Here is a 132,966-nt window from a genome sequence, read left to right on the forward strand (position 1 = left end):
AACTTGTTGAAAAACCTGTTAGAATAAATCTCGGCTTGGATTGAGTTGTCTGACTAAAAAGTAGCATACATAGGTGATGCTCCCTTAACCTATTACTTCCGAACGCTTAGACTACTAAATGTGAGTATAATCATCCAATGGAAATGGGGAAACGTAGAAGTTTATATTTAAATGAATCGTTTTAAAGATGTTAGATTTGTTAGATTGCCGACAAATGCGGATGTGGAAGATGGTCTAAGAACGTGAAACCAGAGTACATATTGTGATCAATGAGAGGAGCAGTCACTGTTTGACGAAGATAGGTGTTTCATTTGGACAGCTGTGTGTACCCCATTATCGATGGGCTAATCGGAAGGACTGTAAGTGTGCGAAATTACGGTTATATGTGAACTAGTGGTTAAATAAATCTGTGTTTTTCTAGACAAATTAAACAATATGGTTTGTAATTTATAAAAGCATCATCCGAAATTCATATTCTTCCTCACGGTCAAAACGCAATTTTCAACAATAAATAAACGACAGATAGATAGATACAGTCAAACCTCCATGAGTCGATATTGAAGGGACCATCGACTCAAGGAAATATCGAGTAGTGGAACAAAATTCTGTTGGAAGCTTTTTGGGGGGACCATCATAGTAACCCAGAATTTTTTTTAGTATGGAAAAATTTACCTCCATGAGTCAATATCGAGTCAAGGAACATCGACTCATGGAAGTTCGACTGTAGATAGATAGATAGATAGATAGATAGATAGATAGATAGATAGATAGATAGATAGATAGATAGATAGATAGATAGATAGATAGATAGATAGATAGATAGATAGATAGATAGATAGATAGATAGATAGATAGATAGATAGATAGATAGATAGATAGATAGATAGATAGATAGATAGATAGATAGATAGATAGATAGATAGATAGATAGATAGATAGATAGATAGATAGATAGATAGATAGATAGATAGATAGATAGATAGATAGATAGATAGATAGATAGATAGATAGATAGATAGATAGATAGATAGATAGATAGATAGATAGATAGATAGATAGATAGATAGATAGATAGATAGATAGATAGATAGATAGATAGATAGATAGATAGATAGATAGATAGATAGATAGATAGATAGATAGATAGATAGATAGATAGATAGATAGATAGATAGATAGATAGATAGATAGATAGATAGATAGATAGATAGATAGATAGATAGATAGATAGATAGATAGATAGATAGATAGATAGATAGATAGATAGATAGATAGATAGATAGATAGATAGATAGATAGATAGATAGATAGATAGATAGATAGATAGATAGATAGATAGATAGATAGATAGATAGATAGATAGATAGATAGATAGATAGATAGATAGATAGATAGATAGATAGATAGATAGATAGATAGATAGATAGATAGATAGATAGATAGATAGATAGATAGATAGATAGATAGATAGATAGATAGATAGATAGATAGATAGATAGATAGATAGATAGATAGATAGATAGATAGATAGATAGATAGATAGATAGATAGATAGATAGATAGATAGATAGATAGATAGATAGATAGATAGATAGATAGATAGATAGATAGATAGATAGATAGATAGATAGATAGATAGATAGATAGATAGATAGATAGATAGATAGATAGATAGATAGATAGATAGATAGATAGATAGATAGATAGATAGATAGATAGATAGATAGATAGATAGATAGATAGATAGATAGATAGATAGATAGATAGATAGATAGATAGATAGATAGATAGATAGATAGATAGATAGATAGATAGATAGATAGATAGATAGATAGATAGATAGATAGATAGATAGATAGATAGATAGATAGATAGATAGATAGATAGATAGATAGATAGATAGATAGATAGATAGATAGATAGATAGATAGATAGATAGATAGATAGATAGATAGATAGATAGATAGATAGATAGATAGATAGATAGATAGATAGATAGATAGATAGATAGATAGATAGATAGATAGATAGATAGATAGATAGATAGATAGATAGATAGATAGATAGATAGATAGATAGATAGATAGATAGATAGATAGATAGATAGATAGATAGATAGATAGATAGATAGATAGATAGATAGATAGATAGATAGATAGATAGATAGATAGATAGATAGATAGATAGATAGATAGATAGATAGATAGATAGATAGATAGATAGATAGATAGATAGATAGATAGATAGATAGATAGATAGATAGATAGATAGATAGATAGATAGATAGATAGATAGATAGATAGATAGATAGATAGATAGATAGATAGATAGATAGATAGATAGATAGATAGATAGATAGATAGATAGATAGATAGATAGATAGATAGATAGATAGATAGATAGATAGATAGATAGATAGATAGATAGATAGATAGATAGATAGATAGATAGATAGATAGATAGATAGATAGATAGATAGATAGATAGATAGATAGATAGATAGATAGATAGATAGATAGATAGATAGATAGATAGATAGATAGATAGATAGATAGATAGATAGATAGATAGATAGATAGATAGATAGATAGATAGATAGATAGATAGATAGATAGATAGATAGATAGATAGATAGATAGATAGATAGATAGATAGATAGATAGATAGATAGATAGATAGATAGATAGATAGATAGATAGATAGATAGATAGATAGATAGATAGATAGATAGATAGATAGATAGATAGATAGATAGATAGATAGATAGATAGATAGATAGATAGATAGATAGATAGATAGATAGATAGATAGATAGATAGATAGATAGATAGATAGATAGATAGATAGATAGATAGATAGATAGATAGATAGATAGATAGATAGATAGATAGATAGATAGATAGATAGATAGATAGATAGATAGATAGATAGATAGATAGATAGATAGATAGATAGATAGATAGATAGATAGATAGATAGATAGATAGATAGATAGATAGATAGATAGATAGATAGATAGATAGATAGATAGATAGATAGATAGATAGATAGATAGATAGATAGATAGATAGATAGATAGATAGATAGATAGATAGATAGATAGATAGATAGATAGATAGATAGATAGATAGATAGATAGATAGATAGATAGATAGATAGATAGATAGATAGATAGATAGATAGATAGATAGATAGATAGATAGATAGATAGATAGATACAGTAAAACCTCCATGAGTCGATATCAAAGGGACCATCGACTCAAGGAAATATCGAGTAGTGGAACAAAAATCCTTTGGGAAGCTTTTTGGGGGGACCATCATAGTAACCCAGAAATTATTTTTCAGTATAGAATAATTTACCTCCATGAGTCGATATCGAGTCAAGGAACATCGACTCATGGAGGTTCGACTGTAGATAGATAGATAGATAGATAGATAGATAGATAGATAGATAGATAGATAGATAGATAGATAGATAGATAGATAGATAGATAGATAGATAGATAGATAGATAGATAGATAGATAGATAGATAGATAGATAGATAGATAGATAGATAGATAGATAGATAGATATATAGATAGATAGATAGATAGATAGATAGATAGATAGATAGATAGATAGTGTTTAAAGCATTCTACAGCATAAATCAAAGAAATTCAAATTCAAATAAAAATGTAGTTGCTAAAATTGATATTCTGCTGTAAAATGATTACTTCACACTTGTCTTCACATTTTTTTTCACACCAGCAAACAACGAAACAACCCGCCACCAGAGTGCGCGCAATTCTCGGACGCTCCGAAATGTCAAATCTTCGTGCCGATGCGATGCCGAAGCCGAAGTCGCGCGCGTCAACATTCAAGGTCGCACAGCTAAAAGCCGTTCGTTTTGTTTACAATTTTCCACAAACGCTCTCGTTTAGTTTTCGTACACACGCCGACCCGCATTGCAGCGGCATTCCTTTCGCATTTTCCACCCACCCTCGCCGGTATTCGCGATTTTGCCACCCCCCAAAAGTGGATTATTACCCTGACGAGAAGTGAAAAATCCTTGAAAATCGACAGAATGAAATCATCGACCGTGAAGCGCGGAGGAAAAACCTTTGCTCGTGCGTGATTGTGACTCTTGTGAGTGTTCACTTTTGTGAATTATTATTAGAGCCGTCGCGTCGTCGTCGTCGGTGGTCACTGTGTCTACTGCTGCTGGGGGAAAGGTTTTTCCGGGTGTTGGGATTTACTGGTGGCCGTGATTTGTGAATAATTACCGAGACAAGATGAACGGCAATCCGGCGGTGACACTGTTCAGCGAACATGCCGGCAGCATCCAGGTGGCCAACACCAGCGCGCTGCACCGGGCCGAAGAGGAAGAAGCGCTGGAGGACCACCGGCGCCGGGAGCAGGAGCTGGCCAAGGAGATGGAGAATGCCTTTGATGATTTGATCGATGACGACCAGAACGATACGCTGAATTCTTTGAACTATCTGTCGAACCACTCGGAACAATCGACGCCGCCGCCGCCGCTGCCGATGGTGAACAGGTGAGTAGTAGGATGGGATTTGATGGGAAATGGGAAATGTAGTAGGAATGGAAGCGGACAAGGGAAGTAATACTAGGGTTCAGACTTGGAAAATTTGTGGAATTTATTTCAGTTAAATTTTATTGAAGTAAAATTTAATACTTGAGAAAAATTTGTTTGATGTTTGTGCACAACGATTCGGTTATTCAGCTGTATAACTGCCCCCACTCGCATAACAGTCCCATATGCATAGGAAATCCAGCAAAGATGGGACTGTTATGCGAGTGGGGGCAGATAACAAGATTGAAGAAATGGTTGCGTGACTAGGAAAAGAAACCAAAGAATTGCATAAGCAACAAATATATGTTTGGAAGGCTGGAACAATCCAGGTCACTCTCGATCTGGTCAGTTAAACTCATTCACTGTGTCCTACAACGTGCCATTTGTCACTTGCGGACACAATCTTTGAAGGAATGTTGTCCGGAAATTTTGCATCATATTCTGTAACATTTTGGCTGGATGCTGAGTTCTCCGTAAAGCGGATCATGCTCGTAGTTCATCCTTCTCCACCACACACCATTCTCCTGTACACCGCCGAAGATCGTTTTAAGAACTCGAAGCTCGCAAAGTCCAAGTGCCTGCAGGCTCTCCAACATTGCCGAGGTCTCATGATCGTGTACAAGACCACCGGTCTTAGAAAGGTTCAGGTTAAGTAAAAAGAAAATCGGGTTAAGTACTGTTCCTTTGAATTCCACTAAGAATTTGCATCCTTTGACAGATACATATTTCGACCTCAACTGTAAGGTCGTCTTCAGTGTCTTGTACTTGACTCGACTGGTACCAGATTCATTGGTATAGGGCTTGCATAGAAGCTTCCGTCCATATGTACAACACAGTAATTCAGCATCAATCCGCATTGAGGACGCTTTGTTGACGTTTACATTCACAATAAATGTTAGTTGGGTTGCCCTTATGCCACCATATTTGAACAGTAACCGCTGATGCTGAGCACCATGTCAGGTAATCGCTCCACGCTGTCCATATTAAGGTCGCCGATGACAAATCTCCAAACTGGTAGCTGGTCGTGCCACCCACGCAATCGTTTGACCAACCTGGTTCAGTTGGTAGAGGCCGTCCTTCTTGAGGCCCGTGGCGATAACTTCTCCCGTTGTTTCGTCCTTGATCACACACGATTTCCTCGAGAATGTTACGCAATATAATTCTTGCAGATGCGACTCACAGAAAGGAGATTTACTGCGAGGTCTGGAACACAGAGCACATTAGAAATATCTAGTCTACAGCATTCACCTTCCACATCAACATCCAGCTCGACGGTCCCCGTGGCTACAACCGGTATCTCGGAAGCGTCTGCCACAAAAATGGACTGTGACACCTGCTTGGTGCCAACTAGAACACTCTCGTCTCTGCACATGTGGTCTCCGGCGCCAGAGTTCAATAGCCACTTGTCTATGGATTTTCGCTTCTTACACGCTTTTTTTCGTGTTCCGGAAATACATCTTGCTCTTCATCGTCGACTTTTGTGGACATTCCGACGCGTAGTGCCCAAGCTTCTCGCACTTGAAGCACCTCAAGACCGACCAGTCGCTAATGCCCCACTTGAACCGCCAGCCGTGGTGTTGGGCTCGATCCTCACGTCCTGTACTTAAAATCTTCGACTTCACCCAGTCTGCCATCCGTCTGATACCCAATGCGTCCATTCCCATGACCATACAGGGTGCGTGCGGTAATTTTGCACTAACCTTCAAACAGGAATATTTCATCAAAGGGTTGCAATAAAAATATAAATCCCACATCATCAAATGCACCATATTTCTAGTGAACTGCGAAAAATATAAAACCATTAATAATCAAAAACGTGGTGATATGAGAAAATATTTTCAGATCCTATGTTTTACACTAGTGCGCCCAATAACATTTCGGGTTCTACTATTTGTTGTGTAAATAAGACAAAATCAATAAAATGTAATGTGTAAAAGCCCGATAATGATACACGAGACGTAATGATACAGATATGCTTCAAAAATTATAATTTCAATAATTTTGACGTGGTGATTTTAACACATTATCGAATAGCATCAATAAAAACTGGTTGTTTTTTCGATACACTAAGTCTAGGGTACAACTTTTTTTTTAGCAAGCATCGGATCACTTAGCGTTCTTCAACAAAGATGTTCCGCATAGAATTCCCTATAATAATACTAAAAATAAGGGTTATTGAACGCTTCCAGTGCCATCTAGTGGCAGAAAACTAAAACTATACCATTCCTGCACATTAGGGTGGCCCACACTTATATGAAAAACAAAAATTTCGAAAAATGCCAAGTCTTACCTCCTGAATCAGTTGTTTTGGATTCCCAGAAGCTACGTTCAAAATTTGAGCAAGCCTAAGGGGGCGCTCAAAACGCTTGAAGTTTGTATGGGAAAACTTGGCCAAATGTATGCAGGAATTTAAAGTTTTCGAATTTTTCCGCTAGGTGGCGCTGTAAGCGTTCAATAGATAAACCATTTGGTATTATTGTAGGTGACTATATGCCAAACAACTTTGTCAAAGACCGCGACGTGATCCGACGGCTGTGAAAAAAGTTATACCATAGGCAAAGTGAGACAAAGTATTGAGATTTCATTATTGATATTATTCCTTTACATGTATTAGAAAAATAACACTAAAGTTTATCCTCACTTTACCTAGGGTATAACTTTTTTCACAGATGTAGAATCACTTTGCGGTCTTCGACAAAATTGTTTGGCATACAGTCAACTACAATAATACCAAAGGGTTTGATTATTGAACGCTTACAGCGCCACCTAGCGGCAAAATTCGAAAACTCAAAATTTCTGCATACATTTGGCCAAGTTTTCCCATACAAACTTCAAGCGTTTTGAGCGCCCCCTTAGGCTTAATTGATTTTGCTCAAATTTTGAACGTAGCTTCTGGGAGTCCAAAACAACTGATTTAGGAAGTAAGACATGGCATTTTTCGAAATATTTGTTTTTCAAGTGTGGGCCACCTTACTGCACATATTTGTACCAGTTTTACCATATAAACTTCAGACTAGTCGAGCGATACTTAAGACCTTATCAATTCATCTTAAATTTGTGCTGTAGCTTATGGGAGTCTATAAAACAGCAAATTGAGGTGGTCAGACTTAGGATAGTTTAGTTTTAAATTTTCTCATAAATGTTTGAGCAGCCCTAGTAGAATACTATTGCTCAAATTAGAATTTCCGACTTCTTCCAGTTATTTCTCCGCTATCTTCCATTCCAGCGATGTAGTTTTTTTTTGTAGGTAACAAGCCTATGAAATCCCCCAACTACACTGAAAAAATCAGCTTCATGGCGTTCTTGACAGCTGAGAAAATGCAGATATGTAGTATGCAGCTGCTCCATATATTTATACTCAAGTTGTTCGCATTTTCGTCTTCTAGAAACCTCTTTTTCAAATTTATGGGATATTTTTTGAACTGCACATATAACGATGATACCATTGGAGCTCCTCGTACAAAAAAATATTCTAGTTTTACCTAAAATAACACAATTGTTGACCAAAATATAGAGAACAACACTAAAACGGACTTGCAGCGGTTCTCAGGATCGTTCAAAAAAGGTTATCGATATTAGGACCACTTTTTTCTTCCTAAATCATTGAAATAATCACAATTGTTCGCGAAAAAATCATTTAATATAGATCTATTGTCGAATTATTTTTAAAACGTGTTTTATGATTACGATATGATTTAGTGCAAAAATATCGCACGCACCCTGTAGGTGTGCATCGTTTCTGCAGCCTCATCATTAGGTTCAGTGACATCCATTCGTCGCTAATGGGGAAACCGATCTCCTGTCGCCAAGGCACGGTCCGACAAATCCTCGCTGATCTGCCAGGTTCCCTTCTTGATAATCACCATCCGCATTCCGAACGCCCACGCCTCGTAGTCGTCACGGCCCTTCAGCTTCTCCAGGGATTGATGAGACGCACTGCTGAACGGAAGTCGCTGGTCGATCACTCTTGCTTCCTTGTTTTCCCCCGGGGGCCATTTCGCTTCGGCACCGGAACCGATAGCTTGAGCAGGACCGTTTGGTGGTAGTACGTCTTCGATCGGAAATCCATCAACGTAATAGACATAACAAGTTCCTCTAATAGAATTAGTCACGAGTGGACCAACTGGCATGAGTCAGATGAATCATCGCTATACATCTCTTTTGAACCTTTGAAAAACACTTCGCAAACTTCGTATTGCAGGAATCCCCGGTCAACCAACTGGGATATCTTTGCTGATTTGGTTGCAGCCTACCCGGATAAAAACTAACCATAGGGTGTATGGTGAAAACCATTCCTGCACCATACAGTATACCAGCTACAATAAAGTGTATTGTAATGAAATGGTTCGCTATACTATACATTTACATTGCATTTTTATGTAACAATATATTATTCTGTTTTTCTTACGTTTGAACCATTCACTTTTCCGAAACATTATTTTTCCGTGAATTTTTAATTATTTCTGGTGTCCGATTTGAATAGGTCGTATGTTTGCTGTGATTCCTATGCAGATTCGACCTATTCAAATCGAACACCAGATTTATTCAGTTTAAGATTTTTCCCGTGCTTTTTTTTGTTGATGTTTGTGACTTTTTTTGATGCAAAGGAAAGGAAAGAGAAAAAAGTGAATAAGTTGAAACATCAATTTAAAGTCAATAACATGTTTAAATCAGTGGTAAACCAGATGTCCTAGGAACTGCAGGTCCAAGCAGGGGTCCAAGAAATATGGCGGGCTAGGTGTGTAGAGTGCGATGAGAGAAATACGAATGTAGGCCAACCCGGAAAGATGCAGGTCAGATTACCGTAAATCAGTGGATGAGTTCAACACTATTCTTTCTGTACTTGCATTTAGGGGAGTTTTCTCCTCTTCTCTCATGTGAACTTGCCTTCGACCACAATCGAATCCAATGCGATTGACAAACTTTATCTTTGACGTAGAGCCATCTTTAACATGGACTGGACTGAATACTGAAATGACTTTTAATATAGGTTCGTCTGCGGGTTCGCTTTTTAACCTAACTTATATTTGAATCGAACTTGACAGTTATCTCAAGAGTTGTTATGTATTTCAAACTTTAGTCAAACTGGTGCCTCGATATTGCAATAACGGTTAAGCACGCTGTAATGATACTTATGTACCTCGTCACCCACTTCATGCAACTACATTAGTGGTCTAATAACACTTAGCGCGCTAGGCATAGTTCCATCATGCCGCTCAAAGTGTTGCCACAAATAATGCTTAGTTTGCAAAACCCAGTTATCTGGCTGGTGGGACATGGGAGCCTAAGCTTCAACTGTTAATGCAATCAGAGGCTACTCAGACTTAGACGAGTTTAGGTTAGTTTGACTAGAACTGCCATTAACGAAGGAACATGACGAGATAATATAACATTATATGGTTTATCCCTGGGTTTATCTAATGTAAAACAATACAACATAACAAAAGAGAACCATTCCAAAACCATGATTAAATTTATAACCAGTAGTGAAATTCAATTAAAAACAATATATTTACGGTACATTTTATTGTTTGAAACCATACGTGTACCATACAACGTAGGGTATATTAAAGCCCACGTATCAGTATTTCTAACAATTCATTTACAATAAAATGTATGGTTTTGTAAAAAAATATATATGGAGAAAAATATTTTTTTATATTGTTACGATACTTAACAACCCGTATAGTATATTGTAAAAATCTTATTTACAATTCACTGTATCGGTGTTTACATTACATCTTATTGTTTTTGTATTTTTTATTTTTACAGTGGTGTTTATTGTAACAATATAGTTCTAAATAGTACTGTTACAATACAACATTCGGTTTTTCTACTGTATTTTTTTGCGGGTACTTTCATGGATACTCACCATCCATCGACATTCCAAGTGATTTAGATGATGCCGCTTTAGCTTCAGCTTTCCCCTCTGGCGTCTGTGAAAACGACAAGAGGAATCCCTGGGTGGAACTCTGATCTGATGGAGCTCAGGAAACAAAGTAGAAAGAGTTGGAACATACATCGCTCAGCTAGCTCGCAAGGTCTGCAAGAAAGCACTTCGGTAAGCCAATTCATTTCCAGCGACGGAAGAGTGGCCAACCATACAAAATTAACAGGGTTTGCTGAATTCTGCTCCTCGATTTGAGTTCGACAAGCGATAACTATCTTCGACCTGGAGTTGGCCGAAGCAAGTGCATTAACACTTATGTGGCCGGCAGGGTACCCGGGTACCCAGCACCCATTTAAAATACACGGTGTAGAAAAAAGCAAAAAGTTTGCCGGCCACATAACGGTTAATAGCAGCATGGCTATCTGAACAGAAGTATATTACTTTGCCCATTACGTGCTGCTGAAGTGCTGAATGCACTCCGCACATAAGAGCAAAGATTTCGGCCTGAAAAACGGTGCAGTGTCTACCAAGTGAGTAAGACTGATACAGCCTTAGCTCACGAGAATAAACACCAGCACCTGCTCGACCTTCGAGAAGGGAGCCATCAGTGTAACATTCGATGCCGTCTGAAATACTTCTTTCCAGATATCCAGGTGTCCACTCTTCCCGGGAAGGGAATTTCGTGGAAAATGTCCTATATGGAAAATTACAAGCAATTGTAAGATCACTTGGAGCAAGGACAATTTTGTCCCAATTCACCAAAAGTGGAAACAACGAGGTGTGTGTTGATGTGCGGTTCACAGGAGTTTCCTCTAGTAAACCGAGTACCCGTAGACGGTAAGAACAAGAAAGTGCTTCTTGTTTGAGATGAATGTGTAGTGGAGCAACCTCAAAGAGAACTTCGAGCGCGGCCGCGGGAGTTGAAGAGAACGCTCCAGACATCGCCATTAGAGATGGCCTAACTTTGACTGGATCGTTCTCATTTCGCCCTTTTGCCACCACACAGGACATCCATAGGCCAATATTGGCCGTACAACAGTTATATAAATCCATTTGATATACTTGGGTTTTAGACCCCAAGTTGTACCAAAGGTTCGCCGGCATTGCCCGAAGGCCATACAAGCTTTCTTGATTCTGAACTCAATGTGAGGTGTCCAGGAAAGCTTGGAATCAAGAATGACTCCAACGTACTTTACCTGTTCAGTCACATCGATTTCAGAATCAAAGAGACGCAAAGGTCGAACGCCATTACGGTTTCGCCTTTCCGTAAAAAGAACAATACGACACTGATTTTTCATTTGGGCCTAACTGACATTTTCGAGTTCTCTTCATCGATCCTTTCTTTGTGTTATCACAGAATGTGTATTGAGTTTTCCAAAGATTAAATCTTAAAAAATTTTTTTGGTTGAAATGCGAAGAAGACGACTTCATGTTGCTATAGGTAATGTATATTGTAAACTTGTGTGAATACAACTTAGAGTGTATTCCACTATCAATAGATGAGCACGTATGCGTATGCGCAGCTGATTGCGCAACGCTACTGTCAAATGCAAAAGATAAATAAATCGAACCAAGAGGTTCTTTCTGATCGAGTACTCAAGCTAACAACAAGTGTTTTTATTAAAGCTCCCGAGTGAAACCCCAAAGTGTAGTTACCCAGTTCAACCGGGTCCAACCCAAGTATTTAGTTAAATCATCAAATCCGGTTTACTCTAAGTGGTCATTTAGTTGTTCCTTGTTAACGGAACCCCGGATTTAATAATAGGAACAAAAAAAATAATGATTTTGTTTGTTTTGATCAAGTTATTAGCGAAAGAGAGAGTCGACGAAGAGAAATCGATCAAGTCAGTTAGGCTCTTATGAAAAATCATTGTCGAATAGATGTTTTACTCGAATTAACCGAAAGGCCATATTGGCGACTCCAACCCTCAACTACCTGAAGGGCGCTTTGCATCAGGTCGAAAAGGGTGGTGACTGGTGATACACATACCAACTAACAATGTTAGGTAGTCGTCGACAAAACCATAAGTAGGAAAACCGCTATTATTGAGTTACCTCAATAGCGTATCTGCTACGAGATTCCACAAAAGCGGTGACAAGACTCCCCCTTGGGGGCATCCACAAATACTCAATTTGCTCATCCCTGCTAGACGCAATGTCGAGAAGAGATATCGGTTTTTGAGCGCTTGGTGAATCCAATTGGAAATCATTGGACATATACCATGACACCGTGCGGCTTCCAATATGGCATCGAAAGGCACATTGTCAAAGGCACCCTCGATATCTAAGAAAACACCCAAACAAGATTGCTTTTGAGCGAATGCTTTCTCGATATCGTAAACAACATTGTGTGTAAAAGAGTCACAGTGGACTTACCAGATTGGTAGACATGTTGGTGCACATGAAGAGGCACGTTGGCCAGGTGAGCATCATGGATGTGATGATCCACAATGCGTTTCAGAAGAAAAGAGGTCAAACTGATACTTCATACGACGCACGACCCACTTTCGGAGTAAACTTCACATTAATATCCCGCTAAGATTTGGGAATATACCCTGTAGCAAAACTGCAAACAAGTATTTTTTCAAAACATGTTTGAAATAATCAAATCCCTTCTGAAGCAAAATAGGATAAATCCCATCTGCCCCAAGAGATTTGAAAGGAGCAAAGCTATTAAGTGCCCACTCAATCGATTCTGATTCTATAGTTACTATACTCCGAGACGAAGCCAGGTAATCGTAAGTACATGAAAAGACATCAGGTTCATCCGAAGATGTAATATCCACACATCCGGGGAAGTGTGTGCTGAATAAGCATTCCAGAACTTCCTCATCAGAGGAAGTCAGATCGCCATTTGGCAAACCAAGTTCGTTCACTCGGAAATCCTTAGATTTCGCAATGATTTTATTTAACCAACTGACTTCACTCAAACTGGAAACATTTGTGCAAAGGTTTTTCCAGCCGGATCGTTCAGCAGATCGGAGAGCTTTCCTGTAGGCCTTGCGAGCCGAACTGAAAGCCTCCGAACCAGCCCAACGTCGTCTGTTCCAACTCTTTCTACATTGTTTCCTGAGTTTCGCCAGATCAGAGTTCCACCAAGGGGTTCCTCTTGTGATCTTCAAAAGCTTCCATGATGAAGGTCGTTGTAGTATCAACGGCATCATCTAAATCACTTGGAGTGTCAATGGATGGTGAGTATCTATGAAATTTGGCCGCAACCAAATCAGTGAAAAGATCCCATTTTGTTGACCGGGGATTCCTGAAACGCAATGTTTGCGAAGTAACGTTTAATGTTCAAAAAAGATGCAGCGATGGTCAGATAAAGATTTTTCATCTGACACATGCCAATTGGTCAGCTCGTGACTAATTCTACTAGAACAAAGCGTTATGTCTAACACTTCCTCTCTAGCAGATACCATGAAGGTTGGGAGGTTGCCTATATTAAGTAATGCAAGATCTGTACTACTTAAATACTCTATCAAACTGGAGCCTCTCAAGTTAATGTCTTAGCTGCCCCAGATGATATGGTGAGCATTAGCATCACTGCCAACAATTAGCGGAAGGCCTTTTGAAGTGCAGTATGCGATGACTTGTTTGAAAGCATCCGTAAGGGATGGTTCATCATGCGGTAAATATACAGAACAATAGACGTATTTCCTGTTGAAGTTTCCAACAGATACATAAATTGTGATAGCACATATATATCTGGTGGTTAGTTTAGAGATGAGTGTAGCAACTATTGCGTTGTTGACAAGCAGGCTCGAGGCATGACACGCGAGTTTGCCATTTCATGTTTACTGAAAGTAGCAAACACCGGGTTCACAAGGTTTCCTAGAGATAAATTTCCCTTACGAAAGTAAGGTTCTTGAACCAAGGCCACTTGGGCTGTACCATTTTGCATACACTGTGGTGCATAATTGATCGGACAAACGCCAATTTTCATACAAAATGGTCAAGTTTAAGATGCTGTAACTATGGTTTGCTTTGTTGGATTGAGCTCAATTTTTGACACGGAACTACAAATATGCTGAATTTTGTGTATACAAAGTATAAAATGTTTTCGTTCACAGGTCTGGGCGTGGCAAGGCGTTGAAAATATTGCAAAAGTGATCGGACAGCGGTACCCCTTTGATTTACACGCGTGCCGCTGTCCGATTACTTTTGCAATTTTTTCAACGCCTTGCCACGCCCAGATCTGTGAACGAAAACATGTTATACTTTGTATACACAAAATTCAGCATATTTGTAGTTCCGTGTCAAAAATTGAGCTCAATCCATCAAAGCAAACCATAGTTACAGCATCTCAAACTTGGCCATTTTGTATGAAAATCGGCGTTTGTCCGATCAATTATGCACCACAGTGTAAGTCTGCAAAGAATGATTGTTGCTGTTCTTTTATTGTGAATATTGATCTGAGCTATCCTAACCGTAACCACAACCCGAACTAGGTAAGATTGAACTCTTAACAATCACAACACAAAATGGAACAGCAACAATAAAGCCAGATCGGTATCGATTTGAATGTGTCCGAGGATGCACAGAATACACTATGCAAAACGCATAATGCGAAACCATATTGGTGAAAATTTAAACTAATTAATAACATCTTCATAATCTCGCCCTTATTCAGCCTAAAGTATGAGATTGAAGAAGGGCAGCTGATTGTCTCGGAGGAACACAAGGTCCACCGCGCTATTGCTCTGGTTAGCGCAGTAAGGGCAAAATACTGTGGAGGGTGCCCTGGTACTCCACAGGCGCCGTTTGCGATTAGGTTTTTATAAGACCCCCTAACCACTCTTTCTAGGCACGGTAAGCATAAAGCCGCATAACCCCATGAATTAGGGGTCACCTGATTGGACTCCTACGACTAGAACAGGCGGTCCGTAGTGCTATTCTTAGCCGGATGAATCAACCGCTACCGAAACTACACAGCTACAATGTAGTCATATATTCTGATGTATATAGGCTCATGTACATGGCGATAGCACAAATTTCCAAAAAAAAACATCTTTTGTTATTTTACAGGGTCCTGGAAGGCGTAACTCTGAAGAAAAATGGCGCAGTTCCGAACTGTGGAGAAGGCGGAGATGGCCATCACGTTACGCACTGGATGCAGATGTACGAATCGAAGCAGCGTGAATTTGAGCACGTTACGAGGCTAATGCATGACAAGACTAAAGAATTCGAACGGCAGGTGAACGAGTTGAAGAAACGTCTGATGTTGGCCGAAGGGGAACGAGACCGAGCAAACATGACCCGAACGCAATCTCATGACATTCTTGTGGAGTGCAAAACGAAAATCTCCGAACAGGAAGATGCTATCTCGAAGCTTAGGGATAAGATAAAATCGCTGGAGGAAACTAATCTCAAACTGGAAGCGGACCTGGAGCACAAGAAAACCATGCTTCAGGATACGCTTCACAAGTACCACATGGTGGAGCAGACGATAGGCGTGAAGGCCGATCGCCATACAGATCACCTGCTGAAGCAGGCGGAGGAGAAACACAGCGCCAAGGTGGCCATGATGCAACAGCAGATCGAAAATCTCCGCAGCGAACTGGACGATCGGGTGCAGGAGGTCCGTCGGTGGGAGGTCCGCTACAAGGAGTTGCAATCGCTGAGGGATGCTCTGTTGGTGGAAAAGACGGAAACCATTCAACGGTTGCAGGACAGTCTGGAGGAGTCCCAGAGGCAGTGTGAGAATCTGATGACCAAAACCATGAGCGTGACCAACTTCAGTCAGGACAATTTGCGGCTGAAGAGCAAGGTTAATGCCCTGGAGCAACAGACGCAGGACATGCAGAAGACTATCAACACGTTGACGCACAGGTGAGCGAGAGTTTTGATAATTTCGATGCCCTTCCTATGGTCAAGAATCATTCCAACACGTTTGTTCAATTTTCTCCTTTTCAGATTGGAAACTACCAATGCCGAGTTGGAACTAATGGACAGCGTCATCTGCTCCAGCGATGAACATGGCGGTAGTAGTCCCGGAAAGGATGGCACCTGTACCTTTGCGGCATCTCGCAAACATCTCATAGGAAGCACACCGATCAATCCGAATGCGTTCAAGAACCCCGAAGATCGTGTCGCCAAGCTGAAGCAAGAGCTTCTGTTGTGCATGAACGGACAGAAGGAAAAGAGGGAAACGATCAAGAGGCTAGAATCGGACCTTGCCACTAAGGAGCAGGAAGTGCAGCAGCTTAAGAAGGACGAAAGTCAAGCACTGGTCCAGATGAACCAGTATAAGGAGGAAGCGTTCCGGGTGAACTCGAAGTGCAAGCTACTAGAGGCAGAGTTGGACAAGTTGTGCAAGAAGGATCAGAGTAGTTCTAAGCTTGGGCGGAGGTCCAGTTTCGACAGGCAAGAAGCACTGGAAGACAAAATATTTGCATTGAAACAAGAGAAGGTGGAACTGGAGGAGAAGTGTGACAAACTGGAATGCGAAAACCAACAGCTTCAAGAACGCATGAAAAAACTAGGATCCGATTCTCAATCGCTTGATACCGTCAAGCTCGAATTGGAGAAACAGAAGTTCCTGCTGAAAGATTCCCAGAACGAATGCGAGCGGTTGAAGAACCTTTACATCGAGATGTCCGGCTGTAAGGATACCCTGAACAGAGAGCTGACAACGCTTCGGTCTCAAGATTCGGCGAAAGAGATCTCCGTCCTGAGGGAAAAGGTTGCATCGCTGGAGCGAGCTCTTCAACTGGCGGAGCTCAAGTCTTCGGAGTTGGCGAAGCTGCTCGAAAGAGAAAAGATTGAACACGAAAAACTGTTGAGGGATCTGCAGGAGAAGCAGCACGACAGCAGTCGGGATTCGAAGGAGCTGAAGCAATCCACCAACAACTGTGTCAGATGCATTGACAACCTGACGGAGCTTTCCAAGGTAAGTTTCTCAGCGAACACAGGTTTATCGGAGATGTATGTATCTTTTGCTGCATTTGTTTGGTGTTACATCTATTTACTTGGATACTTAGTCAACTATGATTCACTCCATTGAATTTGTTTTCTTCTAAACCATGGGGGGATAATCTACTCAACAGAGACCTGAACAGAGAAGTCCAGGTAGTGTGGGGTTGAGGAACGTCTTCTACAACAAAAGTAAAAGCCAGGACTACTCTTTCATCGGCCCACTAAACAACATTCCCATGGTCGCCAAACCTTTCGTCTGTCCGGAACCACCAAGGAGGCATTGCTTCAGAGGGGCTCTCTTTGTCCTCGGAAGGCAGGCGGGGTCGACACCAGCATGCTTTCAACTGCACAGCAAGTATCAAGAACCGATACCGCGTGCACAGCGATTTGACCTTCCCGCAAGTAAGGCCCTATCTGCCTACACACAAAAGCACGTGCCGGCATGGGGAATACATCTGCCCCTACATAGCTGGGGACCCCTTTGCAACCGTGGGCTCGGATCCAACCCAGTAGACCGACACTAACGCTACCTGGATTGTCTCCCCGCAGCCACTTAATCGCTGTAAGGATCGATTTCTACCGCAGTTCACCAGAATGACCTACCTGTAGCTCCAAGATGATGTGGGTGATAGCTGTTGAAACGGCATTGCAGTCAAACTCATCCATATACATCATCCGGACAATATTATCCGGAGTTGTGCCTTCCCACATGTGGTAAGCATGCGGTCTCGCATTGTGTGAAAACGCAGGCATACGGACAAAACGTGTTCCGCCGTTTCCTCTAAACCAGCACAAGCCGGACATTCGGGAGCACCCTCATAACCGAAACGATCTAAATGTCGCAGAGTAGCAGTTCGGGTGGAGAATAAAAGAAACACGTGTGATTCTCTCGGGTGACAACTTTAGAATGATCGTTTATTATAATCTGTAGTGATTGCAAAGCAGAGTGTGTGTTGGTATGTGTGAGTTACATCGAGTGTGGATAGGTATGGATAATTGAGATAAAGTGAATGTGTTACACTGAAAGAATTCATGTGGTTGAATCTGCAACGGTGCTGCAGGGCTGTGTAGCCCGTCACTCCTCCTCAACGTTGTCAGATCGATGTCTCGGATTGCTCCTTGACACCGACGGCAGATCGGTGCCTCTCCAACTTGATTCGGTCCAACGGCTTGGTCATGAGGTCCGCCTGCATACGCTCAGTAGGCATGTAGTGGAGTTCGATGATTTTCTGCTGTTGGAGGTCCTTGGTGTAGGCGTACTTGGTGTCAATGTGCTTAGAGCGCCGTTCGAGACGCTTTGACTCGACGATCTTTATGCACGACTGATTGTCCTCCCAAATGACTATCGGATTGGGTGGCACTTGCTTCAGGTCGTTGAGCAACTTCCGGTACCACATAAGCTGTTGACAGCCGTCCGCCAGCGCGACGAATTCGGCCTCCGTTGAGGACAGGGCGACACACGATTGCTTTCGTGTTCCCCAGTCGACGAGTCCGCCGCCGAACTTTAGAAGGTACCCGGAGTGTGACTTCCTGTCGCCTTCGTCACCTGCCCAGTCGGCGTCCACGAAACATTCCGTTGCGCCGGATCCGGAACCCAGATGCAGACGATGATCCTTGGTGGCCTTGAGGTATCGGAGGACCCTCTTCGCTTCTGTCCAGTCGCGGTTGGTGGGGTTGGTGACTTTTTTCCGAGCAGTGAGACGGCCACGCAGATATCCGGCCGTGTATTCACCGCTACATAAAGCAAACTCCCTACCAAACTGCGGTACGAGGCATTTGTAGGCAGTTCCGTCTCCTCCTTTTGCTTGAGGTACGCGGGGTCGATTGGTACCTTAGACAGCTTCGCTTCTTCGTGTCCAAATCGCCGAATCAACTTTTCGATGTAGTTGGCCTGGTCAAGTGTGTAGTGGTCGCCGGCTTTTTCGACGCGTATTCCCAGGAACTGTTTGAGCTCGCCGAGGCAGGAAAGCTTGAATTGGTCCTGCAGATGTCCTCTGATTTCGTCGAACTCGCCCTCGGAGTTGCAGACAACGAGCAAATCATCAACGTACATCAGAATGTAGGTCTGTTTCCCGTTGCGATTTCGAATGTAGAGGCACATGTCGCTGTCTGCTGGCTTGAATCCCATAGACTTCAACACTCCGTCAATCTTTCGGTTCCAAGCTCGAGCAGACTGTTTGAGCCCGTATATACAGCGTTTGAGGCGACATACCATTCCGTTGTTTCGGTCGAAACCGGGCGGCTGCTTCATGTACACCTCCTCTTCTAGGTCGGCGTACAGATAGGCGCTTTTTATATCCAGGTGCTTGACTAGTTTTTGTTGCTGGCTGGCTAATACGAGGATGGTTCGAAGAGTCGTTTGACGGACGACGGGGGCGAAAACCTCGTCATAATCCTGGCCGAACTTTTGGGAATATCCCTGCGCGACCAGTCTCGCCTTATGCCGCACTACCCGCCCAGACTCATCTTCCTTCTTTTTGTAGGTCCATTTACAGCCTACCGGCTTGCGCCCGGGAGGAAGGGGGACGAGCTCCCAAGTACCGGTTTCTTCGAAAGCTTCTATCTCCTCCTGCATCGCTGCCCGCCAAACATCCGCTTCGAGACCTTCGACCGCTTCGGAGTAGCTTTGCGGTTCATTGCCAACATGCTTGGTAACACCGGTGACGTCAGCAAACCGCTGGGGCGGGACACCTTTCGTTGGACGCGTGGATCGACGCGGTTCGCCTGGGTGCGGCAGTTCCGCATCGCTGAAACCTTCGAATTCGCCGTCCGATTGAGTCGTGTCTTCAGCCGCTGTATCGTATCCTTCAGGGTCTTCCATATCGGGTTGAGCTTCAATTTCGGCTTGAGGTTGTGCCACGGGTTCGACAGGAGGTTCTGCTTCGGGTTCCGTCTCCGTTCCGGTGGGACGGTTGTGTGGGGGACCTATGTCAAAGAGAATTTCGTCGCCTTTCTTACCTTTGGTGGGAGCGTCCGTCGACACATTCGCTGGGTCACGCTTCACGTTGTCCTCGATGAACTTGGCGTCCCGGCTCACGTAGACTTTTCGCGTGGTTTTGTCCAAGAAGCGATAGGCTTTATGCTCCGAGGAGTAACCCACGAATACCAGCTTTTGTGCTGTGGCGTCCAGCTTCTTCCTTTTCACCTTCGGAATGTGGACCCAGGCACTGCATCCAAAAATCTTGAGGTGGTCGACCTTCGGTTTCACGCCGGTCCAAAGCTCGAATGGAGTGACGTCGAGGGGCTTCGTTGGCAGGACGTTCTTGAGATATACCGCCGTACTCAGCGCTTCTGCCCAGTAGCGTTGCTCCAGCTGTGCATCGAAAAGCATGCACCGTACCATTTCGATGAGCGAACGGTTTTTCCGCTCCGCTATGCCGTTTTGCTGGGGGCTATAACCGGCAGTGTACTGAGCCGATATTCCTTCTCGCTTGTAGAACGCACGCAGCCGCTTCCCGCTGTACTCGCCGCCCTGATCAGAGCGAATTGCCTTCGGCTTTCTGCCGAAGAGCGTTTTGGCATAGGCGACGTACTCCTCGATTCTTGTGGCGACTTCCGATTTTTCTTTCAGCAGGTAGAGGACACAAAATCGACTGTAGTCATCGATTACGGTCATAAAATATCGATAACCGCTGACTGACGACATCTCTACCGGACCACAGACGTCCGTGTGCACCAGGTCCATTGGTGCAGTCGATCTGGATTGGGATTCGCTAGGAAAAGGGGTACGAGGTGTCTTACCTTGCAAGCAGCATTCACATTTTTCGTCGATACTGCACCGGCGGAGCGCCAAGCCATCCACCAGTTCGGCCTTCAGCAAATGGTCGATCGCTTTCGGGTCCCGGTGGCCAAATCTACGATGCCACACGTGCTGGCAGTTGTCGTTGTGGTGGCCGCTTACCGCCATGACGACGTCTTCCGGTTGCTTGATTTGGTAGAGGCCTTGTTTCAAACGCGCCACAGCGATGGTGGCATCTCCTCGAAGAATCCGGCAGCCCGCTTTGTCGAAAACAACCGTGGCTTCCTTCTGGACGAGAGCCGGAACGGATAATAGGTTCATCGAGAGGGTGGGGGCGTAGAGTGCGAAGCTGATGTCCATCTCACGACGATGACCATGCTCGTCGACACATTCGACGTTGCAGCTACCTTCGCCGCGCACCTCCGCTTGTTTTCCGTCCGCCAGGGTGACGAACTTAACCTCACTTTCACGCAGCTCCCGGAAGTATCTTCGATCCGCCACGGTGTGTCGGGTTGCACCGGAATCGACGACCCACGGCTTAACAGCGTTGCCGTCCGAAGCTCCTGCGGCTAGTGCGAACGAAACCGTGTCCTTCTTCTTGGTGGGCTTTTCCTGCTGTTTCGGCTGCTTCTCGGAATCGCGGGCAAACTTACGGCATTCCTTCTGTTTATGCCCCTGATTTCCGCAATAGTGGCATTCGATTGGCAGCTTCTTCTTCTTTCTGCTGCAGTGGCCGACCCGCAGCGCCGAGCTCGATCCGGTCCCTTGTCGTTTTGCTGCCTCGTCAAGGAGCTTCCGTTTGACTAGCTCCAACGTGAGGTCATCATCCGACCGGCTTTCGAGGGCGGTTGTGAGAGTGTCGTACGAGGTGGGGAGGCTTCTCAAAATCATCGCGACAGTGAGATTCTCCCCGAGCTCCTGCCCGGCGTTTGTCAGACGGGAAAACAACTCCTCCATCTCGAAAAGATGCTCCGCCATGTCGTCGCCGTCGGCAAACCGCTTGTCGCAAATTTGCTTGAGGAGCGACACTTTCGACGTCAGGCTGGTCTTTTGATGGTGGTTTTGTAGTGCCGTCCAGGTGTCCTTGGCCGTCCGTGATGCGCGAATCAGCCCGTGCTGATTATCTTCGATCAGCAGGCCGATCGTTGCCCGCGCCTTGGCGTCGCCCGCGTTCCATATTGCATCGGGTTCGCCTTCGGGCTTCACACCTGGGTCAACGTAGCGCCAGAGCTCCTCCCGGACGAGCAGCAGCTCTACTTTGAAGCGCCAGGTTGGGTAGTTGTTGTTACCCAGCTTCTGCAAGGAAAATCGGTTTCCTTCCATGACACTCGCGAAACCGGACCGAAAAAACACGCGACTACTTCGATTTCGAGACGATTATAGCGCAAACTATCGAAAAAATTAACTTTCTGCAAATGGCGTCACCACTATTCCGCCGAGCGGCCCATAACCTGTCGCAGAGTAGCAGTTCGGGTGGAGAATAAAAGAAACACGTGTGATTCTCTCGGGTGACAACTTTAGAATGATCGTTTATTATAATCTGTAGTTATTGCAAAGCAGAGTGTGTGTTGGTATGTGTGAGTTACATCGAGTGTGGATAGGTATGGATAATTGAGATAAAGTGAATGTGTTACACTGAAAGAATTCATGTGGTTGAATCTGCAACGGTGCTGCAGGGCTGTGTAGCCCGTCACTAAATACTGTCGGAAGCAATCACGGCTCGAAAAGACCTAGGTCAGGAGGAATTTTACTTTCTCATGGCGTCTGTTAACCCACCTATCTACCCTCGCTATCAATCTGTGGGTCCACCTTCCTTTGGTCATTGAAAAATGCTCCTGAATGAACTCCTGAAGCAATTTCTGAAGAATTTCAAGAAGAAATTAATAGAGGGATTGAAGAAATTCTTAGGAAAATGCCAAAGAGGAATCCCTCAAAGAGTTCCTAGAAGAATCCCTGAAGGCGTTTCTGGATGAATCCCCGAAGGAGTTCCTGGAAAAATCTCTCCAGCAGTTCAAGAATAAATTCCTCAAAGAATACCAAGAAAAATCGCTAAAAATATGGAGCAATCCTGAAGAAACATCTAGAGGAATCCCTGAATGGGCTCCAAAATAAACTCCACACGGATTTTCTAGAGCAACTTGAAAAAAATCATGAAAGATTTCAAAGAGAAATTCTTGGAGAAATCTCTGAAAAAGTCCTTGGGAATTTCACGAAGAACTTCCTGGATCAATACCTGATGAAACTTCTGCAGAAATCCCTGAAAGAGCTCCTGCAGGAATCCCTCAAGGAATTGCAGGAGAACTCCATCAAGAAACTTTATGAGAAAACCCACAAAAATTCCAGTAGAAAGTATTTAGAAGAATCCCTGAAGGTTCTTGTAAGAGTCCCTGAAGGAAATCCTGGAGAGATTGAGATTCTGGAGAAATCCCTAAAAGAGTTCCTGGAAAAATCTCTTTAGCAATTCCAAGAGAAATTCCTTAAAAATACCAGGAAAAATCCCTGACGATATTCATGAAGCACTCCTGGAGTGAGCTCCAAAACAACCCATGACAAATTTTCTAGACATATTGCTTAAAAAAATCCTGAAAGACTTCAAGGAAAAAATCCTAGAGAAATACCCGAATTAATTCCTGAAGAAATCAATCAAGAATTTCGTAGATTGACCCCTGGAGAAATCCTTAAAAGAATCCCTGAATAAATTTTTCAAGAAGGAATTGCAAGGGAAATCCCTCAATGAATTCAAGTAGAACTCCCTCCCTCCTGGAGGAATCCCAAAGAAATTCCTGGGAAAAATCCTCAGAGAATTGTTGGAAAAATCCCTGAAAGAGTTCAACCAGAAATCCACGAAGGAGTTGCTTGAGAATACCCTTATAAGGAAATCCAGAAAAAATCCTTTTTTTTAATTCTTGGAGAAGTTTGAAAAAAATCCTGGAGAAATCTCTGTAGGAACTTTAATAGGATTCCTTGAATGAACTCTAGAAGACGTTATCTGGCAAAACTTCTAGAAAATAGACTGAAGGAAGTTTTGGATGAATTCCTGTATAAATGGAAAAATTCATCGAAGAATCCCTGAAAAAACATCCTAAATGAATCACTGATAGAATTCCTGTAGAAATCATTAAGTTTTCTGGAGGATTTTCTGAATGAACTCCAGGAGAAACCCCTGATGGAGGAATCTCTGAAGAAATCAGTGAATGAAATCTTGAAGAAATCCCTGGTGAAGTTGTTGTATGAAATTCTGAAGAAATTCCTTAACTATTTCCTAAAAAATCCTGGAGAAATCTATGCAGAAATACCTGGAGATCTCTATGAAGGAATTCATAGACATATCCTTTTAGGAATTTCATGAATAATTCCTGAAAGAGTTCCTGGAGTCCCTGAAATCCATCAAGAAGTTCCTGAAGGAACCCTTGAAGGAACTGTCTCCAGCAATTTCAGGGAAAATCTCTGAAAAAAAATCTTGTAGGAATCGCCAAATAATCTCTTAAAAAAATCTTTGAGAGTCCTAATGTAGTCCCTGGATCTCTGTACGAGTTTCTGAAGAAATCCCTGAAAAATTCCCGAAAAAATCTTTCGAGCAATTACTATCACTCAAGAGTTCCCAGAAAAAAATCCCTCGAAAAATACCAAGATTAATTCCTGGAAAAATCCTTCAGGGAGTTCATAGAGGAACAGGGATGCCATATATACAGATTAATCTGTATTATACAGATTTTTGAGCATCCATACAGATTTCATTTTATATGAAATACAGATTTTTGAGCTAGAGTAGCCATTTTTTTTTTGTATGGGATACAGATTTTTCACCCAAATTTTGTATGGGATACAGATTTTTGGAAAATGCGATACAGATTTTTCAAAGAATCATCTGGCATCCCTGTAGAGGAATCCCAGTTGGTGTTCCTAACGGAATTTCTGAACGAGTTCTAGGAGAAGTCCCTGAAAGAGTTTCTGCAGAAATACATGAATGGGAAATCTCTGAATGAATTTGAAAACAAAATCCTGAAGAAGTTGCTGGAGGAATTTCCTCCTGCAATTCCAAGAGGAATCCCTTGAAGAATTCCAGGAAAAGTCCTTGAAGAAATTCTTAGAGGAATTCAAGAAGAAATTCCAAGCCGAATCCCCAAAGATTCCCTGAAAGATCCTGGAGAAAATATTGATGGAGTTCATGGAGGAATCCCACAAAGAATACTAGGAGACATCCCTGAAAGAATTCCTGGAGAAATCCCCGAGGAGTTCCAGGAGAAGTCCCTGTGGAAATCTTTGAAGATATTCCTGGTGAAATCTCTCAAGTAGTTCCAGAAAAAAAAACAACTTCTGGCGAAATCCTTAAATGAATTCAAGAAGAAATTTCTAGCGGAATCCCCGGGCCCGAACAATCCCTGAAAGAATTCCTGGAGAAATTATTGATTGAGTTCCTGAAGGAATTCCTCAGGCAATTCCTGGAAAACATCCCACAAACAATTCTAGGAGAAATTCCTGAAGGAATCCCTGAAGAGTTCCTGGGGAAGTAGAAATCTCTGAAGGAATTCCTTGTGAAATCTCTCAAGTAATTCCAGAAAAATCCTGAATAAACTTCTGGCGAATTCCTTAAAATAATTCAACAAGAAATTTCTTGCAGAATCCTCGAAATAATTCCTGTAAAAAATCATTCATGGAGATCCTGGTGGAATTCCTCAAGGAATTCGTGGAAAAAATCACACAGAAGAGTTCCAGGAGAATACTTCTGGCGAAATCCTTTAATGAGTTCTATGATTCTAATTTTCGGATGGAATTTCTTGAGAAATCTCTCAAGGAATTCCTCCAAGAAGGAGTTCATGGAGGAATAGCTGAAGGAGTTTCTGCAGAAAACCATGAAGTAGTTCTTGGAGAAATCCATGAAAGAGTTCCTGGAGAATTTCCTGAAAACAATTGAGAAGAAATTCACGAATTAGTTTCTGGAAACATCTTTGACGAAGTTTCTGTATAAATACATCCAGCGATTCCAGGGAAAATCCCTCCAAGATTTCCAGGACAATAATTGGAGAAATTCCTGGAGGAATTTCAAGAGGAAGAAATCAAGAAAAGAACAAATCCCATAGAATAAATATTAAAATAAACTCTATTTCAGGCAGATCTTATAGAATGCTTGCTGAAAAATTTGCTAGAAACAAATACGTGAGACGTTTAGGAATTTTTCTGTAAGGTTTCTGCGAAATTTTTGGGGAATCTTGTTTACCTATTGCGTACAGGTGATTGTAACAATATATACCTAACCTTCCATATGTCTCTTTTTCTAGATGGAAATCCAGAACTTGCAGTTACAGAACACTTGCGCATCACACTTGAAGGATATCAATGAGCTAAAGAACGCTTTGAAAGAGGCCCGCACTACCATCAACACGCTGCACGAAAAACTCGACCTCAAAGCGGAGCGAGATCATTTGATCGACGAGCTGAAAGAGAAGGCGATTCAGTTTGAGCAATTCATGCGAGGCAAGAACACTAGCCATAGTAGCATGAGCAGCAGTGGCAACAGTTCTACGAAAGACAGTGCCACCTCTCCTCGACCGCAGGAGAAACGCCAGTCACGTGACCAGAGTGTCAACACTTCATCGGAATACCATGAACCGAACGATGTAGAAACCAGGAAAGCAGCTCGGGAACAAGAAAACCGAATACGGGAAGAGATGGCTCGGGCATTCGCCGCCGAAATCAAGGTGATAGAGGAAAAGTTTAAAGAGCAGTACATCAAGTTCGAACAGAACATCACTGAGCTGAAAAAGGAGTTGCACGACCGAGTTAACGAGTTGTTGCTACGTAACAAAGAAATCGAAGTGTTGAAGTACGCTATCGTGACCGAGCGGGAAAAGATGACGGAAATCTTGGCCAAAAAGGACGAGGACGCCAGGAGACTGTTCGATAAGCAGGCCGAAGTGATGAAGAAATACAAATCAGAGTTGGAAAATGCTCATCGAAAAGTACAATTCCTCGAGGGACAGCTCCACGAGAAGCGAGAGCTGATTCAAGCGGAACGCGAATCCATGGAGAAACTCATCAAGCAAGTCACCGAAGAGCGCAAGCTGTACAAGGAGCACGAGGACGAACTGATCGCCAAGTTCAAGGAAATGGAAACCGAGTACAACAAGAGCCTGGAAATGATGACCGAGAAGTACAACTCGGTGAAAAAGACGGCTCTCAACTATAAGGTAGGTTCATAAGAATAAGGGTGATTGAAAATAAACACAAAACCGCCATTTGTGAAATCTTTCAGAAATACGCCGAAGACAAAGAGCAACACATGCTGAAGGAGTACGATCGCATCAAGGACGGGTATAACACGGCCCTACTCAAAGTGCAAAACCGCATGAAAGAAGCACTGGAAAGCAAGGACCGCAGCATGAAGGAACAGATTTCCAAAGTCGAAACGGAATACCAATCCAAGTTGAAACTGCTGAAAGCCAGTACCTAGAAACATCCTCCCAAGTACCTACCAACCTACCTATTTAACAATCATTCAAAAACAATGCAATGTGTTCGCGTTAGGTTTATCACCCTTGGAAATACTGCCTGGTACCCAACCCATATCATACAGTGTACTTATTATAGTGCTTCTAGTATATGTAACAAGTAGCGCGAATTGTAAGCTGAATAGTGTGTTCTAACCGCCCCGAAAAAGGATGCCTTCGTTGTGCTGAATCGTGTGTACGGATTGGAAAAGCTGTACCTCACATTTGTGTTAAAGAAAACTGCCTTTATAGTGCCCACTACTCCTGCCCTATTCTGCCATATCTGTTCAATCATTTTATGTAGGGGATTAAGTGTTTTACCGAAAAGTGCCACGTGGCCAACAGATATACCAAGTGATTTTAAATGCAGATCTTAAAACAAATAAGTTTTACCTGTCGTATAAGTATTAGCGATGAAAATTAAATGTCTATGTTCAAATATCCACCTTGTTACACTGTTAAGAAAGAAATAATCCTTGTCACTAAGTCCAACTGAGGCGACGTGAGACATCGTAGAGGAGCCGAATGTCGCCAGTATTTGCGGCTTTCTCGCCTTCTTCGGCTAGAGAATTCACCCAAGCTCTTTTGTCTCGCCTACATGAGCGCTTCGCTTCCTTCTCGAGAGCCGAATAGCGCTGACAGGCTAAGGCTTTGGCTCCTCGTATTTTCGTTCGCTCTATCGCGGGTTTCGCGCTCCTTCGCTCCTCTATCTTCCTCCAGTTGTCATCTGTGATCCACTGCTTTCTCTGGGTGCGTAGCTCACCCAAGTTATTCTCGCCGGTGGCGATGAAGGCGTTCTTGATGGTGTTCCATTGATCTTCTACGCTTCTACCTTCCGGAATATCCGCAGCACGGTTCTCCAGCTCCTCGACGAAGGACCTTTTCATCGCAGCGTTTTCCAGTTGAACCGGCGCCCAATGTTCTCCTCCTTCGATGGATTCTCGCATTGCACAACCGGGTCTCGCCGATTAGGTACCTAGGTACTGTTCATAAACAACGTAGACCAAAATTTGACCATCTCAGACCCCCTCGTGGACTTTTGTCCATACAAAAAAATTGAAATTTGTATGGAGCGTAGACTTCGGCCAGCCACCCCCTCCCCCCCCCCCCCCCCCCCCAAAAGTCTACGTGGTTTATGAACGGCCCCTTAGGAGATGATCCCAACTAACAGCTAGGGGCTTGAGTATTTTGCTTACTGATGTGTAACAAACGAATTAAAGCAGTCAACGCTGAATAAAACGGAAGCTAGCAAACTCGGTTTTTAGAAATCAATCACTTGTCACTGGGGCTACTGCATTTTATTCCAACATCGGGAAATTTCCCGCAAGGAAACTGTTGGTATACCAAAACGGCTTCTCGGATGTAAACATTATTGTCAAAACGAACTTCAAGCGGGATAGGGTATGTGTTCCATCATTAATCTCACGCGCCCATATTCATCCTATTCGAAAACAAGCGATTACGGCACCGATTGATTCCGTTCTTTTTGTTTTCATGGGTGCTAGGGTAAATGTACCAATAGTGGTGCTATTAGTAGCTCCTTGTAGAAAACTAATTGAATAAAATTGATAATACCACAAATTCGGCAAATCCTGAACACAAAACTGAATTAATGTTATTAATTAGTTATGATGTATCTATTAAAAATGTCATTTGCAAGCTTTTTGTTTGAAATAGTGCTAAATTGGCACTACCACCACTATTAGTGCTACCTCCACTAAGGGAGCTTTTACCCTAACTTCTAACAAAAAATTCAAAAATAAGAAACAAAACAAACAGCGCTTATAGGGTAAATGTACCAATAGTGGTGCTATTAGTAGCTCCTTGTAGTAAAATAATTTCATTAAACTGATAATACCACTAAATAAAAAGTCTGAAAACGTTAACCGGAAATTTTTCACTTAAATTTGCTAGGAAAAATGTAAAAACCATTGTTTATTTCAGTTATTATCAATAAATCACTTGCACCAACCTAGGATAGGATACGACAACTAGTCAGCCCAAAATAGACCAATTTGGGGACCAATAATCTTAGTAACGAGGAAAAACAAGACAGCAAGCTGTGAAATTAGACAGAGAAGTTGCAGGTGTCACATCCTATCCTAGGCACCAACTAGGCCCCGTAACGTGGGTAGATCGCCTTAGAATGGTGCGTTGCGGCGTAAGATCTACCACCACATCAAATTTCGATCTTGTTAATGTTTTCATGCCTAAAGTGGCAGATCAGTGGTGAGCAGACATTCGAGGATCGAGATTTGATGTGATTTTTTTTAATGTTTTGTTGCTAATCCACATTTTATTTCAGGAGTAATCAGGTAAATGTTTTGTTTATAAATGCTTATTAATCATGATTATGATTGTTTTTCAAACAAATGTATAACAAAACATACACAACACACACTGACATACATTACATATACATATCTCATCATATATTGGGAAAGGGAGGGACCATCAGGGCACTCGATTGAAACGATTTGGACAGGAGCTTGGAACTGCCTCCTCCTTGTTGTTAACATTTCGTGGATTGAGGGCGGGCTCTTCGACCCCATCTATTGGGAGTATTCTGTCAATCGAGGGCTTGATTTTGCAGTTGTTCGTGAAAACTTTCTTCTGGAAGGAGATTCTTTTCCCCTGACGCGGGTTTCGCGCAAGTGTCTCTGCTTGCGGGTCCGCACAACCCTTTTTGGCCCTTCATACAGGAGAATGACTGACCACTAACAACAGCACAATCTTGATCAAATCGCTTTTCAGATTATTCCAGTGCTATAGGCAGCTGCCTTGCTACAATAGATGGTAGAACAATATCATCAATATCATCATAAATCACTTGCACCAACTATAGGTACACGGTTCCAATGAATTAACTACATCGGCTGTTTTCCTATTCTCCGCATCGACCAATGTGGCGCTAGCTTCTATGCGCGAAAAATCGCTAAAAGTAAATCGCAAAAATATTGTATGGGGAATACCATCTAAAGGCATATTATTCAAGGTGGAACACATTATTCGAAAAAATATTTGGTAGTAGTTGTGCACAATGGTGACCACTATTAAGCCTACCAAATATTTTTTCGGGAAAAGCTTTGTATTTCAAGTAATTCAAGTTTAGATGCATTTCGCCATACAAAATTAAATTGATTTACTCCTGCTGATCAACTGTGGCTGCGCGCAAAGCGGGTAGTCCATTATGGAGGTAAAATTTAACATTGGTTCCTATAGTGGCGCATCTCATTGAATTCTTATGGGACCCACCACTATAGGAACACTACCACCACCATAGGTGGAAATAATTGTTCAAAATAGGGTTTAGTATGAAAATAATTGTTTAAAATAGGGTTTTCGGCAAATTATGAACACAAACCGATTTAATGTTATTAAGGCTGATACAAATTTTATTTTGACTTTTTGTCTCCCCCCCCCCCCTTCAAAAATGTTTGGCTGGATTTTGCATTTTGAGGGTGCAGATGAAAAAATATTTATCAAAGTTTCGGGTCTTGCTCAAAATTCTTTAATATTTTTCAAATTAATGCTTTATTATTTTTATCCCCCCCCCCCCTCGACCAGTCAAAGAGTAGTGGGACAAAAAGTGAAATAAATATTTGTAACGGCCTAATTAGGTATGATGCATCTATTGAAAATGTCATTTGCAAGCTTTTTGTCGAGTGCTAAATTGCCACTACGACCACTATTTTTTTTTTTTTTTTTTTTTTTTTTTTTTTTTTTTTTTTTTTTTTTTTTTTTTTTTTTGTTACTATTGGTACCTCCACTAAGGGAGCTTTTACCCTATCCTTTGTTTTTTGCTGTATACTTTACAGCTATCCACCTCTGTGCTGTGAAGTTATTTGTGTTGCTTTCATTGCACTTTAATCCAACTCTGGAAGATGTGCAAATTGAATAAGTCACAGCCAATAAAACAGCTGCTTTTATACAGTACGTTTTGTAATGTTGCCAAATACACAGCACAACAGCGCCTCGTAGCTGTTTAAAGAACAGTCTTTCAGCTAGAAGCTTTGACGAAGAACCTGTTGGCGTATCCACACAGCTTGTTCAATGTAAACGTGGCACAATTACATAACCTTGTCTGAAGCAGAACAAAACGGGCTATTTTCTATGCTATTTATATATAGCAGTGTTGCAGCGAGAACATCATCGGGACCAGTGGATACTGAGATCGAGAGTTCGAATCCAAGTAGCAAGTACTTTGATTATTCAATTTTTAAAAGCGATAGTTCTGGTTCCACATGTATTGCGTCACGGAAGGTATCCATAACCTAATTATATTCAATCGATTAATTTGGGGATGCCGTATAACTATTATTTAGCAACTGTGAAAAGGCTGAAAAGGCGCCTTCTCAAGATGTTATTCAGTTAGCGGTTACATGGGAGTCGAGAAAAGATCTATGATTTGGTGGCATAGAAGCTGCTTGCGGATGAAGATAAAGTTCGTCAGATTCATTGGTATATGGATGTAGAAATTTTCGATATCAATTTGGTGTTATATCAGAAAAATCATCTAAACGCTATAATTCCATTCCGTGTGAACAATGTTCAGTTACGTCAAAAGTTTTTCAAAGCTTATCATATAAGTCATGAACGCTCAAAATTTCATTGCAGTTCGAACAGTCCCAACAGTTCGAAGTTGGGTATCGGACAATTAGGGGGCATCCATAAAGTACGTCACGCTCATAGGGGGAGGGGGGGTTTCGGAAAGTGTGACAAGCAATGTATTAGGTATTCGAAAACCCCGTACGAAGAGGGGGGGGGGGGTCTAAAATTCCCAAATTTTGCGTGAAGTACTAAAGGATGCCCCCTTATGACATTTTTCTGGAATCTTTCTAACTTCATGTAGAATAACCCGATCTTTCCGAAATTTCGATCTATAATACAACAACTACACTACACAACTAGTTGATCAACTTACAGTAAAAATTTAAGATTTTTTGATACACTTTTCAAAAAGTTAGCTATTTGACCATTTTTTGAAAAGTGAAAAATTTGGCTGTCCCTATAATTTTGTCTATCCCCTCTGCCTATGATCGCATATCAGTCCCATATTTGCTGGGTTTCCTATTCATATGGGACAATTATGCGATCATAGGCAGCCCTGTACATGTTCAAAAGTTGAGGTCTTGTCGAGACAGGAGCTGGAACCAAGACTGAAGGTTGCAACAGCGAAGGAAAGCCGTTCCGACAACGAGCTCACCATGGAGCTGGCGAAGCGCAAGCTGCTGGATAAAGCACAGAAGCGAGCCGAAAAAGAAGCCATCGATTTGAGTTGATTCCGCGAGCTGGTGGGCCGTGGGAACAAAGAACCCCATTGTCTGACACAATTGCCACAAGCCCGGACATTAGCATGGAACAGAATCCAAATTCTGATTTTCGTCCCCAGGACGCAAATTTGCCCACTTTGAAAATCACTAGACTAAACAAACCGGTCATATGAAAAGGCTAATATCAATATGTATGAGTTGGTGCGTGGGTGGGCCACAGACTCTAATTTGACAGAACCAGTTTTGTTCACAAAAAGCTGCTGTGTCCTTTTCGATTATTGGTCTTTTGAAGTTAATAGTCCTGTTCAACGACGTAGGTTGAACTTGCTCGAAGTTGCTGCATCCTACTCTTACCCATTTGTCAACAAACTGGAAAGAGCGGGATGGAGCAAGTTCGAGCAAGTTCAACCTACGTCGCTGAACAGGACTAATAACTGTCGAAATCGTATTATGTTTCCAGTTCAAAACCGAATTAGCGACATTTTTTCTTTGACTTCCGCTGCTTTTGCCTTGCGTTAAACACAATGTCGGAAGTGGGGCGCTGTATAGAGCATCAGGTTTACAATACAGCGCCCCACTTCCGACATTGTGTTTAACGCAAGGCAAAAGCAGCGGAAGTCAATGAAAAAATGTCGCTAATTCGGTTTTGAACTGGAAACATAATAGCTTCCTGTGAGTGTAGATTACTATTTCTAGGCTATTTACCAAGCGTATCCAGCTTTTGTATTTAACTTTGTTATGACAGGTGGATTCAAAGCACTCGTATAGTATTTTTAGGATCCCAATTTGAGGTTAGAACATAGCCACGTGTGACATCTAGTTGCATAAACAGCGCAGGAGAAAATTCTCGACAAAATGGATAAATCAGAGAAAACTCATCGAAAAATCATGGAACAAGTGCAGAAGATGACAAACAGAGCACTGGAAATGCGAGGTAGGTTGGATTTGTTAGTATAATGGACAACTTATTGATCGGATATTATTCTATTCGTTTCGGAACAGTGGACACCAATCGGATGACATCTCGCATCATCCTCGCAAACAACGTCGAATACCTCGAGGAAATTCATCACTTCCGCGAAGCTCAACGATTCAGCCAGAGCAGCCCAAGTCCAGTTAGCAGCCCGATGACAAAATGATATGAACAAACAATCACTCTACTCTGTGAATTCTATTCAGGGAAAATAAAGAACAACGACCGAGCATTATATTGAATCAGAAAATTTTAATTTTTTCCTTTCATCTGCTTCTTGTTTTCTGCATTTTTTCTTTTAATTACAAATTAATAAATATTATACAGACTGTCCGCTCATCGCAGCAACGTAAGCACTTGGATTTGGACATTTATCAAACTTCACTGTATCCACTTGAAATTCTTTTGGCACCCGTCGCCAATTTTGCGCATCGAAGTAGTAATACGTGCCACGTTCCGTTGTGCCATTCTTTTCGTACGGTGTCATGCCCGGCACACGAGTGATCCACACCTTTTCCTCCGTGTGGTATCGCCAATCTCTACTATGGCTGCAAGATGAAAATACGATTATTAATCGGAAGTTAGTTGTTGCTCCACGGTTATGGTGATCCACAGTGGACAGAAACTAATGAAAACTTAATTGCTTGAAAAATCTGCAAGCAATGTTTAACTTAAATATTGAAACTAAAAATTAATAAGGTGGTCCTTTCGGTTTCATAATATTAATTTTATAAAATTATAAATGCAAAAAAAAATGTTATTCTAAAATAGTTTTGAATATGTTAAGTCTTTGAGCATGAGCGTGCATACATCAAGCTTAACTATACCAAACACCGTATGTAACAAATATGAAGAAAACCGAGATTTTTACATAAGGTGCTGTAATTCTTGCAGCATCCACCATTTGTGAAAAAATACCATGAAGTTTTAGTTTTCTGGAATGCTATGGTAACAGCGAACTTCAACGTCGATTTTCTGTGTTCATAAATTTTGTTACCTTCGGTGTTTGGTAAAGTTATGCTTGAAGTGACCGTACAATTCGTAGTTGCCTAAGACGAGACTTGCTAGAAAAGGTATGCACCAAATTCAGTCCATTTGTCTGAATGTTAGGGTAGTACAGCTTCCGCTCGATAACTGGACTTTGATAACTGTTCAGTTAGCGAGCGGCGCTCGATAACCGAGCTGAGCTCCCGGAGGCGGAGGCTATTATAAATATTTTGTTTTGTTTACTGATTTGCATAATATGAGGTTAAATTTCGTTCATTTTTGACAGACAACTGCTTTTCAACTGGAATTTGGCCCAGTTATCGAGCGCCCAGTTGAAAAGCAGTCCAGTTAAACAGCACTCAGTTATCTAGCGGATGCTGTATTGTTATTTGAACTAATGGTTTCATGGGTAGTTTTCGTCAAAACCAGGCTGCCACTTACGTAAAGTCTGGAATATAAAATCTTTCTTGAATATCATAAAAAGATCGTTTTGGTTGGGTTAAATTGATTTGCATTTGCCGAGGGGCTCACAAGGTGACAACCATCGACTAACCTCGAAAATGCATGTTGTAGGTAACATGTACAAAATTTCACATTTCTCTGAAGGTAAGGCCTTTCACTGTTAACTTTTACAGTTTTTGCTAACGTAAGAACTTCACGACACACACGAGACGCGAAATGAGACAAGACATAACACTTATCGTTCTTACAATCGTCAAGAAAAGATTAAAATTACCTTTACGTCGACCGGTTTCGGGCGTGATCTAGCCCATCTACAGGACAATGTCCGACTGACTGCGTTGGTTTTCGTACGTTGTTCGTACACGTCCAAAAACGAAGAGATGCTACTGTATTGTCAGGTCAGTTAGGGCGAAGAGGCACGATACGATTGGGGGATCATCCTCATTCATCAATGGCTCTTTGCTGTTTGTGATGATCATGGACTCCCACGCATTCAAATGTGAAATCTTTTGAACGCTTTTTATCAGTTTTGCTTCTTCCCAATTTATGTTGTGGTTGTTGTTTGAGGTATGAACCGCGACGCTGGATTCGTTGGGTTTGTTTGCGTCTACAGCATTATTGTGTTCTTTTATTCTTGTTTTTATCTTCCGGCGCGTTTGACCTATGTAGACTGCGGAGCAGTCTCGGCATGGGATCTGATAAATCCCTGACTGCTCATCTGGGAGTCCATGATCATCACAAACAGTAAAGAGCCATTGATGAATGAGGATGTCCCCCAATCGTATCGTGCCTCTTCGCCCTAACTGACCTGACAATACAGTAGCATCTCTTCGTTTTTGGACGTGTACGAACAACGTACGAAAACCAACGCAGTCAGTCGGACATTGTCCTGTAGATGGGCTAGATCACGCCCGAAACCGGTCGACGTAAAGGTAATTTTAATCTTTTATTTATTTACTTATTTATATCACCGTCTTCGACATACATCGTACAGACTGAACTTATATACTAAAACAATTAACTTATCTTAAGATCTAAACAATTCTTCTAAGTCGGGCTTTAAAAACAGATTTTGACATATTAAAATCGAACACATCACAAACATCATTAAACAAGCGAATGCAAGAGTCAAGTGGATTATTGTAACCGTAGTTTGTTCGGTGATAGGGGACAGCCAAAAGAGAAGAATGCCGGAACCGACGAGGTGGAATGTTGAGCGGAATCTGCTCAAGAAGCGAGGAGCAATCAATTGCTCCCGTGATTATGTCGAAGACAAATCGACAATGATTTTTCATAAGGGCCTAACTGACTTGATCGATTTCTCTTCGTCGACTCTCTCTTTGGCTAATAACTTGATCAAAACAAACAAAATCATTACATGTATTTACATAACATGTAGGGCCCATATAGCCGAGGCGGTAAACGCACGGGTATTCAGCATGACCATGCTGAGGGTGACGGGTTCGATTCCCGATCGGTCCAGGATCTTTTCGTAAAGGAAATTTCCTTGACTTCCTTGGGCATAGAGTATCTTCGTGCCTGCCACACGATATACACATGTAAAATGGTCATTGGCAGAGGAAGCTCTCAGTTAAAAACTGTGGAAGTGCTCATAGAACACTAAGCTGAGAAGCAGGCTTTGTCCCAGTGAGGACGTTACGCCAAGAAGAGAGAGAGAGAGAGAGAGAGAGTAGTCGTCTTCTTCGCATTTCAACCAAAAAATCTTTGAAAAACTCAATACACATTCTGTGATAACACAAAGAGAGAATCGATGAAGAGAACTCGAAAATGTCAGTTAGGCCCAAATGAAAAATCAGTGTCGAAATAAACGTTGCGTGTTCTCTCGCCTGGACGATAGTGTTTCCAAACCTATCAGTTTGCATCTTTCCGAATAAGGAGGCATCTTGACGATTGTATAAGAACGATAAGTGTTATGTCTTGTCTCATTTCGCGTCTCGTGTGTGTGGTAAGGCCTTTCATTGGAAGTTAAAAAATGGCAATCATCTTGGATTTGGCCGCTATTTTGCATAAAAAAAGACAAAAAAGACATAAAACTATCTTCAACCAGAGGTTAGACAACGGACAACACACGAAACACCCGGTGGCTCAGTGGAATGTTTTTCGTTTGACGAAAAAAATTTACCGACTGGAGCGGGAATCGAATCCTCATTCAGAGGCTTAAGAGACGGCTAGGCAACTGACGCCCGCAGTGGTCCAGATTAAAAAATATCTGGCAAAAACTCCCAAATCGTAGTAGCCTACTAGTTTTAGCCTAAATGAATGTATTGGAACATTTTTTAGCTCTCAAATTGATATTTATGACATTTTTATTATTTGTCGATTTCTTCGAAATCTGAAGAAAACGGCTGTTTTCCATACAATTTGGCAACATACATATCTCGCGTTTAGTATCATACAGGCGTATCTACAATCATCGATTTCCTCTTCGAGTTATTCCGAGAAATATGAACAGTGTTCTGATAATATCTCGATGTATTCCGGTGTAGAATATCTAGGACTAGCATCTAGAACAACAAAAACGATCCAGAATGTTTTTTTCCGGCCAAGTTATTGACGAAAGAGAAAATCGATGAAGAGAAATCGATCATTGCAGATATGCCCGTATGACAATGAACGCGAGATCATCTTGGTGCTAATGTTTTGGCAGCTACATATTTCCTTAATCAATTCTGCATACTTGAACGAGCATTTGAACGGAATATCCTCGCGGGGAGCGATTTGTAAGACACTTTGAAGTCAAAATGTAAGAGTTTCTTTTACTAATGACATATAATATCGCGTCTGTGTTCTTCATAAAAAAAATATTTTCAAATTCTTTATAAGCTGGTCAATGCTGCTGATACTATAGATGAATGATCGATGTACTGTAACTCACCAAAGACATGTTCGAAAATTGAGTTTCTGCCAGCTCTCTCAAAATTGAACCTCTGTGCTGTATAGCTTTTAAACTTATTTTATTTTCTATATATTTCAAGTTGATACTATAGGATTTGATGCACAATAACGCATATCAAGTTTGTGTTTCATTATGTGGCATGAATTCTTCATCAAAAATCGTGTGCTCATGTTACCCCGTCGGTTTAAAATCGACCCAAAAACACAGCTTTTTCCAAAAATCTTTCTTTGACATTTAAACACAATTTAACTAAAATTTTCACATCAATATACTTTAGTATTATCAAAATCATTATGATCATACGATGTGCGGAAGTTTAAACCTTGCTTTCTGCATCTTTTGTTGACTTTTCCTTATGGTGGCCAAATTACCCCGATTTACCCTACGCCTACGTAACGCTCTAAGAGGAGTGAGTGCGCTGCTACCCATACACACGTTTTAAGGATCGCATACAAAAAAAGCGTTACGGATGAGGGAAGAAATTTCAACAAATGTAAATTTTAACGTTACCTAATAAATAAATGCTGCCTTGATGAAATTTCAACAGTCTTTCCAAAAGATTGGAAATTAGGCAAATTCGTTAGCGAAACTAATAGAGCAAAAACAGAATACATAGGAAAAAAGGAGGGACTTCTGGCGGAATGTCTGAAAATATCACTTGTGAAATAACTCATAAAGTTTTGTTTCTATGTTCCTATTGTTTTGAGAAAGTATTTTCCCTCAAATTTCAGTAGGAGCGGAACATTTTTTTTTTTTTTGACGCTGAAATTCCTCTTAAAGAGGTAGTTTCAATAGAAACTTATTTTAGAAGTGCAATACAGCTGCAAGCAGCTCATACATTTTTTGATCAATGCCGGCGCCGCTGAAGTCCTTACAGTCAGTTGGGAAGGGAAATAATAAAATGTGAAGGTTGTTGCTACTAGAGACCGAGGGCACTCTGCGTCCTCACAAACTATTTTTTAAAGGATGTTTATGCCACTTCCAAACACAGAGCTTCTAGTTCATTTTACAGAAAAAAATGTAGGACATTTGATTAAGTTCATGGATTTATGATAATAACGAGATTTCCGAGCATCAGCGGAGTGGACATTCTCTTTGGATTCATAGAACCATCATAAAACCAAAATTAAAATTAACCATAAATAACTATTATTCTACGCATTTCAGTATCATAATGGCCAACTTTTTCGTACCTGTTCATAATGCAACTGAAATGAGTTGCATAATGAAAAATAGTTACATAATGTTCATAATGCAACACATTTGAGTTGCATTAGGAACATTATGCAACTCAAATGAGTTGCATTATGAAAAAAATCATTGCATAAAATTTTGTTTGGAACTCGTTGCAAAACTCGACTTTTTCAGCACTCTTCGTATTTACGTATGTACGACTCGTGCTGAAAAAATCAACTTTTTGCAACTCGTCGCACAAATAACTATATTGAGGTTGGAAGCAAAGAGCAAAAAAACCACTTTCGAGTAGGGTAAGAAATCAAACTTTGAACTAGTCAAATTGTAATCTTAATTTGAACCATTTCGAAATTCATTAAAACGACGTATTTTTTAGGCAAATATTGTCCCGAAAAAGATGTTAAACAGCTTTCCGTAATATAACCTGATAACATGGACTTAAAAAGCATTGGAAAAAGCGTTTTTGTCATGGAAAACAGGCAATTGAAAAATCACTGTGATTTCACCCATTTCCCCCCAGAGAAAGCACATTTTCGGTGCACACGTACAGCTCATGCGTTGTATCAAACGCAATATGTGAACACGTTAAATGAAAGCTTATTTATCGTAGAATCGACCAACCGAATAATATTTCGCATTATTTGTCATAAAATTGTCAAATTTAAGTAATTATTACTTGGAGAATGTTATCTTAAGTTGAACCATTTGTAATCTAAATTTGAGCTAGTAAACGGAGGCGAGCTTCCAGTGTTGACCAGCAGACTGCGCTAGTGGTTGTTTTGTTTACTCCTGGGGGATGAAAAATTCCAAATTTAGTTGCCAAGTTCCTGAAGAGTTTAGAACATTCTTAGTTGAAATTCCACTGCCTAATGAAGAATAGTTATGGGAATTAGCAAATCCATGTGTTTTTCTATTGTTCAGCACGAAATTGGCTGTTGTGGGAGATGCTCGAGCTGCTGCCGCCAGTAGTTCAAATTAAGATTAAAATCATTGCTTACGAATAATTGAATTTTTCAATGAAATTCGGTGCAAATACAAACTTTTTATCACTTAACAGAAAGCTTAAACCCGTGGCTTTCATGTACATAAGATTTTGCCGTAGTAAATTATTTCCATGTGGGAGAAAAAAACACTCAAAATTTGCGCTACTTCGGAAAGCCACAATTTGGTTCAACTTTTGATTACCTACCCTAAATGAGGTTTGAAGTTTCTAATCAATGCACATTGGTCCGAATCCACGTTTTAGCAGTATTTAGTATCTCTGTTTTCGTTAATTTTAGGTGATTGGTGTCTTCAGAGTAGTTGTTTGCATTTGTTTGCTGCATCTTCTCCAAAAAAAAATGACTAGTGTGATCCTCGTCTTAACTCAAATCTGGAATAGAACTTTTTAATTTTAAGTCATACGCGATCGAGTTCTTCGGCAAAGTTGTAGGCAATGCTATTTCGAGCAACTTTGTCGAATACACCGTTTATCTAGTTCTTAAATTGAACATAGTAGGTCAATTTAAAGTTTTGACTAAGGGTGAGCCCCCCAAAAACGGTGTTTTCGCGATAACTTTTTTATTTGATTTTTTTCGAAGATGTGAGCTTCGGAGCATTTGAAAAACAAGTAATGACGCATATTTGTTCTGAACATTGCATGTTGCTAGGTCTTGTCATTCAAATGTTATGGGCAATTTTGACTTAAAAACAACGATGTCTTGATATGCTTATATCTCATGGAGTTGATTAAATAAAAAAGTTCTTTAAGCGGCATTTGGAAGGTCACATATGAAGCCAAACTTGGAGCAAAAATTACGAGATCGTTATTTTTTAAATTGGAATAAATCGACTCCAAAAATCCCCTTAAAAAATCGAAAAACTTCATATAACTCATACAATTTTAAAGATAGGCAAACTGTCTTCGAAAAAATGTAGGTTTTTACCATGCCTACAAGTTTTCCATACACGAGTTTTTTTGCAAAACGTGAAACAAAAGCTTGTTGCAGTCGAATATGAATTCGTTCAGGATTGCCAGCAAAAAAAATCTAGGAATTCGACATGAAATCATATTGGAAATGAAGTCAAAGTATATCAAAAACTCACCATGGATTTCCAAAAAAAAAAACTTCTAGTTTGTATTGGAATTATCACTGTTCCATAATGTTTCGCCAGAAGGTGATTTCAGAGCGATAACGAAAATTCTTCGGGGAGATCGGCAGAAACTCCATAAGTAGTCGCGTCAAAACTTTTTATGCTCCGAATTTTTACGAAGAAGTAATCGTAATCCAGCAGCAACTTCTTCTAAAACTGCTACAAAGATTTCACTAGAAACTCTCCGTGGAGCTTTCAAAAAAAAAGGATCTCAGTGCTTTCACTAGAAAAAGGATCTCAGTATTTTCACTAGAAGTTTTTATCCCGATTGAAATTTTATGTGTAGACTTCCTCAAGTATTCTAGTGCCACGAGCACACTTGTTAAAAGCGCTTTTTACTTATTATACCTAGTTTCTGATAATATCGTTTTCGCACCAGACATTCAAAACTGGATTCCACATGCCTAAGGCTCTTCTTCGCACTCTGTAGGAGTGTAGGAATCCTCCAGGATTCAGAGGATTCTGTCGCTAGGATTTTAAAAAACGCTGACCAAAAATCTTTGTGTAAGCCATCAGTAGCTGTAACTCTCGAGTTTTTATGTATTCTCCGAGTGTGTTGCTACCTTGTAAATATTCAAAAATCATCCCTTTCTTCCGTACATCTCATTAAAATATGTTGAGAATCCACACTACTGCTGACATATTGCTTCCATATTTGATACTACTACTCTAAATGAAGAGGGTTATGTTGCTCGGTCTTTTTCAATAAATCTAGTTTTACCATCATATTTTTCCCAGTGCAGCAAGAGGTCTGACAACTCAGGAACAACAAAATCTCCACGAATGATTTGGGTATAAGGGATCATATTCTATACCATGGCCGCACCTCCGTTTTTTAGCATAACTTCTCCACGTGACAAATCTTGCTTCTCAGTTTAGTTTTTAGATCACTTCCACACTTCCATAGCTATTAACTGAGAGCTTTCTCTGTCAATGGACATTTTGTATGTGCATATCGTGTGGCAGGCACAAAGATACTCTATGCCCAAGGGAATGTTCATTACGTTTCCTGGACCTGGACCGACGCGACATGACCCGTCACCCTCAGAATGGTCTGCTGAATATCCGTGCGGTTACCGCATCGGATATATTACAATACAAATAACATTTCAATCCCTTGTTTTGAGTAGGATAAAAAGGAAGCACTATGCTTGATAAGACAACCGATACCCTATAAAACTGACTTGCAATTCACGGCACTATCATAACGGTTCACAGAGATTTTCAAAATTCTGAATGGGAAAAGGTGGGGAATAATTGCCAACCTATCATATAGCATAAAATTTTGCTTTATTTCGTTGAAACACCTACACAAATTTGTTACTATAGACACAATTACCTTTCTGCTTCAATAAGTGGTATCTTCGGACAATACATCTTTTAGTAAACAATTTCGTTAAAGCAATTTATTACTTGATAATATCCGAATGTACAACACACATACAACTTTAGGAATAAAAAATCGACATTTCAAAAGAACAATTAAAGATTCAGGAAGGAATTTTATCGTGAGATGATATGAGAATAGTAAAATAAGCAATACTACGCTCACATATTTGAACGGACGGAATTTCACATTAGAATTGGTGGAGCTAAAAAATGTCATGACATTTTTCCATAATATTCCATAAATAAAAAAATAATAGTGCTTTGCTTTGAATAGGATGAAAATGAAAACAGAATGCTCAAAATTGGAACAAATTTTTTAAACTTTTAGAGATTCTTATCTCAAGGCTAGTTCATCTCGGGCAACGGAAATCGTATAAGCCCAACGAATGCTTGGGGTGCGACCAAAATATACATCTCAAGCGACGTGAATTTATCATACAATTAAAAAATATATTTTGAAAATTGCAATATTAGATCGGCGAGAAAAAAATACTAAACTGTACGAAATCTCCCATTTTGTATGAACAATGACAAATCTAGCAATCTGGACGATATGCAGCATCGTATGAAAAATTGACTAGCTCAAATAAAACATATCTCACACGTTGGACCTACCTGGGATCTCCGCCAATCACGGACCTCATGGGACTAGCATTTCAACTATCACGCAGTCGGCCACCGTCAGCAATGTATAGGCAGTACAGAAAGCGATTTTGTCAGGATGTTGTACAAAACACAACCGCGAAACTGTGACGACCACTTCAAGATAAGCGAGCCTCAATCCATAATAATTTAACATTGATGGACGTCCAAAGCGATTTTGTAGGGTTCATAAAAGTGTGTCAAAATTTGCACTCTATGAATTTGTTTAAGAAATCACATGAGTTCACGAACATTGAAAAATGCAATCAATATAATCTCAAAATCTATAACACAGAACAACAACTTCAATTTGAAGTAAACCTCTACATGACACATGACCCGAGTAAAGTGCTAGTTTTCATCAGTTTCTGTCCAGCACTATGCGACCCTCAACCACAAAAACTTACAGCTCCGCTGCGGCAGCTATCTGCATCAAATCACCAACATTCGTGTAAAATAAATAAAATAATAGATCATCCTTATATTTCTGCAACGTCACCTTCGACAGCTTTTCCCTTATTGACACGTTGATCAAATACTCTGGTGGTACGTTGTAGTCGATATCTTGGGGTCTGAAACGGGAAAACGGCATTCAGCGGGGCATTCTACTAGCGATGTGATGACACAAATGACTGAAACACTTACCTCGCCGGAGAGTCGGCAAAGGGGCCGCCGAAACTAGGATACAGGTTCTCGATCGAAGTTAGGTTCAGTCCAAGGGCCGTCAGGTCCTGGCCCATTGCCAACGTTACCAGGTTTGGATCGGATTCGGCGGCGCGGATAAACGTTAAGAGACCAACCATACCGAATTGGTTATTGACCATACTAGCAGGAATATTCGTTACCATTCCTGGAAGAAAAGTGGAAAGTAGATTATGGCGTTAGTTCAGTTCAAATCAGTGGGATCGCGTGTGGAATGGTAGGTGTAGATTACCATTGGGTGATGTTTGTACGCCTCGTTTCATAGCTCCCTTGTCCATGTTCACGTTGGAACTACCAGCGTCGTTCTGCAAGTCCATCCCCATGCCAGCAGCACCACCGATCGGACCACCCGTCTTACCTAGACTATCGGCACCATGATGGTCTGAATGATGATGATGGTGGTGGACGCCTTGCAGACCTTGACTCGCTGCCAGCTGACCACTCTCCGCGTTCTGCGTGCCAGGCAGGGCCGGGAAGTCTTCGCTCGACATCGTGAACTCCGTCTGCTCGGACGTTGGCTGCTTTACCATACCAACTGTGTGGAAAGTTTGTCAAAAAGTTAAAGTGATTAAGACTAGGCATCTTCATTCAGCGAAATGAAGTTGTTTTGATCTTGTAGTTTCTTTTTTTCTTTTTGTTGGATACGCTTGACTTATGCATTATAGGAAACCTTTAGCAGTTCATAACTTGATTAAGGAATTTCTGTTTTCTTGAACGATAGTTGAGCCTTGTAAGTCGATGAGGTCCCTTTGAATTCCTGCCCGATGCGACTAGTTATGTTTGGGCTATGTATACGGCGGAATCATATATTTGAGGATTCCTAGAAATGCCCTAGGCGAATTTCGGGATATATCTTTGATAAATTATAGACGTTTTGGCCAAGTATTCTTCTTGGCAATATACTTTTCAAATTTAAACTCATGATTCTTGATGTAACTGTCACACCTGTCATTGACTTGATGGACTCTTGATCTTGGACTCTTCAAATGAAGTTCTTGCCAGACCACTTGTTATGAAGTTCAGTTTAATTGATTTTTTTGAGTATGGTAATGCTCAGCACATCTTGTTACGTGATATGATGAAAAGTCACCATTGCAAGTCTTGCCATGATCTAGCAATGCATCGCGTGATCCTTCCGAGAAGACGGAAAAGTCAACAATCCGGAGAGATCCTCAAGTCCAGTACAAAGCCTTCCAGTCCGCAACAAAACTCAAATCTTGATATTACAATGCTTCACAGAATTAATCAAGCTTTCAAGGTCGCGTTTCCGCTTCCTTATCACTTAAATTTCTAGAACTTATTTTTTTTTAATCTCTGAAGAAATCTTTGAAGATTTTTTTTGTGGAAATTCCTGGAGAAATTGCCCGAGGAAATACGAGACGTAACCCTCAAGGCATTCCTGAAGAAATCCCGTAAGTAGTTTCTGCAAAAACCTTCACAGGAGTTCCCTTAAGTAATTTCTGTAAGAATCCTTACTGCAATTTCCGAAGATATCACTAGAGGCATCCCTGGAGGAATTCCTGGAGCAATTCCTGGAGCAATTCCGAATTGAAGGAATTCGTATTGCAATCTTAGAAAGAAATCTCTGTTAGGTTATCAGATGAAATTCCTTGAGAAATTCATGGAGTAATTCCTGAAAAAAAGAACTGGGGAAATATCTGGAGCAGTTCCAGGAGAAATCACAGAAGAAATGAGTTGATAAATGCCATAATGAATTCCACGAGAATTGCCAACTAGAATTTCTAAAGCAATACCAAGAGATTTTCGTATAGGAATACCAAGAGGTAATCCAGGGAAATCCATCCTATGGGGATGAGTTGGGAAATCTAAAAGAGAAATCCTAGTGAAATCTCTAGAGAAATTCCTATATGAGTAATAATTGAAGGCATTTGCAGAGGAACATTTTAAGAAATTCCTAGGATTCCTAAGAGGAATTCCTGAAAAAATCTTGAGGAAAACCCCTATATTTATTCATCAGTAGGTCGGCTCAAAAGGCACGTTCTCCTCCATTTGGGAAATTTGGCTATCCGTAGATTTATTCATGGATGAATGCATGGACTTATTCATAAAGGAATTACTGTAGAAATATTTACAGAAATATCTGAATACATCTCAAGAGGAGTTCCTGTAGAAATGACTGGATAAAGCAGGAATCCCTAGGGTATCACAGGAAGAATGCATGAACAAATGTTAGGCAAATATCTGAAATGGATCTTATGGAAATTTTCAGAAAAACTCATGGAGGAACTCCAGAAAAAAATCCTAGAATAATCAATACAGATATACATGGAGAAATCCAAGCGGGATTTGTTGAAAGAATCCCTAGGAAAATCCCTAGAGAAATTTCTGTATAAATCCACGTAGTAATTCTAGCAGGAATTATTGAAGAAACCATTAGAGAAACCCCCGAAGCCCCGGGATACACCGCAGTAGGAGTTCATGCAGAAATTTTTGGAAGAAGTCCTGCAGGAATAACAGTAACGTTTTCTGGAGTGATTCCAGCAGAAGTTCCTGAAAGAATCCCATGAAAAGCTTCTAGAGGAATCACACGAGAAATGCCTGCCAAAAATCTCATAGGGAAACATCTGTACGGATCGTTATGAAATCCCCGAAGAACAAAAAGTAAACCTGGAGGAATCCCAGGGATGCCGGAAAGAAGAGATAAGTCTACCTGTAATCACAACAACAGACAATCAAGGTTGTTCTAGAGGAAATGAGGAAGAACAGTCTTGAAGCCCACATTTTTTTTTATGGGTTTTCAGTTGGAGCTGCGTGACAGCTTGTTTGTCAAGGCTGAACCCGTTATTCAAATTTCATCTCTACAAAGACCAATGTTTAGACGGAATAGGCTATGTTGCCCAATTTAACACTAGTTTTTACATTGTGACTTAGTAGTTTTCTTCAAAATTTTGCATTTTCCCTCCCATAGATGTATTAGTCATGTCCGCCCTCAATCATGTGAAGTCTATGAAGCTATCAGAATAAATCTTTACCCGCGGAACCTGAAGCCCCAAGAATGTTTATGTCCATTCTTCCATTCTATCTCCAAGAAATATTACGTAAAATGTATAATCGAACTAATTACGGTCAAATACCAATTGAAGACAACAACCGTTACTGCGATAACACCTATGTTGGTAGTCACCTACAGCACTGGCGCCATCCCCGATGATAGACACTAGTTTTGAACATGGTACGACATACGAAAACAACCTAACTATTAAAACAGAGCCAATCTGTTCATTTGTCCTGTCGGTCCTACCTAGATAAAACATGTCACTTTCTCCTCCGTAACCTAGAAATGTCAGCCTAGTCATACACAAGTTAGTCCTTCAGCTTATAAGAAACAATCAGTTTTTGTCCAAAATGTCACGTCGAACGCATTGACGTTAATAAAGCGTTTAAGTATGGTCCACTGCACAAACTTAGGCTGGCCCGTCCACTCCCAAAGAAAATTTGACGTTTGAGCGGTGTCGACACCGCTCAAAAGTCAAACCTCGTGTGAGAGCAAGCAGGCCAGTATAAATTCGTGCAGTAATCCATTGTTCGCACGTTAGCTTCGAATCTATCAACACTATTAAGTGCTGCAACTTTCCTCCCTACTATTCGGTTGATTTCACTAGATTTAGAGAATATTAATGGATATCATTGTAATATTTAAAAGAAGCAAATCTGTTTTGATAAAATAACTAATTTAAATATATTTAATTATTGTATGTTACTCAAATTATAGTAAACTTAGTAGTTAATCAAAATCAGCCAAAAAATGTGGGAAAGAAAGCCCAAACAGCATTTTCAAGTCTACTGGCAATAAAAAGGTTTCAAAACCTGTCACAAAACCTATAATATTTCTACTAGGATTTGTAACGATCATCAAAACCTTCTTAAATCCAACCGACTTGGAACTATTGCTTGGGTATAGAATCTATTGAGCCCCGGCGGTCCCTCCATGTTTATCGAGCATGTCTGATAAATATGCCAAAACATATGATCAGCCATACTCCATCTGCAGCAGCCGGTTCGTGATGAACCGTTGGAGGCGCATTAAAGTGTTAAAAAGGTGATATGATTCACTGAAGAATACTACATTACAATAACCTTCACTTTAATACTGTCAAACCCTGCGAACTTGGCCAGGGAGTCTTGAAGCCCACATTTTATAATTAAAAAATTACCCCAAATTTAGGTTGAAATTATATATATATTTCAAAAACTGTAGGATAGTTCTCTTAAAAAATTAGTGAAAGTTTCTACCCTAAAAATCTCACCAAATAGCTCAATTCCTTCAAGTACCTATTTTGGTGAACTCTTAGATTGTTCCCAGAATTCTTTTGGGTCAATTGCAAGAAATTGATTTGAGAATTCTACTGAATTTTTCTATTAATAAGAAATGACATCCAAACACTCTAAAAAAAACTAGGAAGTCCAATCCATAATTCCACAGGTCACCTGACCGTTAAATTGCTGGTAAAGTTTTAAAACTGGACTGGATGTCTGTTATATGTGCTGGTGGTGTAGTGATGTTGAGATTTAGATGAAGATCCAATCCAATGGAAATTTGGAAATCACGATAGCATACCAACAATTTTGAAAAATAATACTGGTGACACAGATATAATATTTTGGCAATTACGATAAATACTTCAGAAGAGATTTTGTCAGCGTTTTCCGGCGTTTTTCTTGGGATTCCTAATGAAGTTTCTCCTAGACTGTCTGGAGGAGTTTTTCACGGGGTTTCTCCTTGGGTACCTCGCGGGTTTTTTTTTTCTAGAGGTTTTTCCAAGTTTCTCAATCTTCCCGGAGATTCTTCAAAATCTTATCCAAAGTCTCTTCATGAAGTTCTCTAAGTGGTTTTTCGGGATACCTTTCCAACAGTTTCTCTCAGGATTTATGCGAGGTTCTTGCAGAAGTTCTTCCAGGCATTTCATCTAGAAAGTTTCTGATGTTTTTCTTGGAAATCCACACGGGATTTCACCGGAAGTTCCTTCAAGGGTTTCTCTTAGAGGTTTTTAGAGTACCTCCTTAAATTTTCTGCCGGGATTACTCCCTGGATTTTTTTCCGAGATTCCCAGTTTTTTTCTGGATTTCTTCCAGACTACCTAGTTTTTCCAATAGATCTTTGAGGGGCTTCTCGCAAGATTTCCCTTGAATTCCTTCCGCTATTCTCCAGGAATTTCTCACAAGAAATTTATCACAGGAGACATTCCGAGAAAAAAAACCCCGAAAAATTCCTGGAAAAACTCCTGAAGCAATTATTCTAGAAAATGAGGGAATGATTCCGATAAAACCGGCAAAAAAATCTCATGTGGATCACTGCAAGAAATGCAATGAACAACTTCAAGGAAAAGTCTGGAAAAAGCTTCTGCAGAAATCCTAAAGTCTTGGTATGATGGTATGAACTAGGAATTGCGCCACTTGGGCGGTGGCTTCTATTTATTTATTTATTTATTTATTCTTTATTCGCTTCATCTGACTCGTGTCTTAATGAAGGTGGTGGGGAAAAGCCTCCTGGAAGTTCAGGTCTAGAAGAAATTCTGGAAATCAAAATCCTCGTGAAAAACTTCAGCCGAAATCGGTAGGAATTCAGGAATCTCAAGGAAAAAAATATTCGAATCTTGAAAAATGCCAGTACGGACCCGGAAAAATCTCCGGAAGGAATTCAAAAAAAGAATACCAAGAACATTTTTCATGAAAAAATGCGGAAGGAATCCTGTGACAGTAGGCATTCCAAGAGGTACTTTTAAAGTAGTTCCAGAAAGAAACCCTGACAGAATTTCTGGAAAAAGATTTCAACTACCAGATTCATATCAACAATGTAGTAAACTTTGTGAGCTTCTGAGTAGATGTACAGGTAGTAAAGTTCACTACTTAGTAGGTATTCATGTTTTATTTTTTATCGGTGTAAAATTTACCTGAGTTTCCATACTATTCCCTGAGGATTCCCGGTTTTTCCAGGTAGTAGACACCCTGTATTATTGCATGCATTTTCACATGTTATACCCAAGAACACTCCGTATTTATTACAGCAAAACGTATTTTTTTAATAGTTTATTATTCGGGTAAGGGTTAAAATAGTTGAAAATAGTGGTTTCTGACAAAAAACTGACTTTTGTTGGAACAAGTTGGAACGTCTTGAAAATTGGAATCAAGCCTGTAAAACCTGTATCCGCAATCAGTGCTGAAAATTTCATTTCGTCACATCTAAATTCAACCACCTACAGCTCATTTTAAAAGCTGAACCTGAGAATATGGTATATGAAAAACTTGTGCGGCTAGACCAGTTCTGCAAGAACGTCACGGAAAAAACGCCATTTTTCGAATATTTAAGGTAAATGTCACGGACTACCCTTGAAAAATGCCAAATGATATTCACCGTGAATATCATTGGCATTTTTCGAAGGTAGTCCGTGACATTTACCTTAAATTTTCGAAAAATGGCATTTTTTCCGTGACTTTCTTGCAGAACTGGTCTAGCCGCACATGTTTTTAATATACCATATTCTCAGGTTTAGCTTCCAAAATGAGCTGTAGATGATTGAATTTAGATATGACGAAATGAATTTTTCAGCACTGTCCGCAATAATCGGGACACAGAAAGACGACTATAACTCAGCAATACCTTGTATGCACCAAACTTTGCGCAGTTAAGAAATATCAAATTTCTAGTCGTTATAAAAAATACAAACAAACAAAATATATCATGAACAACATGCTCATACGATAGACTAATGATCCTTCTTTGAGTCTGCAATATAAAAAAAATCATAATATTAATAAAAAAATACTTAAAATAGAAAAACTATTTCATTGCCTTGTTCCTAACTTTGCGCACAAAGTCTTCGATTGTTCCTAACTTTGCGCATAGTGTGCCTAACTTTGCGCATGATATGAAGTGCTTAAAAAAGTAATCAAAAATGCTATTATTTAATGTTTGCCCATTAAACTAAAGTTATTCAGATCAGGTAGTGTGCCCTTAATTGATCTTTGTTGAAATATTTTGTCCTACGAGGGAGGGGGAACGGAGGCCTCCGGTGTTCTTGATTTCGTCTGCGGTTCGTACTAGGCACCTACCGTGTGAACAATCCAAACTTCATGAGGGGTTGTTTCCTTTTAGCCACAGGATAATCAAAGGTAAAAGCTTCCTGATAAATGAAGACTTAGTGACCGTTACGGATAGGAACAATAAGGGGTCATTTAAATATGACGTCCATCTTTGGGGGGAGGGGGCTGGGGTTGTCTGAGAAAGTGTGATATGCTATGTATTAGGTATACTATGAAGCGTGACGGGGTGGCCCAGGGGAAAAGGGGGTTCTAAAAGTCTTAAAAATGGTGGACGTCATATTTGAATTGTCCCTAACATTGACCGCCGGAAAATCCAAATGAAGGACTGTTCACAAATCACGTCTCATTGTAGACAGATGGAGAGTGCCTGCCATAGTGCTACGGTTCATACAATTTTCTACTAATTTCTATACAAAATTTGGTACATGGCGGAGAGGCAGGCCTGAAATTATCAGTACTGGTGTTACATAAAATTTAACATAATTCATAAGTCATGTATTCACGTTCAACAAGCATTTACTGCAAGTGCGCAAAAATTAGGAACACAGTGCAAATAATGGTTCCAAACATTGCGCACCACTATTTACTAATTAAATTGAAAAATTTCTTACGAACTGTGATTGATATTACTAGAATATCACCTTTTTTGTCAATTAACTGCAAAATTAATCATCGTTGCACAGTTTTATCGAGGAAAATGTTGATTTTTAATAGAGTTACTTCTTGGCAACCGTGTTAAGGCGAGGTAAATTTTGACATTTTTGTGTATTTTTTGTTTATTATTCAACATAAACAAAGATTTTATGGACATTAAATATTTGCCAAATAATGTTTATGTTTACACAATGCTAGTGCAATGATTAAACTGGTGAATATGTTGGCATTTAGTTATTTGTTTCGTTATTTTACAAGAATGCGCAAAGTTTGGACCTGCGCAAAGTTAGGTGCGCACACGGTAGATACATTAAAATTGCTCAAATTTGGCCTGATAACATCTTGAGATGTGGTCATTTCATCTGCAAAATTTCATGTGAATCGGTGCAGTACTTTTTGTTGTAGCAACGAACAGTAGAACGCGCGCAATTAAGTTTTGAACAGCCCCTAGTTTCGCTTGTCAACGCCTTAACTTTTAAATATGATAAAGGAAATTACTGAAATTTTGAACATAAACTTCTCAATCTACATTTGTTGCTTAGGCAAAATTTAAAAAAAAAATCTATGCTTTATCAACAATTTTATAGTCGAACCATATATTGGGACCGATCGTGATTTTCGTCCCTCAGACAGCAATTATTAGTCAGTACCCCTTATTGTTTCGATTGTACTGTTGAAAGTACTACACCAAAAATCATCAAATTGCGTAGGCATAATATATACATAATCAACTACCTGCTGTGGAAATTCCATGAAAATTGGCAAAGCCATTCAAAATTTATGGCAAACAACGCACATGAAAAACACGAAACATTTTCACTAACAATCATTTCTATCAACACCAGTAGCTTTCAAACAAATTGATCAAAGTTAATGAAATTTTCGACTCACTCAAAGTGCAAATTTTCGGTAATACCAATCCGTGTGGTCAATTATGAATTTCAAATAACTCAACGTACATATGTACAGATGGGTAAATTATTGGTTAAATTGGGAAAAAAATCCACAGCTCAGGTGAGATTTGAACTCACGACCCTTATTCGCTAGACAAGTGCTTTACCAACTAAGCTACCGAGCCAATTAATGACCCGGCAACTTAGTTGTCATAAGGTTCAATTCTAATCTCATCGATCTATATCATCTTCCCCTAAACCGCAAATAAATATTATAATGAAATTATTATAATGAAATTATAATGAAATTTTGTAAGAAAGTGTCTCTATAAGTATCATAACTGCTTACTAAATTTCAAAATTATCCTCACAGAACTTTGAATTGTAGCGAAAATAGCCATCTATTATGCCCATGAAAATTGGTAATGATTGTGCAAAATGCTTACAACCACGTCTGTTTGTTTTTCATCCACAGGCAAATGTAATGCATCAATTTTTATGAAATTGGGCATAAATAATAAACATACACCAAAGAGTTCTCAGTCAACTTTTTGGCCGATTTTTTTTTTTTTTTGCTAGGTTTCTAGCTGCACTCTGAATAGAGTTGAAACCTCTACACTAGACCTGAAGATAGAAAAGAGTACGTAATCTTTCAGAAGCAGTTTGCCAGCCGTACGCGGAAAATGATATCCATTAAGACACTGTTGCAACTGACTCAGAAAGTTACGGTAAAAGATTGGAAAGTTTTCAATTAGTCAGTCAGTCAGTATTTGCCTATGTAGTGTTATGGTCACACGGTTTGTGTTTGTCTCCTTGTTTGATTTTGTGGTATGGTTAAATATGTTTTTCTCCTCGTTAAGTCAGTTGTCGTATGTTGTTTTTCTTTCATCGAATCAATCGAACCCTGTATGTTAAAATATAGTCGATCCTGTGTCAAATTGTTTTCTTGATTTCGATAATCGTTTTCTACTTGTGTTCATCTCTTGTATCCTTAAATTGTCACAATCCACAGAAACATGTAACTGAACTGCTGAACATCTAAGAGATAATCAAAAATACGCCAAGTTGGTCAGTTGATTGCAATAAAATTTTAAAATAATAAAGATTTCATGTCAACTTTCATCCCGCTACAAATACTATTGAAAATATTCAAATTCGTTCAATTGTCCTATCGGTCCTACCTAGATGAACCATATCATTTTTTTAAGCGTAGCCTAGAAATGTCAACCTAGTCACACACAAGTAACGTTGTTCAGTTAATATAAAGCAGTCAGTTTTTGTCCAAAATGTCACGTCGAACGCATTGACGTCAACAATGCGTTTAAGTGTTCGCACGTTAGCTTCGAATCTATCAGCACAATTAAGTGCTGCAAATCTCCTTCCCACTATTGATTCTTCGGTCGATTTTTATTGCTTTATTTAATTAAAGAAAATATGACCAACTAACATTGTAAAAATTCGAAAAAGCGACTATGACATTAATAAATTACTATGTAATAAAAATCAACCGAGAAACGTGGGAAATAGAGCCCAAACAACATTTTGAAGTCAGATGGCTGTAAAAGGTTCCAAAACCTGTCACAAATCCTATAATACTTTTATTAGGATTTGTAACGATCATCAAAACCTTCTCAAATCCAACCGACTTGGAACTATTGCTTGGGAATAGACTCTACTGAGCCCCGGCGGTTCCTCCTGTTTATCGAGCATGTCTGATGCATATGATCAGCCATACTCCATCTGCAGCAGCCGGTTCGTGATGAACCGTTGGAGGCGCATTAAAGTGTTAAAAAGGTGATATGTTTCACTAAAGAACACTACATTACAATAATCAAAATGAAACTCCTTCACTTTAATACCGTCAACCCCTGCGAACTTGGCCAGGGTCTCAGTCAACTTTTTGGCCGATTTTACCAATTCATTACAGAGTTTCAGCCATACTTCTGTGTCCCGTTTATTGCGAATACAGGCTTTACAGACGATAAAGAAGCATTTCAGCTTCTACAATAAATTCAAGAAATTTACCGGCACAGTTAAAATGCAAAAAATTCAACTTTACATTTTAGGACTAATTCCAGTTTTATGCTGGATCACAACTTGAGTATTTTAAGGATACATGAGTTCTACAGAAACAAAAACATCAATTTTATGATTATTAAGTGCGATAAATAGAAAAAAAAACTTTTGTGCACCCCTTCGTTTTTCTCATAGATCTAGAAATTCAAAAATCACAATCCCAAAAAAACAATGAATAAGTCAAGCGTAAACAGGTGGTGCTGTTGTACTCTTTTGTTCCAAAAGTGTTCGTAGGTAGAGAGCAGCGTTCCAAAGTATGTATGGGACAAGAGAGTACAAATTGCAGCACTCAGGAAAAACATCATCACCAATCGGTATTACTCCACCAGACCAGCGTAGCATACTTACCATACGGTTTACTCCCGGGAGGCTGCAGTGCGTTCGACTGCGGTAACGATTGATCGTTCTGGCCACCCCGCGCGTTCGTGAGCGATGGAAACTCGGACAGGTCGAGCAGCGGGGGAGTTCCCGTCTCCGCCGTACCGTTGTCGAACACGCTATGGAAATTATTGATGCTATTCCCGCTTTGAGATCCATATCCTCGTGACTGCATGAACGAGACCATGTTAGACTGAAACGGAACAGATAGGAGCAGGAATGTTTTTCTTATGTTAATAACATAACTTAACGTTTGACAGTGATTTCAAAACAATACCAAGCACGTGCATACTGTGATAGATTAAAGAATAAGGAGAAGAATATAAATTGCGCACTTAACCAAGCTCCGCTCTTTTGCGTAGCATATGCGACGGCGTGTGTGTGGTTGCCTCCCGCGATAACCGAAGCAAAATATCTACAAATATTTCGCCTCCAATCCCCTTTGTCCACTCTCTCATCATCATGCAATGCACTTTATTTTCACGCGGAAGGATTTATGAATGACTCCAATAAAATGTCATCTCTCTAGTAGCAGTAGTGGGGAAGAAAGTCGAGCACGTTTGGAAGCGTACCGTCGGTAATTTATTTACGGCTAATGTTCGCATTTTGTGGCACTACTATTAAGGAAGGTACTGCGTTTTCTTTCTGCAACTACTATTGGGTTCTGCGCTGCGCTGTCAGACGAAGAAGATGAGATAACACTTCGGTGTGTGTTGTTTACACCCGTTCAGGTTTTTCTTCCTTCTCCGTTGCTCGTCGTAGCACAACATCACGGTTCCTCGTCGTACGTGCTTCTGACGGCGGAATCCAATCTTACGGGCCTCCCTAGCCCCTGCGTCTGTAGCGCTAGTACAGTAGTGGTTCGATTTTATGAAGTGGATGATAGAATTTTTGCAAAACTAGGACTAAAAGCTTTGCGATATCTGTAAGTGCTAGAGTTCGGAGAGGAAATCATTCAGTGAGTTTATTCCAAATATAGAATATCATCAATCATATTTCGTAAAATATTTGCCTTCGTAGTCGCATGAAAAATAATAAATGTATGTATTTTTTGTAAGAAATGTATTTTTTTTTATTTATTTAATTTTCATTTTGCAGCATTTGGTGGGGCAATGAGAGTGCAAGTCAGTCCAAAGTCGATTATAAGGAGGGGTAATGGCTGAATAGTGTTTGATGACCACACAAACGCCATGAGATAGGAAAAGCATATTTTGGTGTGGCATTAGGGTGTTGGTACAGACTTGACAATATCAATGCTATTCAGCTGCAAAATAATGTTAGGGCTCAATAGTGAACCGCATACCTTCCAAAACCAAAAAAAAAAAACAATAATCCGCAAAATGACCAGCAAGTCACAAAAAAAGCGCCCGATTGTCTATTTTGTGGATTACACCCGATTCTCTTTTTTTTGCACGGCTCGTTTTTTTTTGCTATATCTCAATGAATTTTGAACCAATTGACTTGATTTTTTTTGTACAGAGATAGTACCGTCAGTTTTTGACACCCCCTCCTCCCTCCGTAATGCTTTTTTGAATGAAAATCCTAAAATTTTTGTATGGACCGTAACGCTTGGCCATACTCCCCCCTCCCCCTAGAGCGTTACGTAATTTGTGGACGGCGCCTAATCGTACTTTTATGTGCACAAAATTTTATGAGAATCGGCTCAAAATTGACTAAGTTATAGCAAAAATCAAACCCGTGCAAAAAAGAATCGAGCGTGTAGCAAACGGACACTCCCACCCTTTCCGACTCGCCAGTCACCCCGGAAGAAATGTCCCCTCAGGAGGTGCGGCTCAAACAGCGTCTGTTCTGGCATCAATGGCGACGTTGCAAGCACCGAAGATGGCGTGGTAACAGATCTAGGAGTACGTGCGCAGGACAAAAGATTTCCAGCCCCTAACCTCCAAGAGATTAAAGAGGAGATTGGCCGATTGAAAAACAACAAAGCCGCTGGAGCAGATCAACTACCAAGCGAGTTACTAAAACACGGTGGAGAAGCACTGGTGAGAGCACTACACTGGATCATTACCAAGATTTGGGAGGAGGAAAGAACTACCGGAGGAGTGGATGGAAGGTATCGTGTGTCCCATCTGCAAAAAGGGCGACAAGTTGGATTGCGGGAACTATCGCGCGATCACACTACTGAGCGCTGCCTACAAGATACTCTCTCAAATTTTATGCCACCGTCTATCGCCGACTGCAAGAGAGTTCGTGGGACAATATCTGGCTGGATTCATGGGTGAACGCGCTACAACGGACCAGATGTTCGCCATCCGCCAGGTGTTGCAGAAATGCTGCGAATACAACGTGCCCACACACAAAGCCCACACATCACTTGTTCATCGATTTCAAATCGGCGTATGATACAATCGCTCGAGAACAGCTGACAGATTAATCACGAATACGGATTCCCGGATAAACTGATACGATTGATCAAGGCGACGATGGATCGAGTGATGTGCGTAGTTCGAGTATCAGGGACACTCCTTCGAATCTCGAAGAGGATTATGGCAAGGTGATGGTCTTTCGTGCTTGCTGTTCAACATTGCATTAGAAGGTGTAATAAGGAGAGTGGGGATAAACACGCGTGGGACGATTTTCACGAAGTCCGTTCAGCTGCTTGGTTTCGCTGATGATATTGATATTATAGCTTGTAAATTTGAGACGTTGGCGGAAACGTACATCTGACTAAAGAGTGAAGCCAGGCGAATCGGATTAGTCATTAATGTGTCGAAGACAAAGTACATGATGGCAAAGGGCTCCAGGGAGGAATCACCCCACCCGCCACCCCGAATTCATATCGACGGTGATGAAATGGAGGCGGTTGAAGAATTCGTGTACTTGGGCTCACTGGTGACCGCCGACAACGACACCAGCAGAGACATTCAGAGGCGCATTGTGTCAGGAAATCGTGCTTACTTTGGACTCCGCAGAATTCTACGATCGAATAAAATTCGCCGTAACACGAAGTTAACTATCTACAAAACGCTGATTAGACCGGTCGCCCTCTATGGGCACAAAGCATGGACCCTACGTGCAGAGGAGCAACGCGCCCTTGGAGTTTTCGAACGGAAGGTGTTGCGTACCATCTACGGCGGAGTGCAGATGGAAGGCGCGACTTGGAGAAGGCGAATGAACCACGAGCTGTATCAGCTGCTGAGAGAACCAACCATCATCCATACCACGAAAATCAGGAGGCTGCGGTGGGCGGGTAACGTCATCAGGATGTCGGATAGCAACCCGACTAAAATGGTTCTCGAGAGTCATCCGACCGGTACAAGACGACGTGGAGCGCAGCGAGCTAGGTGGGTCGACCAAGTGGAGGACGATCTGCGGACCCTACGCAGAGTGCGGAACTGGAGACAAACAGCCATGGACCGAGTGGAATGGAGACGGCTACTATGTACAGCAGAGGCCACCCGGCCTGAGCCTGATCGGTAAGGTAAGTAAGCAATATCGTTTTCGTTAACGCCCACCTTAGCCAGAAAGTTCGCTTTCTCATTGCCCGGAACCGAGCAATGTGAAGGGACCCAAGCTATGGTGATGGAGTATGAGCGCCCAGTGGGATCATTCTGAAAAAAGACGATCAAAACCTCTAAGACCCGTTAGATGACATTTTAGCACATAGGTGTCTTTGGAAGATATGTTCAGAAAAATCTTCTCTATTTTTATGCATGGTAAAACTGTAGAGTGAACCCGAGCAAAAAAATATTTTTTCAAAATATTTTTTTAGAGGGTAGATGTCTTCAGCAAAGTTGTAGAACAAGTAATTTCAAGTATCTTTGCTGAAGACACCATATAGTTTGGAGTTCATTTTTTGGGAGAAAATATGAAAGTTTAAAAAACAATCTCAAAATCAGTTTTTTGAACTTTTCCATGATTATATCGTAAAATTTCAACGTGATATGTTCTACAAGTTTGTAGGTACTACTGGAATACACTATCTTGCTGTTCTCTGTAAAATTGAAAATTGCTCCAGTAAACCAATTTTTTTTGAAAATTTTTCACTATTTTCACTATTGAATATTTTTTGAATAGGCACTTTTTGGCAGCCGTGCTATCAAAATTTCAATGCTTTATCATGTCCAGAATAGACCAAAAGTGACTTAACAATCGGGTCTGATAAGGCACTTTGATTTCTGATGCTATTTTAATAGTCATTTTTCAAGGAAAATATTCACAAATTTCATACAAATCATTTAATACAAACTGAAAACTCACGAAAACTTTTCAACATTAATATTTGTTAATCAAAATAGTATTCTTGTTACAATAGTCAACATTTCTAACACAGTGGTTGACTTTACATTGAATACCCGACAAAAAATATCGCTTTTTAAATTTTTAGATGAGTTAAAAACTCACTATTGAATATTTTTTGAGTGGGCACTTTTTGGCAGCCGTGCTGTCAAATTTTCTATGGTTCATTATGTCCAGAATAGACCAAAATTGACTTAACAATCGGGTCTGATAAGGCACTTTGATATCTGAAGCTATTTTAATAGTAATTTTCAAAGAAAATATTCACAAATCTCATACAACCTTTCGATATTATTTTTAGCTCATCCAAGTAGTAATTCTGAATAAAAAAAAACAAGTTAAATAAATGTAGACTATTTCAACTGTTGGTGTCATTTATTTAAAACTACAAATTTTGAAAGAGGGAAAAGGCTCTTTGAGTGATTTCCTCATCTACGAAATCATTCTCAAAAAGGCACAAAACCTTTTTATCTTTTCAAAAAATCGTTATAATATAAACTTAAAACTAAAGGCTCCTCCGGAAGAGTATCCATAATCGAGCAGTGATCTTGATGCGGATTTGTCAAGGGATGAACCAAGGTAATGTGTCTACGACGAAGGAATTTTGAAAATCATGGACAGGAATCGACCTAACGGACGCAGTTCTTGAAAACTGGAAAAAATAAATTTTAAAGAGTATCAAACAGCATAACCAATTTCAACAAAATATCTGTGAAGAATTTTCATCATGACGTAAGATTTACAACCTAGAATATCTCTAACAGATACTAGCTATTTCAATGTGATGTAACAATGTTTCACTCGTTTCATTTTATTTTTTTTTAATTTTCAACACAAATTTGTAGAGGCATTCATTATATTTTCGCCTTTTCAGTTTTTTAACCGAAGTTATAATGTTAACATAGCAAATGAAAAAAAATGTTATCATTGTTTTAGTTGATTGATTAATGTATGTATTTTAATATTAACAAATGCATTGGAAATTACAATAAAAAACAGATAAAAAAACAGTTTTTAATTGGTATTAAAAACTTATCTAAAAATTTAAAAAGCGATATTTGTTGTCGTATATTCAATGTAAAGTCAACCACAGTGTTAGAAATGTAGACTATTTCAACAAGAATACTATTTGGATTAACAAATATTAATGTCGAAAAGTTTTCGTGAGTTTTCAGTTTGTACTTATTAAGGTACACCAGGGCAAGTTGAAACGGGTGGAGCAAGATAAAACAGCGGGTAAACATGATGTTTTCTAATGATGATAAACAATTCGATGGCCATAACACAAAGTTTTTGATTCAAACAATCTTTCAGTGAAGGATAAATTTCCAAATTGTATTGAAATTTACATCAAAACTTCGTGTTTCATCTTGCCCCACCCGTTTCAACTTGCCCCGGTGTACCATAATTTGTATGAAATTTGTGAATATTTTCTTTGAAAAATGACTATTAAAATAGCATCAGAAATCAAAGTGCCTTATCAGACCCGATTGTTAAGTCACTTTTGGTCTATTCTGGCTGGACATGATAAAGCATTGAAATTTTGATAGCACGGCTGCCAAAAAGTGCCAATTCAAAAAATATTCAATAGTGAAAATAGTGAAACATTTTCAAAAACATTGGTTTACAGGAGCAATTTTCAATTTTACAGAGTTGGTGTCTTCGGCAAGATAGTGTATTCCAATAGTACTTACAAACTTGTAGAACATATCACGTTGTAATTTTACGATATAATCATGGAAAAGTTCAAAAAACTGATTTTAAAATTGTTTTTTAAACTTTCATATTTTCTCCCAAAAAATGAACTCCAAACTATATGGTGTCTTCAGCAAAGATACTTGAAATTACTTGTTCTACAACTTTGCTGAAGACATCTACCCTCTAAAAAATTATTTTGAAAAAATATTTTTTTGCTCGGGTTCACCCTACAGGTTTACCATACAGTGAATATGCATAAAAATAGAGACGATATTTCTGAACACATCTTCCAAAGACACCTATATGCTAAAATGTCATCTAACGGCTCTTAGAGGTTTTTATCGTCTTTTTTCAGAATGATCCCACTGTGGAGCGTTTGGACAAAGCACTCAAGACTCCATACAGGAAGTACGCTGAGTGCTTCATCAGTTTCATTGACCAAGCAGCTTCCAGGGAGCTTAGACTATTGGTAAAAAGTAAATAGTGCTCAGATGGAAGAGTGCTAACGTACGAGCTGTTTTATCTCCGGGTTCAATGAACCGAATGCAATGAAATTTTGAGCATTTATGACTTACAAAATAAGCTATTAAAAACTTTTGAATTAACTTAAAATTCTTAATGCGAAAGAAAAGTATGATGATTAGATTATTTTCCTAATAAAATATCAATTCCAAAACTTTCACATCGTTTTAAATTCAAGATTTTTATTATAGTTCATTTAAATCCCCTCTAATTGACTTAAATATAAATATGTTTTAAAGGAAAGTAACAACATAGCCGGCAATAAAATAATAAAGTAATGGGATGCATATTAAAAATGAACCAATTTACTAAAAAACAATGAAACACATGAAACTGCTAGGGTAGAAGCTTCAGTTTTGGCCATAGTGCGGTATTGAGCCCGTTGCGATCTAAATCGGCGTAAATTTATTTTTACTAGTAGATCCTAATACAATATGATGATTACAGCTGTGAAAACCACACATTTTGATTAAAAACTGGAAGAAAAAAATATATTTCCTTAAAAAATCTGCTCCCATATATCTATTTTGGCCAGGGTGCTTCTAATTTGGCCACTCCCATAAGAAATACACGTGATTGGCCAAAATAGAAACCAAACTTAAGAATATGGCCAAAACTGCGGCAGAGCTTATATTTTGGCCAGTGCCACTTTTAATACAAAAATCAAGTATTGGCATGATTTCTGCATTTTTCCTTCAAAATATAGATTGAAACCTTTCTTTTGACGCATTGGTTGTTTTCAAAGGATTATTGGTTATTTTTATAAAAATGATTTCCCTTAGACTGGCCAAAACCGGTGCCCGCACCCTATAACTTTTTCTCATGTAAATAATTTCAAGTGAAGTCAAACGTTTTTCAGAACTTATTATAGGGTGACTAAGGGTATTATCGGCAGGTTTGTTCTCTTCGTCATGGGGGGTTTTTGTTGGCCAAATTGCCTGAAATTTGGGCATATAACTCAGCTTGGTTGGGAAGGATTTGAGGCCAACTTTGAGACCAACAGGTTTCAAAAAACCCCCCATGACGAAGAGAACAAAACTGCCGAGAATACGTAAGTTCCCCTATATGACTTATATTTTATTTCATTGCATTCGGTTCATTGAATTCGGAGATATAACAGCTCCAAGATGGCTATCGGATAATTATACCTTTTTCTAGAATCTTTATAACTCCGTGCAGAATGCCCAATCTGTTTTCAAATTACCTACAGTAAAAATTTGAGAATATTTGATGCACTTTTAGAAAAGTTACAGCTGGTTGAACATTTTTTGAAAAGTGAAAATTTTGCCTGTCCTGATCATTTTGTCTATCCCCTGTATCTTTCTACTAAATATCGATGGTACTTAAGAGAGTTCGACTGATATGTGTGATCCCTTCGAAGAAGACTCGAAACAGAGTCGAAACGTCGGGACAAATCTAAAACAGTCGTTTTGATTCCCCAAGACTGCAGCGCCAATAAAGTAGCTAAATATCGATGTCTCGCTGTTACCAACTAACTGATTCGGCCAAGAGGCTTGACCGTAACACGCACTCTGTCCCAGTTTTGACGTTACGCCAAGGAACAGCAGTGTTAAAAAATCGGACCACCCCTGTGCTCCTTGAACGGCGAATTGGCTTATCTTCCGGCCGATGACGCATACAAACAAACGATCGCACCGTGAACTAACGTATACCTACAGCAAGTTACTCTGATCACCGCGCGCAGCACACCGCGGGCGTTTGCGCTCAAATCAACGAACTAGCGAACGAAGAGACAATCGCTCGATAGGCAGACCAAAACTGGTTTCAACTTCGTTCTAGAGAAGCAACAGGCAACCACAAACAAACCAACAAACGAAAGAAAAAAAACCAGGAGAAGGGAAACGAAGACGATCTGATCGGGACGAGCGCTGCTCTTCGGAATAGCGCATCCTGCACGAAGTCCACCAATAATGTTTGGATTAAGAGTCACTCGCTCGGTATTATGATTATCCAACGAACGGTGATGGTGGGTGTGTGTGGGCATGTTGGCATTTTGTCGGAATCATATTAGCAGCGTACGCAATGCGCCGACAGCAGATGAGCTTCAGGGGTTAGGATTAATACACAGGTATGCTGCTAGCTATAGTGTAGCGCTGCAAGCATGCCGCATAGGTCATTGTTTAGGTAGATGTTGTATATCTGCATAATTAATCTTTAAATAAGCGTACTCTTGTTTTTTTTTTCTCTTCTTCTCGGTGTATGTTTCCAGCTGGGACAGAGCCTATTTTTCAGCTAAGGGTTCTATGAAAACTTTCACAGTTATTAACTAAGAGCGCTTTTACAGCGCTCTTTATTTGTCTTGGGTGAGAATCCTTGTACTTGCCTCACAATATACAAATTCATGCAATGGCAGGCAAAGAAAGCCCTTCAATTGATAACTGTGGAGGTGCTCAAAGAACACTAAGTTGAAGTGAGGCAGGCCAAGTCCCAGTGGGGACGTAGAGCCATAAAGAAGAAGAAAAGAATCCATATTCCAGTCTATCACCTCAATAAGGATAAAATCGCTGAAGACAACGTGGTACCATTTCCAATGTGTTCAATGGGTATGTTTTAGAGCCCTTCGAGGCGTTTTTGATCCATTCGTTGTCATGGACTTGACACAGTTTTTGTGTAGCTGTAAACTGCTCCCACTCCAGGGCTGGTAGCAAGAACTGATGGTCAAAATAGTTATTTTAGTGACCAAAATCTTTGAAATAGTGACCAAATAGTGACTTTCAGATAGCAAAAAAGTGGCTAAATAGTGACTTTTGGCACAAAAATATGCATAGTGAGGAAACATTGTAGAACGACTTTGATTCAGAAATCCCTCGAGTACCGCATAATGAAAATGTTCAAGAAAAACTTTCATCTTCCATTCTTTAAATTGTACAAAGCTGCATGTATCTACAATTTTATAGAATATATTGTGCAGAACTAGATGAGCATGGCATGAAAATTCTGTCAAGAAAATATAAATAAATTAAGAAAATCTTGGAGAACTTGTTGGATGTTTTCTGTCATGAATTTCATCTTGATAGAAACTTAGATAGACAAATGCTTAAAAATGTGCGAATGAATTTGAATAAGAATTTTTCAAATATTATTTCTTGAATATTTTTGCAAAAATTCTCCCAAAATAAAAAAAATGAATAACAGAAAGTAATTAAGTAATTTTGATGAAATACTTGAAATGTTTCTCTACGTACCTTTTGGAAATTTTCAGAAGAATTACAAGAAGAAAACAACGGTTTTTTTGAATAGCCTATGAAAATGTAATAGAACTCTTAATTTCCTTAATTTACTAATTTATTTGAATTGTCTCATAGTAATTTTATTTGGGGACTTGAAATAATGACCAAGCCACTAAATAGCGACATGCTATTAGGCCTGCACTCTCACCGACGCACCATGGGGCGACCCCGTACAAAATATGTTTGCGTTAGTTTATAAAACTCTCCAAACTTTTTGGAACTCATTCCTCGAATATATATAAAAGTTGTTTCTATACACACGTACAGTGATTGGATTCCATTGATGTTGTTTTTTAAGGCATATGTTTTGAAGATATCAATAACAGTTCTTCATATGATCTGGATCGTCCCAAAACTCCATGAAATGTAGGTGCAGTTGTAGATCCGAATGACTCTTCTATACGCCCCAGACCAATGACCCTTCTAACAAGTAAATGGAGTATTATATTGAACTGTATACATGGTACAGATCTTACAAGATCTCCATGGAATATAAGCCTTTGTGTCCAGTCCGCAAAACAATCAGTTCTTGTGCAAGTCTGTGAAGGTCCGTAATGTCCGTAATGTAATAATGTCCGCGAAGGAATTTAGAGGTCCGCAAAGCGCTGTAATGGTCTTTAAAGATTACTCAAGGCCGTGCATGGTTCGCTCTCATTATTTGAGGTGTTGTAAACACTTAAATACACAATTTTAACACAACAATTTCAACACTATGAAATTACAAGGGCATTGCTTACTTTTGGGCGTTTATCTGTATATGAAGATGGCTGTTCCAGTTTACAAAATAGATTCCAATTCGTAAAAACACGCTTCCCTAAGAAATCTAGTACCAGATTTAGATTCTGTAATGATTGATCTACCGAGAAAAGCGGTCATGACGACCAAATGTTTCCTCAGAGGTATATTTCAATCATCGCCGACAACTTGATTCAAATTGCAGGATAGGAGCAAGTAGTAGCCAATTTTTTTTTCAATGTCTCACATGGATCCCAAAGAAAGACATAAAAGTAGTTGCGAAGCGATTTTTTTTGCATGGAACGGTTTGTATAGGGAAAATTTGACTTGTTTAATGTGGCATCATTTGATGGTTTATCATTTTTGAATATGTTTCAATCCGTATTTTATCAATTTCCCAAAAAAGTTGAAAAAAGTGACTTTTTAGGTGAAAATAGTGACTTTAGTGACCTGACCTTGAAAAAAGAGACTTTTTAGTGACCGACCCAAAAAAAGTGACTAAGTCACTAAAAAGTGACTTGCTACCAGCCCTGCCACTCGCATAACAGTCCCATTTTTACTGGGTTTTCTATTCATATGGGACTGTAATGCGAGTGGGGGCAGTAAAGTAGAACTGTATAGTGTATAGTGACAGTAAGACTGTATTTCTTCAATAGGAGCAGGACTACTATGTAGTTTCATTATAGGGGTGGGGGTCTGTCAAATGTTCACGTGGACAACATTGATTTAAGAATTAGGGGAAAATCTAACTTGAATAAGGAAAAAAATGTGAGAGCCATCCTAGGACCAACAGTGGAAGGAATTTTCTGAGAGAAGTCCCGGGAAAAACCCCGAGAGAAATCTCTGGCGACACTTCAAAAGAAATCCCACAAGAACCTTTAGGAAATATCCCAGCTGAAACTCTAGAAGAAAGATCATGGAAATTCCTTGAAGAAATTACAAGAGAAATTTCGGAACAAATCTCGAGAAAAAAAATCGTGCAGGAGATGAGTGTTTTAACCAAAGCTTACACTCCATACAAATTTCATTTTTTTGTATTAACAAAGATCTACGGGGGAGGAGGGGTTATCTGAGTTGCCCAAAAGTGGGACTACGTGGTTTATCAACAGCCCCTTATGAAAACCCTGATAGAATTCCAGATCTCCTGGGGAAGTTCCAAGAGCAGTAGGAATGGTGGAAATTTTTCAAGAAGAATCCCGAGAGAAACTCTAGAAAAAAAATTCGCGAAAACATTTGAGCTATATCCTGATATAAACTCCTGTGGAGATCATGGGATAAATTCTGGAAGAAATCCCATGAAAATTGTATTAGACAAAACGCAAGAGGAACTCTGGGAAAATCTCTCGAGGAACTCTGGAAGGAATACCGGGAAAATCTCTGGAAGAATATCTGAAAAGAGATTCTGTTGGATCCCCGTGAAAAACTCCAGGAGAAGTCGATTGGAATTCAACTGTAGGGTTATTTTTACTAGTATAGGTTGTGTGTATGGTTTGAGTCTTGACTATACTGCCCCTACTCGCATAACTGTCCCATATGAATAGGAATCCCTGCAAAGATGGGACTGTTATGCGAGTGGGGGCAGTATATTCATGGTTATGCGATATTGTTGTGGAATTATAGGTTCGAGATTTTATTGTTTGTAAAATAGCTGCGTACGTTGAATTCAGCCCTTGTGTGTCTACTCTTCTGTTTATGGTGTTTTGGGTATTGTAGATGTGGCTCATCTCTAAAAAGCCCAATGTGTTTGTGTTGGTACTTCTGTCTATAATTTTGATCTTGTGAAGATTAAATTTGTGTTTGTAGTCAATACTGTGTTCCATTAAGGCTGTTTTACACTTGAGCTCTTCAATTTCCATGCAATTCTTTTCCACATGTTGGAGATAGCTGTCCAGTTTTTTCATGTGTGTTTGTGCCCTACTAGTCTTGGACATAAGGACTGTTAATTAAAGAAAGTGGACACCTGTTTTTCAATATAAAATATGTATTTTGGAACAAATTCATAAGTTTATTTTTTATAAATGACAATCAACATACATGTGGCCAAATTCACGTGAGTTTGAACATTTACTTCGCTTTTCGGAAGAACGTTCGGACTTTCCTCTTGATACCTCCCATTAGATTCTGCACAACTTTCTCCGTAACTTTTCGTTGTGCCGCAGGCCAATTTTTTTTGAATCAATCAACAGAGCTTACTTCTCTTCCATCTTTCTTAAGATGCCGCTTAATTATTGTTCAGTATCTTTCCACAGGACGCTGTTCAGAGAAGTTTTGTGGATTTTGCCATTTTTCGACAAAATCGACTTTTTCCGTCTTGAGCATCTCTAGTGTAGAAGAAGCGTAATAAGCGGATGCCAGATCCGCCTAAAACAAAAGAGGATCCGTTCCGTATGTTTTCGGTAGATAAGTAGAAGTCGATTTTTGATACATTCTTTTCTGTTATTTTCACCGTTGATTGTTCCCGTTGTGAAATACGAAGAACTCTTTAAGCCACATGAACGATTGGCTTGCCACACTAAAAACATTTTCCCATTTTTTTCAGTTCTGATGTATCCTACATCATCCGGCACATCTGTTCCCTGCTTAGCGTTAAAAAATTGCGGTCCTGGAATTGTATTATTAAGCCAATTCTCGAAACGACAACTTTTTGGAACACTATTTGTGCAGAATTGTTCTGCTAGTCGCAAAGCTAATACGACCTATCGCTCGAAATTTCTTACTTTTTCCGTTTTCTTTGAGTGTTTTGCCGAAGTGAACAGTGTTTTTACACACTGAGCCAAAATTCACAATTTTTTGTTTAGTTTTAACTCTAAACTATTGGTAAACAGATGTCCACTTTCTTTAATGAACAGTCCTTAGCTTGTTCGTTGTCATACCAATATAGCAGCATTGGCAGTTATTACATGGCATATTGCATATGACATTGTTATTATCTAATTTTTGTATAGCATCTTTTACATTTGTGTGGAGATTTCTTACAAAACGGTCGTTCTAGAGAACTTTAGACTACAAAGCCGAACTCCCACAAATTCTTAAGAAGTACAGATCTTGCATTACTATGTTAAGGCAACCGCCCAATATTCACGGTATCTTCTAGAGGAAGTGTTAGACATAACGCTTTGCTCTAATAGATTTAGTCGCCTGTTAATCAATCGACATGTGTCAGATAAAGAATTTTTATCTGATCATCGCTACATCTTTTTTGTACACTTAAATGTTACTTCGTAAATTTTGCGTTTCAGGCAACCTCGGTCAACCAACTCGGATTTACTGATTTGGTTGCGGCCAAATTTCATCAGAGGCGTCTCGTGACTAGCAGACTGACCTGTTCTACAGATTACTATTTTACTAAATGAAAACACATTAGAGTTATTTTATACTATGCTTGCTGTTTTTTTTTGTTTTAGTATTGTGATTTTTAACATAAGCTGATTTTTATCTTCTTGTTTGTTAACCATTTTCTGAAAAATATCTTCTGCATTTTCATCACAAATAATGATGCGATTCGCATTCAGATGCGCCTTTGAGCGACTTCCGAAGTTTGGTATCTCACATACTTTTAGAAAAATCCATTTTCGGTGGAAGTCATTTTTTAACGTTCTTCACACACCGACGATACTTGTTTTTTTTTTCAATCATGTCCAACATGCTTTCTTTTCCGCAAATGTTCGAAATTTCCACCTCCATAATTTTTTTTTAGCTCGTATCATGACCTCGAATTCAAAATTTGGAAACCGTTGCCAACGAGTTAGAGCACATTCGGCACCCCAGCTTCATCCACGCTGGCTGTAATGCATAACAAGCGCGCACGACATTGGGTGTGCCAAAATGTGCTCTAGCTGCGCAAGTTGTTCTCAGCCTACGTAGAACGACAAATCGAGAAGCCACAGTCCATGCTTTCATTCATTTCTGGTTTTGCTACACACATGTAAACTTTCCACTGAAGAAGCTCTCTGCGTTTAGCTGTGTGCCTCTGGTATCCATGGATGCCGATGCATCGCTTTTTTCTCTAAAGAGTATACCGAGCAGCATGCTAACAATCATTTACACACATTTGAGAACCTGATCGGTATGCATAGCTGGCAAAGTATTTATTTAAATACTGTGCAATTAATGTTCCTTATTCCATTTTTTTAGATATTGTTAAATAATCCTTTAATTTCCAACAACGATACAACATACATTTTTTAGCATTCCAAAACTGTAAATTTTCAACATGATTTTAAAGACTTTAGTCGATTGCGCTTAGCGTGCTTGTACGCGTGAGAAGCAGGCGGGAAGTGAAAAATGGAAAGAAACGTTGACAACGCTGCTGCTGGTTCTAGACGAGTAGGCTGTGACCATAGTGGGTAAGGTGAGATGCGATCGGATGCGATAAAGTTATGAGATGAGAAGAGGGATGTTTGATAGGCCATAGTGCATGAGGTTTTCAATGAGGGTGCGCATGTTGTTTTCACATCCTTTTTCGCCTATTTCGTGCGCATCAACGACTCGCGTGATTTGATCGATGAAGTCGCTTGTATGTTGAAGCGCTTCTTTGGATGTGGGTAGTGAAATGATCGTTTTATCTATAAGATAAAATGCACACGCTTTTTGTTTTGCGCGGGCCGTTTTTTTTTGCTATAACTTAGTCAGTTTTGATCATGTTGCAATAGCAAAAACCGACCAGTTCAAAAAAAAATCTGGTGTAACTGTACAATATTGAGATTATTGAATTAATTATTTGAGAAAAGAATGTATAACATGTAATTATATCCGCGTGAGCGATGTCTTTATGTATACACATATTTTTACTTTCCGAACTGGGCTATCTGAGTGTTGATAAATCAATATGAGACTGTTATACTGATTTTCGGCATTAAAACATTACTTGATTGTGCTGACCTCGGCAAAAAGAAACAAAAATTCGGCATGTATGTATTATTGGGTATAGGTTTTTTTATTACAAATTTTCGGCGATATCTACGAGAAAAGATGTCTCTAATAAGTACACAATATTCATCATAAGGACTGTATCGTTAATTATGAATACACCTTTGAGGCCCTGTATTAAAAAGACTAAGTCTTATTTTGACAACTGCTGTGTGTTTATGTGTTGCTAGCGTTGTAAACAAAACATAACCTTCATTATTAGTCAAAGTTGTTCCTCAAGTGGAGCAACGCGAGTGTTTACGGATGAGAAGCGAAAATCGATTGTGACCAGGTACTGCTAAGAAAAATGATTATCGCTAAGAAAATTAGCAAAAGTTGGAGGTGTTACCGTTTTTTCTGTCCAAAATGCTGTCAAACGATTCGGTATGCATAACACACTGATAGACTCACCCGGACGCGACAGAAAATCAGGTGCGTCCAAGTCAAATTTGGACAGCAAAATTTGCAAAATCTTCAAAAGAAAAAAGGAGGTATTTATCATAGATTGCGCAAAAAAGTGTGGAACGACTATTGGTATGGTTCAGCGCGCCAAGGAGCGTAATTCCCTGAAGACTTACCCAAAACAGAAATGCCCAAGAAACAGTCAAATTCTGGCGGATAATGTGAAAACTCGGGCTTGGAAACTGTACGACGATGTTTTGAGCAAAAATTATTTGTGCATAATCATGGATGATAAAACGTATGCCATATTGGACAACAAGGCACTTCCAGGGGCACAGTTTTTCACTGTGAAGCGTGGCACTGATGTTCAGAATCCGGAGAAATCGATTTTTTGCAAAAAAAAAGTTTGGAAAATGTATTAGTTTGGCTAGCAATTTGTCAAAGTGGTATGAAATCGTCACCTTTCTTCACCGTCCCAAGTATGAACGTCGAAACATACCGGAAGGAATGCCTCCAGAAACCAATTCTGCCACTCATCTGAAAGCACAAAGGTCCTACATTATTTTGATCGGATTTGGCATCCTGCCACTATGCGCGTGACATCTGGTATGAAGAAAACAATGTCCAATTTGTGGAAAAGGCAATGAACCCTTCAAATTGCCCGCAAATTAGGTACATTAAGAAGTATTTGGCTTTGATGAAAGGGAAACTACCGCAAAAGGATAGAGGAGCAGCGAACGTCATCAAATTCAAGAAAAACTGAGCCAACCCAAGCAAAACCATCGACGGAACGGTTGCCCATAACCTTATGAAGAACACCAAGAAGAAGATGCGAGAGCTGGCAAGATCCACAAAAAAATAAATATAAAATGATACCATGGGCTTTTCTGATGGTCAATAAACAATGTAATTGAATTTAATTTACAAAACAAATAAAACATTTTCAGATGCAGCAATTTTCAGGTGTACTCATAATTAACAGTGCTTATACATATTAGGTAAAAGAGTATTAATCGAAATTGATGTCATACTCTTTTCGTTAAGGGATCTAGTTTTGCCTGACAAAGAATAAAGTAGAACTTTTCAATCAGAATCCTTTTAGCAATTAAGTTGAAAACCGTAAAACATTAAACTTTCTAACTTGCACATGAATAACATGCACTGAACAAACGACCATATCAAACATTGATCACTTGATTCAAATCCCGAACAGAGAAAATAAAATAGGGGGATGCACTTAACAGCGTTAACTGATTAAACTGATTGAACGTCGCGATCATCAAGGCAATCTTTGATTATTTCATTCGCAAAATCATGAAACATTTCAAATAAGCAGGAAATCATGGCTTACGCAGCAATGTAATCTGTTTAGTGAATATCCCTAATGTTTTCTTATACACATATAATAACAAAATTATGCTGTAAAAAACTTAAACGATTTGATGGAATACTATTTTATAATGAAATATGTTATTTTACATGGTGATCGATAGACAGTATGATACATTTTTATTATGTCTGGTCCATCAAAATGCATGTCATGTGAAAAAGCATTGAGTTATGTTTAAAAACAACAACATATTAACGCATTTTATATTACCTACTAGCATTCCCAACACATTAAATCCGCATTGCTTTACATACACAACGAGCGCAATCATAAAATCCATACCCGGCAAGCATTCTCTTGCGTTCTCTTGCGATCACATGCGTTGAAGCAGCTCCATCGCATCTCCGCACTCATCGCAACTCATCTACTATGTACGGTTCATGCGTTCTGCATATAGTTTCCACAGAGTGTGCTTCGACGCTTATCCGATCTCTTATCTCTTTGCATCGCACCTCAGCCACTATGTGCTCAACGTAAGGAACGTATGAGCGACAGAGTAAAGTGAAATGAATTCGAATGAACACTGCCATTCGGAGGCAAAACAGGGAGAAAACTGTTGGTTTGGGAACTGCGCAATCCATCGTTCGCATGAATCGGGGAACCGGTGGCATGTAGTTTCGAAGAGTCGAGCAAGAGAGAGCTGCGCAAGGCTGGCTCTCGCATGCTCTTGTTATATGGTTTCTGCCGGTGGATGGCTTGGAGTCGTCTTTCGTTCTTCATAAACCGGGAACGATGTTAGCGCCTTGTGTGCAAGTTGTTATGGGGTATGTGCGGTGGGAGTTTTAAATTTAGTTTATTCTAAACCAAAGTATATCTACTTAAAGATTATTTTGCGAGTTTTATTCTCAGCCTATACCCGTTCCAAGAACAGGTCGAACATGTGGACGAGGCGCCTCTGAATTTCATGGATACTCACCATCCTTTGACACTCCAAGTGATTTACATGATGATGATGTTGATACTAGAACGGCCTTAACCCTCGAGCGGTTGCGTCTTCGATCATCTTCTGCGACACCACGCTCAAGCTTTATACCACAAGTGTTCATTGTTCATGGCGCGTGTACTCAGTACACGGCGCAATCGTTCCCAGGTTAATCAATGTAAAAAAAGTTATAACAGGCGACATTCGGCTGGATCGGAGGCTTTCAGGTCGGTTCGAAAGACTTACCAGAAAGCTCTTCGGTCTGCTGAACAATGCGGCTCGAAAAATCCTTGTACAAATGTTTCCAGGTTGAGTGAAGTCGGTTGTACAAAATCCTGGCGAAATCTAAGGATTTCCGAGTGAACTAACTTCGTTTGCAAAATGGCGATTACACTTCCTCTGATGAGGAAGTTTTGGAATGCTCAGTACACCCTTACCCGGAATTGTGGATATTATATCTTGGGATAAGCCTGTGTTATTTTCTTGTGGTTATGATTCCCTGGCTCCGCTCCGGCTCGCATTAGCTTTAAAAGCTATTCAGTGGACACCAAATAGTATCGCTCCTTTCAAATCTCTTGGAGCAGATGTCGGGAAATCTTGCCGGGATCTCACTGTGAAGTTTATTCCGAAAATGTTGTTGACTTCTTTTCTTCTGAAATGCTCATGTGAACCAACTTGCTTAACAATCTGGGAAGTCTACTGTGACTCTTTTACACAAAGTTGTTTACGATATCGAGAATACATTCACTCAAAAGCAATCTTGTTTGGGTGTTTTCTTAGATATAGAGGGGGCTTTTGACGATGTGTCTTTCGAAGCCAAATTGGAAGCCGCACGGAGTCATGGTATATCTCCAATGTTTCATTTGCAATTGGATTCATCGAATGCTCAAACTTCTCGCCATTTCGTCTAGCAGCGGAAAAAAGGAATAAAAAAAAATAGCGAAAAAAAAATACGGAAGAAATGTGAAACATCCTAGAAAGAATTCCAAGTGGTATTTCTAAAGCAGTTCCAAAAAAAATGTAGAGGAAAATCTAGATGGAAACTTCCAGGTCCATCCGCGCCAACATAGAATTGGCAGCATCTAATCGGAATCGTCGGCTTGTTAGAAAATCAGCTAGATCTAGGAGTCTCCTTCTTGTGATCCTGCTTCAAAGCCTTGATATAAATTATCAAATGGTCCAAATAAATTGAATTTGTAAACCTTTCAAAATTGACCATGTTTACACCTTGAAAACATGCTAGACTTTGAAATACTACTTTGCTCTTATTTAGTTTTATATATAAATAAAATAAATAAAATAAGTAAAATTGTAAACTGTGTTTTTTATTATTTGGTTTTGATTTGTTATTCTGCTTTACCCGAGAAAGTGATTTAATAAAACATAAATTCAGTCCTGTTGTTAAAACTTGACTGTAATCTGAAGAGAAGCTAATCTGAGTTCCATACATTCAAAGGCCTCTAATCGGTTATTCCGATCATCATAAATTTCAGAGCTGTTCCCCGCCTAGAAAGGCACAACCAATGGGTAAAGCAAACAAAGCTTCAGTGATAATCAATATTGATAATAGTTCGCCCTTTTTAACATGCTACGTATTACCAACTAGCCGGGGGTTTCTTCTTTGTCTAAAGATTAACGCTCAGTACTGGAGATTGTAGCAAAGAAAAAAAAACTCTCGATCCGGCTGCAACTGAGATAGATGCCACCGCCAGTAAACTCATTTCAACAATTTTGACGGACCCAGTTTTCAAGGCGTTTCTTCTTCTAGACACACCAGACCCAACGGCCAGAAGCCTTGAATTATTTGAAATCATTATTTTTGCAATATCCCATCACTCCCCAATATATGTGTGTGCTGCTGCTGTATATGAACCACGGAATAGCTTCGTTTACGAATCGAGCCAGCCCCGCAGCCGGGCTGACTGGCAGGCTGGCTTTGGCTGGCTGGGCTGGTGATCGTGATATGCAAAACAGTTCGCAGCCATCATCATTGTGCGTTGTGCTCAGCGGCCCGCGAATGGCTCTCCACCATCACTACTGGCACTCCATATCTATTGTACTCTTTTAAACAGTATGCACGAAAACGCTGCCGGCGCAACGCAACGCCTGATGCCACCACGACCGTCCAGTGCTCTCGATGACTGGCCGTGAATCCACCAGCTAGGCATACGTCATTGGACGTAGACATGTCTACAATTGCAGTGTACTACATCGAACCCGAATGGGGGAGGAGAACTTGAAACTAGCGAAATGGTATGTAATATTTATTTCAAATACACACAGAAATATACAATTGATTTAGCATAAACCAGCAACTTGTGATGTTATACATTCATATATCTATTCAATACTTGGTTTATTTCTAAAATAATTGAAACTTAATTTGTTTTTTTTGTGTGTTGCTCTTTTTAAAGATTTTTCCTACGATTTAAATCTCAAATAACATAAACATCCAAATTTTACCCAATCTAATTCTCTCCCTCTGTTCGGGAGCTCCACAAGCATCGTTGTCATCTCTATTTAGCATCAGTGCGTTGCGTTCGCTGTTACATGCCTTTCGAGCACTCACATACAGTACCACAAATTCACGGTGCATTGAATCAGTTTTGGGCGAACTAGTAAAGAGAAAAACCAAATCCACCAGACCAGATAGATATGACCTGGAAATGTGAGCGTTTCTTTCTTGCTTTGAACAAAGACAGAGTCAAAAACGAAATGATTTGAGAAAGGGAACTGTACGCAGGAAATCGAACGCAAGTTTGATGAGCGTATCAAAAGCCCAATGTTTTAATGAACGCAAAAATCAAGGCAGCAATACTGCCGTTCTAAGCATAACTGTACCATGTTGTTTTTCTATGCATACTGTCCCACTGCTCTAACTTAAATTCTATCTTAAAATTTATGACAGAAAAAAGTTTTACGTTATCGTGCAATATTTATTTGTGACGCAAAAAGAAAAAAAAAATATCTAATTAACTTCAAAAGGGTCTGTAACTGAGAAAAACACGGCAAGAATGCAAAACAACATGGGACAGATATGCTCAGAAGGGCAGAATAGTAAGTACACATCAGCTTAGTTTAATCCAGCTGGTAGCACAGAAGTGAATGTGTATGGTATCGATATTAACACTTAAGATTTGATGCTAGCGAAGGATACAGTTATATGAGATTAGGGTAAAGTTCATGTTATTTGTCAATCTAAGCGTCTAAGTCTAAGACAAACTTTTCCAACTTGGACAGAGCCTGCTTCTCAGCTTACTGTTCTTGTGTTCTCAGTCATTAACTGAGAGTTTTCTTTTCCAATTACTGTGTTTGCATTTGTTACGAAAAGTTGCTGGATCGATTAGAAATCGAATCCAGACACCGTCGTCAGCATGATCTTGAGGAGGATGTACTAATTTGAACAGGGAATATGAGTCTCAATTTTAAGTTTCAAAAACGTCCATAATAAATATTAACCATGCCATGTTACGCACGTTTGTAATTATGTAATATCCCTACTTCTACAGACGGTGCTTGGTAATGTGCAATAACTTGATAAAACTATCAAAAAGAAAACTCACCATCGTCGTTCCACTAAGTCCCGGCATTGCCCTTCGGTCCGCGAAGCCTCGTTGTCCACTGAACAGGTTGCTCCTCGCGTTCGCCCCACTGGATGCGGACGAGTTCGAGGAGGAAAGCTGCTGGGACTGCTGCTGGGAACCGTTGGTACTAGCACTAGAGGTCGCAGGGTTCGTACTACTTCCGCCGACCACGCCACTTCCGCCACTGCTGGAACCACCGCTTGAAGCTGCCCCACTTCCCCCGTTCCTCGACCCCACGGTGCCCGGTGACAGTTGCGGGGGTTGACTCTGGCCACCTTGGCCCACCGGCTGCTGCCCCTGACCCTGCTGCTGCTGCTGCTGCTGTTGTTGCGAGTGAGGTGGCTGACTTGCTCCGAAGCTCCCTGCTCCCGTTGCTGCAGTTGGAAACATACCAGACGTTGGTGTGACATGGCCCGATAATGAGCTATTACCGAAACCACCCGCAGTACCTCCTCTCCCACTCAACGATGCACTACTTGGTATACTTCTCGGAGGCTGTTGGAAATTCAAGTTTGCCATAACCTGAGTCCAAGCAATCGCAGGAAAAGGGGTTCACGGTTAGAGTTCGATCCGGAGCGGGTGAATTTCGATGTCGTCGTCATGGCGTGAATCGAGGTAGAACGCATGCATGAAAAGAGAGGAGAAAAGAAAGAAAAACTTGAATTAATGCACTTCGTCTCAAGATTCATTTGTTTCATCACGATGCACAAATACACAGAGGGTCGTCGCGCTCTTCCCCAAATGCATAGCAGCGACCCTTTGCAACGTGCAGAGTAAAACAGTGGTTTCCAACCAAGAGCTCTTGTTATAATCGCACATAAGTTATGATTACGTTAATATGTTATGTGAAGCAAGGTTGGCCAGTACCTTGAACGTACTAAAGGTATATTTATAGACTTGATTTTAGGCATACGGTACTATACAGCAATGACAGGGATAACTAATCGTAAAATCAATGGCAACAAATTTCTTTAAAATTTAGACTTTTTTGTGCAACATTTGTTGAAGTCCCTTGTGTGCAGGGAAAATATATAATTCAGAGCTGCTAAAAACATTAAAAAGTAAGGGCGCCGTTATAGTTACGCGTGAGAGTGGGAGTGTGCGTTTGCGTACCCGCAAAAAAGAATATCAACAACAGCAAATCCACCCAAATCCTTTGGACGCGCACTCCCACTCTCATTTTGACGCGTCACTATGTCAGCGCAGTAATAGACCCAGTCGGACCCATGAAAGGGCAATGTGGGTCAATGTGTGGTAATGCCATTGAAAGTTTGAAATGTTCTCCTAGGCTTTGGAATTTCTACAGGGCCAATCCCCAAGTTGCGAATTCAGGGAAAGAAATTTTTCTACATTTGTTCTATGATCAGGTAATGAGATACATTACTGATATCGTATGTTGTTGTAGTGCTATAAAAAGATCTCCATCTATGGTCCACTGCACGAATTTATGCTGTCAGAGTAAGCAGTCTGACAGAAAATTTGACGTTTGAGCGGTGCCGACAGCTCTCAAACGTCAAATTTCGTGTGAGAGTAAGCAGGCCAGTATAAATTCGTGCAGTAATCCATAGGAACTCTACCCTTGTAATAGTGCACTGCATTGTTGATTACAAAATTTCTGTATGAGTGAAAGAGAAGGAGAGAACTTCGTGCAGTGACCTCAACAGGACTCTGCTTGAAATTCCCTCCCTCACTTTCACTCTCATTGAAATTTTGGTAACAACAAGGCCAAGAAACGCCAAAATCCCATACAAAATCAAAACAATGCAGTGCTCTATGAATTACTGCACGAATTTGTACTGGCCAGCTTTATCTCACACGAAATTTGATGTTTGAGCGGTGTCAGTCACACTGGGAATACATACTAGCCAAATAGCGTACTATCAATCATATTTTGGTCTAATTATTTTTTGAAACTAATCACCCAGCATACAAGAAGAGCTGTAGAAGATTTCATTGCAAGAGGATTATCTAGTTTTGAATTTTTGTCAAATTTTTGAAATTTGTATCCTTTTCCATATTAGGCAAGTTGCAAACTTTGAGCTCCATTTTCTCTAATGCCTACTTTTGTCGAATGTGACTCTTATGCAGCTATGGGCAGTGCAGGGCTTTCTTAAAAAATTTCTTCACAAGTTTCTTGAAGAATTTCTTAGCAGTTTTATAAGTAATTCCTTCTAGGTTTCCTTCAATAGCCATGCCAATAATTGTATAAAGAAATTCCTTCTTATAATCCCAGAAAGTTTGGGTCTCCAGTTAGCCTAGTGGTTAAGGCTATGGATCACCAATCCGGAGACGGCGGATTCGATTCCCGTTTTGGTCGGGAAAATTTTCTCAACTCCCTGGGCATAGTGTATTGTACTTGCCACACTTATAAATTTGTGCAACGACAGGCAAAGAATGCATCTCAATTAGGAACTGTGGAAGTACTCTAAAAACACTAAGTTGAAGAGAGGCAGGTCAAGTTCCATTGTCGAGCCATAAAGAAGAAGAATCCCAGAAAGAAATTTCTGAAGATATTTCAAATGGAGGAATTTTTGGTACAACTTCAGGAATCCATGGAGGATTCTTAGAAGGAATTCTTGGAGGGATCTCAAAAGGAATACCTGAAAAAAAATCCTGGAAGGAGTTTATGAAGCCCTTAAGGTGTCTTTGAAGGAATTCAGAGACTCAAAAAAAAAACTTGTGTAAGAATACCAGATAGAACTTTAGATGGAATCCTGAATAAACTACAGGAAAAACCTAAGATTTTCCGAAATCACAATAAAAATTCATCAGGTACTCTTGAAGGAATTGCAGAACGAACTCCCCGAAGAATTCTAGCAAAGTCAGCAAAAATGATAGAAGCTAACCCTGGAGGGAGCCCTGGAAATGTTTATGTTTTTTAAGGAATCTAATAAGATATTTTTAGAGAAATCTCGGATGAATTTCCTGGATGAAAATTTCAGAACGAATTCCTTGAGAATTTCCAGAAGCAACTCATGAAGGAATCCCGGAATTAGTTGCTGGAGCAACCCTAGTAGAGGTTCTTGGAGAAATCCTGCAAGAATTTCTTGGAGGAATCCTGGAACGTTTTTTCTGTATAAATCACTGAATAAATACCATAGGAAATCTCAGAAGAAACTGCTGCAGGAATCACCTTAACAATAATTAGCGCCTAGATGAATCTCAGAAGCAATTCCTGGATGAATATCAGAGAGAATTCCGGAATTCCTAGGGGAATCTCTAAATGAAACGCAAAAGAAGCTCTTTGAGGAATCTCAAATGGAAATTCTAGAGGAATCCTGAGGATTCCAAAGAACTTCTTCCTGAGATTTCTCAGTAAGTTTTTTTTTTGGCATTACCTTTCTTGATAATTTCCTCAGGAGTTCCTTTTTTAAAAGACAATCCATACCGTCTTCAGCCAGAGGCTGCACAGACTGAACACATTACTTACACTAGACAACGGACAACACAGAACACCCAGTGGTCCAGTGATGAATTTTTCGTTTTGACGAAAAGTTTCTACCGACCTAGACGACTGCCGCCGCTAACCGCACGGCCACGAAGCCCTTTTGAGATTCTTTCAAAAGCTCTTTCTGATATTATTATCAGAATATATAAGAAACTCCTGGTCTTCTTGGATTCTTCGAGGCGCTCCTTCTGGTATTCTACGATTCCTTCAAGAAGTCAGTTCGAAATTGCACTTGGATTCCATCAAGAGTTCCTGTTCCGAGATTCCTCCAGGAATTTCTTCCGGAATTGTTACATGTGTTCTAAATAAAATCCCTCCAGGAATTTCATCTAGAATTTCTCTAGGAATTATTTTGTGATTTATCCAGGAAATCTTTTCGGGATTTTCACATTCATTCTGATTTTCGAACGTTTTCAATTTTTAAAATTTTTGATTTGTTTGAATTCGTTTTCCATTTGATTTGCTGGCGTGATTTCTCTAGAAGTTCCTTTTCGAATTTCTTCCAGATTTTTTTCTGAGGTTTATCTAGAAAATACGGGACTCCTCTAAGAACTTTTTCTGGCATTCCAACAGGAACTCTTTACGGAATTACCCCATGTAGTCCTTCTGTATATTTTCCAGAATTTTGTTGTTCTAAGATTTATCCAGGAAATCTTCTCCGAATTTCTTCAAGAAGTTCAAGAGTAATGCCAGATACTCCAGGAGTTTCTGCAAAGTTTGCAAATTCTTTTAAAATTTTTCCGGAAGTTCGTTCTGGTTTTTTTTTATATTCCTGATGAAAATCCCACAGGAGTTTCAAAAGAAATTCCTTCAGGAGCTGTTTTCTTTTATAAAATATATTGTGGAATTACTCCAGCAGTATGGAATTCTTTTATGAGCTTGCAATAAAATTCCAACAGGACTTCCTTGAGGAACTTCACCAACGTATTCTATTTTATTTTATTTTATTGATGCACAAGGAGGCCATAGGACCAAGTCTCCAATGCAAGTCCAGGAATTCGCATTGCCATAATACACATTTGAATTTGGGAGTAGAGTAGGCATAGCAACCTCTTTAGCCCTGCGGCTTTTAAGTTTTGCGTGGCCTTAAGGATTGGGAAAGGTGGGAAATCGATGTGGTGTATTGAGCTGTAAGAGAATGTGTTGTTAGTTAAATGGTCAACGTAATTTACCTTTGGGTCGCTAGTTTGGGGTAAGCGTTTTGGACATAGGGAATCGCGCCACTTGGGCGGTGGCTTCTATATTCGTCTGTTTTCCACTATAACTCAGTCAAATTTGAACCAATTGACCAATTGGAATGTGGTGAGATAGGTATAGTATCTACCTGTGTACAGCATTTCAAGTCAATTGGTTCAAAATTGACTGAGTTATAGTGGAAAACAGACGAATATAGAAGCCACCGCCCAAGTGGCGCGATACCCTACTGGTTTTCTTTTGAAGTTGGGTTGCTCTTTCCTATTTTCGATCGATCGTGTTGTTTTTTTTTGTGGTAGGTAGTTGTGGTTAAATTTTAGTTATGTTCTTGGAATGCTACTTCTTCCTCATCGCCATCTCCATTGAAATACGATAAGCCTATGTCATTTGGCTGTCTGCGGTTTCTAGCAAATCGTCTTCCTAGTCCAATGGTTCAACGGATGCAGATGCGAAGATCATCCCTACTACTAGCAGCGTTCATCAAACTCAATTGAAGATGAAACTTGAAATATACGAACACGAAGAGCAACAAATAAAACAACGCGAATATTCTAAAAAAAAGAATGATTTCCATCCAATCTTCAGTGATCCTCACAAGCTACATCTTTCGTTCAGGCACTTTTGAATGTCCGTATGCAACTTGTGCTCACGAGAAATCTGCGTCGGCCAAGTTGGCAGAACGCGCCCATACCCCTTTCTGAACCGAAGGGCAGGGGAGGAACTCCACCAACGTCTTCGTAAACATATTCTCAAGCAGTTTTGGAATTTCTCTAGGAGTACTTTTGAGTTTCCTCCATTAGTCGTGCCAATAGAACTATCTGGAAATTTCTTCTCGGAATCCCAGAAAAAAACGGAAGACTTTCAAAAAAGCGGAATCTTTGATGAAACTCCCATAGGAATTCTAGAGAATTCTCAGAATGAACTCCTGAAAGAATCCTAGCAGGAATTCCTAGAGGAATTTCAGAAGCAACTCCTGGAAGAATTTCGGAAATAATTTATCAAGGAATCCCATGCAAAATCCCAGATGGAATCTCTGAAGGAATCTTTTAAAATACCCTGGAGGAATCCCGAAAAGAACTCCTGGATGAAACCCAGAGGGAATACCAGAGAAAACTTCAGAAAGAATCGGAACCTCTGGAAAAATCTTTTAGAAAAAAAAAACGTCTGAAAAAATCATAAGTTATTCCGAAAACACACTCAACATTCCGTGGTTCTGGGAGATTTTTCGGAACGGAATGATTTCTATGAGATTCCTACAGTTATTTGGAAGAAAATAATCCTTTCAATTTCCTTATTCCGAGCATGCCACCAGAATATCTCAACATTTTTTATGGAAATCCAGTAGTTCTATATCAGCCTCACCTCTGAACGGATTTTCTTTACAAAATTAAACTCAATTCCTCCAGATCCCAGAAATTCTCTCCAAAACTGCCATTAGGTTCTTTCCGAATTTTCCTGAAAGTCAAGTCAGAGTTCATCCCTAGAATTTCAACAGATTTTCTTGGAAAATTTGTCCATAGGATTTAATCTCTAGAACCGACATGTCAGCCAGCATTCCCATAGGAGCGCGCCAGTATTACAATGAAAACTTATTTCAGATTTTCCTTAGAATACCCCAGCAAGTCACAAATGAGCGCACTGTTCCTCGCGAGTAAAGCACACTTTTCGACAGATTCGAAGAGGGTATTCTGCTTAGAGGTTTCGAAAAGTCGGTACAACAACACTTTTCGTAAATAAAAGAAAATCGGGTTAAGTACGGTTCCTTTGAATTCCACTAAGAATTTGCATCCTTTGACAGATACGTATTTCGACCTCAACTGTAAGGTCGTCTTCAGTGTCTTGTACTTGACTCGACAGGTTAATCATCAACACTTTTCGAATTTAATCACCCATGCGATCCGACGAAAAAGTTCAAATCGTAAACAACAAGGCCCCGATACGCCAAGGACTTCGAACTATTTTCCTTAGCAACCGCAGCATGCTGTACCCTATTCTGGTGAAAATGCAATGTGACCTTTATAATTGTACCTACATATTGCAATAATTGAATTCATAGGAATAGGATAAACATGTATAATGTGCCTCAATGAAGCAGCCCTCTTCAAATTTCCAGAGAATTTTATAAGTAGGGTGGGGCGGGGCAAGTTGGGTCAGTGCCATTTTCGGGCGCATTACTTATGTTTTGATTATGTTAATAATTTTGTTAGATGACCAGCATGAATATACAAAAGTTTGGGGCATTGATTGAAAAATTATTCCCCCTCATTGGAAATGAAAACATAAAATGGTTTTAGCCATTTTTCTTAAGCGATACATTCCATATAATCTCCATATAAACGGCCGCGGGGCAAGATGGGTCAACTTCAATTTTGAACGTATTTTTGGAGCATTCAAAAGTTATTTATTTTTTATTACAAGACTATCCCATAAATGACTTTAATCAAGCGGAATGAACGCTCAAAATTATAACATAAAATTATGATAATTTATTTGTGAAAACATCGGTTTTCAAGTCGTCTTAAAACCACTGAAATCGTAAAGTTTTTTATATTCCAAATAAATTTATAAAATGTTTACTAGTAGCTCTTGTCTACTCAGTATGGATATGGAGCATATATGAATGCGGAACAAATCTTATATTTTGACGTTTTTCGTTGAGAAAATGTGAATTACTTAAAAGGTGACCCATCTTGCCCCGCACTTTTTTCACGGCACAAAATCGATCACTTTTTAAAACTGCTTGTTTAACATCATATTTTGTATTTAATGAACTTTTTATCGACTTTTAGCATAGCTAACTAGTGTATTAAAGAGTAGCGGACAAATACAAACCAATACGATTTATATTTACAAAGTTATGGTGATCCATCCTTAGGTGACCCATCTTGCCCCGCCCCACCCTACACGGGAAAAAACCCGTTTCAGAAAACATTTAATTTAGGAAAAATCATTAAATCATAAAATATGCCACTTTACGATATCCCAGTGATGGAAAATGTAATAAAAATGTCATTACATTTTCACTGCACTTAGTCGGAAATGTGAATCGGCGACATTATTGATTTTCATAGCTAATCAACGTTACGGACTGGTGATGCGTACGAAATTTACACCGAAAATGGTGTACATAGAAAAATGGCATGATTTTTTTTTTCATGAAATTCCACGAAATTTCATGAATTTTTCCACCCCTGAGTATGAATACGAGTCATATCATGGTGATAACGACGACTATCATGAATATTTCTTACCTTTTTGATAGTCATGATTGTCAAAGACGTTATGAGAAGCCATGTTTTGTTTACATTTATCAAACATTATGACGCTGAATCATAGAACCATTCCGCTGAGTCATGACACCATAAAATGGCAGCATAGCAACAAGTTACAAACGGGTACGAGCTTTGTACTTTTCACACAAACCTGCGAAGCCATTTCTTGGTTTTTGTGCCATTATGATTGGCTGTGTTTCGTGATAAGACAAAGTATTCTTTAACTTGTAAGTCATTATCTATTAACTCTAAACTAATCAAATATTTATGACAGTGACTCCACTGAGCGCCCCATTGGGGATCTTCTGCTGCAAGAGGGAAGGACTCATTTTGTATGCAGAATTAATGATACTTCACAGAAAAGATATTTTTTCTTCATCTACTGTGACGCCTGATTCAAATCACTCATTTGTGGATCAAAATTCCTCATGCACCATTCAACATAAATTGAGCTACCGGTGTTAAGAACTAACAAGAAGTGATTGGAATTAGAAGCGGGCACGGTAACAAAACTTGAAGAAGTTTAACATATGTAGGTAGTTCCCATTTTATTGAAAGCTGTTTCCAAATGTTTGCCAATGGAACCGAAATTATAAATGTCAAGTACCCATTTCATAAATAAGGCTTATGTTTTCATAATTGTTGTCATGGTTTTAGGGTATATGCGACATGACATTATGATTCAGTTTACCACTTTTTACCGATAGAATCAAAAACATAAAGGAAAAGTACTAGTTTCATGAATAAGGTTTCATCAATTGTTATCATGGTTCAAAAAGTATATAAAAAGTACAAAAAATCTCAATGCAAGGCTTAACAATCTCCTCTTGGTCTATGATCTTTATCCTATTCCGTTAAAGTTGGGACAAACCTATGTCGCATTGGGTGGATTGACCAACAAATTCAAAGGTTGCGACATTATCGCTATTGTTGCGCGATGGTTGAAATATGATTCAGTGGTTCTGTGACCTAATTGGATAAAGCGCCGGTCTAGAGAATACAGAGTAGTGGGTTCGAATCGCACCAGAACGCGATTTTTGTTCACAAATTCATCTTTCGATTTGTCAATTGGCCACATTCTGTGGCTTGCAAGTGAAGAATTCAATTTGGCTTTGACCCTATGACTTTATCCATGTGGTAATGCTCTACAGCGCGGAGAACCTTTTCAAAAATTCTCCATAGTAATTCCCATATAAACCTATTTTACTTTTGGGCCACCATTAGAACACCTCCGAAACGGCTGAAAATTTGACAGGCTTCTAGTTTTGCACCAAGGATTGAACATATGGGAGCTTTGAATTTTTGACATGTTTAAAGTCTGAACTGCCCTAATGGGCATCCATCTAGAGGATTGGGAGTCGTAGGTTCAATTATCACCGGAAAACATGTATTTGTTTAATTGTATAATTCAAATCTCAATTTTTTCATCAAACACGTGTTTCTGTTTGCGTGAATGTCAAAGCAATCTAACGTTGTAATTTCCAATTAGCTTGGCAAAGTAGCTAGCCTAAGCAAAAATCGAGAAATTGACATCTGTTGATACTATTGATACTTTTAAACTTTCAGAAAGTCTCGAAGATTCTAAATATACATTTTACAAGTATTTGCGAAGTTCCTGTTGAAAATTTCAAATTGGTAGCTTTGACAAATAATGCTTCCAGCGAATTAATATACACAGTGCTTCTAAGAATACAAAGCTTAGAAGCAAGTTTTATCCTAATTAATATAAATAATAATCTGCTTCTTTACTATGTCACTATTTTTAATGTTTTTAATGGACACCTTCTTTAAAAAACACATTTGTTAAATAACAGTAACAATTGAAGGAAATAATTTGAGAACCACTGACCTAACCGAACGACCGCGAGTTCCCAAGAGACGTCGACGTCGGCTTCAGCTTGCTTTATGACCTACGAACGAAGCATTGAAGAAGCATTGGAGCCATCAAAGCGCTCAGAAGAGTCAAAGCAAGTGGAGAGCAAGGCAGGGAACACAGAAAGAATTTCTTCTATCGGACAATGGGATCTCAACTCAACATCACTTCGAAGGCCATTGTGTTACAGTTCCTTCCTTCGAACTCTTCACCGTTTTTCTCCACCGCTTTTCTTGGATGGGTCGTCTCTGTGGGGGTGGTAAGCGCTTGCAACGCAGAGGAGAAATAAATTGTGCAAACTAAATGCATCGAAAGCAATTTATTCGCCTACAATGGGCAGCGAGTGAGAAAGAGGAGACGGTGTTTAGGCCTCCACTTACATTTTGCAAAACAATCGGCAAAAATTTACATTGACATGAAGAAAGCTTTGTTTTATGTTACTTGAATCTACTTATTTTCTACTTGGTGGTGAGGCATTGCTTATGAAGCATGTTGATACATTTTTGGATATCTCCAACTTTCAACAAGTTTGTTATGTATGCTAAAGGGCAGCAAGATGGGTCACCTAAGAAATTAATCCTTAAAAGTATCTGAATCAAAATCAAATACTATCGTTTTCTACCACGACCTTTAGATGCACTTGTTAGCTATGATTTAAGATGATTGAAAGGTCATGAAGCTTGAGGACTATTTTTTCAACAAGCAGTTTTTTTTTGCACCACCAGGAGTATTACAAGGAAACATGAAGCATGTTTGATCGAATGTTTTGTTTGAATTCTAAACAATACATATTTGATAAAAAAAAAATAACTTCCAAAAATGTCGCCCTGTACGAATTCATATTTGAAAACATCGGCCTGCATATGTAAATCAATATTTTCATGAATTACGTTAGTTCACAAACATATGATTTGTACATTCGATCACTTTTTGGCATCCATTAGCATGAGAATGTCAATTAGTAGTGTTTTGCGCTGTATGTTGCTGATTATTATTCAAAAACGATAAACACTAATTTTGCAATCAGCTGATGGTGACGACACGTTCTCCGAACACTGTCCGGAGCTGTTGTTAGACATGACGGACGACGACGTCTCTTAGGACGGTATAGGACGCTTCTAGCTTTTCGAGCAAACACCATATGAACAGGGCTGGTAGCGATCAGGTGGCAAAATAATAGTGACTTTAGTGACCAAAATTAGCCAAAAAGTGACCAAAAAGTGACTGAATAGTGACCTCAGAATTAATAGAAAATTGAGTTTCTATGTTGAACTTTCGATGAATTAACGATTTGCCAAGAAAATCAATGCCTAACTTTAAACTTCCAGAGTTTGTGCTCATGAATACTTTATTGATTAATCTTTTTTTTTGTTTTGGAAAGTGTTCAATTAAGGCTCAAGCATCCGTCATCATTTTTCAGAAAATGAAAAGCAGTTTTTGCGCTCCAGATCAAAAAAATGACCATGAAAATGTATTCACTGCATCCCATTCGTTATGTGGAATACAGTGAATACTTTTTCATCGCAAAAACTTTTGTTTTGGACGAAAAAACTGCTTTCAAATGTATGATGATAATGATGATTTCAATGACGAATTGTTCAAAGTTAAGTAAGCCTTAACTATATTTTTTGCTATTTTCGAAAGTTTGGATAACTGATTGTTGATGACAATAAAAATATCACCTTATCGTACTTCATCACGCAAGACAATATGGTTTTAATTTGTTTGCACGTTTGCAGACATTGGGCACTCTTTAAGTTCAATACTGTTTCTTGTTTTGATGATGTATACTACTGATTAATATAATATGCTAGGATGTTTTCGATCATCTGGCAATCATTTGACTCATTTGTCTATATCTCAGTTCAGAAGCCTAATATTGAAATGAGGTGTTCGACAAACTTGTAGATAAGTGTTTTTCCTTCAATTATCACCAAGGACGCCATATATTTACTCTTATATTTACGGCATAGAAGTGTTAGTATGAGTAGGTGTTACTAGCGCTCTCACGCCGTGTATATGAGAGTTATTCCTTGATGATAATCGTAGGAAAAACAATTATCTACAAGTTTGCCAAACACCTCATTTTAATATTAGGCTTCTGAACTGAGCTATGGATAAATGAGTCAAATGATTGCCAGGTGATCGAAAACATCCTTGGATGAATACTAGCCGAGCGACCGAAACTTCGAAACCCCTGTTATTTTCAAGAAATTTTGTTTTACACCGAAGTATCATGTAATTGGCACAATGGTGTGCGCTTTACCTGGGTGAATCTGTTAGAGATACTATAATTATAGCAGGCGTTCAGACCGAACGCCAATCGTAGTAGCCTAGATTTAAATTCAAATAAAATTTTTTCACTTCTGTTTCTACCACTGCACAAAGTAGTTCGTTTTACTGCCTACCTACTCCAATAGGTTATGGGCCCAGGTATTTTTTCAAAAGAAGATTCCAGAAGCAGTTTAGAAAATGTCTCTCGGAGCTGGTGACCACCGGGCGGAACGGGTTCCGCAAGCCCCGCAACAGATCCAGAACCTTTCAAGCCTTCCCCCCATCGAGCGGCTGAGCGGCCGCGAAAATTGGCCCACGTGGAAGTTTGCGGTGGAAACGTATCTGGAACTGGAGGAGCTGTGGGAAGCAGTCAAGCCGATTCCCGACGCGGATGGGACGCTACCGGCGGTCGACGAGAGGAAATGCAGAAGAGCACGTGCGAAGATTATTCTCCTGTTGGATCCTATCAACTACGTGCACGTGAAGGACGCGAAAACGGCCCGTGAGGTTTGGGCGAAGCTTGAGGCAGCGTTCGAAGACACCGGCCTGACACGCCGGGTGGCGTTACTCAGGAAGCTCATCACGACGACGCTTTCGGCGTGCGGCAACGTGGACACGTACGTAACGGAAATCATTTCCACCGCTCATAACCTTCGAGGCGTTGGTTTCGAAATTTCCGAGGAGTGGATTGGTTCCCTTCTACTGGCTGGCCTTCCGGAGGAGTACAAGCCAATGATAATGGCGCTGGAAAATTCCGGCACCCCCATCACCGGCGACAGCATCAAGACGAAGCTGCTCCAGGAAGTGCAATTCTCATCGGACAAGACGGCGTTCGTTGGAAGGAAACCATTTCCAGCGAAACCGAAGCAAGGCGTACCCGAAACCCGGTCAGCTGCGCAGTCAAAAGGTCCGAAGTGCAAACGTTGCCACAAGTACGGGCACATTGCGAGGGAATGCCAGGTAAGAAGCGAGACGAAGAAAGGATCGGCATTTTGCACGGTGCTGAACACAACTGGTTGCCATAGCAACGACGGTTGGGTTTTCGATTCGGGCGCATCGGACCACTTCACCATGAATCGCAGTATGTTGGTCGACCCAAGGCCGGCGAGCGGCGTTGTCATGGCAGCGGATAAAGGTGTGATGGAGATTGCTGCGACCGGCACCGTCAAGCTTTTTCCGAAATGTTTCCCGGAAAATCCACCGATAGACGTGCACAACGTCAAGTTCATCCCAACGATGTCGAACAATTTGCTGTCGGTGAGCCAAATCGTGCGACGAGGTCACGTGGTGCAATTTTGCAATCGTGGCATGAAGGTAATCGACCCCGCTGGTGACGTCATCGCAACCGGTACTCACGATGTGACGAATGGCCTATTTCGTTTCGAAGAGTCCGAGGAGCAAACCGCTCTGTCGCTCGCAGCTACGCCAGTCAACTTGGACGTCTGGCATCGGAGAATGGGACACCTCAACGTCCGAAGTCTGAAGCTTCTGAAGAACGGTCTTGCATCCGGGATCGAATTCAAGGAGTCAGCGAAGGAAAACTGCACGGTGTGCGCCATGGGTAAGCAAACTCGACTCCCATTTTCAAGCGGCGGTCATCGTGCCACCGGCGTGTTGGAGCTTGTCCACACGGACATTTGCGGACCAATGGAAGAAACCTCGTTAGGTGGAAGCCGGTACTACGTGTCGTTTGTGGACGATTGGACGCGGCGCATATTCGTCTACTTCCTGGAGACGAAATCCGAAGCTGAGGTGCTATACGCATTCGACCAGTTTCGCGCCCTAGCGGAAAAGCAAACCGGAGCCAAGCTGAAGGTCATCAGGAGCGATAACGGTAAGGAATACTGTAATAAATCGTTTCAGAAGCGCCTTGCCGAGGCTGGCATCATCCACCAAAAGTCAACCGAGTACACACCGGAGCAAAATGGGTTGGCCGAGCGTGTCAATCGAACCGTCGTCGAGCGTGCAAGGTGCATGCTATTCGAGGCGAAACTACCGAAGTCTTTCTGGGCGGAAGCGGTGGCAGCTGCGACGTACGTGATCAATCGGTCTCCCACCAAAGGTCACGAATTGACACCAGAGGAAGCCTGGAGCGGAAGGAAGCCCGATCTTTCCCATGTGAGAGTTTTCGGTACGAAGACGATGGCACACGTTCCCAAGCAAAAGCGGAAGAAGTGGGACGCGAAATCGAAGGAGTGCATCCTGGTCGGTTTCGACGAGCTGACCAAAGCCTACCGCCTTTACGACCCAGTGAAGAAGGACGTCTTCAAGAGCCGTGACGTAGTGTTCATGGACGAACTGTCTCAATCCGGGACGCGGGCGCAACCAGTCGCCATGGAGAGCAAGCCAACTCGAGTGCGGACGTTCGTTAATTTGGACTTCGACGTCAGTCCGATAGAAGCGAATCCACCAGCTGAACCACCGCGGCCTACAGTTGAAGAAACTCCCGATGACGAAGCATCTGGATCCGATGAAGATTTTTATTCGCAAGCAGAATCAAGCGCAGGCGAATATTCAGATGGTGCTGAGGGTGACGTGACAATTACGGCGCTCCCACCGCGACAATCTTCATATCCACCGGAGTCACAGGTGTTGAGGCGCAGCGGTCGGGAGCGCGCAATTCCAGGCAAGTACCACGATTATGTATTTCCGAACAAAGGCTATCCGTTTCCCCCTCCTACAGGACAGTCTGACCAACCCGGTCGGAGCGGTCTGCAACAAGGACTGAAGGCCAGCAAACATCCGGCGAGGAAGTCGGGTGATCCCCAAACGCGAACGGAGGCGCTGCGAAGCGGCGACGCGTCTCTATGGCAATCCGCCATGGACGAGGAGTTTCGGGCGCTGATCGACAACGGCACGTGGGAGTTGGTACAGCTTCCGGCTGATAAGAAGGCTGTCGGCTGCAAATGGCTCTTCAAGACCAAGCAGGACGAGAACGGCAACGTAGTACGTCACAAAGCGAGGATCGTCGCTCAAGGCTTTTCGCAGCGCTACGGGACGGACTACGACGAGGTCTTCGCACCGGTGGCAAAGCAGACGACGTTTCGGACACTGCTGACCGTTGCCAGCCGGAAAGGGTCCATCGTAAGGCACGTCGATGTCAAAACAGCGTATTTGAACGGTGTGCTTGAAGAAACCGTTTACATGCGCCAACCCGAAGGATACCACGTCGGGGACGAGAGGACGGTTTGCCGATTGAGGAGGAGTCTGTACGGCCTGAAACAGTCAGCGCGCGTATGGAACCGTAAAGTGGATGCTGTTTTCAAGTCCATGGGATTCCAGCCGACCGAATCGGATCCGTGTTTGTACGTGCGGCGTACGAATGGTTCGGTAGCGTACATTCTGATATACGTCGATGACATGATCATCGTAACGCAGACGGCGAAGGAATTCCAGTCCATCTTGAAGATGCTTCAACAACAGTTTTCCGTAGCGGACCTCGGAGACATCAGTCACTTTCTTGGCGTACAAGTCGAGAGAAGCGCATCCGGATTCAAGCTCAATCAGGAATCGTATATCCACACGATAGTTGAACGGTTTGGCATGGAGCAGGCGAAACCCTCGAAGGTGCCGCTCGATCCGAGCTACCTACAGAAGAAGGAGGAGATGGATCAGCTGCCGAACAACCACGACTACATGAGCTTGATTGGTGGTCTCCTGTATGTAGCTGTACACACGCGGCCCGACATTTCCGTGAGCGTGTCCATTCTGGCGCAAAAATCCAGCTGCCCAAATGCGCAAGACTGGGCCGAGGCCAAGAGGATACTGCGCTACTTGAATGCCACCAGCAACCATAAGCTGCAGCTTGGAGCCTCCAGTGAAGGTTTGCAAATGTTCGTTGACGCAGACTGGGCCGGTAATGCTCGAGATAGGAAATCGAATTCCGGCATGATTCTTCGGTTCGGCGGAGGACCAATCTCGTGGTGCTCAAGGAAGCAAACGTGCGTTGCGTTGAGTTCGACCGAAGCTGAGTTCGTGGCACTCGCTGAAGGGTGTCAGGAGTTAGTCTGGACCAAACGGCTGCTGGAGGAGATCGGTGAAGCAACGAAGGAATCGGTCCCCGTGTTCGAGGACAACCAAAGTTGCATCAAACTGGTCGAAAGTGATCGCATCGAACGACGTAGCAAACACATCGACACGAAGTTCTTCTTTGTACGGGACCTGCAAGAAAAAGATGAAATTAGACTGCAGTACTGTCCGACGGAATCAATGTTGGCCGATTTGATGACGAAGCCACTGCAACGGGTTCGTCTGGAGCGATTACGATTGGCAATAGGAATCCGTCCGGATCTGCCCGAGGAGGAGTGTTAGAGATACTATAATTATAGCAGGCGTTCAGACCGAACGCCAATCGTAGTAGCCTAGATTTAAATTCAAATAAAATTTTTTCACTTCTGTTTCTACCACTGCACAAAGTAGTTCGTTTTACTGCCTACCTACTCCAATAGAATCTGTTGTTAATTTTATTTACTGTGGACGAATTCTAACGCACATGTTCTTACAATAAATATTGTGCCATTGCCTACCAGTACGAAAATTTCATTTTCTTCGAAGAACAAATACAAAAAAATATAGATTCCCTAGACAAATATACTACCACAACTTTCTGAAGGTTTGACCAAATCAAATGAAACTTTCATACAATATTCCTACATACATAGATAATATTACAAAAATGTTTCATTGCAATCTGTTTAGTATTCCTGTTTCTAAGAAATATATGTTTTCATAATTATTTGTTTGTACAAGATTCTCAAAATCCAATTCTTTCCATTTCTGGAAAACTTGCCCAGAAACTGGATTTCTGAAAAAAAAAAGTTTAATCGATTTCTCGAAGACGCAGTTGAAAAACTGATCTATATTTTATGAAAATAATTACAGAAGTTGAGCAAATTTTGCGAAAGAAACTTTGGCCGATTTCTTGTTGAATTTCACTATCGCATATTGGATGACATTTTGATAAAATTAAGATTCCAAGAAAAGCTCCACAGATGAATGAAAGATTCATGACAAAAATATTTGAAAAATTATGAATATTTTCATCAGAAGTAAATAAACTTCATTATAAACTTTTCCGAATTTCAGTAAAAAAAAAAAATGATGATCAAATGATGTCACTACTACCTCCAATAGTTTCACCAGAAATTCATCTCGCATTTGTAACATAAATAGTTCTGCAATCTACTGAAAAAAAAATGAAAAAAAAGAATCTTTTCTTCACCTACTATAAAAGTTCTTGAGCTGTAAATTTTCGATTTATCCAAGATTAAACTGATACAGAGGAATACAATGCACTGCCCAATCAACACACGATCGCATATGATGTTGAATAGGATGCTAAAGCTGGGAATGTGTTATCGTATTCCGATCCGCTGAACTCCATCCAAACATCTAATACTTAACAGTTTGAAATAATGCGAAGATATAGGGTGATATAATTAAACTGAATATTTAAAAGAAAATGCTTAAGGAATATTGCAATGTTATTATTGAAAAAGCATAATATTTTTAGAAATTCTTCTATGATCATAGTCACACATTCATTTTTACTTCTTCGGAATACGAGAAAACTGTAAGTATAGTTCGCATTAACCCTCCTTTAGGTAATTTTCGATCCAAACCGTATACTACGTCAGCGAGCTGCTTCCAGCGTGATGAAGGTTAATAAAGACAATAGGCGGCGCAGCCGAAATTTTTTTTAAGGATAAGGTTTCCGAGGAAAATTTGTCCATTAATTTTGACAATAAATGTTTTTCAATGTAGTCAGATTAACGAAAATAGTGACTTTAGTGACCAATTTACTGAAAAAAGTGACTTTAGTGACTTTTTCATGCAAATAGTGACTTTTTAGTGACCGACTCAAAAATAGTGACCAAATCACTAAAAAGTGACTCGCTACCAGGCCTGTATGAACCACATGAGGACTATCCTCCATAAATCAGTTTTAAAGGAAAGCCGAAAGTTTTTCAAACCTTGTATTTTATCGACCATGGGATTAGCATTCACTATTTAGATTGGACAAACTGACAGAATCGCATGTTCGCACGCTGTTCTGTTGGTTTATCTATACCACGTCGTCTTCTCCGATCCGAAGCCATCCACCAACCAATCAACCAACTCAGTAAAAATCCAGGCAAAGCCAGTAACAACCGGTGCGCTTGCGAGGAGTTTTAGCATACATCATTCAACCAACCAGCAGAGAGCACTGTCAATCAGAGTGCGATGGTGTGTTAGTTAGGTTAGGTTAGCCAACAGTCAGTGTTGTTTTCATTTTACTTCTCCATCCATTGTGACCTTTTCTGCAAATCCAGTGCAATTGTTGTAGGTAGCTGGTAGACAGACAGCATTGGAAAGCTTAAACTGTTGTTAAATCCATGCTTAACTCTTCGTGACGAGACGGACGGGATTGTGTTTTCTTTGCTCTGGGAAAACAGTCCGCGCGAAAAAGTTAGTGTGATGTGAACCCACACTCAACCGGGGTACATGCGGCTGCATAATTGGATCGTTGGACATGAAGGAGTTAGGACGTTAGATAGTGGGAGTGGGGCTTTGATTTGGCTGTGAGTTGCAGCGGAACTGTTTCAAACTAAACAATAATTAAATAAAATTGAACATAATAGTCCTCAAATGACCGGAAGGTAATCACGAGATTTTCGACTTATTACTGGGCAGTAAACATGTTACAATAAATAAATGTACCGGATCATTAAAATAGTAAAAAGAGTGCAAAAATATGAATTCCATGGACGATTCTTGAAATAATGAATGAGAGCAGAAATAGGAAATTCTAGAGAGTGTAGCAGATCTGGTGTGATCACGTGACTATCACGCCGAGGACCTGGGATCGAATCCCACTTCAGACAAACTCGCAAAAATGTGAGTTCTTCCTTCGGCAAATAGGGCGTGGGTCCCCAGATTAACTAGTCTAGGGCTAAAAATCTCGTTAATATAAATAAAATAAATTTTACATTGGCAGAGAAAGCTCTCCTTACACCAAGAAGAAGAAGGAGAAGAATGTATGTATATTCGGATCACTTTAATACCTCATTGAAGTGAGTTTGCCTCCTTCCTTTTTGATAATTTCATCCACCCGAATTCCATTTTAGATCGCCTTATATAAATTTAGGAAATTGTGTCCATCAAGGGTATTCTAGAACCTTTTGGAAGAAACATTTCAAGGAACGCTCTTGAAAGCAATGCATCAGTGCATGTGTGGAGTATTTCACTCTTTATTAAGCATCTCATTAGGAAACGCCAGAAGGTATACTATTACGAATTACGAACCTTTGGCTGCTAAATAACTTTTGTAGGGTTCTAATCAACACCTAAGCTCCATCAGTACAGGAGATAGAAACAGCCATCCGTTATCATAAAATCATATCAGCTGAGATACTCAAAGCTGTCTCCGTAGTATACACAAAACTGCTGCATCAACTATTCTGCTGCATCAACGCGGTTTCCCATATCCGCGACATTTCCGGTCGACTGAATGCAAGGCGTCTTAGTAAAGGTACCCAAAAGGGGTGACATGACTATATGGATAATTGGCAGGGCATCATGTTACTGTGTATCGTTCTCAAAGTCCTCTGCAAAGTGATCCTTAACCGGTACAGAAGAAGATTGGCGCAACTCTCCGACGGGATCCTGTGTGGATCATATTGTCACGCTCCGCATCATCCTGGAGCAAATCAAGGAATTCTTAGAGTCTCTATGGCTGGTGTTCATTGATTACGAAAAAACTTTCGATCGTCTCAATCACGAAACTATGTAGGTAGCCCTCAGGCACAAGGGTGTCACGAGAAAATCATCGGCCTCATTGAAGCACAATACAGGTCATTTTTGTGCAAAGTACTGCACAACGGTATCTTGTCCGATCCCATCCAGGTCGTTGCTGGAGTGAGGCAAGGATTTATCCTATCATCACAACCTTTCCTCATCGTAATAGACAAGATCCCGGTAGGTGCGATTGATCTTGAACTAAATCGTGGATTGATGTGGCAGCCCATTACCATGGAGGGTGTCCGGCCATTTGGCCGAATGCCGTTTGGCCGAATTATGATCAAAAGAATTCAGAGGAAGTTTTGACAGTCTCACTACCATTATGATCATCACAAATATTTTCTCTTTCAATCATAAGCTATTCTTTCTAGTTTGGACATTTTGAGATTAATTGGTGTTGAAACTGTCAAAATTTTAGCAAATATTTTTCCTTCTTTGAATCATCGGCTGTTCTTTCGAGTCATATTGACGAGGAGAACAGCGGTCACTTCAGTTTATCATTCATTTTTCGGCCAAACGGCATTCGGCCTAATGGCATTCCGCCAAATGACCCGGAACCACCATGGAGCACCTAAATGACTTAGAATTGACTGATGACGTTGCTCTCCAAGCTCAACGGCGCCCTGATATGCAGAACAAGCTCGATGATCTTGTCAATCGCTTCTCGGCGTTATCAACGCTATCAACGTGAACAAGACCAAATCGTTGGAAGTAAACACGGTCAACCCTCCCAGCTTTACGCGGTAGCAGGGCAAGCAGTGGAGAATGTTGTAAGCTTCCAATATCTTGGTAGCCAAATGGCGGCCGATGGCGACACCAAGATCAACAAAGGTGTACGGATCAAGAAGACGAGGAGTGCTTTCGCAAGGCCAGGCGAATCATTACCCCGAAAGTCGGTAATAATGCCGGAAGGTCGGACCCCAGCCAGGGTTCCCGGAAAGCTGGGAAGGGTGGGCCTGAAAAGGCTGGCCCGTCCCGGAACGATGGGAAAAGGGGTTGCGACCGCTGGCGCTGGTGGGCCCTCAACAGTCACAGAGCAGGGCGATCCACGGGGAGGACCCCCCTTGGACGAAGGTAGAGCGGAAGAGGAAGAAGAAGGCGAATCCGCAGGTAGTAGCGCAGGACACCAAGCCAAGGCGTAGGAGGGCAGGTGCCAAGCGCGATAAAGGCGACGCCATCGTCATCAAGACGGAACAGTCCAAGCACTCGGACGTCTTGAAGATGATGCGAAGCGATGCCAAGCTTGGAGGGTCTTGGAGCCGTCGTACGCAGTGTTAGACGTACTCGTACGGGCGAGATGATCCTGGAGCTGAAGCGCCAGAAGGAGCACAAGGGTGCCGCCTATAAGAGGCTGGCAGAAGAGGACCTTGGTGAGGGTGTGCAGGTGAGGGCTCTGACACATGAGGCGACTCTGAAGGTCAAGGACATTGATGAGATCACCGAAGTGGAAGAGCTCGTCACGGCACTGCGGCAACAGTGCGATGTGCAGGTGGCCGCCGCAGCCGTTAAGCTTCGGAAGGGGCAAGCAGGGACACAGATAGCTTTGGTTCAGCTACCCGTGGCGGACGTCAAAAAGTCCGTTAAACTAGGGAGCATAAAGGTGGGTTGGTGTGTATGTCACCTGACATTCCACGAGCCACCAGAGGTTTGCTTCAGGTGTCTGGAACCAGGACACAATTCGTGTGACTGCAAAAGCCCCGACAGGCGCAAACTGTGCAGGCGATGCGGCGCTGAAGGTCATAAGGCCCAAAGCTGCACGAGTCCGCCCATCTGCATGATCTGTACCGGGAAATCCTCGAACAACAGACATCCGATGGGTGGTCCAAGGTGCCCGGCCTTCAAGAAAGCCGCAGTGAATAACAAATCACAGTGCAGGTAACGCAGCTGAACCTGAACCACTGTGATGCGGCTCAGCAACTGCTTTGTAAGGAGGTTTCTGAGTGGGAGACGGATATCGCCATCATATCGGACCCATACCGAGTACCCGCCGGCAACGGCAACTGGGTCGCGAATGGGACCAGAAAAATGACGGCGATACGGACGACGGGTAAATACCCCGTCCAGGAGTTGGTGTCTACTACCTATGAGGGCTTCGTGGTCGCCAAAGTAAACGGGGTCTTCTTCTGTAGCTGCTATGCGCCTCCGCGGTGGCTGATCGAGCAGTTCACGCAAATGCTGGATCGCTTAACGACCGTGCTAACAGGGCGAAGGCCGGTGGTAATAGCGGGTGACTTTAATGCCTGGGCCGTGGAATGGGGAAGCCGTTTCACGAATCAGCGGGGTCAGATCCTGCTAGAAACACTGGCCATCTTAGATGTCGACTTGGCTAATGTCGGTACCAAGAGTGCCTTTAGTCGAAACGGAGCGGAGTCAATTATTGACGTGACCTTTTGTAGTCCTGGCCTAACAAGTAGTTCGAACTGGAGAGATGATGGCTACACTCACAGCGACCACCTGGCGGTTCACTACAGTATCGACTACAACAACAGCAGACAGTGGATAGAAGAAGAGGCGGCTTGGCCAAGGCCAAGCCCTCGCAGGTGAAAGACATCATACTTCGACGAAGAGGTATTTAGGGAGGCGCTCCACCGTGAGCGAAACTCAATCGGTTTAGACGGCGACGAGCTGGTAGCGGTGCTCTCACGTGCGTGTGATACGACCATGCCTAGGCGAGTCCACCCTAGAAATGGGAGGCCACCGGCTTACTGGTGGACCGACGCGATTGCGGACCTGCGCCGCGCCTGCCTATGGGCTAGGCGGCGGATGCAGCGAGCACGATCAGAGGAAGAGCAAAACGAACGGCGGGTGGTGTTCGCCGCTGCAAAAGCCGCGCTCAAGACCGAGATAAGAGCAAGCAAAAAGGCCTGCTTTGAGGGTCTCTGTCAGAGTGCCAATACGAACCCGTGGGGTGACGCTTACAGGATCGTTATGGCCAAGACGAGAGATGTGATGGCTCCTACAGGGCCATCTCCAGAGATGTTGGAGGGGATCATTGGAGGACTTTTTCCGCGTCTTGATCCTAGTCCTTGGCCTCCTTTCGCCGGGGGCTGGGGCTGGCGATGAGGAGAGGGTCACCGATGTGGAACTTGCGGGGATAGCAAAGTCCCTTAGCGTAGGTAAGGCCCCAGGTCCGGACGGAGTTCCGAACCTGGCCTTAAAAGTAGCTATTGCAAGGGCTCTGGAGATGTTCAGGTCTGCTATGCAGAAATGCCTGGACGAGGGAGTTTTCCCAGAAGCTTGGAAGAGGCAGAGCCTGGTACTATTGCCAAAGGTGGGGAAACCACCCGGAGACCCGTCGGCATATAGACCAATATGCTTGATTGACACGGCGGGGAAGGTGCTCGAAAAGATCATCCTCAATAGAATGTTGAGGTTCACCGAGGGCGAAAATGGTCTTTCGAGCAACCAGTACGGCTTCCGGAAGGGGAGGTCCACAGTAGACGCTATCTTGTCGGTTACAAAAACCGCCGAGAAAGCACTCGAGCCTAAGAGGAGGGCAATTCGCTTTTGCGCTGTAGTGACTCTGGATGTAAGGAATGCGTTTAATAGCACCAGCGGAGTACCTGTACAAGATTCTCGAAAGTTACTTTCAGAATCGTGTACTAGTCTACAACACGGAGGTGGGTCGGAAGTGCTTTCACATAACCTCAGGAATTCCGCAAGGTTCCATCCTGGGTCCGGTGTTATGGAATGTCATGTACGACGAGGTGTTGAGGTTAGAGTACCCAGTGGGAGTGGAGATTGTCGGATTTGCCGACGACATTACACTCGAAGTCTACGGTGAAACGATCGAGGAGGTGAAGTTGACTACCGACTACTCAATCAAGGTTGTGGAGGCGTGGATGCAATCCAGGAAACTGGAGCTGGCTCACCACAAGACAGAGGTGACAGTTGTTAACAAGTCGGAGCAGCAGACGGAGATCAGTGTAGGAGAGTGCACTATCCTGTCAAAGTGCTCCGTCAAACACTTGGGCGTGATGATCGACGATAAGCTTACCTTCGGTAGCCACGTCGATTATGCCTGTAAAAGAGCCTCCACAGCTATTGCGGCACTGTCCCGGATGATGTCCAATAGCTCTGCGGTGTACGCCAGTAAGCGCAAGCTTCTGGCTAGTGTTGCTACGTCCATACTTAGGTATGGCGGCCCGGGGTGGGGCACCGCGCTAAGTACTAAATGCTACCGACGGAAGCTGGAAAGTACTTACAGGCTTATGTGCCTAAGGGTTGCGAGCGCGTACCGTACCGTGTCACACGACGCTCTCTGCGTCATTACTGGTATGGTGCCTATCAGCATTCTTATCAGTGAGGACATGGAGTGCTTCGAAATGCGCGGCACACGAGGCATACGAAGGACTGCCAGGATGGCCTCTATGGTCCACCAAAGGAAGGTGGACCCATAGGTTGATACCGAGGGTAGATAGTTGGATTAATAGGCGCCATGGGGAAGTTACATTCCACCTGACACAGGTCCTTACAGGTCATGGTTGCTTCCGACAGTATCTACACCGCTTCGGGCATGCGGATTCTCCCGAATGCCCAGTGTGCAATGGTTTAGAGGAAACGGCGGAATACGCTTTGTTCGTGTACCCACGTTTTCGCACAATGCGTGACCGCATGCTTGCCACATGCGGGGAGGACACAAACCCGGACAACTTGGTCCAGAGGATGTGTAGGGATGAGGTTAGCTGGAACGCTGTTTCAACGGCTATCACCCATATAGTCTGGGAGCTACAGAGGAGGTGGCGCGTGGACTCGGAGAATGGCTAGTCCAGATGCAGTACAAGAGGTGGTCCAGGGGTTCGAAGTCGGCTTCGTAGGTCATACCGGTGCCCTGCGGTCGAAATCGACCTTTACAGCGATTAAGTGGCCGCGGAGAGGAAGACCCGGTAGCGGTGCTATCGTGGCGTCGGTCTCTATTGTCAGCAACCTTCTGGTGTAGCTGATAGGGCCTGAAGGGTAGTGATACCCTTGCCTTCAGCAGGTCAGATCGGGTTGCACGTGGGCATCAGTTCTTGATGTCTGCAAAGCAGTTGGGCACGGACGGGGTTGACCCTGCCCACCTTCCGAGGACAAAGGGAGTGGCGAGGACCACTCGGGAAACTGGCTAAGCGCCAGCATGTTACCGTGATGGACTCTCCAGAGCGAGTCATCGATGTTCGTTGCTGCTAGGCTACGCAGCTAACCTTGAGGGTGCGATGTGCACTAGCCCCTCTCTGAAGCAATACCTTCTTGGTGGTTCCGGAGAGACGTAGGGTTTGGCGACCATAGGAATGTGTTTTAGTGGATCGAGGAGAGAGTAGTCCTGGCTTTTATTAGTGTTGTAGAAGACGGCCTTAACCTCACACTACCCTAACCTTCCTGTTAGGGTGTCTATTGAGCAGATTCCCCCCCCCCCCTATGGTTTAGAAGGAAAATAAGGCGTATTGTAGCTGCACTTAGAGTCTAGTTACAAAGAATTGCCCCAGAGCACGTTCTTACAACTTGTTAGAATGGACACCCTCTATCAGTAATAGGAAAATAATTCTTCCTCTTCTTGGCGTAACACCCCAACTGGGATAAAGCCTGCTACTCATCTCAGTGATCTATGAGCGCTACCACAATTATTAACTTAGAACGTCCTCTGCCATTGACCGTTTCGCATGTGTAAATCATGTAACTGGCACGAAGATTTGCACTACGAAAAGTTGCTGGATTGACCGGGAATCGAACTCGTTATCCTCATGGTCGTACTGAATACCCATGGCTTACCGCATCGGCTATATGGCCCTACAGGCGGAAATACTAGTGATATGATATATTTCGTACCATTTTGAGAATGACATTTTAAAGGATGTTCAATAAAAATGGAAATACTTTTTTCATTACGGAAAATAAAATTCCACAAAAAGATTGGTACGTATTGAAAATAGTAGCCAGACATGCCGATACGTCATTTCAAAACTGTAGCCTTTGAAATTCTGCGTGAAATTAGTATAGCACTCTTTACACGTGAAGTGCAGAATTAGCATAAGTTAAAATACACATTAATAAAAATATATAAATAAATATAAATCTTTACACGTGATACGCATAATGTGGGTTTTGTACCAGCATTTCTAAAGGATTCTGGCAACTTTATCAGGTACAGTAAGAGTAAACAGAACAAGTCACAGGTGGCGACATAATTGTGTGAATCATATCAGTCCGTTCCACTTCATAATGCTTCCTAGAAATAAATACATCGAATAAAACAACATTCACTTACCTAACTTAATGGGAAATGATTCATAAAAACTGTATCCTTAGGATCCTCTATAATAGACGAAAAGCGGCCAACTCAAACCGGACAACACGGTTCGTTGGTGATTTGCTCGCAGCGGTGACTTGAATGGCGTTGATTTGCACCGACGACGATGATGGCAGCGGTGGCGATCGGCTGTGTTTATTGTTGAAGTGGATCAATCCAAAGCGCGTCCGTTTCTGCAACAACTGATTTCCTCTATGCCTGGTTGAACAAATTCGATATCACGACCAAACAACAATCATAATCCGGACACTTGTCTTCCTTCTTCCCCTTTTTCCCTCACTCGGGCCCACACTCTTGCTTTTCTTTGTTTTCTGCAAACGCTTTTTTCCACTGCTCACTCAAAACTCAACAAGATTGATCAGAAGATCACACAATTTCTTCTTCTTCTGGATGCCTTTTTTCCGTTTTGCCTGCTCTTTGATCAAAAAATTTTCAGGTTTAACTTCGGAGGCGCTCGCGCTCGTGTTGGTGATGGCCGCTCACTTGTGCACTACTTTCTTCGGGTTACTTCCAGAGCTTCTCTTATTTCTATCTCTTCTGCCTTCGGTTTCGACTTCACAACTGCACTTCTACAACACTTCTTCTCGGAAACACACCAACCCACCAAAAAAACAGACGCGGAGAGACCTGAATGAACGGGAAGCACGTAAGAAATGAAAATTGTGTACATACGAAAGAAATGCAACCCGGCCGCGACAACTTCAACCACTAGGTATGATAGGTAGGTACGAAAGACCCCAACCAGCTGCGGGGCACTTCTTCGCGTTTGGTTTCTTCTGCTAAATTCACTGACTTGGTGTAGCTTGTACGGAGTGGCGAAGTAGGAGACAGAGTTCCTTACAGCCAGGATGGTCGTTAACATCAGGAACAGCAGCAGCAGCAGCAGTTAGAGCAAAAGCAGGTCCCACTTCAGAACATTGAACGAAAGAACGCTTTGATGGTTCGATTCGAACACACTGTCGTCGCAATAGTGTGGAAGTTGACTTGGCAAAAAAAAACTGACGATTAAGCTAAAAACTAAGTGTTGAAACAATGGCTAATGGAGAGAATTCCGCAAGCTGGAAAGTTGTGTGTTTGATGGTAAAACCTTCATTCTGTTTCCCACGTTCTGAAGTGTAAAAGCTTGAAGGGCTTTGTCAGGATTTGTCTTATAAAATAGACTTAGAAAATAGGCCCTAAATTAATCGAGTTTTTTTTTATTATTCTAGTACCTACATTCATTGAGATAGAGGGACATTTGGCATAACGTCATTTTGCATAAGGTTACTTGACATAGATACATTTGGCATAACGGTCATTCTATGCCAAGTATTCATTATGCCAAATGTGTTTATGCCAAGTGTTCATTTTGCCAAATGTCATTAAACTAAAGACAAACGCTCAAACGTCAAATTCCGTGTGAGAGTAAGCAGGCCAGCATAAATTCGTGCAGTAATCTAAGGTATGCACGCAGTAAAATCTAAGGTTTAGCCACCGCATTCTGGATAGAAATTTTGCAATTTTCAACGAATCGTGGCAACCTATGGCGCAAATGAAAGTTTATTGTGTAAGGAATCTAAAAATATTTACTTCGGGAGATATTTTGACATTGTGTTTGAAATAGAGTCAAGGGAACAAGAAGTCCTCGAAAAGTTTTTGCACAAACGTGCTGAAAATCTGACAATGTACATTAAAACGACCGTCCCCACAGACTTTAGTTAGCTTTCAAGTATTCGGTTTTATATATCACTAGCTGTCCCGGCAAACCTTGTCTTGCCAAGCTGAGATGGTTTGACAACTGTTGAGGTCATTGCTGCACCGCACTCTAGATTGGTTTCATTTCGGTCATGTTGATTTTCTTCCCAATTTATCAAAAATCAGTACTTTATCAATGTTCTTACTTTCTGGGTTGATTTTCGTAATTTTTATTACATATAAACACAGCCACCATGAATACGAAACAAACCGTGCAAGATTCATGCTGATCGGTTCACCCGTTCTTGAGTTTTGTTGCCTCAAAGGAACTTCAAACTCATTTTTATATATATAGATTATAACGTGAAAAGGTTGCAGATCAACTAAAGACCAAGAAATAATCGAAGTTTGGCAAAAAATACATAGTTTTGGTCAACAATATGAAATTGTGGTTTGAAAAACCGAACTTTCAAAAATGCATGTACAACAAATCATTTTTTCACTATGGGAAATGTCGTAAAAAATGCTGGCACCCCTTATTCAAAAGCTTAGATATTGTGTATTGATTTGGATTGATTTTTGTGCCTTGCTTATGGCGGAGAATCCTTGCGTTTGTATGCAGAAAACTATGTGGAAATTGTACCGCATTTTTCCAAAAAACGTAAAATCTCATACATCTTAAAACTCACAACTATTGAAAAATATTGAGTAACCGTGAATTGCGACTTGGAACTTTCAAAAAAAGTTTAGAAAGACAACTTTCATCAAAAAAATAAGTTTGATTTTGACACAAAGGTGGTAGAAATTTCTTGGCAAGCGATCGAAGGTACTGTGCAAAACTGACGGATGACGGATATAATAAGTCAAATCAACAATGTTTTGATGTTAATTTAAAGTAAATTACTGCTTGATTTTCTTTGGTTAGATTTTGCTGTGCGCATGCCTTATTATTAACCTACAATCAGTCTCACAACTAGTACGTGTGTTGGTTTAACAAGACATTCTTAGTGGCATTATGTTCATAATTCAACTAATATATTGAATGGAAAAAGCATCAGACATTTCCTCGTGTCACTATTTTACTCATGCCCAAGAATTTGACAATGCTTATTATCTTGTAAGAGATACAACATGGAAATAACTTGCGGAGTCATAACCATAAGAACGCGAGAAGAGCTATCTTCAAAATAGGAATTGACAGAAAGAATTGACAAACTTTCAACGACATATTATCGAGATGATTGATCGCAAGCACACAGAAAATCACAGGTATTTGAAAAAAAAAACATTTAAGTATCAAAACGCTCAGGATGGGTCGTCCGGTAAAGTTGTCAGATTTTCTAGGAAGAATCGTTGGTATCACAAGAACATGTCGGAAGAATTGTAAAAACGGTAGGTAGTACAGTAAGGTAATGTACAAAGTCTCAATCATTCTTTTGAACCTGCTTCAAGTGTTCCCAAATGAGTAAACATCAGAAAACCCTACTTCAATGAACATTTCGGGTTTTCCCGATCAAAACCCAGTTACATGGATTATCAAATTATTTACTCTTTACCGTGAGAGTTTATACTGAAGAACTAAATGGCGATGAAAAACTTGGTTTAGTCATACACCTCCAACGGGAAGGAAATGTGTATGCGAATACATTGAACAGTCAGTGGGCTTCGTGGCCGTGCGGCTAGAGGCGTCAGTCATCTAGACGTTTCGTAAGCCTCGGAGTGTGGGTTCGATTCCCGCTCCAGTCGGGGAAAACTTTTCGTCAAACGGAAAATTCTCCACTGGGCCACTGGGTGTTATGTGTGTTGTCCGTTGTCATATGTTAGTGCTTGTTCAGTCTGTACAACCTCTGGTTGAAGACGGTGTAGTGTCTTTTTTAAGAGCAATCCAGAGAAGAGTTCCTAGAGGAATCCCAGAAATAACTCCTGAAGGAATCCTAGATGAAACCTCTTTCAAAAATCTTAGGAGAAACTTCTGGAAGCATCCATGGAAGAATCCTTGAAATAATATTCCTTGAAGAATCTCACAAAGAGCTTTCTGAGCAATCCTGGAAAAATACTGGAGAAACCAAGAAAGGAACTCTGGGTGGAATCACAGGAAGAATCCCAGAAGGAGCTTCTACGGGAATCCCACCAGAAAAATATAGAGTAGCAAACATTTCATCTTGATTCTGTAAAATTTTGGCAACCGCGTAGTACGAACCGCAATCATACCAGTATCCCACAATTCTATAGGGTTCCGAAGCAAAATGTCAAGTACGTGAACTGAAATCAAATGATTTGGATAAGACACTTGCGTTTTATTTATGTACTTGAGAGTATTATTCGTCGAAAATCTTTGCTTTTTATTACCACACAAAATAGAGCCACCATCTGTCTTTTTTTTTGTTTGGAACGCCCAAGGTGTCGCACAATTTTCAAGTTTAAATAAATGTGTAATTCACAGTCAAGCTCCTATAAAATGAACATTATTTCTCGGAAAAAAATGGAAGTCTACGGTGTATAGTCCAAAAAACTTCTTCAATGAGGGCCTCAACATCTGATAATTTTCTCAAGCTTTATTCCAGCACAATTAATTTATCATTTTATCGTTACATTCTGATCCAGATAGATATTAACCAACTCTAAACGCGTGAAGAGATGACTGTCAGCCTGTCAGATTACATTACGGCTAACTACAGACATGTATATCTTTCTAAACAATGTCTCTTATTTTTCTTTTATACTCCCGATTTTATATGATCTAATTCGAATATTTTTTATTCAGCAAGACCGTACTAAAATAGTTTGGATTCGTTTCTCTGTTGATCCAGGACCTTTTTGTAATGGAGAAACCAAAAATAGCATTGCATTTTTTACGGGATAAATCATTTAAAGAATTCCGGGAGGTATGGTTGGGCAGATCTCGGAAGAGAACACCGGAAGGAACTTTCCGGGATTCTGGAACTATTTACGGAAGAAACCCTTGGAAGAATCCTGGAGCAATCTCTAAAAGAATCTCAGGAAACATGTAGGAAAGAGTTCCGAGAAACTTCCTGAAGAAATCATAAAGATTTTCGAAAGGATTCCCTGAAAGAGTCTCGGGATAAATCCGTTGAGAATTCATCAAATGTAATCAAGGAAAAATAAACTAAGGATTCACAGGAGAAATCAATGGAGGAATCCCTGGAGAAATCTCTAAACGAATACCGAGAAGAATCCTTGAAAAAAAAATCCATGAGGATTCAATGAAGGAATTCCGGAAGGAATACATGAAGGAATCTCGGGAAAAATCGCTGAAAGAATCCCGTAAGAAAACTCAGGAAGTATTCTGAAACAATCCCTGAAAGAATTCCGGCAGAAATCCATGGAGGAATTCCTAAAAGAATCTCGGAATATCAAAAGGAGGCTCTTAGAATAACCGGGTGTAATCCCAGGTGAAAGAATCCCGGGTGACATTTCTGAAATAATCTTTTATGGGATCCCTGACGGAATCTCCGGAAGAATCTTAAGAGAAATTTCTGTAGGAATCCTGGGTGAAGTCTCCAGATGAATACTGAACAGAATTTCTTGAGGAAGCTCAGAGGAAACCTCGGGAGGAATCCAGGAAGAATTCTCTGAAGATGGAATGTCGGAAAATGCACCTGAAGGAAGCCTAGAAGAATTGGCTGAAGATAGATACAAGAACCAGTACCGGGAGGAATTTATAATGGAATCCCGGGAGTAATTCCATAATCCAGGAAGAATTCCTGAAGAAATCAGGTATCACAACAGAAAACCTGGGAAGGAAAAAGAAAGAAAACCGCTAGAGGAATCCCGGGACACTGCTGGAAGAAATCCATGAAAGAATCTCGGTAGAAATTAATAAATTTAAATTTTTATTTGTCTTTATTTGAGAGACATACGAGAAATCATTGTCGGAAACTCTGGAGACACAGCGCTGGAAAAATTCCTAAAGCAATCTCGTAAGACATCCCTGAATAAAGATTTTTGGGCGGAATCGCTTTGGAACTGTTGAAGGGTTCCCCTGAAAGAATTCCGGGAGGGATTCCAGGAGAATACAGGATGTCTCCGACGATCGATCATTGCAAAATGAGACGATGAAGCTCGCGAATACATGAAACAAGGGCGTGGCGGTGAAAGGGCTAACATGTTCACAGCTATGGGGCCATCCATTGAGTACGTCACGGTCCTAGAAGGGGAGGGGGAGTTTGTGAAAGTGTGACAAGCAATGTATTAAGTATAGTGGTAATCACGTTCAAATGTATGCGTGCCTTTTTTGTAGATGTAGTTGTGAAACTGCGAGGAAAATATTTGCACTCTTACCCCGGACGTTAGTTTTATCATTATTTACCCGTTTTACCCAATTCGATTGGGTAATATTTGCATATGCAATCTGATGTGCTTGTAGTTCATCGATTGGTTTTCGGCGAGGACCAAATCGATCGGTTTTCGCCGAAAACCAATCGATGAACTACAAGCACATCAAATCGCGGCGATTAAAACAATAATAACATATGCAATCTGAATAGCCTTTCAATCGGCGTGCACTTTTGTGTGTGCGCTAGTGTTCGTGTGTAGAAATGTCACTTATCTCTATAGGAAAAACCCGTACGAAGGGGGGAGGGGGGTCAAAAATTCCCTATTTCAGCGTGACGTACTTAATGGATGCTCCCTATGGAAAGGCCACGACCAATAACAGCGATGATTTTCAGACATTTCTGCAGCAAATTCCCCCAGAAAGTACATCTAGGGATTCTCTTAGAAACTCCTTCTGGGATTTTCTGCAGTTTTTTTTTCTCCTTGAAAAAACTCTTAGCAGAGTCCAAAAAGGAACTTTTGGTAGATTTCCAGGAGCTCTCGGAGGAATCTTAGTAAAAAAAATCCGGTAAAAATTCCATAGGCGATTCTGGATGAAACCTGGAAAGATCCTAGAAAGATAACCTGGAAGATTTCCAGATAGAACTTCTGAGGGTGTCCACCCAAAAAAACAAACTAAAATTCCCTGAGTTTTCCAGGTTTTTTTCAGAGGGAAATTTTAAATTTTTATAGTTCAAAAATTACCCAAATTTTTATAAATTGTCTATATTTATTAAAAAACTATAAAAACGGGTTAATTGCAAGAAATTGCTTTAACATTTCATCTACAATGACATCCAAGTAAACTAAAATATCTGGAAAAAAAATAAGTAGTTCAGTCAGTAGTTCCACAGACCATATGAACGTTAAATTACATACACAATTTTGATTATGAACTTGAATGTTTGTTTTCAGTGCTGGTGGTAAAGATGAGATTTCGAAATTCTTTTCATGATTCTCCTGCTTTCAATTCTTCCGGAATTCCTCCTTTAAATTCGTTCTCAGTTTCTCGCAGATTTTTTCCTTAAAATTATCAATGGTTTTCCTTTCCTGACTTTCTCCAGTTTTCCCAGGTATATCCAGAAAATTTTACGTATTTGCTTTCATAAATAAGCCCTTCCGAGATTTTTCACTATTTTAGGTTTTTCGAGGGTTTTCACGGGGTCGGTCTCTGCTAGAGTATGTACCCCCGCGGGCTTTCTTTCAGATATTTCTCGTGGATTTCCATGCGGGATTTCGCACGTAGTTTCACCCGGGATTTATCTATTTATATTTCTTCGGGATTTATATTTCTTCGAGAATTTCTCACAAGAAATCTTGTAAGTTATCCCAGGAGACATTCCGAGAAAATTTCTGGAAAATTCCTGCAACAACTCCGGGGGAAATAATTGAAGAAAATTCAAAAAGGAGCATCCAGAATAACTATTGGGTAGAGATTCTGCGAATAATCCCGAGGGAATCTGTCAAAAATAATCTCAGATGAATCACTTCAAGAAATTAGGTGATCAACTACAAGGAAAAGCCTTAAAAATATCCGAAAAACACGGGAAGATCTCCATGACAGATAACTGCAGTAGCCCAGAAGACTCTCCAAAAAATTTTAGCAAAAAGTCCAGGATAAATTCTGAAAAACTCTGAGAGACACCCCAGGATCAACACAGGAAGGACCCTCCTAAGAGAAGTCCCGGGAGAACAACCGAAAGAAATCTCAGGTGAAGCTTCAAAAGAAATCCCGCGGGAGCTTTGGGAAACATACCAGCTGGAGCTTCTGTAGAAATCTAAGGAGAAACTCTAGAAGAAAGCTATCGGAAATGTATTGAAGAAAACACAGGAGAAACTTCGGAAGAAATTTAGGAAGCAATCCCTTCAGATCATTAGTTGAAAACTGCTTAAAATTGTTGGAGGAGCTTTAGTAGAATTGCCAGGAATAACTCCTGGGAGCAACGCTGCGAGAAATCCAGAGTAGATCTGAAAATCTTCAAGAGGAATTCCGACAGAAACTACCAGAAATTCCACGACATCTGCGGTATATCCTGAGAGAAACTCTTGTGGAGATCTCGGGATAAATCCTGGTAGAAACACACGGGAGCTCTGGGAGAAATACTGGGAAAACCTCTAGAAGAAATGCTGAATGTTCCTCATAAAAAAAACAGAAGAAATCGATCGGAATCCCGGAATCCTGGAAGATTCTCAAGGAAGAATTCCGGAAAGAAATGTTCGAATCCTGAAAAAAATGCTGTTAGGAATCAGGAAGAATAACCGGAAAGAATTAAAAATACCAAGATAAATTGCGTAAAATATCAGGACAAAGGAAAGGAAGGAATCTTCTAAAACCCTGTGAGGAATTTTAGGAGGTATTTCCAAAGAATTTCCAGAAAGAACTGACAGAATTTCTGGAAAAATCATTGTATGGATACAGTAACACTACATAATTGAAAGCATTTTTATTCATACCCACGATGATGTAGTAAACACTGTGAACTCTAGTTCTGAGTTGATGTACAAGAAATAAAATTCGCTACCGTAAACTACCGTAAGTACGCTACCGTAAGTGGGGTGAACCTGATCACTCAATTACCCACGGATATGGACTTTCCAGGAAGTTACCATTACATTTCAATGTTACGTCATTGTCATGCGAATGGTTAAAATGTAATTGTTGCTTCCTAGAATGTCTATATCCGCGGATAATTGAGTGATCAGGTTCACCCCACTGATCAACTACACCCCAGTTTACGGTACTCTTTTTTTCTTACGACTCAATATTTTATTGTTTTATCCAGTGGCGATTCCCTAATCTCAAATCTACCTGTTCAACAAGTATAAAATCTTGAATTTTTGGATCAAATTAGCTAGTAACTCGTAGAAAATGGCGAGAAAAGTTGTTACCACCCATTTCCATGTTGATTATAATCATAAATTCCCTGCATATGCAAATTTTAGAGTTGTTGAACAGGTAAAAATGAGGTTACCAGACGCCACTGGTTTTATCGGTGCAAAATTTCCCTGAATACTCACGATACTCTCTGAGTATTCCAGATTTTTCCCTGTTTAATAAAATTCCCGATTTCCAGTTTTGTCCAGGCGGTAGGTAGACACTCCCACAAGAAACTCCTGGGAGATTTATAGAAAGAATTCTTGAACAATTACTCCAGGAAAGGCCCCAGAAGGGACTTCTGGAGGATTTTTAGTAGGAAATCTTGGAGAAGTCTCAGGAAGAAATCCTCTTGAAAACCTAAAATAAACATTTATAAAACTCCCAGGAAGTACTCCTGTAGGATTTCCAGAAGAAGTTGTTGGAGGAATTCCGGTTATTGGGGATAAATTCCAAACACAATTCTGAAGGGAAGCTCATGGATGATTCCCAGAAGAAATACTTCTTGGAATTTCGCAAATTTCTGGACGAAATGCAAAAGTATTTTTTGGAAGAGTACCATATACCAGCGTCTCATGCGGGTAATCCACTGTGGAATTTCAGGAGGAATTCGTGAAGAAATCTAAGCATGAATGGCAAGGACTGTTTTGAGAAATCCCCGCAGAACTACCTGTAGGAATCCCAAGAGGTATTCCCATGGGTATTCCTGAAGGAATACTCACAAAAATTATAAAGGAAATCTTTGGGAAATACCTGGAGGTATACTTGGATAAATCTCTAAAGCAATCTCTGGAGAAATTACTTGATAAATCTCTGGAGGCATCTCCAGAAAAATGTCTAGGAGAACCTTTATAGAAATCTCTAGAGGGGTTCCCAGTGGAATCGTTAGTGGCAAAATTTCCTAGAAGAATCCATGCAGTAGTTGCATTAGAAATCGCAGGAGAGATTTCCAGCAGGGATATTAGCTTGGAGAATTCCTGCAGCAATTCCCCTGTGGAAACATTTGCACAAATTGTTAGAGCAATTCCAGCAGGAATTTCCGGAAGAATTCAAAAAAAAAACCTTGAGGAATTCTAAAAGAAATCCCTGGAGGAATACTTGAAACACTCCTCGGAGAAATGACTGAAGGAAAGTCTCCTCGAGAAATCACAGGAGGAACTTATGAAGAAATCCCAACAGAAATTCTCAGCAGAATTCCTGGAGAAATCACAGGAAGAATTGATGGAGTAACCGCAGCAGGAATTGTTTGAGGAATCCCAGCAGGAATTTGTGTAGGAATTGCCATTAAATTTCCTGGAGCAATGTCGGTAGGATTCTTTGAGGAATGCCAGCCAAGAGAATTTTTGGGAGGAATTCCATGAAGAATTACTGTAAAAATCCCCGGACAAAGCCTCTGTAGGAATCCTAGAAGAATTCGTGGAGGAACCCTAGCAAATTTCTGGAAAGATTTCATCAGATTTCAAAAAGAAATTGTTGCATGAATTCTTGAAGGAATCTTAGCAGGAATTATATCTGGAAGAATCCCAGGAGGAATCCGTGGATAAATGCCTGAAGAGGAGATATCCTTAAAATAATTCCTAGGAGGAGTTTTAGAAAAAGCAAACTTATTCCTGGAAAAGTTCCAACCAGAATACTCAGAAGAATTCTTAGAGGAATCTCAGGAGAAATTGCTGAAGTAACCACAAAACTGGTCGCTACTAAACTTCAGGTGGTTAAGTAAAAATTTCAGTCGTAATTCCTAATGAAATTCATTGAAATTATTTCACACAATGAAGCTAAAACTTCTCCGCTGGAGAATACACAATTTTAATGTGTAATAAAAATATGTGTAATCTTGAAATTTTCCGAAATTTTCTTGAGGATCTCTTGCAACAATTATAGAAGTTGTATTTGTATTGTATTGTAATAGGAGGCAATCAGTGAAGTACTAGATTGAAAGTAGTGAGCTGGATTTTTGTATGGCGAGATTATCAATTCTCCATTTCTGCAATGAAATCGTGCAAACAGCGTGGGTTATATGATTTATTGACTAATTTGATGCTGTTTGAGCAAAAGTTTGGGTAACTGTTTTGTTGAAGTTGCAGGAAAAAATAATACAACAACACAGTTATTCAAACTTTTGCTCAAATAGCATCAAATTAGCCAATAAATCATATAACCTACGCTGTTTGCACCATTTCATTGCAGAAATGGAGAATTGATCATCTCACCATACAAAAATCCAGCTCACTACTTTCAATCTAGTACTTCACTGATTGCCTCCTATTATTCGGTTGAACATTAAGCTGTAGCTATGTAGTAAATTATTTATTAGGTCACAGTAGAAACATTAGAAACTATTACAAATCGATACAAATTATTTGTAATACATAATAATCTTGGAGACATTTTTGGTTTACATCAAGATTAGGAAATATGTTGAAAATAGTTGCAAATGGTGTCATGGATTGAGTTGTAACACCATAAAAAATAGAGATTTCATAATGACTGGCCCGAAAAAAAATGGCCATGGTGTCGTTGATTGACATTCCTTAGACTGGCCAAAACCAGTGCCTGTACCCTGCCCCAATTACCAGACCTTACCCTATAAGTGCACAGCGCTTCTTCGCTGATCCACTTTTCCCTCTCTTGCCCAACAAAGCGCCGCTGTCACTCGCCAAACGTCAATCCACTAGCACTTCCCCGTGCCTTGTTTGTAGCTATGTAGATTCATGTTGGTAATCAATTCTCATCATCCGTCTCGTATCCCAAAACCTCCGCAGAAACCCGACCGAGGCTCCCATTGATTAAATTCTCTGGCATCTTGCGCCACTATCATCCCAGGATCAGCATACCAGCCTAGAACACGGGCGGACCTACCACCACCCGCCGCCCGTAATCACTTTTGTCCTGACCGAGATTTTCTTCTTTTATTTTTTTTGCGCACACACGCACTTGCCACACACTCTTGCTTCTCCTCTTCAGGAGTTCCACGTCTCTGTGCTGGAACCGTTTTTCCTTCTTTTTTCTTCGCTGCTGCTGCTGCTCCGTCCGTTCGACGATCGATTAGCTGCTCTTCTTCGCTGGGTTTTCCTGCCTCCAGCGCGCACAGAGGAAAAGCGTTCGAAAAAAAACTTCCACTTTATTCCACTTTTGTTAGCTCTTCCTCACTTCTGCCACTTCTACACACAATCTAGGAGGCCAGGGTATTTCGCTGCCACTACTGATGCTTCTTGCCACATTCGCGGGGGCTGTCCTTTCCCAGTGCCACAGAGTGATCACAAAACGCGATTTTTTTTTCGGGGGCCCTCAATACTTCTCGACGAGAACCGCGATGGGAAAGGGAATCCCTCGCCACCAGCAGCCAGCACACGGGACACACCACGGCCGCACAGCAGAAGGGGCACAAGCAAGCAAGCAACACACACACACGACTCCCCGAGCAAGGGAAAAAAAGAACCACCAAAATGATGCACCTCTTTCGAACGGAATCCCAGCCGAACCCAATCCGTTTTTACCGTAGATTTCACACCGAAACGTTGCCGCACCGAACGGACCGAACTTTGCACGGGAAAAACGCGAAAATCTGATCGAAAATTGCCGAACAATCGCCTTTGCAAATGGATCTGCTCAGGTTCAAACAATGGCTGACATATTGGAATACGCGAGCTGCTGCTGCTGCCAAAGATACGGAACAGTAGTCCTGTTCAACGACGTAGGTTGAACTAGCTCGAACTTGCTCCATCCCGCTCTTTCCCGTTTGTTGACAAATGGGTAAGAGTAGGATGCAGCAACTTCGAGCAAGTTCAACCTACGTCGTTGAACAGGACTAGTGAGAGGCGATTTTTTTTTGTGTGTTGCGTGAACCGACGAACATCAGAGAGAGCAGGCGTCCCACTCCCGCACGCACGGACAAGGCGAAACGCGGAGCGATCAAAATGGCAGATGAGCGAAATGGCACGGATGCGGGGAAAGATGAGGAACTTATGTTAATATAAAAAATGATATTAAAATCTTGAGAAGGCGAGATGGACCGTGAGCGGTAAGCCGTCCGAAGAGACAACCCTAATAAAAATGTATGAGTCATTTTACGAGACGTTTCGGATCAGCTGATCGCTCATTTCATGAATGAAAATTTGACAGGAGGTTGCGCCCAAGCCCGTGAGTGTTAATATCAATATCAACACTGTTGTCGTTTCGTAAAATAGACTATTATACACTTCTGATAGGGTGAATGATTCTATCATTCTGTGTATGATCAAGATGATAGCCCGAAAGGATTTGATAAGCACGTTGTATCGTATTCTCTATGACGGAACGCAAAGAAAAAAAATCTTGATTGAAAACTTCAAAATTTTCGTATTTTAAAATGATGGACGATAGGCGAAATAAGTGTTTTGAAAGTTTAATGTCCAAAATTAGGAGAGAACCGGGGGGAGTGACACTAGTTTTGCCAAGCCGAAAAACCCAAAAAAAAGTCGAAAAAACCCGCAAAACTTTTGAGGGTTTTAGCGACTTGTTTTGGACTTTTTTCAACTTTTTTGAGGTTTTTTTGCCTTGGCAAAACTAGTGTCGCTCCCCTGGAGAGAACACATTTTGAAGATATATGAAAATAAATTTTAAATCTTTGCTTTTCCTTTTATTAGAAAACGTCAACTGTTAGAAGCAAAAGCAAAACCACAGAGAAACAGACGTCACACTCTGCTCGCTTCTCATCGTTCACCTTTTTAACGGTTGGTTCAAATATTCGGTAGTAGGTCGACTGGCCATTCGCGGCGCTGCCATCGTTTTCGCTCCTGTTTGACGTTTGCTCACTACCGCCACCTAGTGGTGGCCCGGCCAAACACAGCACATTTAGCATTGGGCGATTGCGTTTTCGTGACGATGTTTTTTAATGAAATTTGTTCTAAGTGTTACGTCTGTTTCTCTGTGGCAAAACTGTTTAAATTCAAAAATGAACTGGTATATGAAGTATGGTCCACTACACGAATATGCTGAAATCTACATTTTTATAGCCCCCCCCCCCCCCCCTCCGTAACGCTAAATTTTTGTATGGACCGTAACGCTCGGCCATACTCCTCCCTCCTCATAGAGCGTTACGTAATTTGTGGACGGTGCCAAAATACACAGGGTCAAATAGGGGAACCAACGTATTTTGGACACAGCGTTACGCCAATATATTGTGGACACTTCCATTTGTTTTTGCCGTAAGTGTCCAAAAAATATTGACGCGTTGCTGTGTCCAAAATATGTATTTTCCCCTATTTGACAGGGAAAGAACTCAAGAAACAACATCAGTTTGACACTAATGAAAATTCGATCGATTTAAACAAGAAGTTTAAGCATTGGTTTCTTTTTGGACTAATATTTGACCTTGTGTACTAACAGCCTAACAGCTTTAGCAGAAAAAAATGGTTTTCCTGTTGTTGTCTGCAGAGATGTCCATATCCTCAGTGTGGGAAAGAGAAATAGAAAATACACCACTCACGCTGTGCATCTGAACAGGAGCCCTTCTCTTATATGTGGATCCACCACTGCGATTCGGATGCGCGCAAGCTTGGTGGGTAGAAATAAATCTCTTAGCTCCCTGAGCACTAGGTCACACAACAGTGCGGCGAGAGCGATTTCAAATTCTCTTCGGTGAAAGTGTAAAAAATCACCCGGGTGCGCGCTCCAGTGAGTTTTTTGCGCCAGAGTGCGCGCTGCGGTGAAACGCCGGAGAGTTCTCGCCCCGGCGACACCATGGTGATAATTCGGTGACTGCTGGGTGAAAACACGGGAGAGCGCCGGAGAGCGATGCGCGCGAAAGAGTGAGCCACACTCGATCCAAGGCGGACGAGCAAGAGCACGCACTAGCGCTTGGTCTACCTACCACCCAAAACAAGAGAAACTGGCTTCTTGGTGTGGTGAAAAATGTTCCTATCCCCAGTGCGGTCAATAAACTGACGCCGCAGTGAATCGCTACGGTGAAATGCCATCTCTGGTTGTCTGTAACGTTGGATAATTCCAAGTGTGTATAACTGAAGCCGTTAATATACAGGGTCAAATAAACCAATGCTCAAACACCTTGTTTGACTCGATCGAATATTCATGAGTGTCAAACTGATGTTGTTTTTTGAGTTATTTCCCTGTTAAATATTTGACCCTGTGAACTTCAGGCCTAACTGTTGGAAATAGTCGAATAGAAAAATAATTCTAACATATTATTATTTTTAATATTTCAAACATAAAGCACATCAGAACAACAAACTGTTTGTTCATTTGTCTTCATTAAACATCCGTAATAGAAGAATATGATACAACGTGCTTAACAACCCTTTCGGGCTATCATCTTGATCATACACAGAATAATGGAATCATTCACCCTATCAGAAGTGTATAATACATTTTAATTAGGGATTACTTTAGCGATTTTCAGCATAAAAACCATCATACATTATTGACAAACTTTGCATATGAACACCGAGATGAACAAATCAGGCCAAACATGTCTAAAGGTCCTATCTGCAGAAGAGAGGCTCTCTTTAGTTTCTCTCTCTTTCGTTAATATCTCAGCTGTTTATTTGTATTATGATTGTCTCCTTGCATTGAATGATGGTCAAAACAATCGTCTTTTAATTTGTACTGCAAAAATAGTTGAAAAGTGTACCATTACATTGCAATAATTGGGTTTTTAAATTTTGAAAAAAATGTATTGATTTTTTGATTTCATCTTTCCTTTTTCTGAGTCACTATGATTTTTTTCAGATTTTTAGAACTTTGTTTAGGTACCTAAAATCAATTTCAAAAAGATTTTTTGAAATCACCTTTTGACAGCTGGGCAGCTGTTTGACAGCTCCGCCCAGTACAAAATGCGACGAGGGGTGATTCGACAAATCGCTCCCATACAAACTTCAAATTGTTTTCAAAATAGGTTCCCGGACTCCAAAATTCATGAAAATTTGCCCGGATAAAAACTAACCATAGGGTATTTGGTGAAAACCATTCCTGTACCATACAGTGTACCAGCTACAATATAGTGTATTGTAATGGAATGGTTCGCTAAAAGCTTTGCACATTGGTAGCTACTATACATTTACATTCGATCTTTATGTAACAATATTATACTGTTTTTCTTACGTTTGAACCATTCACTATTCCGAAACAATCTTTTTCCGTGCATTTTTAATTATTTATTCAGTTTATGATTTTTTCCGTGCTTTGTTTTGTTGATGTTCGTGACATTTTTGTTGCAAAGGGAATTAAAGAGAAAAAAGTGAATAAGTTGAAACATCTATTTGAAGTCAATAAAATGTTTAAATAAAGTGGTAAACCAGTTGTCCTAAGGACTGCATATCCAAGAGATATGGTGGGCTAGGTATGTAGAGTGCGATGAGAGGAATACGAATGTAGGTCAACCCGGAAAGACGCAGTCCAGATTACCGTAAATCAGTGGATGAGTTCAACACTATTCTTTCTCTTCTTCTCTCATGTGAAATTGCCTTGTACAACAACCGAATTAAATGCGATTCATCTTTGACATTTTTAACATAAGGACTGGACACTGAAAAGACTTCTGATATAAGTTCGTCTTCGCTTTTTAACCTAACTTATAGTTGAATCGAACTTGACAGTTTTCTCATGAGTTGTTATGTACATATTTCATAGTTCAGTCAAACTGGAACCTCAATATTGCAATAACGGTTAAGCACGCTGTAATGATACTTATGTACCTCGTCACCCACGTCATGCAACTACATTAGTGGTCTAATAACACTTAGCGCGCTAGGCATAGTTCCATCATGCCGCTCAAAGTGTTGCCACAAATAATGCTTAGTTTGCAAAACCCAGTTATCTGGCTGGTGGGACATGGGAGCCTAAGCTTCAACTGTTAATGTAATCAGAGGCTACTCAGACTCAGACGAGTTTAGGTTAGTTTGGCTAGAACTGCCATTATCGAAGGAACATGACGAGATAATATAACATTATATGGTTTATCTAATGTAAAACAATACAACATAACAAAAGAGAACCATTTCAAAACCATGATTAAATTTATAACCTGTAGTGAAATTACAATTAAAAACAATATATTTACGGTACATTTTATTGTTTGAAACTATACGTGTACCATACAATGTACGGTATATTAAAGCCCACGTATTAGTATTTCAAACAATTCATTTACAATAAAATGTATGGTTTTGTAAAAAAATATATATGGAGAAAAATATTTTTTTATATTGTTACGATACTTAACAACCCGTATAGTATATTGTAAAAATCTTATTTACAATTCACCATACAGTTGTCTACATTACATCTTATTGTTTTTATATTTTTTATTTTTACAGTGGTGTTTATTGTAACAATATGGTTCTAAATAGTACTGTTACAATACAACATTTGGTTTTTCTACTGTATTTTTTATTCGGGTGGATTTCGGCTCAGTTTGACATGCAGATTCAGAATATCGAATTATCTCAACACCGTTATAAAGAAGCCAATTGAAAGAGAAAGTGAACAAAGAGAGCCTCTCAAATGCAGATAGGACCTATTGAAATGTTTGGCCTGAAATCTCGGCTCCTGCACCAAAATAGCATTCATAAAATGTTTTGAACGATCATGAATAGTTTGGAAGTGGACTCTGAACTGGATGGCCAATGAATATTCAAATTTCCAGAATCATAACCACTAATAATAAGACGAACCAGCCAAGGGCTGAAAATCTCTTAAATAAAGACAAATCAATCAACTCTGAACTCTCTAAAATAAAAGCTCTCATTTTTGAGTAGCGCCCATGCCGCACAGGGACTGTGTTGGAAACACACATTTTTTTAAATTGCTCGCACGCTCACATTTTTGTAAAATATCAATATTTTTCGGTATTTGAAGGTGGTTTATAAACCCAGTGAGGTTGCCATGTCAAAATTATTGCAAAATACATGCTCATATGAGCGTACGAGCAATTTAAAAAAAAAATGTGTGTTTCGAACGCAGTCATGTGCGGCATGGATGTTTACTAAAAATGTGCAGGCCGAACACATTTTTGAGCGAAGCCGTTTTTGCGCGAAAAAAGACCAAAATAAAACTCCTATTTCAAATTCTGCGGTTCAACTTTTTTAAACTTTTTTAAGTAGTTCAGTCTGTACCATTTATTGTCTGTGTACTTTCGCCCGTCGGGGCGAAAATTCTCTCACGCATCTGTCAAAAATGTCAACAAAAACGTCTGTCAGGAGAGCAAAACGATATAAACGGTATGAATGCAGAAACCCACTGTAAATAATATCGTTAACATAACTGCACAATTAATAAGGTGAAGGTACCAGCGGGGTAGCGCGGACGTCAACCACGAATAGATGTGCCGTAGCCCACATGAATTTGACATGTTTGGGAAATTGACACTTTTGGGCACTCTGACAGATCTGGGAAGTGCACGACATCTGCGAATTAGTCATTACCATAAGTTATTACTTAAGTAAAACGTGTAAAACTAGCAAAAGGTTACGAAAATTTTGGCGTGCAATCGTTCGAAATTACACGACAACGCGAAGATAGCAAATAAATCAGTAACAAATTGTGTAACGCATCCGTTTTCAGCACAAACAATTTTGAACGTGTTTTTGTTGTGAGCTACGGGGATTTTGCCTTTTGCTGGCCCCCTGGAAGGTACTGGCTCTAAATCTGGAGCTCGATTTGATAAGTCGAATGTAACCGAGAATGTGACAATTTTGGCATTTCTAGGTATCAATATCAATTTAGTTCAAAATCGGAGTTAGCGAACAGAGATTTTACTCCGTGGGTCGGACCTAACTTCGAAAGTGGTGCGCTATATACACTTTTTCCCATCTGGCCATCTGCAAACTGCACAAGTAATTTTGAAGCGGAATCATCATGACTAAAGTGTCTCGAGTATACCAAAGTGGAGAACCCTTGCCGTTTTGACAGGTCTCCTGCTCGATTGGAACTATGGGGATGACACTAGATCGACACAGCTAATCGCGTTCGGTAATTTTTACCGAAATCTCAACCGCTGAGCATTCGGTAATGGGTTTTCAACGAAATTCTGTAAAAAATAAACAAAATTCGGTAAAACTTTATCGTTTATCCACCGACGAACCGACATGCCAGCTAGTGCAAAGGTTCATGAAATTTTCGTCCAAAATTTTAAAATAAAAACCGTTGAAAACTAGCGCCATCTGTTGATTTTGGTTCAGAACTACTTTGGCCGAAATATTTCGAACACTCTTAAATAATGCCACCCATAGGTGTGCTGGAATGAACAGATTTTTCAAACATTGAATAATGCTGTTTATTTCATAATAATTACCAAAATTTCTCATGATAAACTAAGAAAAGATAGATTCATGAACTATGTTCAAAAAAAACTTTTTAGGAGCGTAAAAGACTTAAGGCAGCATCCATTTATTACGTAACGCTAAAATCGACATTTTTCGACCCCCCTCCCCCCTACGTAACGCTTTTTTGTATGAAAATCCTAAAATTTTTGTATGGGCCGTAACGCTCGGATGTACTCCCCCCCTCCCCCTAGAGCGTTACGCAATTTGTGGACGGCGCCTAATAATCTTACAGAATTTCATACTATGATTGGTTTAAACGTAGAGTGTTTGTTTGTATACCGCGGCGTCGCCGTCGTCGGTGGTTATGCCTTCGTCATACTGAAGCCATTCTGCTGATTTTATCAGAACACATTTTCATATCTTATTTTTTTATTATTATTAGGCCTAATTCATATACGTATTGACTTCTGGGAGATTTTATTTTTTCAAATAAAAGTTGATATAGTAGTCAGCCCATTCAGCGTCACTAAAACGGCAGCAGAAGCAGCATCATCGTCGCGACGCTTGCATAATCCGATGGGAATCAAGGGGTTGGAAACTCTGACACCTCAAATTGTGTCGAACGGTGTTCCTCGGGTGATTTTGGGTGCTTTTGGGTGTTTCTGTGTGTCAATTTTTTGTGTTTCTCCAATATTTCTGGCAACACTGCTGGATTGTTTTGTTTGTCATTGCTTTCAACTGAATACAACCAACTGCTGCAGGATTGGAAGGAAGGAATTGTTCCAGATTCACCTATTTCCGGTTGAATCTGGCAAGATTTGTTGAGCTGAGCCAGCGATCTCGAACTGACCGGAGCGTCGCCAACTTTTACGGAGAACAGTTCCAAGATAAAATGGTCATGGGCGATGGAACAAGTGGCGAAACTAGGAACCATTCGCGTTCTCCAACGAAGTGAATTCCTCCTGTGCTTATGTGGCCATCGTCGTGCAGTGTTCCAGAGGAAAAATCATAGTTGAAGAAGAGCTCGTCGCCAGAGCCAGTAGGGGCATCTGGGGTAATACGCACTGTCGAGGCAAAACGCACCCCCTTTGTTTTTCAGGGATTATCGGTTTTAGAGCTTTGAAACCTTATCAGTCTAATAGAACGTCTTAATAAATGAGCATCTGGAAAATTTTACATATCTGCGTTACGTAATTAGTGAGTAAAATGAATAAAATTTTAAAGCACGATTCTGATGTAATTTTTCCGATCGTTTGTCGAATGATTTGATGGTGAAAATCGACCAAACATCTAATGCTTTTGTGTTTATTCAGTTCATTGAGGGCAATGCTAAGCATAGGAAAAATAACTTAAACAGTAATCTACGTAAATTATATGTTTTAAACTATTTTATTTTTTGCTATTGATTGGGGCAATATGCACTACATTCGAGGGGCAAAACGCACCTATAGAAAACAAGCTGTAATCATATCTATGAGTGCTCTGTAAGTAATCGCAAACAAAATTGAGCTATTGTTTGTCTTAAAACCTTATAAAACATGCATTTTGTCTAAGAAGTAAAAAGATTTCTAAACTCGACGGTGCATCTTGCCTCAATGTTGTGGTGCGTCTTGCCCCTTTGTTTGAGTGCATCCTGCCCCATTGTTGTAGTGCATTTTACCCCGAGCAAGGGTGCATACTGCCCCGCATAAACATACGAAGCCGTAATGTTAGTCTTTACAAAAAACGTTATTTTCAAGAGCTGAACTGTATTAAGGCTGAAATTTTGTTTGGTTTCTCTTAGAATGAAAGTATATGCAATGAATGCATGCATTAAACCAATAAATTATCGCCTTTTTATATGCATTTGGACGCATCTTCCTTAAGTGGTGCGTATTACCCCAGAATCCCCTAATTTGTTGGCACCAGTCTCCGTCATCGCAGTGGAAAAAGACGCATTTGTTCGGGGAATGTTTCTTTTTCTCGGCGAAGGGCGAAAGAACACAAAGTTCAACGGCGGCATGAAGGTAATATAAATTGATTACAATAGTCCTGTTCAACGACGCAGGTTGAACTTGCTCGAAGTTGCTGCATCTTGCTCTTACCCATTGGTCAACAAACGGGCAAGAGTAGGATGCAGCAACTTCGAGCAAGTTCAACCTACGTCGTTGAACAGGACTAATGATTCGATATGATATGCTGACTTTTTTTCATATCCCCATTCGGCAGGCTGAGATCGATACCAGCAGCGGAAGGATCGGCAATCTTGGATCACAACGACGTAGTTGTGGTGAAGGCAATCGTAACCCACAGCAAAATCCATTCCATTTCGGTAGTAGCGACAACGGTGGATGTAGCAGTTGTGGCGTCCGATTTCCACTGGAATAAACTATGTACAGTCGATATGGACTGGCACTTTCGGAAAACCGTCACGATCAAGACTCGGTTGAAGAACACTCTAGAAAAGAGGAACTACGACGCGTCCGATTGGATCTAATAAGAGGAAATTGATGGCGGAGGAATGTGCGATTGTTTTGAAGCGCAACCGAGCAGCTAGTAACAGCCATCGTACAATGTTTTCCGTTTGAATTATATGATGTTTCGCTAAATATATTATCACAAAGTCGCAAAAACAAAAAAATGGCTAGTCAGGGTAGTTTCCGATTCCTTATCCTGCTCCTCTTAGAAGGAGGTCTCAGGGAAGGTCTTTCTGATTTTGATATAGCGTCTAGCAATAGATCTCCTTCATTTCGACATTTCTCTGAGGACGATCTGAGTATGCTTTTGGGCATTAGATAAATTCGGTTCGGTGTTTCTCGCGTGATTTGGTTTGGGGCGTACTTGGGTTCTGATCCAGAGGCATTTCCATTGCAGTGCTGAAGTCGTTGGTTTCTTCCTAGCCCTCTTCAAATTTATAAAAAAAATATCCTGTAATCTGTTTTAGTGGGGAAGCGTTTATTAGTCGAAGCGCTTGAAGTCGCGGGACGAGATTCCTCTTGGATTCTTGGCCTGGAGAGTATCGATATTCGAGAAGCGGATTACGATGGCAATTCATCACGTTGGATGGCGAAAGCGCTGAAGAGTTACTGAAAAGTACGGGTGGAGATCCACATTCGGAGGAAGCGGGTAAATCGAGCATAGTGAATAAAAAAGAAAGCAAATCTTCGTGAGAATGAAAAAGAAACGTCTGTTGGAAATTTAATCGCCGATTTTTGCAACGTTTCGGAAATTTAGAAATTTAATAACAATAAACAAGATTAGATTTCACAATAAATACATAATGCTATTTTTATTTGAAATCACATCAATCACATACCTACTTTCGGGTAACTTTCGTCCAGTCCGCTAGCAAGAAAACGGTCGTAATGTCCAAGCTTCCTCCAGTAAGTGTTCCGCACCGAAGGGATACTAGGTGGGTCAACATTATGGATAGGCATTACGCTGATCCTCCTTGAGGACGCTCCCGTTGTTGCTGCTGCAGTCGAATCTATGGAGTGGAAGCGACATGCGAAACCATCAGGAAAAGATCCACCGATGCAAGAAGTATTTCCGAGATTTACTTCCTTCTGTGGAGTGAAAGTGGTTCAGCAGCGATGTTCGGGTGGTTGGAGCGTCTTCTTCTTGCAATTCATGGGATGTACTTTGACCTAGTGCACCTTAGCCACAGCCGCATCGAGGTCATTGGATGAAATGAGCGCTCCACGTTGATCCCGAATTCTGTCCCGGTCACCGAGGTTTGATTTCGGTCGTCTTGGTAGGATGGCTTTTCCGCTGGCTTTGGACCTTACTCGGAGTAGGCTTTTGAATATTAGAGCAAGTTTTTGGTTTTCGGAAGTCTGGATTGGAGCGTCCTCGGGCTCTGATCCAGAAGCGATGACCATTCCGGTGCTGGACTCTTCTTCATACCTTCGGATTTATACAGAATATCGATCAATTTACGTTGAACTATCCTGAGTGTCCTGTCTCACGTTAATGACCTCATTGCAAACTTCGTCGCACTGCGACAAGGACTGGAGTTTCCACTTCCGGTGCTGTTTACTGGCCATGAAGGTGGCCGTTTTAAACGAGACGTCGATTGGAACATACTCCATCTGAAGGTCGACCCATCCGGAGGTTCCTTTTTATCCTGGTCATTGGAAGGATGAAAGAAATTGTCATTGGGGTTGCTGGAGGAGGCGTTGTGGTTCGTACCGCCGATGTTCCGTTGGTGACGATGGTCCTTGATGGCAATGGATAAGCAGGGAAACTATTTCGTATTTGACCACTACGAAACTATCTGATTGCCACTAATCAGCGAATCTGAGAATGTAAACAAAAATATCGACCAGAGCAGTGATGCTAGTAAAATCAAGCATAACTTTTCAATCCGACGTAACTCGAGAATGTAAACAAATCCGGGTTAACTGCTGCATGCATGATTCATAAAGCAAATTGAAGAATCCATATCACTGTTTGATGATTTATTGCTTAATTTGTTTAACTAAGCATATTATTCGAAACGACGTATCTAACTATTTTGATGTTTACAACTTTACTGATAGATACACCGTTTTGATATATGAGAAAACCAAACGACGTATCTAGCCAAAATCAAAAGGAACAGATACACCAAACTGGCACCATATAAAAGCGACGTATCTGGCATGACGTATCTCTAACCAACCCGGTGTATGTGTATTTTTATCAAAATTCATTGTGAAAATGATATGGAATGAGTAGGTTTTGTTTCTTACCTAGTGCGTGCTATATCCCTGGTGATGTTAAGCACGAAAAAACTTATGAAAAGTCTTTTTATAGAAAACTGTTTTAGTGAAATGGTCGTCAACATTGACCATGAATTTACTCAGATCAGTGAAAAAGTTAGATACGTCGATTTGAAAAATTATGCTTGAAATAGAAAAAAAATCATGGTGGTACATTTAATAGGTGTCGAAAGGTGTCAAAAGGTGTTTTTGGTGTGTTAAATGGGTGTTTCACACAAGGTGTCAGAGTTTCCCGGATAAAAACTAACCATAGGGTATTTGGTGAAAACCATTCCTGTACCATACAGTGTACCAGCTACAATATAGTGTATTGTAATGGAATGGTTCGCTAAAAGCTTTGCACATTGGTAGCTACTATACATTTACATCCGATCTTTATGTAACAATATATTATACTGTTTTTCTTACGTTTGAACCATTCTCTCAGTCGGAATTCGTTCGTTGAGCCACAACCTCCATCCAACCAACGAATTCGATTCGTTAGTTGGGTGAAGTGACGGCAGCACAAGGGGCGTGCGCATTGTTTTTTTATCATGTTTAGGTTGGAAGTAAAAAGTAAAATTTTGTAAATTTTTCAATTATTTTCACATTTAGAGCCAAACTGATACGTTATGAAAGATACATATTGTGTGGTATATATCTGACAATGAGCATCTCTCAGTGTGTTAAGAGTCTTATCCCTCAATATGTCAACAGACAAATGATAACGCACGCACATTGACCATTCGAGGTAACGCCTACGCTATCGAGTGACAGCTGCTGACGAGATCATAGCAAGCCGCGACTCTTCCTCTTTCTTCGGTCAGCGTCCGACCACGTCGGACGCACAGTGTATCGGGTCGCTGCGCTGGGCGATTCTCATCGAGAACCATCAGCTAAATTCCCACAATGGCAATCCTGCCAGGCTATATTGCAATTTTTTTGCAATAAAACTCAAATAAAGGTGAGAATCGCTCAGGCAGGTAAGTTAAATCAAATGTGAATTTAATTGGAAAGTGCAATGTTGTGATAAAATGACGGTATGAGTTTTCTTTTTTCGTTCATGGACGTTTTGAATTGAAAAATATAAAACATGCGTTCCTAGGATCGTCCGAATGGCTTGATTTTCTTTGTATGACAGAAGGCGTGTCTCGAAGACCGTCGGATTTATTGTGTTCGATTTTCTGAATTGAAAGACGCGCCTCGAAGGCCGTCGCGAAATGCAAAAAAGGACGCGCCTGGAAGGCCGTCGAAAAATACAAAAAAGGGACGCGCCTCGAAGGCCGTCTAGAAATGGACAAGACAGACGCGCCTCGAAGGCCGTCGAGGAAGGAAAAAGAGTGACGCGCCTCGAAGGCCGTCGAGAAATGCAAAAGAGGGACGCGCCTGGAAGGCCGTCGCGAAATGCAAATAAGGACGCGCCTGGAAGGCCGTCGAAAAATGCAAAAAAAGGACGCGCCTCGAAGGCCGTCTAGACATGGACAAGACAGACGCGCCTCGAAGGCCGTCGAGGAACTCAAAAGAAAGACGCGCCTCGAAGGCTGTCGGAAAAAAGGGCGGGCCTCGAAGGCCGTCAAGGAAAGGAATAGAGTGACGCGCCTCGAAGGCCGTCGGAAAATGCAAAGAGGGACGCGCCTGGAAGGCCGTCGAGCATTGAAACAAACCGAGCCTCGAAGGCCGTCTACGAAAGGAAAAGAATGATGCGTCTCGAAGACCATCGGGAAATGCAAAAAAGGGACGCGCCTGGAAGGCCGTCTAGAAATAGAACAGAGAGACGCGCCTCGAAGGCCGTCGTGAATTGAAAACAAAGGCGAGCCTCGAAGGTGCCGAAAAAAAAGGACGTGCCTCTGTCGAATTGATTTGGTAAATCAAAATAGAGACTAAGGGATGCGTTTCGAAGAACGTCGTATTGTAAAAAGACAATTCTTGAAGAATCGGAAGTTGGACAAGGAAGATCGCTTTAATCACATGTGTTGTATCGTGCCTCCCGTGCCTCGAAGGCCGTTGATAGGTCGGTAGAATCGCTAAACATGCCGTCAAAAATGATAGGTGTAAAGCAGGATGACAGTCCTAAGAAATTCGTGAGATTTTTTTTTTTTTTAATAAAGAGGCAAGAAGGACAAATATGGTGGATATGTATATTCTTTAAAATATAGATCATAGATCGTGCTTGATTCATAAAACCGTTTGAGAGTGCACTCTGACCATGTTTAAACTGAAAGTTTATTTTCATTTTACGGGAATAAAGTTCCTGAAGTACTTGTGCACGAGAGAAATGAGCCAATTAATCGTTTTTGAAACTGAATGTGGACTGAACGGAACGGCAATGACACATTTTGCAGAGCAATGGTTAGTAAGATGCGAATAATCGAGTCCATGCTATATTATGAACTTGTAACATAGGCATATGTTTGAATACTTTAAGTGCACAATGGACTATTTTTCTCTGCCAACTAAACATACAGTTGGAAGTACTATAGAACTGGTGCTTTATTCCCAAATTTGGGTTTCCACGATGACGGCAGATCCATGGACAAGGAAATAACAGACCGTCGGCTACTCTGATATTTTACGGCGGCTATTCGTTAGTTGTGTGAGTGGGTTGATGTCATGCAAATAGAGTATTTGCTATGTGTTATAAGTTGTTGTATTATAGGAAAGCTTGCTGTATTGATGTGAAATTTAGTAATGTGCTGTATCGCGTAAGCCTTCGCTTGAATTAAACGTCATAAAATTCAGCGAAGTAATACAAATTTTCAGTGAAAAAGGCAGTAATGCCCTACATTTATTAAATCCCTTGGTAAGAGGTTTTTTTCTTGTTTTTGTTGAGGGAAAAAGGGGAATGTGTGGTATATATCTGACAATGAGCATCTCTCAGTGTGTTAAGAGTCTTATCCCTCAATATGTCAACAGACAAATGATAACGCACGCACATTGACCATTCGAGGTAACGCCTACGCTATCGAGTGACAGCTGCTGACGAGATCATAGCAAGCCGCGACTCTTCCTCTTTCTTCGGTCAGCGTCCGACCACGTCGGACGCACAGTGTATCGGGTCGCTGCGCTGGGCGATTCTCATCGAGAACCATCAGCTAAATTCCCACACATATATAACCAATACGAGAATTAATTATCACATACAAACAGACGTCTCACTCTACTCACCTTCCATCGTTTCCCTTTTTAACGGATAATTCAAATATTTTTTAGTTCGTAAATCGGTCGCCCACGGCGCTCGCATCGTTTTCACTCCTCTTTGACGTTTGCTCACTACCGCCATCTACTCAGTGAGTTTGCGAAGCACAGCATAATTAGCATTGGGCGATTATGTTTCGTTACGATGATTTTAACCGCATTTTGTTCCAAGTGATACGTCTGTTTGTCTGTGTAATTATCTTCATCCATTTTAGTCGGTGAAGTGAAAATACAGATGATTATGAAACCACCTGGTCCAATGTGCAAGTACAAAACGCTTTCAATGATCGACAAAATAAAAATTGTCGATGTTTTGCATTTGTTTCGAGGTAATCATACATATTGTTTTTTTTTTAAGAAAAATGAATGAGAAATTCTTCTCGATTATCAGTAATGTTTAAGAAACCAAAAAACTCATTTGGTCGCCCCTCGGAATCACACATTGGTTGTCATTTTCAGTTTGACATTGAATTATGACATCCAGGTGAAACGACTTCTGATATAAGTTCGTCTTCGCTTTTTAACCTAACTTATAGTTGAATCGAACTTGACAGTTTTCTCACAGACAAACAGACGTAACACTTCGAACATTTTTCGATTCAAATCATAGTCACGAAAACATATTCGCCCAATGCTAAAAGGCCTATGTTTGGCCGACCACCAACTAGGTGGCGGTAGTTATCAAACGTCAAACTCAAACAAAAACGATGCGAGCGCCACGGTTGGGCAGTTGGCCAACTATCAAATTTTGAAAAAGACCGTTAAATCGGTGTACGATGTGAATTATCAGAGTGTTACGTCTGTTTGTCTGTGGTTTTCTCATGAGTTGTTATGTACATATTTCATAGTTCAGTCAAACTGGAGCCTCAATATTGCAATAACGGTTAAGCACGCTGTAATGATACTTATGTACCTCGTCACCCACTTCATGCAACTACATATAGTGGTCTAATAACACTTAGCGCGCTAGGCATAGTTCCATCATGCCGCTCAAAGTCTTGCTACAAATAATGCTTAGTTTGCGAAACCCAGTTATCTGGCTGGTGGAACATGGGAGCCTAAGCTTCAACTGTTAATGCAATCAGAGGCTACTCAGACTTAGACGAGTTTAGGTTAGTTTGGCTAGAACTGTCATTATCGAAGGAACATGACGAGATAATATAACATTATATGGTTTATCTAATGTAAAACAATACAACATAACAAAAGAGAACCATTCCAAAACCATGATTAAATTTATAACCAGTAGTGAAATTACAATTAAAAACAATATATTTACGGTACATTTTATTGTTTGAAACCATACGTGTACCATACAACGTACGGTATATTAAAGCCCACGTATCAGTATTTCGAACAATTCATTTACAATAAAATATATGGTTTTGTAAAAAAATATATATGGAGAAAAATATTTTTTTATATTGTTACGATACTTAACAACCCGTATAGTATATTGTAAAAATCTTATTTACAATTCACTGTATGGGTGTCTACATTACATCTTATTGTTTTTGTATTTTTTATTTTTACAGTGGTGTTTATTGTAACAATATGGTTCTAAATAGTACTGTAACAATACAACATTCGGTTTTTCTACTGTATTTTTTATTCGGGTTCCAACCCCTTGAACAGACCACAGATATAAAATTTTCCCAAACATTAATGTTTCCGTTTTTGAGGAAAGGACATTTCCAAATGTACTGCCAGAAATATTTTCTCGTCAGAAGCCATACAATTTACGCTGGGTTCCTTTACAACAAAAACAAATATTTTTTTACCGTTTTACTGTCAGATGTTTTGGAGAGAGCTGTCACTCGAAAGAGAGAAAATTCCACACACGTTTGAGGAACTCCACACAAAAACGTCCCACCTGAGTCGTTTGAAGCAATAGGAGGCAATCAGTGAAGTACTAGATTGAAAGTAGTGAGCTGGATTTTTGTATGGTGAGATGATCGATTCTCCATTTCTGCAATGAAATGGTGCAAACAGCGTGGGTTTTATGATTTCTTGCCTAATTTGATGCTGTTTGAGCAAAAGTTTGGGTAACTGTGTTGTTGAAGTTGCAAGAAATAAATAATACAACAACACAGTTACCCAAACTTTTGCTCAACCAGCATCAAATTAGTCAAGAAATCATATAACCCACGCTGTTTGCACCTTTTCATTGCAGAAATGGAGAATCGATCATCTCACCATACAAAAATCCAGCTCACTACTTTCAATCTAGTACTTCACTGATTGCCTCCTATTTCAAACATTTAAACATGGACATGGTGCACGATTGCATATTTCCCATATTTTGTAATAGGACGCAATCAGTGAAGTACTAGATTGAAAGTAGTGAGCTGGATTTTTGTATGGTGAGATGATCAAATCTCCATTTCTGCAATGAAATGGTGCAAACAGCGTGAATTATATGATTTCTCGGCTAATTTGATGCTGTTTGAGCAAAAGTTTGGTGTCTGTGTTGTTGAAGTTGCAAGAAATAAATAATACAACAACACAGTAACCCAAACTTTTGCTCAAACAGCATCAAATTAGTCAAGAAATCATATAACCCACGCTGTTTGCACCATTTCATTGCTGAAATGGAGATTTGATCATCTCACCATACAAAAATCCAGCTCACTACTTTCAATCTAGTACTTCACTGATTGCGTCCTATAGGAAGCAATCAGTGAAGTACTAGATTGAAAGTAGTGAGCTGGATTTTTGTATGGTGAGATGATCAGTTCTCCATTTCTGCAATGAAATGGTGCAAACA

General features: G+C 40.5%; 2 protein-coding genes and 1 long non-coding RNA gene across 6 annotated transcripts; 2 read left to right on the forward strand and 1 right to left on the reverse strand.

Moving 5' to 3' along the window:
• Nucleotides 1-3,808: 3,808 nt before the first annotated feature.
• Nucleotides 3,809-28,048, forward strand: LOC109431793 (uncharacterized). The gene is made up of 5 exons (XM_029871981.2): nucleotides 3,809-4,536; nucleotides 15,491-16,294; nucleotides 16,379-17,354; nucleotides 26,399-27,307; nucleotides 27,373-28,048. The coding sequence occupies exons 1-5, from the start codon at nucleotides 4,274-4,276 to the stop codon at nucleotides 27,568-27,570; spliced, it is 3,150 nt and encodes a 1,049-aa protein (XP_029727841.2). The 5' UTR covers nucleotides 3,809-4,273; the 3' UTR covers nucleotides 27,571-28,048.
• Nucleotides 28,049-33,549: 5,501 nt separating this feature from the next.
• LOC134289712 (uncharacterized) lies at nucleotides 33,550-34,095 on the forward strand. Its single transcript, XR_009998629.1, has 2 exons — nucleotides 33,550-33,814; nucleotides 33,883-34,095. It is a non-coding gene; the product is annotated as an uncharacterized LOC134289712 (long non-coding RNA).
• Nucleotides 34,086-115,696, reverse strand: LOC109431859 (regulator of gene activity). Of its 4 annotated transcripts, none has more exons than XM_062856056.1 (8): nucleotides 115,522-115,696; nucleotides 103,099-103,338; nucleotides 76,994-77,536; nucleotides 55,313-55,535; nucleotides 44,512-44,814; nucleotides 44,223-44,427; nucleotides 43,985-44,149; nucleotides 34,086-34,401 (listed from the first exon to the last, which is right to left on the reverse strand). In XM_062856056.1, the coding sequence occupies exons 3-8, from the start codon at nucleotides 77,531-77,533 to the stop codon at nucleotides 34,173-34,175; spliced, it is 1,665 nt and encodes a 554-aa protein (XP_062712040.1). In that variant the 5' UTR covers nucleotides 77,534-77,536; nucleotides 103,099-103,338; nucleotides 115,522-115,696; the 3' UTR covers nucleotides 34,086-34,172. The 4 variants fall into 4 exon arrangements, with proteins under 4 accessions (XP_062712040.1, XP_019563666.3, XP_062712039.1 ...); XM_019708121.3 differs by having other exon boundaries at nucleotides 103,099-103,550; XM_062856055.1 differs by having other exon boundaries at nucleotides 103,099-103,555.
• Between the last annotated feature and the right edge of the window lie 17,270 nt (nucleotides 115,697-132,966).

This window comes from Aedes albopictus, chromosome 3 (genome assembly GCF_035046485.1).
Source record: "Aedes albopictus strain Foshan chromosome 3, AalbF5, whole genome shotgun sequence".
Lineage (NCBI taxonomy): Eukaryota > Metazoa > Arthropoda > Insecta > Diptera > Culicidae > Aedes > Aedes albopictus.

Excerpts from the sequence above, each read along its gene's own strand:
- LOC109431859 (XM_062856056.1), bottom strand. The coding sequence starts at position 77,533 with ATGGCAAACTTGAATTTCCAACAGCCTCCGAGAAGTATACCAAGTAGT. Across the intron at positions 44,428-44,511 it reads CGTACAAACATCACCCAATG|GAATGGTAACGAATATTCCT; the intron begins GTAATCTACACC and ends CTTTTCTTCCAG. Across the intron at positions 34,402-43,984 it reads ATAGCTGCCGCAGCGGAGCT|CCATAGTAGAGATTGGCGAT; the intron begins GTAAGTTTTTGT and ends TTCATCTTGCAG.
- LOC109431793 (XM_029871981.2), top strand. The coding sequence starts at position 4,274 with ATGAACGGCAATCCGGCGGTGACACTGTTCAGCGAACATGCCGGCAGC. Across the intron at positions 4,537-15,490 it reads CCGCTGCCGATGGTGAACAG|GGTCCTGGAAGGCGTAACTC; the intron begins GTGAGTAGTAGG and ends GTTATTTTACAG. Across the intron at positions 27,308-27,372 it reads AGACGGCTCTCAACTATAAG|AAATACGCCGAAGACAAAGA; the intron begins GTAGGTTCATAA and ends GAAATCTTTCAG.